The sequence below is a fragment of the Theropithecus gelada genome, chromosome 14 (assembly GCF_003255815.1).
Source record: "Theropithecus gelada isolate Dixy chromosome 14, Tgel_1.0, whole genome shotgun sequence".
Classification (NCBI taxonomy): Eukaryota; Metazoa; Chordata; class Mammalia; order Primates; family Cercopithecidae; genus Theropithecus; species Theropithecus gelada.
Genome location: NC_037682.1, coordinates 88,583,084 through 88,727,262, shown reverse-complemented (window position 1 = coordinate 88,727,262; position 144,179 = coordinate 88,583,084). Strand labels below are relative to the sequence as shown.

The window sequence follows — 144,179 nt, the reverse complement described above, 5'->3', positions numbered from 1 at the left end:
ATTATTATATAGGCATATTTTAACAGAATTTCTGCCTTTTTTAGGGAACAATGTTATTTTCTTTCCTGTGAAATAAAAATTCAAGTGTCCTTCAAGCCTCAAACATGGTGTAATGATTTGGGTCCCACTGTCATTCTCACTTGTCTATACCAGGAGGCAAAGTTGTTTTCATTCAAAACAACAGGAGTACAAATATACCAATCCCTGATATCTGGTGCTGTCATTTTACATTGCTGCAGTCTGAATGCACTGTCATTGAATAGCACCAACTAAATTGATCTCTATTTTTTTATAATTCAAAAAAATTATATTAACAGGGTTTGGATCCATGAAGAATTATAGACTGTAATGACCAATTTTAACATGCTTTACAATCCATCAAAATGGGAATAATACCTTAGGGTACAATTTATTTTTCCTTATCATAAAATTCTGCCATAGTTAGAATGGTCATATACATTAAAAAAATGAGTCCCTTGCAGAGGTAATGAAAGGAAACCCACTCGATCTTCGTTCTGATGTTTTATTCTGGCTTGACAGCTGAAGTTACCAAAGTGCAATCAAATGCCTTTAGCACGGTAATGAAAAACATAAGCATTAAGCAAATTTGTCCACATGATATAATTGACAGTGGTACAAAGTGATTCAATTCAGTAGTTTATAAAATATAAGAATCTGATTTAAATTAATTTGGAAAGGCAAACATGAGAAGCATATGCCACATGGCAAATGAAGGAAATGGATTCATGTGCTTTGTCTATATTCATTCCCATTTAAAAGAAATAAAAGCACAAAGCATGTTATGATTTTTAAAGAATGTTCTTAGTTCTTCTTCTCTGGTATGCTATAGAAGTATATAAACGATCCTGTTCTCTGAGAACTAACAACCCCATACATAAGAAGCAGGAGGCCAAAAAGAAATAAAATACAAAGACATGGAATATTGAGTGACTGAACCACTAGATTTATATCAGCTTTTCCTGAACATTCTTTCATTATAATTCAACACAAATGCTTATTTGTACAAAAAGAAAAAGTTATTTTAATGCAGGTGTGTTTATTTTAAAAGTCTGATGTTTTTCTTTGAATAGCGATTTTTAATATACTGATATCATAACTCAGAATGAAAATTTAAAAAACAATTTTTAAATGATACACAGAATAACTACAGTATGCTAAGAAAATTAACTTTTTAAGCTTAGTACTTTCAATGGGATGAAAACAACATAAGTTTGTTTATACCATGGGATTTTAGGCACAATGAATATACATAGAATTTTATATATTTACAGGATTATGTGCTGTGGATCAAGATAACTAATTTCTCTGTCTGCCAAAAATTATACTCACTGTAAAAGCAGCAGAAATTCCTCAACCAAAATTGATAAAACACTATAAATGATTTCTGCTCATTTCAACAAGATAAAAGAAAAAGGCATAAATATTGAACATGATGCTTGAAAATATTTTAAAAGTCAAATTAATACTTTATTTGCAACATAAAATAAAACACCTGGTTATTTCACTGTTCACCATTGAGACAATAGCAAGTGGCGGATAAGGAAAATTTCAATGAATTCTTTTAGTAACCCATCTGTCTGAGTGTAGCTATTACACAGCTTTTCTTTATTGGCATTTTATGTCAATATCAAATATGTTCGAGGACTATTTAAGGTTTCATTATTACAAAGTTTCCCAATATTTCTTTGATTTAAAATCTTCTATCGTTTGCAAGATTCATTTATATGTCAGTAAGATCCTAATTATTTTCATTATTTGACCTAGGGGTATAACAGATGGTTTTTGTTGTTTGTATTTATTCACTTGCTTTCCTGATAGTTTCTTTTAGAAATTATTTAACAAAAAATAAATATTTTAAATACTTGCTTATTATTACACCCACCAGAATTTTTAACATAGCTTTTTACTTCAGCGGTTTATAAGTCATGAACAAAACACAAGGAAACATGAACTAATGTTTACTGAATAAAAATTTCTAAAAGCTAGAGATTTTCTATGCATGGTAATTCATCACTGTAATATAGGACAGTTTTTATTTTATTCCTGATTCATAGATGATGAAACTGAGTATCAGAGAGGGAAAGAAACTTGCTCAGGATTGCATACAAGAAAAGGTAGGAACGAGGGCAACAGCCCAGATCTATCTAGCTTTAAAGATTACATGCTTAATGTAGGCAATATCTTAGTTGATGAAAGAGGAAAAGTCGTATGATTTTTTATTTCAATAGGTACAAAAATATTTAATAAAAAATAATAGGTATTTTCAATTGTTTTAAGAAGAACTGTTAGGAAGACTAGAAATAGATTAAAATTTTCATAACCTGATAATGTAAATTCATCATAAGCCTACAACAAACATTATATCAAATGGTAATGAATTCTGTAAAATCAAGAACAAAATAAGGATCTCTATCAACATTTCTATTAAACTTTGTCCATAAAGTACCAGTCAGGGGATTAAGAAGATAAAAATACGTAATAGACCCAAAGATGGAAAAAGAATAAAAAGTTTCAAAGTAAAAAAAGAACCTATAGACAAACTAAGAATTAGTAAGGGAGTTCATTAAGTTTATTAGACATAAAATCAAGAATCAGATCATTGGTAGCTATTCACAATAACAAAGACACGGAATTAACCAAAATGCCTATCAATGATAGATTGGATAAAGAAAATGTGGTACATACACACCATGGAATTCTATGCAGCCATAACAAAGAATGAAATCATGTCCTTTTCAAGGACATGAATGGAGCTAGAGGCCATTGTCCTTAGCAAACTAACACAGAAACAGAAACCAAATACTCCAGGTTCTCACTTAGAAGTGGGAGCTAAATGATGAGAACGCACAGACACACAGAGGGGAACAACACAAGCGGGGTCTATCAGAGGGTGGAGGGTAGAGGGTAGAAAGATGGAGAGGATCAGGAAAAGTAACCAGTGGCTACTAGGCTTAATAGCTGGGTGATAACATAATCTGTATGACAAACTCCCATGACACAAGTTTACCTATGTAACAAACTTGCACACATACCCCTGAACTTAAAAGTTAAAACAAAAACAAAAAAAAATCAGTGGCATCTGTATATACTAAACACAAAATATAATGCTCAAATATATCATTTACTATGACAATATAAATATACACATAAATTACCTAGGGAAAAATTGACTAAAAACATTCAACACTTTACACAGAAAATTATGGCACTGTACTGAAATACATCAAAGAAAACTGGATGTACTCATAAATAAACGGAGAAATATATAAAAATCATAGATTTAAAAAGTTGATTTCATATACATGTCAATTCTCTCCAAATTAATCAGTATCATTCCAATAAAAATCTAATCAGATTTTTATAGAATTGTTAAGCTAATTTTAAAATCTATATGGAAATGCAATGACTCAAGAATAACAAGAGAATTTTTGGCCTAGGAAATGTCAAACATTATTAAAAATCTAAAATAATTTGAGCATCTTGGCACTGGTGTAAAGATAGATAAATTGAACAGAATAGACCACAGGTCTGCAAACTGTAGCCTGGGGGGCAAAACATGTTTTTGTAAATAAATATTTTTTGGAACATAGCCATACTCATTCATTTACATATTATCTATGGCTGCTTTCCCACTGCAAAGGCGGTGTTGAATAGTTACAAGAGAGACTGTAGAATCACAGAAATGTATAATAATTGATATATGGTGTTTTAACTTAAGCATTTTGCATACTCCTAGGTTAGAGAGCCCAGAAGCAGACCTATGTACTCATCAACATATGACAAGTGGGATAAATGTTATTGTCGGTAGGTGGGGGGAAACAGACTTTTCTCAGACCATTTTTAATAGAAAATATAAAAAATTTGTTGTCTATGGACACATGAAACACAATTTTAAATGGATTAAAGACCTGTAATTTTTAATAGAAGAGTATCTTCATGAAGCCGGAATAGAAAAGAATTCCAAAGAAGACTTCAAATCACAAACTATAAAGAGAAAAATTGTGTTAATTTTGACTATATTAAAACTAGCAATCAGAAAGACTACAATGTGCCTTTGTACATGCTGTATTTGCAATCTGAAATTGCCTTATCTCAGATATCTAAAGGTCTAAACTCCTTATATTAGGTTCTCTCTGAAGCAAACTCCAGAAGATAGAATTCAGAGCAAATAGTTTATTTGGGAAGTGATCCCAAGTAGCACAAGTAAATTAGTTCCTTGAATAGGAAAGTGAAGGAAATCAATAAAGTTGTGTAAATAAACAGGTTGCTGCTATTGAAAACTGGGGCTCAAGCCTCTTGGAGACCTCTGAGAAATGGTGTGGAACAAAGACACTGGGGGTATTATCCACTAATCTCAGCCGGCATTACTTGAAGGCTATTTCTGGGGATGTTACCACCACAACACTTCCGGTATAACCCATATATAGATCAAGCACACTCTTGTAACAAGATAATGCTCACACTCAGAGACTCCCAGTTGCAACAAGAAGATGCCAGATGTACATAAATGGTAGTTGCTGAGGGGACATTGATGAGGCATGCTCAGTTGAACCTCTGCACAAATATCAGCTCATCAGAGTGGATTTGCCTGACTATCCCATATAAAACAGCATCCCAGTTCTATAGGTACTATGCTCTTACTCTGCTTTGTATTTACACATCTCTTTGTTTATTTTTAGCCACTTCCACTAGAATACGAATTTCATGGAAACAGATGTTTTAGAAAGTGCTTTATTGGCTGGGTGCGGTGGCTCACGCCTGTAGTCCCAGCACTTTGGGAGGCCGAGGCAGGCGGATCACGAGGTCAGGAGATCCAGACCATCCTAGCTAAGATGGTGAAAGCTCGTCTCTACTAAAAATACAAAAAATTAGCCGCGCATGGTGGCGGGCGCCTGTAGTCCCAGCTACTAGGGAGGCTGAGGCAGGAGAAAGGTATGACCCTGGGAGGCGGAGCTTGCAGTGAGCCAAGATCACGCCACTGCACTCCAGCCTGGGGGACAGAGTGAGACTCCGTCTCAAAAAAAAAAAAAGGGAAGGGAAAGGGAGGAGGGGAGGGGAGGGAAGGGAAGGGAAGGGAAGGGAGAAAGAGAAAAGAAAAGAAAGAAAGAGAAGAAAGAGCTTTATCTCCCACATCTAGCATAATGTTTGAGACATAGTGGGTATTAAGTGCTGAATGTTTATGTCCTCCCAAAATTCATATGTTGAAGCCCTAATCCTTAACAGATGGTATTTGGGGATAGGGGCTTTTGGGAAGTGATTAGGTTTAGATGAGGTCATTAAAGTGAGACTTCCATATCGATCTCTCTCTTCCTCTCTCTCCATGCACCAAGGAAAGGCCTTGGGAGAACATCATGAGGAAAAGCTCTCTCATTAAGAACCCACCCAGTCGGTGGTAATTTGTTATAGCAGCTGGAACTGACTAATAAAATAGGTATTCAATTACTTTTTGTTAAGTGCATAAATAAGATGCCACTTCATACCCATAAGAAGAGCAAAATGTAAAATCTGAATATATTCGTTATTGTGAGGTTAGGTAAAGAAAATTATTATACATTGTGGTGGAAGTGTGAATTAACCCAAGAATTTTAAAGACCAATTTGGCAACATAAAGCATAATGAAAAGTACACTTACCCTAAGACCCAGTTACATTAATGAGGTAGCAAAACTCCCATTTCTGGCTTTAATTTGCAGCAATTTCTGCCTATGTGCAGAAGACATATAGAAGGATGTTAATCACAGAGAAATATTATAAGCCTTTATTTTAATCTTGAAAGTCCTTTTATAAATACCAAGCACTATATTTTTGGTTTCTTGAATTTACAAGTTCCTCTTTCTCCTCCAACTAATGGAAATACTCTTGGCTCTTGAACAACATGGTTGTGAACTGAACGGTCCAATTATAGGAGAATTTTTTTCAACCAAACATGCATCGAAAATACTGTATTTGTGGGATGAGAAACTTCCACATATGAAGGGCTAACTTTTCATATATGCAGGTTTCACAGGGCTGACTGAGGGACTTGAGTATAAGCAGATTTGGGTATACTTAGGGATCCTGGAACCAATCCCCCAAGTATCCTGAGGGGCTGATGTAGATATCATCACAAAAACAACAACTTAGATTTGTAAATTTTATTTCAGTTTGCAATGCACTATTCCACTGAATTCTTATAACAATTTAATGGCATTCTTGGTACGACGGACAGACTACTAGACACAACCCAGCCTATGTTATCAAGAAGCTTACTCTACAAGGGTTGAACAATCTAGAGAGGTACTAGGTACTAGTCTATTTTACAGGTAAATAAATGCAATCTCAGAAAGATGAATTTCACTGTCCGATGCTAGTGCCAGTAGATGGCATAGTCAGAATTTAAATATAATTTCTCCCACTCCAAATCCATGCTCTTCTCATTGTTGTAAATTAGCTATATTTTAGTAACAGTAAAATAAGTCCTCAAATAATTTTTTAAAAAATTAAAGTAATGACGGAACTATTTAAAACTTGCTGGTGATTTCTATATAATTATGGTCAAGTGAGAATCAGACATCTATCTTTATAAAATATCAAAAGGCTTGGACATTCATGTAAAATAAAGAGACAGAAGACCATTTTTTCCACCCATGAAATCGAAAATACATGTAAAAGTATTCTATACTCCAGAATGTGTGTGTGTGTTTATGCATAGTTTTTACTTGGTAATATTTATGCAGTATAACTTCCTTCTTTCCTTATGTGATTATATCTGAGCAAGTACCAAATTTTTAAAAGGTTAAATTTAAAAAGTAATTACACCATTAAAGAAAACAGGTGTAGTCATTGCTTTTTTTTGAATATCTATTTAATTTTAAATATGAGAGAAGGTGGTTTTGTTTTTCTGTAAAGGTCAGTCAAGGATTAGAGACTTGAATTGAAATTCAAAAATTTCTTCCAAGATTCAGTCTAAGATTTTTTCTTTCTGGAGGTACTGGATAAAAACTTTGTTACAATAATTAGTCCAAGGTATCACAGCTAGAAATACTGTCTTGCATTTAATGCTACATAATGTAGTTGCTTTATTAGTACTCTTCAAGAAGGATTACTTGCTATTTCTAGAAGGTTTTGAATCTTATGGTCCTCTAAATGTGAAATGCACTAAGTTGAACCTACATTGCAGTAAAGAAGCAAGGGTAAAGGAGAAGTAGAAAAAAATATAAAATATTTCTTTGGACATCAGAAAACTCCATATTTTGGTCCACATCTTTCTTCCACTAGTTTTGCGGCTTTGGATATATTTACTTAAATTTACTAAATTCTATTTTCTCATTTATAAAATTGAAATGACAATACATAGTTTTTCCATAAGCAAAGTTTGCTATTAGCATTGGATGAGCTACTATATGTGAATGCATTCTTAATTTATACAAATCTTTCAATATTCACTGAAAATGTTCTTATAATAATACAGAAAGCTTACCTCATAGAACTTCTTGTAAATTTTCAGTAAGTTAATGAGTATGAAATTCTATCATTCATTCATGGATGCATTCAATCAACCAATGTTATTGAGAACCTGAAGTATGTCGGCTCTTATGTTAGACACTGGAAGTTTGGAAATCAGGACAGCATGGCTTCTTGGACCCAAAGTCTAGCATGAGTAAAGCAAGCAGATAATAACAAAAAGCTTGCTAAATGGACTGCTTGCTCTAGAAGCACTTAATGCAACTGCAAGATTTCACATAAGAGGTAATGACTGAGCTGAATCTTAAGGAAGAGGTTTAGGCAGGCCAAGAAATAGGGAAAGGTCAGTTCACTTGCAGGAAACAATAAACGTAAGAAGACATGTGGCAAGAGACATTTGGTATCTTCTAACAAAACCACATAAAATTTAGTGGCACAAAAGGTATCTGTAGAGAAGGAAAAAGAAATAAGCAGGAACAAGCTTGTAAATCATCTTGCATGTTACAAAAATAATTTAAAGCTTTACCTTGAAATGATAAATTGTTACTGGATAATTCTAGAGAAAGAAATGATAATTTGATGCGTGATTCCAGTAATGCCACTCTGTGCAGTAGAAAGGATCAGCTGTGCAGGAAGAAACCTGGAGTTTTAAAACCAGTTTAAAGACAACTGTAATAAGGCAAAACATAAGGAACATCTAAACAAAAGTGTTGGCATTGAGAGTAAAGAAAAGAGATAAAATTATAGAAAAATAAGGAAGAAGAATCAGTAGGGACTAATTGGATTGAGGAAAGAAAGAATCAAGGGTGACATAAAACCAACCATAAAAAGATAAATGAGTGTGATTGAATCCATCTTGATAGAATGAACTATGGTTAATTCACTGATCACCTAAAACCTAAACTGAACTATACATACAATTATAATGACTGCATTTGGTTCCAGTGATAGCTACTACTTCCTTCTCACTGCAGGTTAGTTTACTCAGATTCAGGAAAATTTTCCTGCCCAGGACCTATGAGACTCACAGTAGTTGTTCCTTCCACTGACCTTTTCTACCTCATTTCCTGATTGTTGTATTCTGTTACTATGCAAGTCCCATGCTGGTTTACCTTAGAATGGTGACTTCCAAAGATTTACTTACTATTATTTTTACAATTTATATTACATATATCCAAATAAAGTTTAAAAATAAATATTTTCTTCTCTGCAAAAAAAAAAGTTCTGAGAAATATTAACTCTACCACTATTCCAGAAATGGCTCCTCTGCTACTCATGTAATCAGATTTGTTCTGTACTGCTGTGACATATAGTTCTTCCTTAAAAGAGATTTTATTTTGCACCTTGACTCTTTGCAGAAGAAGAATTTCCAGTTTAAATATGACCTTTAAAAATCTCTGCCACTACACAAACATCCTAGTCATCACAACTTAGCCAATGATGTGATTTTAAATGTTCTCCCCAGCTGCTGCCTCTTAGACTTTTAAAACTTAACACGTTAACACTATAAGCTGAGGTAGCAATATTAATGTTATTTTATTATAAGTAGTTTCTGACACAGAAGCACTTTACATAATCAACAGTACTAAATATATTTAAGGTAGTATTTTCGTTGCTATTTCAATCCAGTTTAATAATGTGGGTAAAATTACTAGCCCATAATTGCATGACAAGTATACATTGAATAAATTCATTATTGAGTAAATGCTAATGTCGTAAAACAATTGGTCATTTTTATTCAGACAATTTAATATATGTCCAGTTGGCACCATGTAGACATAATTTTAAAATCCTAATGGCATTTATCACAGTTCCTGCTGATGAGTAAAAGATACCAACTCTGATTGTCTTAAGCGGTATTCACAGAATCAAAGGCAGGCTTAGCAAAGGAGAGGGAACTAAGTCAGCTCCGGGGTGAGCCAGCAGGAGGAGTATTCCATCACTCTAGGTAACTCCTATACTGTGCGCCATTATCCTTGCTTAGCACAACCACTACCACTGGATACCACTGCTGTATCTCACACTGCCATTGCAGGCTATCCTAAGATTTTGTCTGTTCTATTCTCTTTGTATCCTTCACCCAAGGAGATGGGAGAGAGGGAAAGTTATCTGAGGAGAATGTGATTGGCTGATAAGTCACACACTCAAATCCTGACTGGCAGGATTTCTCCTCTCACGTTCTACGGTGGAAGGTGAGGCATTGCATCCCTTCAGAACTACATACAATAGAGAAGACTTTACAAATAGGGAAAATGTAGTATTGTAGGATGCAAGGAGGTAGTATATAAGGAGGTAGTAGTTATAGGGTACTGTGTATATATATGGGGCACAGGTGTGAGAGTTGGAAGACATTAACAGGACCATAAATCATCCCTGAAGCTTATCACTTTTATTATACCACTAGTCATAGTAGGGTATATTAAAGTGTGTATCTGTCTCCTCAAGTGAGTTTCTTCAAATCAGGGAAGATGCATGGATACTTTAAAAAGTTATATTAATTAATACTGATATTAATTATCAATAAAATAACCTGTTTTTCCTGTACTTGATGTACAATATGTGCCCCATTTTATATAAGAATTCACGGTTACTTCCAAGACAGCTGAATAGGAACAGCTCCGGTCTATAGCTCCCAGCGAGATCAATGCAAAAGACAGGTGATTTCTGCATTTCCAACTAAGTTACCTGGTTCATCTCACTGGGATTGGTTGGACAGTGAGTGCAGTCCACAGACGGCAAGCTGAAGCAGGGAGGGGTGACACCTTACCCAGGAAGCGCAAGGGGTTGGGGGATTTCCCTTTCCTGGTGAAGGGAAGCTGTGAGTGACTGTACCTGGAGGAGCGGTATGCTCCTGCCCAAATACTGGGCTTTTCTCACAGCCTTTGCAACCGGCAAACGAGGAGATTCCCTCCCATACTGGGCTCGGCAGGTCCCATGCCCACGGAGCATTGCTCACTGCTAGCTCAGCACTCTGAGATTGACCTGGGACTCTGGAGCTTGGCAGGTGGAGGGGCGTCTGCCATTGCTGAGGCTTGAGTAGGCGGTTCTATGCTCACAGTGTAAACAGAGTAATAGGGAAGCTCAAACTGGGTGGAGCCCACCACAGCTCAGCAAGGCATACTGCCTCTCTAGATTCCACCTCTTAGGGCAGGGCATATCTGAATAAAAGTCAGCAGACAGCTTCTACAGACTTAAACGTTCCTGCCTGACAGATCTGAAGAGAGCAGTGGTTCTCCCAGCATGGCATTTGAGCTCCGATAATGGACTGCCTCCTCCAGTGGGTCTCTGACCCCCATGTAGACTGACTGGGAGACACTTCCAAGTAGGGGCTGACAGACACTTCATACAGGTGGGTGCCTCTCTGGGACAAACCTTCCAGAGGAAGGATCAGGAAGCAATATTTGCTGTTCTGCAGCCTCCACTGGTGATACCCAGGCAAACAGGGTGTGGAGTGGACCTCAAGCAAACACCAACAGATCTGCAGCTGAGGGGCCTGTTAGAGGGAAAACTAACAAACAGAAAGGAATAGCATCAATTTCAACAGAAAGGACATCCACACCAAAACTCTGTCTGTAGGTCAACAACATCAAAGACCAAAGGTAGATAAAACAACAAAGATGGGGAGAAACCAGAGCAGAAAGACTGAAAATTCTAAAAACCAGAATGCCTCTTCTCCTCCAAAGGAACACAACTCCTCACCAGCAAGGGAAAAAAACTGGACGGCAAAAGAGTTTGATGAGCTGACAGAAGTAGGCTTCAGAAGGTCGGTAATAACAAATTTCTCCGAAGTTAAAGAGCATGTTCTAACCCATCACAAGGAAGCTAAAAACCTTGAAAAAAGGTTAAACAAATGGCTAACTAGAGTAATCAGTGTAGAGAAGAGCTTAAATGACCTGATGGAGCTGAAAGAAGCTTCAATAGCCAATTTGATCAAGAGAAAGAAAGGGCATCAGTGATTTAAGATCAAATTAATAAAATAAAGCTAGAAGACAAGATTAGAGAAAAAAGAGTGAAAAGAAACAAACAAAGCCTCCAAGAAATATGGGACTATGTGAAAAGACCAAATATACATTTGATTGGTGTACCTGAAAATGACAGGGGAGAATGGACCCAAGTTAGAAAACACTCTTCAGGATACTATCTAGGAGAATTTCCCAGCCTAGCAAGGCAGGCCAACATTCACATTCAGGAAATACAGAGAACACCACAAAGATACTTCTCAAGAAGAGCAACCCCAAGACACATAATCTTCAAACTCACCAGAGTTGCAATGAAGGAAAAAAAGTAAAAGGCAGCCAGAGAGAAAGGTCAGGTTACCCAAAAAGGGAAGCCCATCAGACTAACAGCAGATCTCTCAGCTGAAACCCTACAAGCCAGAAGAGAGTGGGGGCCGATATTCAACATTCCTAAAGAAAATAATTTTTAAACCAGAATTTCATATCCAGCCAAACTAAGCTTCATAAGTGAGGAGAAATAAAATCCTTTACAGACAAGCAAATGCTGAGAGACTTTATCACCACCAGGTGTGTCTTACAAGAGCTCCTGAAGAAAGCACTAAACATAGAAAGAAGCAACTGGTACCAGTCACTGCAAAAACATGCCAAATATTGTAAAGACCATTGACACTATGAAGAAACTGCATCAATTAATGGGCAAAATAACCAGCTAGCATCATAATGACAGGATCAAATTCACACATAACAATATTAACCTTAAATGTAAATGGGCTAAATGCCCCAATAAAAAGACACAGACTGCCAAATTGGATAAAGTGTTAAGACCCATCAGTGTGCTGTACTCTGGAGACCCATCTCACATACAGACACACACACAGGCTCAAAATAAAGGGATGGAGGAAGATCTGCCAAGCAAATGGAAAGCAAAAAAAAAAAAAAAAAAAAAAAAAAAAAAAAAAAAAAAAAAAAAAAAGCAGGGGTTGCAATCCTAGTCTCTGATAAAACAGAATTTAAACCAACAAAGATCAAAAAAGACAAAGAAGGCCATTACATAATGGTAAAAGGATCAATGCAACAAGAAGAGCTATCCTAAATATATATGTACCCAAAGCAGAAGGACCCAGATTCATAAAGCAAGTTCTTAGAGATCTACAAAGAAACTTAGACTCCCACACAATAATACTGGGAGACTTTAACACCCCACTGTCAATATTAGACAGATCAATGAGACAGAAAATTAACAAGGATATCCAGGACTTCAACTGAGCAACCAAGCAGACCTAATAGACATCTACAGAATTCTCCACCCCAAATCAACAGAATATACATTCTTCTCAGCACCACATTGCACTTATTCTAAAATTGATCACATAATTGGGAACTAAAACACTCCTCAGTCAATGTAAAGGAACAGAAATTATAACAAACTGTCTCTCAGACCACAGTGCAATCAAATTAGAACTCAGGATTAAGAATCTCACTCAAAATCGCACAACTACATGGAAACTGAACAACCTACTCCTGAATAATTACTGGGTAAATAATGAAATGAAAGCAGAAATACAGATGTTCTTTGAAACCAATGAGAACAAAGGCACAACATACCAGAATCTCTGGGACACATTTAAAGCAGTGTGTAGAGGGAAATTTATAGCACTAAATGCCCACAAGAGAAAGCAGAAGAGATCTAAAATTGACACCCTAACATCACAATAAAAATAACCAGAGAAGCAAGAGCAAACAAATTCAAAAGCTAGCAGAAGGCAAGAAATAACTAAGATCAGGCAGAACTGAAGGAGATAGGGACACAAAAAACCCTTCAAATAATCAATGAATCCAGGTGCTGGTTTTTTTTAAAAGATCAACAAAATAGACCACTATCAAGACTAATAAAGAAGAAAGGAGAGAAGAATCAAATAGATGCAGTAAAAAATGATACAAGGGATATCACCAATGATCCACAGAAATACAAACTACCATCAGAAAATACTATAAACACCTCTACGCAAATAAACTAGAAAATCTAGAAGAAATGGATAAATTCCTGGACACATACACACGCCCAAGACTAAACCTGGAAGAAGTTGAGTCTCTGAATAGACCAATAACAGGTTCTGAAAAGGAGACAATAATTAACAGCCTACCAACCAAAAAAAGTCCAGGACCAGATGGATTCATAGTCGAATACTACCAGAGGTACAAAGAGGAGCTGGTACTATTCCTTTTAAAACTATTCTGATAAATAGAAAAATAGGGAATCCTCTCTATCTCATTTTATGAGGCCAGCATCATCCTGATATCATAGCCTGGCGGAGACACAACAAAAAATGAGAATTTTAGGCCAATATCCCTGATGAACATCGATGCGAAAATTCTCAATAAAATACTGGCAAACTGAATCCAGCAGCACATCAAAAAGTTTATCCACCATGATCAAGTCAACTTCATCTCTGGGATGCAAGGCTGGTTCAACATATGCAAATCAATAAACATAATCTATCACATAAACAGAACCAATGACAAAAACAATATGATTACCTCAATAGACACAGAAAAGGCCTCCAACAAAATTCAACAGCCCTTCATGTGAAAAACTCTCAATGAACTAGGTATCGATGAAACATATTTCAAAATAGTAAGAGCTATTTATGACAAACCCACAGCCAATATCATACTGAATGGGCAAAAACTGGAAGCATTCCCTTTGAAAACCGGCACAAGACAAGGATGCCCTCTCTCACCACTCCTAACCAACATAGTATTGGAAGTTCTGGCCAGGGCAATCAGGCAAGAGAAAGCAGTGAAGGATATTCAAATAGGAAGAAAGGATTCAAGTTGTCTCTGTTGCAGATAACATGTTTGTATTTTTAGAAAACTCCATCATCTCAGTGCAAAATCTCCTTATGCTGATAAGCAACTTCAGCAAAGTCTCAGGATACAAAATCAACGTGCAAAAATCACAAGCATTCCTATACACCAATAACAGACAAACAGAGAGCCAAATCATGAGTGAACTGCCATTCACAATTGCTAGTAAGAGAACAAAATACCTAGGAATCCAACTTACAAGGGGTGTGAAGGATCTCTTCAAGGCGAACTACAAACCACTGCTCAATGAAATAAAAGAGGACACAAACAAATGGAAGAACATTCCATGCTCATGGTTAGGAAGAATCAATATCGTGAAAATGACCTTACTGCCCAAAGTAATTTATAGATTCAAGGCCATCCCCATCAAGCTACCACTGACTTTCTTCACAGAATTGGAAAAAAAATACTCTAAACTTCATATGGAAGCAAAAATGAGCCCACATAGTGAAGACAATGATGAGCAAGAAGAGCAAACCTGGAGGCATCACACTATTTGACTTCAAACTATACTACAAGGCTATAGTAACCAAAGCAGCATGGTATTGGTACCAAAACAGATATATAGACCAATGGAACAGAACAGAGGCCTCAGAAGTAACACCACACATCTACCACCATCTGATCTTTGACAAACCTGACACACACAAGCAATGGGGAAAAGATTCCCTATTTAATAAGTGATGTTGGGAAAAATGGCTAACCTTATACAGAAAACTGAAACTGGACCCTTTCCTTACACCTTATACAAAAATCTACTCAAGATGGATCAAAGACTTAAACATAAGACCTAGGACCATAAAAATCCTAGAGAAAACATGGGCAATACCATTCAGGACATAGGCATGGGAAAGACTTCATGTCTAAAACACCAAAAGCAACAGCAACAAAAGCCAAAATTGACAAATGGGATCTCAGTAAACTAAAGAACTTCTGCACAGCAAAATAAACTATCATCAGAGTGAACAGGCAACCTACAGAATGGGAGAAAATTTTTCTAATCAATCCATCTGCCAAAGGGCTAATATCCAGAATCTACAAATAACTTAAACAAATTTACAAGAATAAAGCAAACAACTCCATCAAAAAATGGGCAAAGGATATGAACAGACACTTCTCAAAAGAAGACATTTATGCAGCCAACAGATATATGAAAAAATGCTCCTCATCACTGGTCATTAGAGAAATGTAAATCAAAACCACAATGAGATACCATTTCATGCCTGTTAGAATGGCAATCATTAAAAAGTCAGGAAACAATAGATACTGGAGAGGTTGTGGAAAAACAGGAACACTTTTACACTGTTGGTGGGAGTGTAAATTAGTTCAACCATTGTGGAAGACATTGTGGCAGTTCCTCAAGGATCTAGAACTAGAAATACCATTTGACCCAGCAATCCCATTACTTGGCATATACCCAAAGGACTATAAATCATTCTATGATAAAGACACATGCACACATATGTTTATTGCGGCACTATTCACAATAACAAAGACTTGGAATGAATCCAAATGTCCATCAATGATAGACTGGATTAAGATAATAAGGCATGCATACACCATGGAATACTATGCAGCCATAAAAAAGGATGAGTTCGTGTCCTTTGCAGGGATATGGATGAAGCTGAAAACCATTGTTCTCAGCAAACTATGACAAGATCAGAAAACCAAACACTGCATGTTCTCACTCATAAATGGGAGATGAACAATGAGAACGCATGGACACAGGGAGGGGATCATCACACACTGGGGCCTGTGGGGGTGGGGGACTATGGGAGGGATAACATTAGGAGAAATACCTGATGTAAGTGACAGGTTGATGGGTGCAGCAAACCACCAAGGCACGTGTATGCCTATGTGACAAAACTGCACATTCTGCACATGTAACCCAGAACTTAAAGTATACTTTAAAAAAAAAAAAAATCAGATATATATGATTTTAAGATGTTTCGGCATTTTCTATCCAATTATTCTTTAAGATTCTACAATAACTCATCAAAAGAGGCTTAAGAAAATTGAATAATAATTTTATTTTATGAATTCCAAATAATATATATCCCAAAATGTCTTTGCATCACAAACTTCCAGAAATTTCAATATATGAACCCCACATTGAAATTTTACCTGACAATCATTTGAGTCTTAACATCAAAAGCTGATATTTTCGTCGTTTATCTCTAATGAGACTTCACTGGGCTCCTTTTAAAATTTTGTTTAATTATACTTCAAGTTCTAGGGTACCTTTTAGTTGTTGTTTTTAATTGAAATGCATCACCCTTACCTCTCAGTAACCCTCTTTATAAGTTGTCTGTTGTTTTAGATTTGTGGTCTGTTTAAAAGGAAACAGTTAGATTCAAATCATATTTGAGAGCTGAAAGTTCAGCCAAGAATTCAATTATGTAAATTAGAAAACAAATGCCAGTAAAAAGAAAACTAACCACTCCAGTGTTCCTTAACTCAGGTGGGGGCTGGGAGGAAGATGCAAATAAGGAGAGGAAAAGAGCTTTGCTCTGGCACTGAGAGGAAGATAAATATTTTTTCCATTCAGTTTTATAGCAAGTAAGGACCATCATCTACAGTATCTTCCACCCTAAACATATCTGCAGCCAATCATTTGAACCACTGAACTGCAAGTGTGCTTTATACTCTCAGGTGGTTGTGCTTCACAAAGGGCGCTGTCCTCTCAATTGTGTGGGTATAGATCTGTACTACTGAACAAACAAAACAAGGCAGTAAGCAATCAATGTACCTTGGGGAGCGGGGAGGGTTTGAAACATGGACAACTGGATGCTTTGGCTTTGGTACACAGCCTGGAGGGTTTATTTCAATGAATGCGCACCTTCAGGTTGTAAAAGATCCTTGGAAAATTAGTTCTGGAAGGAATCTTAGAGATACCTATTTTTTCTTTTGTTTTAGTATTGGCTTCTGTGGATTCTATGAGAGTGTATAAATGTGTCTCGAGGCTGCTTCAGGCAATGGAAACAAAGTCAGCTGGACTCAGGGGCCCTCCTCACCTTACCTTAGCCAATACAGCATTTCTTTTATCTGTTGATCACTTTTCCCACTTAATTTAAGAATTCATTTCTCTGCTAAGAAATTGCTTTTAAAATCGCCAGTCTAGTTCAAGTGAATATGTCATTTTACACTTAAAGGAAGAAGCCAGAAAGATTAAGTTAGTAGTCCAAGGTCACATAGCAGGTATTAATAGAGTTGAGACTAAAATCCTACGCCCCTTTCCTAACCTTTGTGTTTACCACCAGGTCACATTATTGATCTTTTATTCAATTCACTAAATTCTAGACTTTCCATCCTTGATAGCCAGTCAAAGCACCCCTGGCAGACAAAATTTCAAAAAGAGATTTTGAACTCATTGACTTTAATCCAAAGAAAATAACAGAATAATTTATACATGTATAATTATTAGTAATTTTCAAAGGATGTATCGATATGTATGAAACTCTTTGGTTAAAATAAACTCCCAATGGCTCTCAAGTTTGCCTCAGTGATACTCTAGGGAGAGCCCTATAAAGAATGGGATATTTCTAAGTATAAAGAAAGGGTAATTAAAAGAAAGGCAGTTGCCGACAGAGGAAAGAGCATACAAAGATAGGTAAGCTTATTAAGTATATTGATGTATTTATAAATGAGAAAATAAATTACATTCAGTAACTCAACAAGATAAATATCTGTTCAGAGGACATGTACAGATGCTATGAAATACAGGACGTGATTCATATAAGATAAGAGACTATCTTACTGAACTAACGCTGACATATAAGGAAATGCTTTTTTTTTTTTTTTTTTTTTTTTTTTTTTCATTCAGATTAACAGCTGTGGTCTTGCTGTATAGGAAAATGTTTAAGTGAGCTTTTGGAGACTATGTTATTTCCTTAGTGTAACCATAAGGACTATAAGCCATTTGCCACCCTAGAGGACAGTTTATGCCTCTGTCCTCCCTAAATAGCATGCATATTTTACTACTAGCTCCTGCCAGTCTGGTTCATCTCAATAAGTGATGAACCCAAGTAACCATGCCACTCGGTTTTAGTCAATCAGGCTCTATTTTCATCCTTTCAGGTCACATTTGCTTTATTTAATGCAGCTGTGTTGAATCAGCTGAAATGCAAAACATTCAATGGAAGCCTTAAGCATGTGACTAGAGCTTCACATAAATATCTCTAACTTGAAGCTTTAATATAAAGCATTGCACATATACACACATTCAGTCAGTAAACAGGTTAGAAACACTGCTCAAGTAGGTAACAGTTGTCTGTGTGGTGAATTAACACTGCTCTTTATTCTGATTAAGGGCAATCCTAGAGAAATCATAGCATTTTATCACAGATTCTCCTTTTTTTTAGGTAAATGATTACAAGCAAAAAAACAGTTCTGACAAATAAAAATAAAAAACATAACTTTAGGGTCCTTCCTTTTTTCCTCACTAGAACTATGCCAAATCCAGTAACTAATCATCTAAAATAATTGAGGAAATAAGCAGAAAAAAATCTAATGGCCTATAAGAACATTCCAGTAGTTTAATATATTGCAATTGCTTAAATTATTAATACTTGTGTGTCCTGAGCCCATATACTGAAATTAAAAAGCACTGTCATGACATGGAGGGTTAAAAACAAAACCTAACATAGAAGATCCACATGAGACTTTTTTTGATCAAGCAGTTAGGATTATCAGCCCTCTGATATCAAACTGGGGCATGATGGTAGCACAGCCAAAATGCCAACTCTAACAGAGTGGAAGGTGGGTCCAGAGTACAGGACTAAGGGGAAACTAATTTAGTAGAAGCCAAGAACAGCATCCAGAGATGGTGATAAAGTTGATATATGTCTAAAAGACAGAGATAAGAGAGGACTTTGTGGTCTTTGCACTTTGTTATTGATCTGCTAGCTGGGCTATTTAACGTGTCTGGTAATAATACATTATTTCTCCAGCTTCAGACTTAAAATGTGATAGTAAAAATTAATAGAGTAAAGACTATTTTTCTCCTTTCTTGTGCATTTTTACTATACTACATTTGTCATGAGAATAGAAAGAAGTTACACACATTAAATAGCTCTCTTATGAGCTATGATGATTAGTAGTTTGAGCATCAGCAAAAGGGTGTGGATAATCCTAACAATTCAGTAGGGAGCCTTAGACTACTCTCTTGAATTCTAAGCACTCTTAACTCCATGAATTTGTGATGTGAACATAGGCTTTGGAGTCAGACAGAGAATAGTTAGGCAAGTTATTTAACCCCACTGAGCTCCTCATAAAATGGAAATAATGAGATAGAACTCATAGGGTCATTGGGTGGATTATAATAATGGAACGTTGCAGAGAAAGTCCTTAACAAGTACCTGACACAAAATAGTATTCCTCAATATTCCTTAAAGGAGCAGATAATAATGAATAAGTTTATGTAAATCAGTGTTCTAAATCCTGGCTTGCATCAGAATCAACTATGGAACAATTTTACAAAAGAGATGCCAAACCCTATCTTAAGAGATATTTATTCAGTATGCACAGTACAGTCTTTTCTATTTAAGAACTCCATGGGTGACCCCTATGTCCAGCCAGCACTGATAGTCACTCTTATAAAAGTATTTTTCATAGTCAAAGAACTTGAAAAGTTGAAAATGAAAAGGACTTTAATAAAGAGTCAGCAACTCTTCCACCTTTTTGCTTATTGCCATCCACCATAGTTTACACCATATAGAAAAGGGTATGTATATACAGATAGATGCTGACTATGATTCTATAATGTATAAATAATTGCATGACACAAAGGGATATTTCTAAGAATAAGATAAATTATTTGAAAAATCTTCCAGGGAACTAAGCACATTCACCTCTACATGACTCTGAGCATTGTTAGCTCTGGTTGGAATGCCATCCAGGATGAAAAAAAACAGGAGCCTGAACTCAGACCATCTGGCCTGTGCTTCTGCCTTGGATTCAAGATTTGTAAAATATGATAGGTGCAAATTATTCATGCATACCCAACACACGCTGCCTCTCTCCTCCTGCATGACCCTCCCATTCTGTTTCAGAATAGCATTTGGAGCCTGACCAAGTTCATAACCATGATCCAGGTAAAGAGGAGCCAAAATTGAAAGGAATCCAACTGTGATTCAGTATTAAGCAATATGCTGCCAAGTCTCTTAGACTACAACAATAGAACCCATAAGAGCTTAGTTCGGGATAGTGGATCTTGGAGCAGCTGAGATCAAACCTATGATTTAAACCTGAATCAAGAGATATTCAAACAGATTAGGGTAACACTTATATTTTTCTTCTGTGTATTATTTTACCAATGAAATGAAGGAAACATTTCCATTTGTTAAATATTACTCTTTTTGGATGCTATTAGGAAAAACATTAGATGAAACCACTAACATAAACATGTCAAAACCAACCTGTCAGTGCCTTACTAATGTTCTGTATTCTATTATTAATAAGAAAAATAGCAGCAATAATTATACAATGTTTACTATGTGTCAGATGCTGTTTCAAATGTTATTTACAGATTGACTCAATCTTACTGACCACCATATGGAGTAGGCAATTTTTTACACCCCTAGGTGGTATGTCACCTAGATTCTCCTTAAGGAAGGAGGACATTCCCCTGGCTCCTGGGAGTGCTGCTGGAAGTTGGCCTACAGCTTTCAGATGGATGGATCAGGCAGCCCTCATCAAATGATTAGTCATCATGTGAGTGTCAAGTCTGACCCTCTTGCCCCAAGTTAGGAAAACTGCAAGGCTGTCCCAGTTTTAGATCTCTTCATGGGGTTATCTAAAGACTTCCTCAGAATTCCATCATAGCTCAACTTGTCCTTCTGCCCTATCCTGCTCCCCACCCTTTCTACCCACATTCTGAAGAGGACTCCATAATAAATGTCCTGCACCCTAATCTCTGTTTCAGAGTCTGCTTCCAATGGAATGCAATCTACAACAAGCCACTTAGGCAATTTGATCATCTCGAAAATCTCTCAGAAACAAGTGTCATACTCTAATATGTCAGTAACACATTCTAACTCAGCATTTCTCATCTCTCTACTTCTCACTCCATTTTAAGCATATCACTTCATCTTCTACTACCTCTGTGTTTATTGGTCTCACATTCAGAACTCTTAATATCTGACTGATTACTTAGTTATCATCCAACAAGGTTTTTCTCTATAAGTAGACTACTTCTTAGAGAGTCTGGATTCCCTATTTCTAGCCTGTAAGTAATTGTTGATGCTTAGAATTCATATTTCTCTGTCAGTATATCCTGGCCAGGTTAACAGGAACACAAACAAGACAACTGAGAGTTTATGCCTAAGTAACTATCCCTAGCTATTTAGTGCAAAGAAAAGACTTTAGATGTAACAGGCATTGAGATTTTCGTGAGTTCCCTATTTTTTTAAAAAAAATTTTGACATTGTAATGTGATTTCTGTTGTTTTCCACCCATCTTCCAAATTCCAAATAATTATAAAGTCTAAAATTCTGCATAATCTCTTCCATTGACTCTTGTTTTTCTACCCAGTTCCCTGGAATCTTCTTTGGGTGAAACTACTTCTCACTCATTTGTCAGTCATATGGTAGCGGTTGGGCCACCATGTTATTATATTATCCCATCTCCCTGGCTACAGTGATGACAAAGGGGTGATTTCTGGGAAGCCAATAAGATTCCTCTTCAGCATTCTCCTAGCTGGAACTGAGAAAGAACACTGTTGCAGCTCTAACATCGAGCCATCAGCCAACAAATTCCTTAATTTGTGGAGCTTACTGGTTTGTTATGTGAGAGACTAGAACCCAAGAAAACAAGAGAAAGTTTCAAAGATGATGACTACCCTAATTCCAATTGTTTTTATGGTCCAACTCTGGCTCTCTTTTTCAAAGTTTATTTATTCAACTTTGCTTTCATTAACACCCCCATTACCTGTAGGATTAATTCCAAGCTCCTTACTATGATATATACAAAGTCTTTCACAACATTAATCTCACCTACAATCTAACTTCATCTTTACAAACTACATGTGCTCTATCCTTCCCTCCACCATACTCAGTGTTATAGTGATATTATAAAGTGCCTGAATGGTGACTCAGGACATAGCACACACTGTGCCTTTTTGGAAAAACACTCCCCAATTCCTCCTGTCAGGGTTAGTCATTAATTCTTCATGTCCTAATGACCCTATCTTCATTCATTTGGAGGTCTGTGTCCACTACTGTTTGATGAGTCATAGAAAGTGTGAAGATAATGTTAAATCTGAATGGAAGAAAAATCACAAGGAAAAGATGTCTTGTGTATATTATCTCACAAGCTCTAAGGATGAGCAAAAGATACATAGAGTTTTTTCAATTTGTGCAAAGGCACCAATAATAGAAAAATGCTTAAACTAACACTAAAAATAACACCTACAATAGTTCCAATGTTTTGTCATGCCAAAGAGCTGCTTCATATCTACTGTGACAACAAGTTTTTATCAAGCCAGTCACCTGGGACAACTGCTTAGTGATATCATGCTTTCTCCCAAATGTTTATTTTGTTTTGTTTTCTTATGTTTACTTTACACTTAATTTGTATTACTTGATTTGGTGTCCGAAGGTGAAAGCTTAGGTTAGTGAGTTTAGATTTCTTTTTCTAACATGCATTTAAAGCTATAACTTTTTCTGTAAGAACTTGATCTCTCAACATTCTACAAAATTTAAGTTGTATTTTCTTTTACATTTATTTTTAAATTTCATTTGAGACACCTTATTTGACTCAGGTGTTTAGAAGTGTTCTGTTTAACCTCCAAGGATTTGTGAATTCTTCAAGTATCTTCTGTTTTGGTTTCTAGTGTAACTTTAATGTGGACTGAGATTATTTCCATTTTTAAAAATTTACTAAGGTGTATTTATAGCCCAGAATGTGCTCTATCTTTGTGAATGTCCTACACAAGCTTCAGAACTATGTGTATTCTACTGTTGTTGAGTGGAGTATTTTACAGATGCCAATTGAAGCAAGTTGACTGGTAATAATAATGCTGTAGGTGTCTACATGCTTCCTGACTTTCTGCCTGCCTGATTTATCAGTCATTGACAATGGGGCATTGAAATCTCCAACTATACTAGTGGATTTGTCTATTCCTTCTTTTAGTCTACAGTTTTTGCTCCCACGTATTTTGATGATGCATTGTTAGGTGCAAACGGCTAGGATTATTATGTCTTCTTGTAAAATTGACCCCTTATTATTATAATGCCTCTCACTTTCCCTGATAATCTTTCTTTTTCTGAAATAGGCTTTGTCTGAAATTTATATAGCTACTCCAACTTTCTTTTGATTAGTATTAGCACGATATAGCTTTCTCCATCTCTTCTCTTTTAACCATCTGAATTATTATATCTTAAGTAGGTTTCCTTTAAATAATGTGTATTTGGTCTTTTCTTATATCAATGTTTAAAATCTGCCTTTAGACCATCCATACTGAAAGCAATTGTTGATATATTTGAATTAATATTTGTCATGTTTGTAACTATTTTCTAGTGGTTACATTTGTTCTTTTTTTTCCTCTCTTATCCAATTTAGTTTGGTTCAATTGAACATTTAGTTGAACGTTCAATTAGTATGTGTGTATGAATTATAATTCTTTTTGAACATTTCTGAATAATTTCCATACAGTTTACAATATGAATTTTTAATTCATCAAATTCACCTTCAACTAACATTATACCACTTCACTTGTAGCCTAGATCCTCTCTCCCATCCCTTGTGACATTGCTGCCATTCATTTCACTTACTTACCTGTTTATCGCACAGTACAACATTACTATGATTACTTTCAACAGTTTTCTTTAGAGCAGTTAAGAATAAGTGAACTATTTTGTTTTGCCATTATTTATTCTTTCTCTGTCATGCTTCCTTCTTCTAGATCCATATTCTTCTTCTTCTCCATGAATAACTTGTTTTAACCTATCTTTCAGGGTATGTCTGCTAGGGATGAATTCCTTCAGATTTTGTTTCTCAAGGAAAATCTTTATTTCACTTCCATTTTGGAGGATAATTTCAGGAGATACAGAATTTGAGGTTGGTGGACTTTTTCTTTCAACACTTTAAATATTGCACTCTACTCTTTTCTTCTTCATGATTTCTCCCTTTTGTATTTCATAGATAAGGTTCACCACCAACATTATGACATCATCAAGATTTTCTCCTTTTAACTTGGTTTTCTGTAGTTTGAATATATGTCCAGGTATGACTCTGTTGGGTATTTATCCTGTTTTGTACTCTCTGAACTTCTAGAATCTTTAGTTTGGTATCTATTAGTCATTTTGGAAAGTTCTCAGGCATTATAACTCCAAATATTTTTTGTACTTCATCTTCTCTTTTTCCTCCTTCTGATATTTCAATTATGATCATGCTATATCTTTTGATATTGCCCCCATTGTTCTTGATATTCCGTTCTGTTTTATTCATTCTATCTCTCTTGGCTTCACAGTTAGGGGTATTTCTATTTGCCCTGTCTTCAAGTTACTGATTCTTTCCTTAACCATTTTCCAGACTATTGATCAACCAACCAAAGGCATTCTTCATTTTGTTTATACTATTTTTTGTTTGAAGCACTTCCTTTTGATTCTTTCTAGAGTTTCCCTCACTCTGTTTTCACTACCAATCTCTTCCTGCATGCTGTCTGCTTTTTCTATTAGAACCCTTAACATATTAAATACATCATTATTTTAAATTGCCTGTCTCCCAACATCTGTGTCATATCTATATCTGGTTCTGATGATGGCTTTTTCTCTTAAGGCTGTGTTTTAAATTGTCTTTTGGAGTGCATTAAATTTTTTTGTCATTGTTGAAAACCATACATGTTGGAATGAGTAATAGGAGCTGAAGTAAAGTGATCTTTCACATGAGGGATTATTTTACCCTGGGTAGAAGTTGGGCTGTGTTTAATGTTTGCTATAGCTGTAAGTGCCAGAGGCTTCAAATTCCCCTAGTGCCTTTATTTTGTCTCTTCGCTTGACTTCAGGCTTCCTTAAGTCATTCTCTTGTGGGAAAGCCTGTATTTCTCAACTTTTTCAGATGTTATCCACTGTTGTAGTATACTGTTGTAGGTATGTAGTAGCAATCTTACACCCTTATATCAGTATTTTTGTGAATCTGTGCCTTGGAACTTTGACCTTAACAATGTTTCTCCAGTAGAATAGATTTTCCCCTTGCCTCCTACTTCTATCTCTGACTACAATGTTTCTAGATTTTTTTTTTTTAATTTCTAACTCCTGTTGACTACATTTCTTTCTTCCTGCCTCAGGTGAAAAAGGAAAACTGGAAGTTCCTGGAATGGGAGGAAATCCCTCCCTAAACTGGGATAAATCTCTAGCAAAATCATTTTCCCTAGAGAGTGGGCATTTTTCATGGAGAAGTCTTTATACATATTTTATAAAGATAACAGTTGTCCCTCAGTATCCATGAGTTCTGCATTCATGGATTCAACCAATCATGGATAGAATAGATTTGGGGAAAAAGTAAAGATAATTATCTGTTGTAAACATATACAGACTTTTTCCTTGTCATTATTCCATAAATGATACAGTATAACAACTGTTTACATAGCATTTACATTGTGTTAGGTATTATATATAATCCAGAAGTTAAAGCATATGGGAAGATGTGCATAGGTAATACACAAATACAACATTTTATATAAGGAACTTGAGCATCTGTAGATTTTTATACCCACAGGGGTTTCTGGAACCAATGCCCCGTGGATACAGATGGACAACTATACTATCCCTTTCCCTTCCCAGATTCATAGCGGATTGTTCTTCATCTTTAACCATCAACCTGGTATGGTTCTGGTGTTAAAGCCCATGAGAGTGTAATAACTATTTTTAATAAACGAGAAAAGTTAATCAAAGTCAGCTTTTAAAAAACCCACAAAAGTTGATACCAGTGATAATACTTATTTTGTCTAAAAAGATTCCTGATTCCAAAAGAAGTATCAGAGAGGGTTTTGAAATCAATTGGCCATTAAAAGTTTCTGTGATACCACAGATAATAGTAAATTAGATGTGGTAATGTACCTCAGGGGTGATAATTTCACATCCTTTAAATATCAAATTGCATCCTAAATTATACAACTTAATACAACATTGATCTGCTATCAAAGTTTGCACTTGTTATTTAATATAAAAATAAATTTCATTTTATATATTTTTGTGTACATGAATTTTGTTTTTCAAGTTTTTAGAAACCTTTGACAGTGTATCTTATTTATTTATAATAAAATATCACCATCTGATTATATAAATTTCAAAATGCAGGTAAAAATCCTATAGGGTCTTGCATTTAACAATTATTTCCTGAATGCCTTCTGCATTCTTTCCTAGAGACCCTGTGCTAAGAACTATTGCTATAAAAATAAATAAAGGTCTCTCATGCAGAATAATTTACACTGTAAACATGAGATATGTAAAAATATTACACTACTATAAGTGCTATAATAAGAGCTTGTAATATAAACTGTTCATTAACTGGTTCAACTGATATCTTTTTTGCACCTACTATTTATCACACATTTTTCTAGACACTGGGAATTCCTTATTGAATAAGTAGTAATTATATATATAGGAAAACATATAGGAAAATGACACAGGAAATGGGGATAGAGAGTGCTAAAGATAAGAGTGAAAAATTAAATAGAGTGATAGTGGAAGGCTATGTTGATAACTTTTGTAACATCTGAGCAAAGATCCAAAAGACATAAGAAAGTGGTACTTACAGCTATCTTGGAGAACATATGACAGGAAGAGGAAACAGTAGATGCAAAAGCCCAAGAGAGGAAGCTTCCCTGTCATGTTTCAGGAAAACATAGACCCATTCAGCTAGAATGCAGTGAGCAAGAGGGAGAGAAAAAGAATGAATTTCAGAGAGGAAATAGGAAAGATGGAATATATAAATCATGAAGGTCATTTAAGGAATGGATTGTACTTTAAGTGAGATTTAAAGCCATTGGCATATTTCGATGTGATCTACTTCATGTTTTTAAAATCGCTGCTTAGACTGATATGATAAGAACGAAATACCCAAGAGAATACATATTCTTCCCAAGTGCACATGGAACATTCTCCAGGGTAGACAATATATTAGGCCACAAAACAAGTCTTAAAACATTTCAGAAGATTGAAATCTATTGAGTACCTTTTCTGACCACAATGGAATGAAACAGACATTAACAATAGGAAAAATGTTGAAAAACTCACAAACATGTGGAAACTAAATAATGCTCCTGAACAACCACGGGCTCAAAGGAGAAATTACAAGAGAACTTTAAGAATATCTTGATACAAACAAAAATGGAAACAAAACATACCAAAGCTTATGGGATGCAGCAAAAGAAATCCAAAAAGGGATATTTGTAGCAATACACTCACCTACATTAAAATTAAAAAAAAAAAACTTGAAAAATAACTTTATATTACACCTCAAGGAACAAAGTAAGCCCAAACTTAGCAGAAGAAATGCAATAACAAAGAGCAGAAATAAACAAAACAGAACTAGGAAACATAGAAATATAGACAATACCAACAAAAACTGGTTTTTTGAAAAGACAAAACCAACAAATCTTTAGCTACACTAACAAAAAGAGAGAGGACACAAATAAGCAAAATTTGAAATAAAAGAGAAAACATTACAACTGATATCACAGAAAAGCAAGGTATAATAAGAAACCATTATGAACAACTATGCATCACCAAATTGGATAACCTAAAATAAATTGATGAATTGCTAGAAAATGCAACCTACCACTGAATCAGGAAGAAATAGAAAATCTGAACAGACAAATAATAAGTAAGGAGATTACATCAGTAATCAAAGTCTCCCTTCAAAGAAAAGCTCAGGACTGGATGACTTTACTGCTGAAATCTACCAAACGTTTAATCCAAACTAATACCAATCCTTCTCAAACTCTTCCAAATATTGAAGAGAAGGGAATACTTCCAAACTCATTTTACAAAGCCAACATTACTTGAATACAAAAGCCAGACAAAGACACTAGAAGAAAAGAATACTGAAAGCCAATATATCTAACGAACACAGATGTAAAAGTCCTCAACAAAATCCTAGCAGACCAAATTCAACAGCACATTAAAATGATCACTCACTGGGCCAGGTGCAGAGGCTCAGGACTGTAAAAAATTAGCTGGGTATGGTGGCACGCACCTGTAGTTCCTGGTACACGGGAGGCTGAGGCAGGAGAACTGCCTGAACCAGGAGGCAGAGGTTGCAGTGAGCCGATATCACACCACAGCACTCCTGGGCGACAGAGCAGAACTCCATCTCAAAAAAAAAAAAAAAAAAAAAAAAAGATCATTTACTATAATCAAGTGGGATTTACTCCAGGGATGCACAGATGGTTCAACATATGCAAATCAATAAATGTGATACACTGTAGTAACAAAATGAATGACTAAAACTACATGATCATCTCAATAGATGCAAAAGAAGTATTTGACAAAATTCAAAATGCATTCATGATCAAAACTCTTTAAAAAAAGGTAGAGAAGGAATTTACTTTAACGTAATGAAGACTCTATAAGACAAGTCCACAACTAATATTCTCAATGTTGAAAAGTTGAAAACTTTGTCTCTAATATCACAAGTAAGAGAAAGATTCCCACTCACCACTTCCACTCAATATAGTACCGGAGGTCCTAGAGAAAACAAATAGGAGAAAAAAAGAAAAGAAAAACAAGAAATGAAAAACATCCAAATTGGAAAAAAAGAAGTGAAACTGTCTGTTGGTAATGACCTGATCTTATATATAGAAGACCCTAAGGACTCCACCAAAAGCCTGTTAAAACAGAAAACCAAATTCAGTAAATTTGCAGGTTATAAAATAAACATACAAAAATCAGTAGCACTTTTTATACACTAACTGGCAAATTATCTGAAAAAGAAATTTAAAAACAATTTAATTTACAATAGCATCAAAAATGAAACATTTAGGACCAAATTTAATGAAGTGAAAGATATATACACTGAAAACTATAAAATATTGATAAAAGAAATTGAAGAAGACATAAATAAATAGAAAGCTATTTCATGTTCACAGATTGAAAGAATTGAAGTTGGTTAAGTGTTCATACTATCCCAAAGGATCCACAAATATGATTCAATTTCTATCAAAACTTGAATGTGAATTTTTATAGAAATTTTAGAAAATCCTAAATTTGTAGTGAACCAGAAGATACCCCAAATAACCCAAGCAATTTTGAGCAAAAAGGACAAAGCTGCAGGCATCCCACTCCCTGATTTCAAAATATATTATAAAGCTATTTTAAGCAAAATGGTATGGTATTAGTGGATTAGTCTGTTTTCATACTGCTATAAGTATCTGAGACTGGGTAATTTATAAAGAAAAGAGGTTTAATTGGCTCACGGTTCTGCAGGCTGTATAGGAAGCGTGGCAGTTTCTGCTTCTGGGGAGCCCTCAGGAAATCTACAATCATAGCCTAAGGCAAAGGGAAGCAGGCACGTCTTACATGGTCAGAGCAGGAGCAAGAGAGACAGAAGGTAGGTGCTACACACTTTTAAACAACCGAATCTCATGAGAACTCACTATCATGAGAACAACAGCTAGAAGGATGACGCTAAACCACTCATGAGAAACCACCCCCCAAAATCCAACCGCCCACCAGGCCCACTTCTGACATAAGGGACTACAATTTGACATGAGATTTTGGCAGGGACGTAGATCCAAATAATATCAATTACCATGAAAACAGACACATCAATCAATAGTTTACCAAAGTCTCTTTAATAAATGATATTGGGAAAGCTGGACATCCACATGCAAATAAAATACAATTAGACACATATCACATTATATACAAAAATTAACTAAAAATTTGACAAAAGACTAATATGTATAAACTAAATCTATAAAGCTACTAGAAGAAAATATAGGGAAAAATCTCCATGACATTGATCTGGGCAATGTTTTTTGGATTTGACCCCAAAAGCACAGGCAACATAAGCAAATATAGACAAATGGGATTGCATCACACCAAAAAGCCTCTGCACAGCAAAAGAAACAACAGAGTGAAGAGACAGCCCATGTATTGAGAGAACATATTTGTAAACCATACATCTAATAGGGGGATAACTTCCAAAATATGTAAGAAATGCAAACAACCCAAATTAAACCTACAATGAAATATCACCTCATTCCACTTAGAATGGTTACTATCAAAAATATGAATGATAACAAGTATTGGCAGAGATGTGGAGAAAGGGGAATCCTTTTACTCTGCTGGTGGGAATGTAAATTGCTACAGCCATTTTGGAACATAATATGGAGCTTCTTCAAAAAACAAAAGTAGAATTACCATATGATTCTGTAATCCCACCTCTGGGTATATATTCAAATAAACTGAAGTTAGTATGTTCATATCTTCACTCCCATGTTTATTTCAGCATTTTATTCACAATATCAAAGATATGGAAACAATGTGAGTATTTACCAATGAAAAAAACAGATAAAGAGAATGTGGTATATAAACAGAGTGGAATATTATACTGCCCTAAAAAGAAGGAAATCCTGTTATTTGTGACAACACGGATGGAACTGAAGGAGATTTTGCTATGCAAAATAAACCAGACAAAGAAAGACAAATAAATACTGTGTGATCTCACATGTAGAATCTAAAAAGTCAATCTCATAAAAGCAGAGAGTAGAAAGGTGGGTTGAGGAGGAGTTGGGAAAAGGGAAGGTGTTGATCAAAGTGTACAAAATCTCAGACTGAAGGAATAAATTTTAGTGATCTATTGCACTATTGCACTGCATGGTGACCAGAGTTGATAATCAGGTATTGTATATTTCAAAATTACTAAAAGAATAGATTGTTAAATATTCTCACAGCAAAAAAAAATGATAAGTTGGTGAGGTGATAGATATATTAGCTTGATTGAGTCTTTCTACTATATTCACAGAACAAAGCATCACATTGTACTCCATAAATATATGCAATTATTTGTCAATTTAAAAGTTTTAAAACAAAAATAAATAAAATAAAATATGAAACTGTAAAAAATAAAATAAAATATGGGAAAGGCTATAAGTAGAAAAGATCTTTAGGACAGGGATACTCAAAATACTCGTTCACAAGTAAGATATTTGTGTCAAAATGTAAACCAAAGCACCGCTTCCTGTGCCAAGAAAGTCTTACAACAACAACAACAACAACAACAAACTCAACTGTATGTGTAGTAATAGAGTTCATTTACATTATGGTATAAGCTATTTCTCTCCTTGTGGACCATGAGGCCTTTGATGGGCCATAATTTGTGAAGCACTGCTTTACAATATGACTGTAATGAGCCAAGTAAAAGAAGATGGCATCTTAAATCCTGGTTGTGGTGTGGGTCAAGGAAAATGACTCATTTCTATATAGATAGATACAGGTATATACATGCCCACATCCTCACAGGATTTGATGATGGATTAAATGTGAGATATAAGATAGCAATAACTACAACAAAATCAACAGCAACACCAGTTTCTGAGCCTGAGATACTGGAGTTGCATTTACTGAAATGAGGAATATTGGAGATGAGACAGATTTGGGGAAAAGATTGGAATTTTACTTTTAAGCATATTAACCGTGAATATCCAGAGATATCAAGTAGGTAGTTAGATCCTGGAGTTCAGCAGGGCCTGAACTAAGTATATACTACTTAGGTATATACCATCATTAAATATAGGAAATTTAAAGCCTTAGAATTGGATGATATCACCAAGTGAATGAATGATCTTTATACATACCAGAGAAGTGATCCAAGGACTAATATCTGGGACCACTTGATAATTTAGTAGTCTAGAACAGGAGTTGGCAAACTATGGCTAGTGGGCCCAATCTCGTCTGCTGTCTGTTTTTGTGTAGCCCACAAGCTAAGAATGTTGTTTTTACATATATCAAGTGTTGCGAAGAGAAAGAAAACAAAAGAATATGCAACAGCAACCACAGGTAGTCCAAAAAACCTAAACTATTTTACTATGTAACCATCTACAGAAATAGTATACTGACTACTGGTCTAGAAAATATGATAGGTGTGATCAATAAAATAAAAACCAGGGGAGTGTGGCATCCTGGAATTCAAGTGAAGCCAGCATTTCATACAGAAGGGAATAATATTTTTGCCAAATTGGGATGATAGATCAAGAACGATGAAAACATGGAACTGACTACTAGATTTAGCAATATGGAGGATACTGATGGCCTTCACAAAAGATTAGTGTTCAACAAGTTATGTGAATCAAGGCGTGACTGGGAAAAGAGAGATTGAAAACAGAAATAGAGACTACCCTTCCAAAGAGATTTTCTGTAAAGAGGATCTGAGAAAAGAGGTAGTGCATGGCAAGGTGAATGGGTTAAAAGGGGTTAAATGGTTAAAGTAGGAATAATGACAATTTGTTTTTATGCCTATAAGAAAGACACAAAATGAATGGAACTTTTCATGATGCGATGTTGGCAGGGAACTGTTACTGCAGAGATTCTCTTAAGTAGGTGAGAGCCAATAGGATCTAGTGACAAGTACACACTTAGACTGGGGCATGGGGGCAGTCCCTCTACAGTAACATGAAGAAAGGGGGAGAAAAATTCGGAGGCAAAGATACTGCCAGGCAGGAAAATGCTGTGACAGGAGCTTGTGAAAATATATTCCGATAACTTCTGTTTTTAGCAAGTGGAAGAAGGATCATTAACTGAGAATGAGGATGAAAGAAGATATGTTGGAATTTTTAATAAAGAACTGAGAAAAATACTTGTTTCCAAGAGTAGGAAAGAGAATTTGGTATTTTTGCCACCCAGCACTAAATGTCAATTTAAAGCAACTGGTCATGAATTGAAAGTAATAGAGTCATAAGGTTTACTATGCAGGAAGAGAAACTGGGTAGGCATGGAGCTTGATTTAATCAGAATTGGGGTTTTGCCAAGTGCACACAATAAATCTAGAGGGAGCAAATTAGTTGAATGTGATGAAAAAGAGTGATTATAATGATGTACCATGGACTCTAAGCCTAGTAAAGAAAAAGCAAGGACATGGTGGAGTCTATAAAAATCCATTGAGTTATAAATACATGCTATATACATTTTTTCTACATGTTATACCTCAGTACATGTTTACCTAAGTCTTAAAAAAAGAAGACGTCAGCAGGATAAAATATAAGTACAAAAGAGAAAACACTGATTGGAAGCATACTAGCTGAGTTATTAGAAACAGACCAAGTGACGGATATAAGCACAATGGGGAAATAAGTTCTAAGGGAGAATGTTAAAGCATAAGACTAGAAGATTGACTGCAGAAAGTAACTTAATAAAAAAGTCTCCATCCATTCTATAAATTGTATATATAATATAGTCCACAAAAGTGTTTATATTATAACTCACACAATGACTTTAAACTAGTAGAATGGAAACTGATCATATTTCTTATATTTGCAGAATTCAGAATAATCATTGGAAGATACTTAAGAATTAGAATTCAAAATAATCATAACAAGATGCAGAGAAGTCATAAAACAGAAAAATTTGTATTATGCTAAGTATCCTTGGGAAGTAAAACCAAGTGCACAAATTAATAGAAAGGAAAAGGTAGTTTTGGTATCATATGGTGAAATGGTCTAAAGGCCCAAAGTAGATGAAAGTTGAGTCTTGTCTCACACATAAGGTGCCCTTGTACAAGGTAAGGTATAAATCTAGAAACACTTACATTGAGTTCAAAGTAGATTTGCGACACCTTATTCAGTGCTATCTGGATATCAATATGTGGTCATAAAACAGGAAGGAATGATACTATCCTTATCATGGATTTGTTTTTGGTACCACACAGTATGGAGGGAACACCGATGCGTTCACATTTGGCTACATAACAATAAGAGAGGGGTCATGAGCAAAAAGCTAAAGCAGCTGATCTATTCTTCTAGGGAACTTTTAAAAAGTATTACTGAATATCGATTAACACGGAACAGGCAGGCTCTTCTGAGCCTTTGTTTATTGATTGAGTGCCCTTTATAAAGACAAGAAAATAAGTGAATTTGAGCTTCAGTTTGCAGAATTAAGTACAGATATCAGAATAAGTCGAGAAGATAGAGAATGGCCACATCCTGATAGAAGAAGAGCTGCCTCCCTTTGTGTCTTTCTACTTCAGCTTATAATACAGTTACCTATGACTAGAAATAAAAATGAGAAAACTATTTTGTCATCAACAAGCCAGAAATCAGTTCCTCCTGTCCTAGCCAAGTTCGCAGGCTGTTCCAGAAACAATGGCTGCAGTGCTACCCATCAGGAGTTTTATTATGTAGGGCCTCATTTTCTTTCCTGCCAGGCAATGCTGAGCTTCTCCTGCCAGCATAGACTTCTCCCTGCTGCTGTTTCTCAGCTTTGGGCACCATTACATTGCTTTACTCTCCGCTTCCACATGAATTTGGAGCTTTTCTTCTTCCTGTTTCCTATGGCTTGCTGGGTCCTCACACATATCCTTGTATATTTAGGACATAAACACCACCATAGAGGAGAATGATGAAGCCACCTAGAGAAGATCTACAGTCCAGCAGTTGCTGTGAGTAAAACTTCATTCAGCCTAGAGCTATGGAGAATATCACAAGTTTGTAAATCTTTCCTAGGATTAATCAAATACAATTTGAAAAAGACATAATAACTCATTTTGAAAACCAGTGAAACCACAATCCAAGTTTTATAAAGTCAAAGATGTTTCCTAGATCCTTGCCAAGCTGAAGCTGGTAATCAAACTAAAGAGGCAGTTGTCTCACTTCCACTTGCTTTCTATCTCCTCTAATTAGAGTCATTCTGCACAATAAGTTCATTAAATTGTTCACTTCAAATCCACTTCCCTTCTTATCTAAGAATCTACAGGTGACAAAGGTGAATTCATAACCATGATAATTTTTGTATTTCCTGACATTATTCCCAAAGGTTGGTGATGTTCCCTTGCAATAATCACCTGATTAAGCCCTGACCTATAGCACATCTAACTCCCAAATAGTTCTAGGAGGGAATTTCCATTCTAACTCCCAAATAGTTTTCTAATTTTTTATCTTCCAATCCCTGCAATCATCCCCCTAAATCATTCCCCTAGGCTTTCTATGTTAAATAGGCTCAGATTTCTAAAAAATATTTGTTGAATGCTTATTGTTTGCCAGATTTCATTCTATCACTTCCCCACACATTATTTGATTTCATCTTTAAAACAACCTCTGAAAAACAGCACATACCATTATAATCATGCCCTTTCAGATGAGAAAAACTGAGCCCTTCATAATGGTTAAGTGATTTTTATCAAGGACTCACAAGTGCCAGAACCTGGGTATTCCCAAAAAGGCACTCCTCTCTCCTATAAATTTATTTAAATTCTTTATAAATATATTTAAATTTTATGCATGTAACATCTCTTGAGAGAGTAGGTTCTTAGTGTGTTTTTTTTTTCTTTTTATAAAAAAAATTCTTTCATGCATTTATAGCTTGCCACCTTTAAGGTTCTATTGTTTTTCTGAAATTTTTTCAAACATATGTTCATTCTTTATGGTATTCTCAAAGTCACAAGTGTCAGTATTACAGGTCTTCAATTGCTAAGAAATGTGAACCTCTTTGCTTCTTATAGTCAGGTCTTCATGAGTGAGAATCTGCAAAGAATAATAATTCTCTTCTGGAATACAAGAAATATATCTGAGCACAATATTCAGTAAGAGGAAGATCATTTTACTAATGACATTAAAAAACAGAAGCTAGTCAATCCAGGGAGGATTGTACAGTTTTACACTGAGGTTTAAGCATTTTATATTATGTCTTACATCACTTCTAAATTTTATAAGGGATTTAGGATCAAACAGTTTAATAGTACTATTTATTAACCCATTATGTACGTAAGAAAACTAACCAGAACGAGATTAAAGATATCAAAGTAATAAACAAAATAATACATTTTTTAAAAGAATGTTATTTATTTAACTGCTACTATGAGTAAGACATGAATACACCATTCTTTAGTAATATCCAGCAGGTTGCAGTTACTATGAAAACATTTTTCCTTTTGTTTTCCAAAATATTCTAAATGTAGTCATGTTAATGTATCTTAGTCCATTTTGGTTGCTATAACTAAATACCAAAGATTGGGTAATTTATAACAAACAGACGATTATTGGCTCATGGTTCTGGAAGCTGGGAAGTCCAACATCAAGAGGCCAAGATCTAGTAAGGCTTTTCTTACTGTCTCATCCCAAGGCAGAAGAGCAAAGGCGGGGGAAATAACCTGTGATAATGTCATTAATTTATTCCTAAGGGCTCCACACTCATGAACTAAACACTTCTTTAAGATGCCACCTTTTAATACTATTAGAATGGCAACTAAAATTCAGTATGCATTTTGGAGGGGATAAACATTCAAAGCATAACAAAGTAGAATATTCAGTCTAAACTAGAATGATGTCTAGCAAATGAAAGATACTCTCTGAATCTAATATACTTATTATAGCTTAATAATATGACTTTCTAGTAGAAAACTGTTATTAACTACAACTTTTTTAGTAAAATGTGTTTCCACAGCCATCTAGACAAACAAATCAAACCCAAAGTCATAGAATTAGGTACAATTTTAGTGATTTAGATTAATCCCCTTTTTCATAAGTGAGGAAAAATGAAGGTCTGACTCATTCAAGTCTTTAGTTCAAGATCAGTGTTGGTTGGTAGTTAAGTACAGATTAGAACAAGTTATCTAATGTTACGTCTAAGGGTAACTCAGTTAAAGGCTATTCTTTACTCATTCATTTATGGATTCATTCAACAAATAATACATCAAACAACCAATATATACCAAATTCTGGCCTAGGACTTGGTATCATAACAAATAAATAGACACAACCCTGCTGTAAATAAATAGACACAACCCTGCCTTCAAGTAATTTTTAATTTGGTAGGAATATAGACATTAAATAACTAATAATGTACATTTAAATAATAATTGTGAAAATTTATCCAAAGGAAATATGCAACGTTCAATGAGAGCAAATACTGCAAAAATCTTAGAAGGCCGTCTCTAAGAAGTGGCATGAGAAGAATGATTAGTAATGTCTAGAAAGAAAGCGGGGTAGGGGTGGAAGACAGAAGTCAGAAAGTGAGAAATCCAAGACTCATGGAAATAAGAAAACAATAGTTTTTCTGAGGAGTCAGAGCTAGGAAGGAGCTTAGTAAGTAAGAAAAATGAAAGAGCGTAACGTGACTAGAAACCCATGGGCAGGGGGACATGTAGCATGAGACAAGGCTAAAGAGGTGAACAGTGATCCTTGTGACTGTGACCCCAGTTAAGGCCTTGGGGCATTATTCAAAGTGCTCTGGGGAATCCATTGAATAGTTATCAGCAGGGTAATTATAAGATTATATACACACACACACACACACACACACATATATATATGTTTATATGTATAAATTTATATATATAAATTTTTGTATATATAAATTTATTTATGTATATATAAATTTATATATATATATTATTTTAAGAAAAATTTCCCTATTTTCTTTTACAGACAAGAGGCTATGGAGATGCCAAAATTTATGATGCAAAGTCAGTTACCAGAAACCAAAATTCGAGGAAGAATGCAAGAGTCCAAGGACAAAGTGATAGTGGCTTTGAGTAGCAGAATGTTTGTAGGAATGAAGAGAGGTAAAAATCCAGGGAATTATTTGGAATTTACAATATTCCCTTCTGAAATTATTTGAAAGTTAGAATAAATATTGTTTGATTTTTAATTAGGGTCTAAGAAATATTAATGTGCCAATTCTGGCTTTCATGCCCGGAAGCACAATGGTACCAATTATTAGAGGTACAGAAAAATTGTTAAGTGTCTTGTAGTTTGTTATATTTTTTGGGAGATGTCAAATTTGAGCTAACTCTCTGAGACATGTGCAAGGAAATATCAGTTGAATATATGGCTATGAAATTTAAAACAGGTCTGAACTGTAAATTTGGCATAGAGGCCTCATTTCAAACATCGAAGTAGAAGAGATTTCCCCAGAAAGTAAATGTAGTTAGCAAAGATTGAGCCTTGAGAAAGTCCAAAATTTAACATTCAGTTAGAGGAAGTTGAGTTGAAAATGAGTCTAGAATGATCAGTTAAAGAGGAGGGAAACTAGAAGAGTGTAGTGTCATGAAAGTCAGTGGAAAAGAGTGTTTAAAGTGTTTCAGCAGGGAAACCATGAGCAAATATATCTAACAATGTTAAGCTATGCAAGTGAAATGAGCTCTCTACGGTTCTTACCACAAGACAGTTCAGTGGCATGATGAGAGCAGTCAAACTGCAATGGATTGAAAAGTAAACAGGATAAAGTTACAATAACTCTAGAGAAATTGGTTGTGGCAGGAGGAAAGAAATAGGACAGTAACTACAGGAGGCTATGGAGGCCATAAAAGGCTGTTTTAGATAAGCCCTAGAACATCTTAAATATAAGGGTTCTTCAAATAGATCACAGAAAATGCATATTATCACAAAATTATGGGTGGATTTCAAGAACTTTTAGTACCAAAACAAACTTGTATTAACATGTTACAGTATGTCTGAACAGGATCTAGTTTGAGGCATTAAGAAGGATAAGACATCAGTTTGAAAAGAACCTCTATCAGAGCAACATAAATTTTATTAAAATTGAAGCAAGAACAAACATCAAATTTATGGTGAAGCTTGGGTAAAAGAACGATAAAATCATTGATGCTTTATATAAACTTTATAGGGACAGTGTCCCAAAGAAATCAGCCATTTACAAATGGATAACTCATTTTAAAAAGGGATGAGATGATGTTGATGTTGAAGCCCATGGTGTCAAGCCATCCACATCAATTTGTGAGGAAAAAAAGAATTAATCTTGTTCATGCCTTCATTGAAGAAGACCTACAATTAACAGTAGAAACAATAGCCCACAATATAGAATATCTCTACTGTTCCAGCTTACAGAATTCTGACTGAAAATGTTGAGCAACCCTTCCACTTGATGGGTGCAGAAACTGTTGTGCCCAGATCAACTGCAGACAAGAGCAGAGCTTTCAGTGGAAATTTTAAACAAGTGGAATCAAGATCCTGAAGCATTTCCTCAAAGAATTGTTATGAGAGATGAAACTTGACTTTACCAGTACGGTCCTGAAGACAAAGCACAATTAAAGCAGTGGCTAGCGAGAGGTGGAAGTGTTCCAGTCAAAGCAAAGTGGTCCTGTCAAGAGCAAAGGTCATGGCAACAGTTTTTTGGGGAACTCTTAAGACATTTTTCTACTTGACTTTCTGGAGGTCCAAAGAACAATAGTATCTGCTTAGTATGAGAGTGTTTCGAGAAAGCTAGCCAAAGATTGAGCAGAAAAAATTCCTAGGAAATTTCACCAGAAGAGTCTTTCTCCACCATGACAATGCTCCCGCTCATTCCTCTCTTCAAACAAGGGTGGTTTTGTGACACTTTCGTTGAGAAATCATTAGGCATGTATCTTAGTGTCCTAATTTGGCTTCTCCTGACTCCTTTTTCTTTCCTAATCTTAATCTGTAAAGTGTACTTATTTTTCTTCTGCTAATAATATAATAATTTTTAAAAGATTGCATTGAGGGTCCCAGAACCCTCAGTTCTTTAGAAATGAACTTAATGGCTGGTATCATTGCTTCCAAAAGTATCTTGACCCAGACGGAGACTATGTTGAGAAATAAAGGGGTTTTTTCTTATTTTTATTTTTTAATTTCGTTTTTCTATGAACTTTTTGAAGTCCCTCATATTGTTTCCCATTTTCTCAGATTATTCAAACTCAAATCAACATCATTTTTAGTTCTGATTTCTGGTTTCTCAGTTCTAATCTCTAGGCTCCTCCTTGTTCCTGTGATGAAAAATCACAACTTATTCCCCAGCTCTAAAAATTGGATATCATTTTGTTTCCAGGTATTATGACAGTATCTTATTTTATTATGTACTACTTTTAATAACAGAATCTCCATCCACTTCACATGAAGACCAATCTGTTAAAAAAAAAAAAAGTTTCAAAAAGATAATATAGGAGTTTATGATTATGTTATCACTACATTCTGAAACCTCTTTCTTCCTCATTTGTCATCTCCATTCAAATTCCGTTAGCCTAACTGGGCCCAAGAAATTTCTTCATTGAACCTCTAGGATTCTACAAACACTTTTAAATAACTACTGCCTGACTCCATTAACTTGAGCCTTTTATTCAAATGTTCTGCAAGGAACTATATCTACAAAGTGGGGAAACATGAGGTGATCCGTTGGATTTAGGAATGAAATTATTAAACCTTTTATTTACTTGTTTCATTTATCATATATTTTCAACAAAAATAAAAGTGATAACTTGGGAAAGGAAGGACATTTTTAATTCCAAAGTGTTAACAATGGCATTTCCAGAAGTGTTCACTTTTAGCTTATGTAAGAAGTATTATTATTATTATTATTTTGTTTTTTAAATTTCAGAGACATAGAAGGGACAAAAGAGAAACAGATTGGTACTGTTTTCTCTGATTTCAAAATCACTTCTTCAATATACTTATTTTTAAAGTTTTAAAAATGTAGAAATGTACACAAATTATAAGAATACAGCTCTTAAAATTTTTACAGAATTTTTACAATGGAAACCCAAATCAAAAAATAAAACATTAACAGCTAGAGAGAAAAGCCCCCACTTGGCCTCTCCCAATCTCTATCTATACTTCCCAACAGGGAAAATCTAAACCGACTTATTATAAGTTAGTTTGCTGGTTTTTGGATTTTTTTAATTAATAAAATGAAATATATGTACTTTTTAAATACTTGACTTTCTTTGTTAACATTTATGCTTGTGAGCTTCATCCACATTTTGACTAGCACACATTATAGTTTATTGCTTGGTAATGTTAAATTATATTAATTGGCACTATAAATTTATTCATTCTACTGTTGATAGAAATTGGATTTCTTCCAGTTTTGATTATTATAAATAATGCTTCTATGATTATTCTTATGTCTTTTGATGCATATATGCCTGGATTTCTATTGAGTATAAAGATGGGAGTTGGAATACCGGATTACTGATTATGTATATGTTCAGTAGAAGTTGCAAAATATTTCCCAATAATTACAATTCATTCACCATCAACAGTGAGACTTTTGGCACCTTGCCAACAATTGGCATTAGCAGAACATTGTATTTTAGCAATATTGGAAGGTGTATAGAGGTATCTCACTGAGTTCTTAATTTTTATTTCCCAAATGACTAATAAGATTAAACAATATTTTTATATTTATGGAATTTGCTTTTTCACTGAGGGAGCCAAGATGGCCGAATAGAAGCAGTTGCAGTGAGTGGCACTCACCAAGAGAAACGGAAGAGGTTAATGAATACAGCACCTTCAACTGAAATATCCAGGTACTCGCATTGGGACTGATGGGGAAACAACTCAATCCAGGGAAAACGAAAAAAAGCGGGAGCAGCGGGGAGCAACAGCCCACATGAGACACAGAGCCAAGGGAACCCCCACTCCACCGCCAAAGGAAGCAGTGAGTGAACGTGCAACACCAGTAAAAACCACGCTTTTCCTAAAAATCCTTGCAACCCTCGGATCAGAAGAACCCCTCTTTGAGCCTACACCACCAGGGCCTTGGGGCCAACACAGAGCTGTGTGGAGTCCCAGCAGAGTAGCTGCTCAGGCATGCACAGAGACGCGGGAGCTTTACATACTCCAGCCCTAGAATCCTGACAAAGTCACTGAAACTCAGGCAAGGTGGGAGGGTTCCTACACACCCCTTGGAAGGGGTCTAAAATCGGTGGGCTGAGAAGCATCTGTCTGTAGGCCCCACTTCCATGGCAACTCACGAGACCCACTGACTTTGAATTCTAGCCAGCCACTTCAAAAAGGGTGGACCCTGCCTAAGAAAGGACAGAGCCCCCGAGGGGAGGGGCAGGCCACCATCTTTACTGTCTGGAAGACTCCACTGATCCAGCCTGCGGACTTCGGAGATTCCAAGTTGACCAGGGCAGAGGTGATTCCCCAGCACAGCACGGCTGTTTTCCCGAGGTGTGACCAGAATGCCTCTTTAAACAGGACCCTGATCCACTCCTTCTCACAGGGAGGGACCTCCCAGCTGGGGTCTCCCGCCACCCCCACGAGCGTTCTACACAGTTCTGATTTCTCCATGGGACGGAGTGCCTGAGGGGCAGGGCGAGCCGCCACCTTTGTTGTTTGGGTGTCTCACCCAGTCCAGCCTGAGGGGGCCTTGGAGTGCCCAAAAGGATGGGGGCTGAAGGGATCCCCAGTACACCACAGCTGCTCTACCAAAATGCAGCCAGACTGCTTATATAAGGTACTCCTGATCCCATTCCTCCTGACTGGGTAAAAGCTCCCACTGGGGTCTCCAGCCATTTCCTACAGGTGCATTCAGACTGGCAACAGGTCAGTACCCCACTGGGAGCTCCCAGAGGAAAGGGCAGGCTGCCCTCTGATGTTTCACAACCCTCACTGGTGATACCTCCAGTTACTGGAAAAACTGAGGTGACTAAGGTCTGGAGAGGACCCCCAGCAAACCACAGCAGCCCTATGAAAGAGGTGAGACTGTAAAACAAACAAACAAACAAACAAAAAATAACAAGAAAAAAACCACAGAAATCCCATCCAAAGGTCAGTAATCCCAAAGATTGAATATAGATAAGCCCACAAAGATGAGAAAGAATCAGTGCAAAAACACTGAAAACTCAAAAAAACAGTGTGCCCCTTTCCTCCAAATGACCACTACACCTCTCCAGCAAGGATTCAGAACTAGGCTGAAGCTGAAATGGCTGAAATGACAGAAGTAGTCTTCAGAATGTGGATTAAAGTGAATTTGCTAAGCTAAAGGAGCACATTGTAACCCAACACAAAGAAGCTAAGAATCATGATTAAACAATGCAGGAGTTGACAGCAAAAATAGCCAGTACAGAGAGGAACATAACTGACCTGATAGAACTGAAAAACACACTACAAGAACTTTACAATGCAATCACAAGGATTAATAGCAGAGTAGACCAAGTGGAGAAAAGAATCTCAGAGCTTGAAGACTGTCTTTCTGAAATGAGACAGGCAGACAAAAATAGGAAAAAAAAGAATAAAAAGGAATGAACAGAACCTCGAAGAAATATGGGATTATGTAGAGACCAAATCTACCACTAACTGTGGTACCAGAAAGAGATGGAGAGAATGAAACCAATTTGAAAACATATTTCAGGATATCATCTAGGAGAACTTCCCCAACCTAGTTAGACAGGCCAACATGCAAATTCAGGAAATGCAGAGAACCCCAGTAAAATACTCCATGAGAAGATCATCCCCAAGAAACAGAATCATCAGATTCTCCAAAGTCAAAATGAAAGAATAAATGTTAGTGGCATCTAGATAGAAAGGCCAGGTCACCTACAAAGGGAAGCCTGTCAGACTAACAGCAGACCTCTCAGCAGAAACCCTGCAAGCTAGAAAGGGATTGGGTGCCAATATTCAACATTCTTAAAGAAAACAAATTCCAACTCAGAATTTCATATCCAGCCAAACTAAACTTCATAAGCAAAGGAGAAATAAGTTCCTTCAAGCAAATGCTCAGGGAATTTGTTACCACCAAACCTGCCTTACAAGAGCTCCTGAAGGAAGTACTAAATATGGCAATGAAGAACATTACCAGTCACCACATAAACACACTTAAGTACACAGACCAGTGACACTTTAAAACAACCTCATAAACAACTCTGCCAAATAACTAGCTAACATGATGACAGGATTAAATTCACACATAACAATATTAACCTTAAATATAAATGGAAAACTGTAGGCAGGCCAGGATGGCTGGATAGAAACAGCTGCAGTCTGTGGCTGTCACAGAAAAGAATGAAAATGGTGAGTGGATTTTGCACCTTCACCTGAGGTATCCAGATTCTCTCATTGGGACTGATTAGGTGAACAGCTTGACCCATGGACAGTGAGGAAAATCAGGGTGGGGTGGTATGGAACCAGGGGAACCCCCACCCCCAGCCAAGTGAGGCTGTGAGTTGACTGTGCCACCCCACCCAGGAAAACACACTTTTACCAGGTTTTTGCAACCCACAGATCAGGAGATCCCTTCGTGAGTCCACGCCACGAGGACCTTGGATCTGAAGCACAGAACTGTACAGACTCTTGGTGGGGTGCAAGGCAACCAGTCAGGCATGCAGGGAGACCCAGGAATGGTTTTGCCTATTCCTGCCCCTGGAATTCTGGCCAGGTGGGAGATCCATCCATTTATTCCTGTAGAAAGGGGGCAGAATCCAGGGAGCCAAGTGGCATCATTCTGTGGGCCCCGCTCCTACACACCTCACAAGTTAAGACCCAACAGTTAGGAATTCCAGCCAGCCAGCAGTAGCAGGATGGAGACTGCTTGTGATGGACTGAGTTCCCAGGAAGAGGGGCAGCCTCCATCTCTGCTGTTCTAGTCGGCTGTTCTAGTCTGCCTGCTCTGGGGAGTCATGGCAATCCAGACCGGGAGGAGTTTTCCATAACGCAGCAGATCATGGCCAGATTGCTTTTTTAAGTGGGACCCCAATCCATCCCTCCTCACTGGGCAGGTCCTCCTTGTGGGAATTTCACCTTCAACAGCCAGCATTATATGAACAAATCTCTGACCTCTCCCTGGGATGGAGCCCCCATGGAGAGGGACAGCCACCATCTCTGCAGTTCAGTCAACAGCCTTTCCAGCCTGCTGGCTCTGGAGAGTCCATGTGATCTGGATGAGGGGTGTTCCCCCAAGTGCAGTGCACCACTCTACCAAAAGCAACCAGACTGCTTCTTTAAGTGGCTCCCTGATCCCATTCCTTCTGAGTGGGTAAAGCCTCCCAACAGGGGTCTCCAGACACCTTCTATAGGAGTGTTAAGACTGGTATCAGGTCGGAGCACCCTTGGGATGGAGTTCTCAGAGGAAGAAACATCTATGCTATTTCACAGCCTTCACTGGTGATACCTCCAGGTGCAGGAGGGACCAAGGTGAATAAGGTCTGGAGTGAACCCCCAGCAAACTGCAGCAGCCCTGCAGAAGATTAACCTGACTGTTAAAAGAAAAACAAGCAAACAGCAACAACAACATCAACCAAAAAAGACCCCACAAAAACCCCATTCAAATGTCAGCAACCTCAAAGATCCTCAAATAATATTACCACTGACCTCATACAACCAACCATCAGAACATACTATAAATACCTCTATACACATAAACTAAAAAATCTAGAAATGGAAACACTCCTGGACACATATACCCTCCCAAGATGGAACCAGGAAGAAATTGAATCCCTGAATAGACCAGTAATGAGTTCTGAAATTGAGGCATTAATAAATAGTCTACCAGCCAAAGAAAAGCCGCAGACCAGATTCACAGCTGAATTCTACCAGAAGTAACAATAATTGCTGGTATGACTCCTATTAAAACTATTTTTAAAAACTGAAAAGGAGGGACTCCTCTCTAATTCATTCTATGAGGCCAGCATCATCCTGATGCCAAAATGTGGCAGAAATACAACAACAAAAAAAAGAAGACTTCAGGCCAATATAATTGATGAACACCCATGCAAAAATCCTCAACAAAATACTGTCAAACCTAATCCAGCAGCACATCAAAAATCCACCATGATCAAGCAGGCATCATCACTGGGATGTAAGGTTGATTCAACATATACAAATCAATAAATACAATGCATCACATAAACAGAACTAAAGCCAAAACCACATAATTATCTCAATAGATGCAGAAAAGGCCTCCAATAAAATTCAACATCGCTTCATGTTAAAGTTTCTTAATAAACTAGGCATTGAAGAAACATACCTCAAAATAATAAGAGCCATCTATGACAAACTGACAGCAAATATAATACTGAGTAGGCAAAAGCTGGAAGCATTCCCCTTGACGACTGGCACAAGACAAGGATGTCATTTCTCAACGCTCCTATTAAACATAGTATTAGAATTTCTAGCCAGGGCAATCAGGTAAAAGAAGGAAATAAAATGTCTGGGCACAGTGGCTCACGTCTGTAGTCCCAGTACTTTGGGAGGCCGAGGCGGGCAGATCACGAGGTCAGGAGATCAAGACCATCCTGGCTAACACAGTGAAACCCTGTCTCTACTAAAAATGCAAAAAATTAGCTGGGCATGGTGGCACGCACCTGTAGTCCCAGCTACTCAGGAGGCTGAGGCAGGAGAATGGCATGAACCTGGGAGGCAGAGCTTGCAGTGAGCCGAGATCGTGCCACTGCACTCCAGGCTGGGCAACAGAGTGAGACTCCATCTCCAAAAAATAAAAAATAAAAAGAAGGAAATAAAGTGTATTCAAATAGGAAGAAAGGAAGACAAACTAAGTTTGCTTGCAGATGACATAATCCTATATCTACAAAACCCCACCATCTCAGCTCAAAAGCTTTTTACCCTGATAAGCAACTTCAGCAAAATCTCAGGATACAAAGTCGATATGTAAAAATCACTAGCAATCTTATACACCAAAAAGAGATAAGCAGAGAACCAAATCATGAATGAACTCCCATTCACAAATTGCCAGGAAAGGAATAAAATACCTAGAAATGCAGCTAACAAGGGAAGCGAAGGACCTCTTCAAGGAGATCTAAAACCACTACTTAAAATAAAAAATCAGAAAGGACACAAACAAATGGAAAAATATTACATGCTCATGGACAAGAAGAATCAAATTTATGAAAATGGCCATACTGCCCAAAGCAATTTATAGATTCAATGCTATTTCCATTAAACTAACAATGACATTCTTCACAGTATTAGAAAAAACAATTTTAAATTCAAATGGAGCCAAAATAAAAAGATCCCAAATAGCCAAGACAATCCTAAGCAAAAAGAACAAAGCTGGAGGCATCACTCTACCTGACTTCAAACTATACTACTAGGCTACAATAACCAAAATAGCATGGTACTGGCGAGAGAGCAGACACACAGACCAATGGAACAGAGTAGACAACTCAAAAATAAGACTGCAAACCTACAACCATCTTATCTTCAACAAACATGACAGAAACAGGCAATGAGGAAAGGATTCCCTATTTAATAAGTGGTGCTAGGAGAACTAGCTAGCTATATGCAGAAAATTGAAACTGGATCCCTTCATTACACCATATACAAAAATCAACTGAAGATGGATTAAAGCCTTAAATATAAAACTGAAAATTATACCATCGAAGAAAAACTAGGCAAACCCATTTAGGTCATAGGCACGGGCAAAGATTTCACGACAAAGACACCAAAATCAATTGAACAGAAGCAAAAGTTGACAACAGCAAAAGAAACTATCAACAGAGTGAACAGACAATCTATAGCATGGGAGAAAATTTTTGCAAACTGTACATCTGATGAAGGTCTAATATCCAGCATCTATCTACAGGGAACTTAAACAAATTTACAAGAAAAAAACAAACAACCCCATTGAAAAGAAGGCAAAGGATATGAATAGACACTTCTCAAAAGAAAATATACATGCAGCCAACAAACATATAAAAAAAAAAAAAGCTCAACATCACTGATCATTAGAGAAATGCAAATCAAAGCCACAATGGCATACTATTTCACACCAGCCAGAATGGCTGTATATTAAAAAGTCAAAAAATAATAGTTTCTGGAGAGGTTGTGGAGAAAAAGGAATACTTTTACACTGTGGGTGGGAGTGTAAATTAGTTCAACCATTGTGGAAGGCAGTGTGGTGATTCCTCAAAGCCCTAGAAGCAGAAATACCACTCAACCCAGCAATCCCATTACTAGGTATATGCCCAAATGAATATAAATCATTCTTTTATGAAGACAGCTGCATTTGTATGTTCATTACAGCACTATTCACAATAGCAAAGACATGGAATCAACCTAAATCCCCACCAATGATTGACTGGATAAAGGAAATGTGGTACATACACACCATGGATTACTATGCAGCTATACAAAGAAACAAGATGATATCCTTTGCGGGACATGGATGGACCTGGAAGCCATTATCCTCAGCAAACTAATGAAGGAACGAAAAACCAAATACCACATGTTCTCACTTATAATTGTGAACTAAATGATAAGAATACATGAACACATGGTGGGGGAAACAATGCACACTGGGGCCTGTTAGAGGGCAGGAGGTGGGAGGAGGGAGAGGGTCAGGAAGAATAGCTAGTGGACGCTGGGCTTAAAGCCTAAGTGACGGGATGATGTGTGCAGCAAACCACCACAGCATACGTTTGCCTTATGTAATAAACCTGCACACCCTGCACAGGTACCCCTGAACTTAAAATAAAAGTTGAATATTTTAAAAATGAAGTTTGCATCTGAACAGTTAAATGAACTTATAGATTACATTGTTTGGTTCAAAGTAACCGTTACAAAAAGGAATTTAAATGCAAATGAACCAAGAATTGAAAGTAATATTCATAAAGCATCAGAAAAAACTAAGAAAATGGCAAAGACACATACAAGCTCTTCCTAAGCTACATATCAAAGATGAAATAATGATTTCATCATATCTAACAAAAAATTTGCAAAAACAAATCATCAAGACTACCTAAACTGTGGATTGACTGTTGCTATTTTTAATGACGAACTCCTACTTTAGTATAAATTGTGCCATTGGATATTAACTAATTCCTATCTCATATATATATATAAAACATATACAAATATATACACATTGAATGTGAATGCTTGTTTTTGTTTTATTCTTAGTGGTATACATTCAAAAAATGTTTAAACATCTCTAAACTATGGTGGTGTTGCACACCATAGGACATAGATTGGGCTATCTCTGCTATCAAAGCTCTTTGATGTTGATCACTAAGCTGTCTGAGTCCACCTTTGGGAATTTCTTGCTTTTAGGCTCCTCAGTGTGATGCTCATCCCTCAGTGCCTTTCCGTTTTATTAACCTGTTCTCTGTCAAGGCTACCAAGCAGCCCCTAGCAGGTTTCTCTTCAGATGCCACGCTCCACTGGCATGACTGCACTTTGTCCCCAAACCTGCCAACAAGTTTACCTCAACATCTACATTTCTTAAACGGACATGTCACATTTTTAGGTTAGTGTTCTCCTAATAGAGCCTATATAACTCAGTTCCTCAATTGCCTGTTCCAAAACCCTGTAACTTAGATGACATTTACAAAATACAGTGAAAATAACTTACTGACTTCATATGATAGCAAAAGTATATCCATTATAGATATTTAACACCATAAAAGGAAGTGCTAAAATGAGGGACTACATTAGCCTTTTATCGTTTCTTCTTTTCAGTTGAGGTTATTTCTCACATCATCAAATGATGCAACTCAAAACATTAACTTGTAAATGGATCACACCAAAACATGTATTTTAGAAATCAAAACTTACTTGTCAAATTCCTATGTGCTTGCTAAATATTCTACTTTTTTGTTGGCTATTGTTCAATTTTAAATATTCTATGTGCAAAGTACTGTGCTAGGTACTTCATGTGGAGCAGTAGATGAACAGATAGGATCTCTTCTTAGTAGTGTTTACAATGTAGTATTGAAACGGGAAAAGTTCCCCTGTCCCCATCGCAGGGCATGTTATGGGGGTGTGGCTCGCTTCTTCAGTGCCCCACTGTTCAAACTTCTAGGGAGCATGCAGACAGGCAGGCTGTGGGGCTCCAACCCCATGGCAGCATCTAGGGGTGAATGTTTACAGCTGAAGCCCCAGTGGGCATGTGCTATAATATGTTCTTTCAGTGTAGCCATCTGTAGACAGCTTGTGTTAGTCAGCTCAATTAGGCCCCCTGCCTTATCACTAGGAGAGAGGGCTTTCTGTATCCAGGGGTTTCTTGCCTTGGTGTACTGGAAGAATCAGATCACACGTGGGCTTGGAGAATGAATGCAAGCTGTTATTGAGTGGAAGTGGCTCTCAGCAGATGGGGGAGCCAGAAGGGAGATAGGGTGAGAAGGTGGTTTTCTCCTGGAGTTGGGTTGCTCAGTGGCCCAGGCTCTTCTCCAACTGCCCCCACTAAACTCTGCCTCATTCTGCTGGTTGATGGCCTGCCAGCATCTATCAGTGTGCTCTTATACTGGTGTGCTCCTCTCGAAGTCCAGCCGCTTGTGTGCGTGCCGACTAGGGTCTCGGGGGTTTTTATGGGCACAGGATGGGGGCGTGGTAGGCCAGGGTGGTCTTGGGAAATGCAACATTGGACAGGAAAACGGAAATGCCTATCCTCACTAAGGTCCATGGGCACAGGCCTGGGGGTGGAACCGTAGACAGGGACCATGCCTTCTCTAGCCAGCACTTCCCTGACCCCTCCCATATCCGTATGTTCACCTATCGCAGATCAAACCCACTCTCAAGAGTCTTTCCAGACTCAGCTAGTCACTGGGCACTGCCTGTTATTTCTTTTGACTACTCGTTTTCATCTTCATCACCTTAACCATTATTTAAATATTTGTAGATATGCCAACACCCGATAGTTAATAATTATTTAAGTCCTCCAGAGGCTTGGAATTCAAGATATGGTACTCAACATACTTGAGATAGATGAGTATGCTCTGCTTAATGTATTTATTAGAAATAGAAAAACATTGTAAGTTTCATACTGTTAATCTGTTAAATTTTCAAAACATGTAAACAATAGTGCTTTATTGATAAAAGGTTAGTTTAAATGGACAAAATTGCTGTGTAAAATAAGCATTTTCAAAATACATTTCTATAGATAGAGATTATCTCTTAGTAAAAGAGCAATGATCTATTATCAAAAGTATATATTTTGATTTGAGTAGCAAAACAAAAGAGGATTATAATTATAACAGTGGAGGGCCTCCTACCCTGCATAACCATTATTGGGTGACAGCTTGCCCTACGTAGTACTTTTACTCAAACACATAAGTCTTACATTAACCATTTGCACATGCTTTTTTTCTTCTTTACAGATTTTTCTAGCAAGGTTAATTTTTATTGATTTGTTTCTCAACAGCACCTTTTACAGAGGTTACATGACCTGAAATATTTTTGTTTAAAGTATATGTAATTCTTAAGCTTTCACAGTATCAAAAAGGTAAGGACTTTGCAAAACATGCAGTTTTCTTGCAGGGAGCTTTGTTTTCCTACCCAAATTGCTAGGAATGTATTTTAAGGTTTCTGAATGAAACTATACTATAGAAATTTTCTTTTTTCCTTTCTGAAAACTCACTTATGTATCCAAACTAATTGAAGACAACTGTCCACTGACATTCTGACCAATGTCTTCTCTGTTTTTAGATTGGACCTAAAAATAACTAAAGAAAGTAATTTTTGCATGCCTGTAGGCAAAAGATCATCCTGTTCAGGAGAAAAGACCACTGGATAAATGCCTTTATCTTTTAATTGATTAAATTCCCAACTGTTTAGATGTGGTATACCCTTTTTAAAGGTTAGAACTTCCATCTGTCTATCCTTTTACATGAGACTCTGGGAAGTCTCAGCTGCAGATGTGGCAGTCCCAGGGCAAAATGAGGGCAAGCTATAAGCTGTGATCTTCCCAGTCAAAAGGAAGACAGCATTTTCTGTCCCTTTTTTTTTTTTTTTCTAGACTTTTTATTTTTTTTTCCAGCCAGTCTTTCACAAGCAGCTCACTGGTTCCATAAATAAAGAGCAGCATCCTCTGTAGTCTGGGCTTTCCTGTAGGTGACCTTGTAAGAATGTCTCAAAACAGCCCATTCTCTGATTTGTGCATTTCTTGAGACCAATCAAGATCTTTTTTCCCCTTCCATATGGGAAAGTAATGCTTAAATGACATCCAGATCATATTGCTGAAATAGTTTTTTACTCCCCCATTCTCAAATGTTAGAAACTGATTCATTTGATGTCCAACTATGCAATTGCAGAAAGTATGACTTCTAAACTCCAATAGGAGAGAGAAACTCCTTGGTTTAGAATTTTGAAATGACTAAGCCAGATCACATGGACTACAGATCTGGCTTAGACTTCCTCTTTGCTGAAGAGGAGAAAGAGGAGATGGGGTTGATATTGAATCGAATGAATCATGATTCAAATACAGGAAGAAAACATATGAATGATTTACACTGAAATATTATTGGAATGGCATTTATCAGTTGTAAGGACCTTGAAATTAGAGATTGTGTGGATTTATATTCTTTGTGGCTAGCACAACAGTAGGGATTACAGCAGTAGTGGCTTAATGTTAGTGAAAGAGCAAAAGGGACAGATTATAAGACCAAAAGGGACAGAGCAAAATGGAGGGGATTATCAATGCCCTAACTGTCTAGTGAAAACAAACAAAAAAAAAAGCACCAGATAAAGAACACAGACACTTTGCAATTATGGCTATAAAGAGAGGCTGTCCTTACTAAGACTGAAGATCACAGAAAGCTAGTATTAGAAAAATATGGATACATAAAGTATTCCTGTTGTAGCGAGTGTCCCTTCTGTAAAAAATAATAAATGCATGGCTATTTTAAATAGTAGTTGCAATTGTTATCTTTGCTTTCAGAAATGTCTAATAGGAAAAATAACCCCACAGAGTTTGGAAAGATGGAAACAATATCTTGGCAACGAAGTAGAAGTTAGAATAAGAGAGATGATGTGTTTTGTAAAAAGAATCACAAAGAGACATGGTATCCTCATCCAGCAGTCTTAATACTTACTAAAAGGATGTTGGTGATTTGAGAAAAACTGAAAATTTGGAAAAATTATATTCAGATTCAACATATTTGGAATCAATTAAAGTGAATAAATATTTCTGGGCACCAATGAAGAATCAGACAAAGTTAAATAGCATAAATATGTGCATATTCATTAAGAAAAATAAAAATTTTCCAAAGATATATAGACTAAGAAATTTTGACTAAAAGAAAGATAACAGCAGAAGTTGAAGAATTTCTAGGCACAGAAAGCTAAGAGTACAGGAGATTCAATGGTGCTTGTTAGCAAGCACATTACGAAAATGGCTTACAAAGTGGAGAGAGACTGTTGAGTCCAGAAGGAGTAATAAATTAAAACAATAGCCAAAAAGTGCTGTGAGTGCAGAACATCGCTATTCATTTGCAGTGAGTAAGTGGTAGAAGTAAGAGGCACAGAAGTGGTCATAAAAAGAATGATAATAGAGCTTAAAGGTTGAGTGATTCTAAGGACTGAAGAAGTTATGTACACACATTCTTAGTGACAATATTTGCTAAGGATTTATACAGCATGCCAAGCTTTTGGCAATACTCTTACCAGATAATTTTTCACTTAGTTCTAATAACTATATTATGAAGATACTCTAAGTAACTCCTACATATGTATAAACTAAGGTTTATAGAGGGCAACTTTCCCAAGGCCATATATGTAGTAAGCAACATTTTCTAATTTAGATCTATTAATTTCAGGGTCAATATTCTTTATCACTAAGCTTTGTTCCACACTCTATGGCTATAATTGTGAATGTCTAAGTGTAAAGTGGTAGAAAATATTATTGAGTATGAGAATTTTGAATACTTGCCCTGGCATAGATACACAAATTATAAGGCTAGAGGGGTCAAAGGGTCATCAACACACAAATGTTAAAGGCTAAGAGCAGAGAGAGGAAAAGCAAGAAATTGTAAAGGGAAAGAGGGAAAAGGCAAGATATGACAAAAATTTAAAAATAAAAATAGATGCCATAGGCAGAGGAATAAAATTTGAAAGACAATAATTAAGTCATATGGCAGAACAATGATCCAAAAGTAAACATAAAAAATAACAATTATCGTGGGTTCCAGAAGGCATGAGGCAAGTGATCTTTATTGGAGAAAGAAACAAGATAAAAAGGAAATGGAGAACCTAAGAATATCTTTTTTTTCTTTTTTTTTTAAGATGGAGTCTCACTCTGTTGCCCAGGATGGAGTGCAGTGGCATGATCTCAGCTCACTGCAACCTCCACCTCCCAGATTCAAGCAATTCTCTTGCCTTAGCCTCCTGAGTAGCTAGGATTACAGGCACCCACCACCATGCCTGCCTAGTTTTTTTGGATTTTTAGTAGAGACGCGAATTTGCCATGTTGGCCAGGCTGGTCTTGAACTCCTGACCTCAAGGGATCCTCCCACCTCGGCCTCCCAAAGTGCTGCAATTAAAGACACGAGGCACTGTGCCCAGCTGAACCTAGGGATTTCAAAGAGGTCACACACCATAAAAGAAGGGATCTCAGGTACGAATAAGAAGCAATGAGTGGGTGCGTGTGTGCTGAAGAGGGGAGTGAGGCTGAGTGGGAGGATGGTGAAAGTGTGAGCTCAAGATTCTGATCTGTGAAGTCCTCTACACTACTTACAAGTCCTGTGGCCTTGTGACCTTGTGCCAGTTATTAACCCTCTCCTTTCTCCTGTTTCCTCATAGGTAAGGTGACAATAAATAATGATAGTACAATCCCACAGAGTTTTGTTTAATCTCTGACTCTGATCTCACAGCTATTAATCTATAACCACCATATTCTAGAAAGATGGAACATATAATATCAGAACCTGTATCTTTGATCTTTTGATTGTCTCAATGTCCCACCATTCAAATTGTAGTACTCTAGCATCCAGTTTCAGGAAGATGGTGGCCCATAAATTTTATTATGCTATGGTCTCTACTTTAGTATATGTATGAAATTTTTCAGAATGTTGAAAAGTTCTGAAAAAAATTTAAAATAACTAATTTTCTGAAATTCTATAAATAGCAATATCTTCTGGAAGAAGCTGCCTAGCTCAGATTTCTCCCCTACAAGAGAAAGAAAGCCTAATTTTTTATTTTACAGTTTTCCAGAAAGGGTAGTTTTACAAATGTCCTTCCTAATGTATCTGCTCTCAGTGGATTCTATTCTATGAATCATAATGAAAGAAAAATGCTGGGGGTGCCAAAAACCTGAAACCAACTGTCCACTGCTAAGATGCTAAGTAGGCAGGATTGCGAATTCATTCTGCTGCCTTTGTCTTTATAGAGGTCACCATTCAGGACAATCCAGAAAGAGGTGATACCTACTAGTGAGTAGTGATTATTCAGCGTCATAGTCAGCGCGAAAGAACACGTACACCATGTGAACATGAGCCAAAAGTTGCTGATTAGAGGATAGTATAAAAATAAAATGGGTCACAGCCAAAAATATCTCAGCAACCTAAAGAACAAGACAGCGCCTCACTTTGGTGGCACGGTCCCTTAGTTCTTTCAAAAGGAAAATGTTCTTTTATTCATTCATTCCACCAGTCAGTCCGATAATCACTGATGAAATGCCTTGACACTATTCTAAGTGCTATACTGAATTACACTGACATGATGCCTGATATCAAAGAAAAGAAATTATCTTTTAGACAAAAAGACAGACATTAAACAATATGTTGCTGTGATTTGAGGAAGCCCAATTACTAAAATGCTTTCCCAGTGCTAGTTATGAAATGGTAGAGAAGTAGTTACGGAGTGAGGCTGGTGGAGGGGGAAATGCCAGCTCTCTACCTGCTATTCCTTGTACATGGGAACAGATGATTTTTTAACACTACATCCAAGAACCAGGAATGAACTTATCCTGGCATAGGTAAAGCAGACAACAATCACGGACTTTCCTAGATGTCTTCCCTACAAGGTCTGCCCCTGAAAAATTTGTGGCAAGGAGTAAATGAACCATACTCCTAGAGCTTACTAGATAATGCAATAATTAATTGCAAAAATTATTACATAAATTACATGAATGCCAGCAGGATAGGAGAACTCCCACTGCAGTTTATCCTCCCAAACACTGGATATGACACACTGATTACAAAAATTGCGTCACTCAGCATCCTTTGCTGCATCCATGTTCTTTGTCATATGACTTTGCAGCTCCACCTATCAAAGTCTATTTCTCTCTTCCTTCCATAAAGGCTGGATTTTTTTGTTTGTTTGGTTGGTTGGTTTGGGGGGTTTTTTTGTTTTGTTTTGTTTTGAGACAGTGTCTTTCTCTGCTGCCAGGCTGGAGTGCAGTGGCACAATCTCAGCTCACCGCAGCCTCTGCCTCCCAGGTTCAAGCGATTCTCCTGCCTCAGCCTCCCAAGTAGCTGGGATTACAGGCATGCGCCACCACACCCAGCTAATTTTTCTATTTTTAGTAGAGACAGGTTTTTACCATGTTGGCCAGATAGTTTCGATCTCTTGACCTCATGATCTGCCCCCCTCAGCCTACCAGAGTGGTGGGAGTACAGGTGTGAGTCACCATGCCCAGCCAATGCTGGATTTTAGATTTACTTTGACCGAAAGAATTTGGCAGAAGTGATTGTGTGCCTTTTTCAAGTCTAGACTTCAGAGGCCTTGTATGTTTCTGCCTTTTTTTTTTTTTTTTTTTTTTGAGGGGGGCGGAAACCCTGATACTTCATGAGAACAAGTCTAAGCTAACCTGCTAGATGATGAAAGATGGTTCAAAGCAGACATGAATGTGTCCTGATGAGGGCATCCTGATGCAGCCAGTCCCATCCAATTCATGAACTGTTAGCTGACATATGATGAACTCAGGAGAGATCAGCTCAACTTGGGCAGATTGGCACAAGAGCTAAGCCAACCTCACAAGACTAGAGTTCAGCCGCTAACATTTTCAGGTGTTTTGTTATATAGAAATATCAAATATCTTGATACCATGGTATTGTTAGACTTACTTTCCTTGATTAATTAAAATCTGGTAGCTCTGAAATGGAACTGCTGTACATGTGCACCAGAAAACATAAATAAAAACATTCATGCCATAATTGTTTCATAAAAGCAAAAAACAATTTTTTAAGTGAAAACCAAGTATTAAAAACAAAGGACAAAAAAAATTGTAGTATATTGCTACAATTGGATCATTGTTCATCATTAGAAATGGGTAACTACAGATGCAGGTATCATCATGGATAATTTTCAAGTAAACACTATGGAGTGAAGGGAGAAAAGTAACCAAAAATTAACAAAGTAGGACTCCTTTTATATAAAAATAATAAAAATTTTAAAATACTGTTAAGAGTATTTAAACTTTAAAAATACATGTTACCTACATGTGTTGTAAAGTATTTTGAAGAGTCAAAGAGATAATTAAGACAAAATTCAGGATAGTAGTTAACTTCTAGAGGGGTTGGGAAGCAGAGACAAGATGACCAACTAGACGTAACCAGGAAGCACTTCTCCCACCAAGAGAGACCAAAATATCCAGTAAACTAACATACTTTGAAAAACCTTGTGAGAGAAAACACTGAGAGCTGATAGGTGATGCAGACCAGGAGGCTGAAGAGGGAGAAAGCTGCCAACCCCACATGGACTTGCTAAATGCCAGGACTAGTTCCTAACCCTGAACAGCTCCTAAGTATGGGGTGAGTGAAGTGACAACAGAACAGGCAAGCCACTCTCACTGCAGAGCTCTGGGATCTTAGCTGCAAGAGATCCCACCACTCCCCTGTGGCCTGACAGTACTTCTGTTTCCCCAGCACAGCCAGTGCCCAACCCCAGGGGGCTAGAGGACAAAGCAGCAGACCCAGTCCCAGCACATAAAGGGTTAGGGTATGCAGCTCTGGGGTGTGAAGCTGAGATCTGTGGCTGGAACTCAGCATGGGAAGAGCCCTCACTCTCAGACTACTGAGAAGATTGTGAGGTGCAGGTTCCTGGGCTGATATGCCTTCCTGGAGCTGGGCATGCCTCCCTTTACAGGACTGGTGCAGGAAAGGTATGGCCTGTCCACCAGCTGAAGCCTCTACCTGAGGCAGCCCCACAGTGCCTGGAATGTCTAACAGGCCAACGATTTGTGTGGAGAAGGCTTGGGACAAAACTCGCTGGGCAGGCCACATATTGGAGCAGCCACCAGAATGAGACTCAGTTGAGGGAGAGCAAGTTGGATGGTGCACACAGCTGTCTGCTGGGCAAAAAGAATACAAAATAAAAACAAAACATACAGCCCTAGCCCCGGGTTGTGGGCACCTCATTGGCTGCACACCCACAGCAACACCGCCCTACCAGGTGATACCCCACCTTTGACCTAACGCATCAACCCACCACCAGCAGACATACCCCACAACCTGCTCTGACTCTGCCAAGCACAGAAGACCAGTGGGCCTCTGGAGTGCTGAGGGTCTCCTGGTAACCTATCCTTCAGCTTGGGTAGCCCCTAAGGGAGAGGGGAGCACAGCCCACCAGGGCCCCCTTGGGGCTAAGGAAGTGTGGACTTGGCACCAGTGATTGGAGGGGGCTTCCCTGAGGCCCAAGAGTGGACCTGGCAAGGGGATCATCTTTTTGCCCATTGCCCTCCTTCCCCATCTTACCCATCAGAAAGTACTGCTATAAACACACTGAATTACAAAGAGCCATGTGGCAGAAATCCTATCTTCTAGCTGTTACTCATAAAAGTAACCTATCAGATCACACCCTGAACACCACCACCAAAAAAAAATTCTAGCATGTATCGCCTATGAAATCCAGTGCAAGAAACTATCTATAAATGAAGATCCTATAAAGAGCTTTGGCCTTCTGAAAGCACCCAGAAATGAACCATCAACTATACTCACTTTACACCACAGTCAAAGCCTCAAAGGAAATAAAGAATATAAAAACAGAAAGTCCCATCCAAACAACAGCAAATTCAAAAAGATAAAGGAACACCAGCCCTCTCAGATGAGAAAGAATCAGTGCAAGTACACGGGCAATTCAAACAGTCAGAGTGTCTTCTTACCTCCAAATGATCCGACTAGCTTCCCAGCAATAGTTCTTAACTGAATTGAAATGGCTGAAATGACAGACATAGAATTCAGAATTTGAATGTCAAGGAAACATATTCAAGATTCAGGATAAAGTTGAAACCCAATCCAAGAAATCCAGTAAAATTACCCAAGAGTTGAAAGACAACACAGCCGTTTTAAGAAGGAGGCACACTGAACTTCTGGAATTGAACAATTCGCTACAAGAAGTTTATACTACAATCTGAAGTCATTAACAGAATAGAGCAAGCTGAAGAAAGAACCACAGGGCTTGAAGACTGATCCTTTGAATCAATTCAGTCAGATTAAAAAAAAAAAAAGGAACAAAATAATGTAGAAATGTGGGATGACATAAAGAAATCAAACCTATGACCCAATGGCATTCCTGAAAGACAAGGAGAGAGAGTAAGCAACTTGGAAAACATAGTTGAGAATATAGTGCATGAAAATTTCCCAGTCTTGCTAAAGAGGACAACATGCAAATTCAAGAAATTCAGAGAACACCTGTGAGATATTATGCAAGATTTCCATCCTCAACATACATAGTCATCAGATTCATCAAGGTCAAGCAAAAGAAAAAAATCCCAAGGCAGATAGAGAGAAGCGTCATCACTTAAAAAGGGAACCTCATCAGGCTAGCAGTGGATTCTCAGCAGAAAACATATACGCCAGAAGATATTGGGGCCTATTTTTACCACCCTTAAGAAAAAAAATTCCAACCAATAATTTCATATCCTGCCAAACTAAGCTTCATAAGCAAAGGAGCTTTCATATAAGTAATGGCTAGGGGAATTTGTAACCACTAGACCAGGCTTACGAGAAATCCTTAAGGGAGTGCTAAACATGGAAATGAAAGAACAATTACCAGCTACCACAAAAATACACTTAAGTACATAGTCACAGACACTATAAAGCAATTACACAATCAAGCCTGTATCAAAATGATGACAAGAGCAAAATCTCACATATCAATATTAACTTTGAATGTAAATCATCTAAACACCCCTCCTAAAAGTTACAGATTGGCAAGCTGCACTAAAAAAAAAAAAAAAAAAAAAGACCCAACCATCTTTTGTTACAGGCTCAAAGTAAAGGGATAGAGAATCTTGTACCATGCAAAGGAAAACAAAAAAGAGCACAGGTCACTATTTTTCTATTAGATGAAACAGACTTAAAGCAGTAACAGTAAAAAAGGACAAAGAAGAGCATTACATAATGATAAAAGGTTCAATTCAATAAGAACACTTAAATATCCTAAATACATATGCACACAACATCCAAGCACTCAGATTTATAAAACTAGTTATTCTAGACCTACAGAAAGACTTAGACAGCCACGCAATAATTGTCAGAGAGCTCAACACCCAGCGGACAGCATTTGATAGATTATGAGGCTCAAAATTAACAAAGAAATTCTGGAATTAAACTGGAAACTTAACCAATTGGATCAAATAGATATCTACAGAATACTATCCCACAAGCCACAAAATATACATTTTCTCACCCACACACAAAACATACCCTAAGATAAACCACATGCTCAGCCAGAAAGCAAGTCTCAAAAAATTTTTTTAAATTGAAATCATACCAGGCACACTCTCAAACCACAGGGCAATAAAAACAGAAATCAATATCAAGATGATCTCTCAAAACTGCACATTACATAAAAATTAGACAACTTGATCTTGAGTGTTTCTTGGGCAAACAACAACAGTAAGGCAGAAATCAAAAATTTATTCGACATTAATGAAAACAAAGACACAACATACAAAAGTCTTTGGGATACAGCTAAAGCAGTGTTAAGAGGAGATTTTACAATGTTGAACGCCAACACAAAGAAATTAGTAACATCTCAAATTCATAATCTAACATTCCACCTAGAGGAACAAGAAAAGCAAGAACAATACAACCCCAAAGCTAGCAGAAGAAAAGAAATAACTAAAATCAATGAAGAACTGAATGAAACAGATGCAAAAGTCCATATAAAACATCAATGAAACACAAAGCTGGTTCTATGAAAAAATAAACATGATTAATAGATGGCTAGCTAGATTAACAAAAGTGATAGAGAAGATACAAATAAGCAGAATCAGAAATGAAAAAGATGACACTACAACCAATCTCACAGAAAGACAAATGATCTTCAGAGACTACTATAAGCACATCTACAAACGCAAATTAGAAAATCTAAAAGAAATGAATAAATTTCTGGAAACACATAACTTCCCAAGATAGAACCAGGAAGAAATTGAAAACCTGAACAAATCAGTAATAAAAAAATCCACCACCAACCACAACAAAAAAGAGCCCTGGACTAGACAGATTCACAGCCAAATTCTACAAGACATACAAAGAACTGGTACAAATCCCACTGAAACTATTCTTCAAAAAATCAAGGAAGAGGAACTCATCCCTAACTCACTCGATGAAACCAGTATTGTCCTGATACCAAAATCTGGCAAAGGCACAATGAAAATTAAAAACTTCAGGCCAATATTCCTGATGAACATAGATGCAAAAATCCTCAACAAAACACTAGTAAATCAAATCAATTAGCATATCAAAAAGTTAATTCACCATGATCAAGTAGACTTTATTCCTGTGAGGCAAGATTGTTTCAACATATGCAAATCAGTAAATGTGATTTGCCAAATAAACAGAATTAAAAACAAAAACCTTTGGTCATCTCAATGGTCGCAGAAAATGCTTTCAATAAAATCCAACATCTCTTTGATTAAAAAAAAAAAAAAAAACCTGAACAAACTAGGCATCAAAGGAACATACCTCAAAATAATAAGAGCCATTTATGACAAACCCACAGTCAACATCATACTAAATGGGCAAAAGCTGGAACCATTTTCTCTGAAAGCTAGAACACAAGGATACTTACTCACCATTCCTATTCAACACAATACTGAAAAGTCCTAGCCAGAGCAATCAGGTAAGAGAAAGACCTAAAAGGCATCCAGATAGGAGAAGAAGTCAAACTACCTCTTTTCACTGACAATATGATTCTCTACCTAGAAACACCTAGAGACTCTGCCAAATGACTCCTGGAACTGATAAATGACTTCAGTAAAGTTTCAGGATCCAAAATCAATGGACAAAAATCAGTTGCATTTCTAAATGCCAATAATCCTCAAGCTAAAAGTCAAATCAAGAATGTAGTAGCATTTACAATAGCCACAGAAAGAATTAAACACCTAGGAATACAACTAACCAAAGAAGTAAAAGATCTCTGCAAGGGGAACTACAAAACACTTCTGAAAGAAATCAGAAATGACACAAATAAAGAGAAAAACACTCCATGCTCATAATTTGGAAGAATCAACATAGTTAAAATAGCCATATTGCCCAAAGCAATTTACAGATGCAGTGCTATTCCTTTCAAACTACTAACATTATTTTTTATCAAATTAGAAAAAAACACTATTCTAAAATTCATGTGGATCAAAAATAAAGAAATGGCCTATACAGCCAAAGCAATCCTAAGCAAAAGAAACAAATCCAAAAGCATCACATTACTTGACTTCAAACTGTACTGTAAGGCTACAGTAACCAAAACAGCATGATATTGGTACAAAACAGACACTTAGACCAATGGGACAGAATAGAGAACCCAGACATAAAGCTGCACAGCTACAGCTATCTGATCTTTGACAAGGTCATCAAAAATAAGCAATGAGAAACAAAACTCCAAGTTCAATAAATGGTGTTGGAATAACTGACTGTCTCTTTGCAGAATAATGAATTAACTCAAAACAGATTAAAGACTTAAATGTAAAACCTCAAACTATAAAAATTCTAGAAGAGAGCTTAGGAAATATCCTTCTTGATAAAGGCCTTTGCAAAGAATTTGTGGTCAAGTCCTCAAAAACAATTCCAACAAAACACAAACTTACAAATGGTATCTAATTAAACTATAGAGTGTCTGCACAGAAAGGGAAACCATCAAATTAGTAAATAGGCACCCTACACAATCGGAGAAAACATTAAAAAACTATGCATCCAACAAAGGGTTGGATATCCAGAATCTATAAGGAACTTAATTTAATAATCAAAAAACAACCCCATTAAAAACAAGGCAAAGGACATGAACAGACATTTCTCAGACTGAGACATATGGCCGGGCTTGGTGGCTCATGTCTGTAATCCCAGTACTTTGGAAGGCCACAGTAGGCAGATCTCTTAAGTTCAGGAGTTCAAGACCAGCCTGGCGAACATGGCAAAACCCTGTCTCTACTAAAAATACAAAAACTTGCCAGGCACTGTGGTCCATGCCTAACCCAGCTACTTGGGAGGCTGAGGAATGAGAATCGCTTGAACCCAGGAGGCTGAGGTTGCAGTGAGCCAAGATCACATCACTGCACTCGAGGCTGGGTGACAGAGTGAGACTATCACAATGAGATACCATCTCACACCAGTTAGAATGGCAATCATTAAAACATCAGGAAACAACAGGTGCTGGAGAGGATGTGGAGAAATAGAAACACTTTTACACTGTTGGTGGGACTGTAAAGTAGTTCAACCATCGTGGAAAACAGTGTGGTGATTCCTCAAGGATCTAGAACTAGAAATACCATTCGACCCAGCCATCCCATTACTGGGTATAAACCCAAAGGATTATAAGTCATGCTGCTATAAAGACACATGCACACATATGTTTATTGCGGCAATATTCACAATAGCAAAGACTTGGAATCAACCCAAATGTCTATCAGTGACAGATTGGATTAAGAAAATGTGGCACATATACACCACGGAATACTATGCAGCCATAAAAAAGGATGAGTTCCTGTCCTTTGTAGGAACATGGATGCAGCTGGAAACCATCATTCTCAGCAAACTATTGGAAGAACTGAAAACCAAATACTGCATGTTCTCACTCATAGGTGGGAATTGAACAATGAGATCACTTGGACACAGGAAGGGGAACATCACACACTGGGTCCTATTGTGGAGAGGGGGAGCAGGGAGGGATAACATTAGGAGATATACCTAATGTAAATGATGAGTTAATGGATGCAGCACACCAACATGGCTCACGTATACATATGTAACAAACCTGCACGTTGTGCAGCACATGTACCCTAGAACTTAAAGTATAATAAAAGAAAGAAATAAAAAATAAAAATAAAAAATAAAAAAAACAAGGCATACAAATACAAGTGGCCAAACATGTGAAAAAATGCTTGTCATCACTAATCATCAGAGAAAACCAAATTAAAACCACAATGACATACTATCTCACACCAGTCAGAATGGATTTTCTTAAAAAGCCAAAAAAATGATAGATGTTAGTGACACTAAATGTCCATCAGTGACAGACTGGATTAAGAAAATGTGGCACCTATATACCATGGAATACTATGCAGCCATAAAAAAGGATGAGTTTGTGTCCTTTGTAGGGACATGGATGCAGCTGGAAACCATCATTCTTAGCAAACTATCACAAGAACAGAAAACCAAACACCGCATGTTCTCACTCATAGGTGGGAACTGAACAATGAGGTCACTTGGACTCGGGAAGGGGAACATCACACACCGGGGCCTATCATGGGGAGGGGGGAGGGGGGAGGGATTGCATTGGGAGTTATACCTGATGTAAATGACGAGTTGATGGGTGCTGACGAGTTGATGGGTGCAGCACAGCAACATGGCACAAGTATACATATATAACAAACCCGCATGCTATGCACATGTACCCTAGAACTTAAAGTATAATAATAATAAAAAATAAAAAAAATTTAAAAAAAAGAAAAAAAGGGAATGCTTATACACTGTTGGTGGAAATGTAAATTAGTTCAGACACTACAGAGAGCTGTTTAGAGATTTCTCAGAGAACTTAGAACTACCATTCAACCCAGCAAACCCATTACTGTGTATACCCAAAGGAAAATAAATAGTTCTTCCAAAAAAGAAACATGTATGTGTATGTTCATTGCAGCACTATTCATAGTCACAAAGACATGGAATCAACCCAGGTACCTAGCAGTGGTGAACTGAATTTTCTAAATATGGTACATATACACATGGAAACTTTGCAGCTATAAAAAGGAATGAAATCATGCCCTTTGCAGCAACATGGATGCAGCTGGAGGCCATTATTCTATGCAAACTCATCCAGAAACAGAAAATCAAATACTGTATATTATCACTTTTAAGTGGGAGCTAAACATCGTGTACACTCAGACATAAACATGGGAACAACAGACAATGGGGACTACTAGAGGGGGATAGAAGGACAGGGTCAAGGGATGATAAACTACCTATTGGTTACTATGCTCATCACCTCGGTGACAGGCTCAATTGTACTCCAAATCTCAGCATCATGCAATATACCTTTGTAACAAACCTGCACATGTACCCGCTGATTCTAAAATAAAAGATGAAACAAAGAGAGGTGGGAGGGAGAAGAGATTGGGATGGAGCACACTAAGGCCTTCAAAGGTACTAAAAATGTTCTATGATGCAACGTACATATCCTATATACATATGGAAGTAGTATTTTGGCATAGTTCTGGAACGATAAATAAGGAGCTGAATACAGTAAGTACCTCCTGGGCAGGGAACAGTGTGACTGAAAGAAAAAGAAAGGGGACATTTTGCTATATGCCATTTCAAATAATGAAAGAGAATGGATGCTCTATCATGAACCTATATTAACTACTTTAAGATAAAAAATTTACATTAAAAGTTACAAAAACAAAATATTGGCGTGTGATTATGTATCGGTTGGCATTTTTCATCTTCTGTATAATGAACACGAACAGCCTAGCTTACTGTGTTTTAATATGGGACTGGATCCACAATGCCTGCCTCACCTCTTAATTAGAAGAAATTGTGTAATTTCTCTAAGTCTCAATTAGATCCCTTTGTAATATGCTCCAATAGAGTAGTTTCATTACCTTTACCACACCCGTAGATAATCTTCTCTGAATTGTCTACCAGACTATAAAAGCTTTAAGAAGGCAAGAATAGTGTCTGGCTTATTCATTGCTTGATCCCTAATGCCTAATAGTGTTTGCCCACTGCAATCATTATTGGTAATTATTACATATTTACTGTATATAATATTTACTATATGTAATATATAGTAAATATGTAATATAATACATATATTAAATATTACATATAGTAAATTATATCATAATTAAATTAAATTATTAAATATAACATACTGTATTACTGTATGTCATATAGTAAATATCGTAAATATTAAATAAATTACTATATTACATATAGTAAATATTATATTTACGATATTTACTATATTACATATTTAATATCTACTATATTACATACAGTAAATATGTATAAATATAGTAAATATGTATATAGTAAATATATAGTACATTTAATTTTTTTACTATATTTGTAATACTAATAGTAGTATTTACTAATATTTGTAATACTAATAGTAATATTTACTAATATTTGCAATACTAATAGTAATAGTAATATTACTATAGGTAATATAATAAATATATAGTTAATATTTACTATATGTAATGTAGTCAATGTGTAATAACTACCAACAATTATTTATATGTATATATTATTACATATAACTGGACAAAAACATGGCAGGCAATTGAAAAATATTTATACTTATTACATCTTTTAAAATAATTCATATCTGATACAAACATGTTAAAACACAAATTGAAAGTATTAGAAAGCTTTTCACAATTTTATAGGATACTCACAGGGTAAACTTAAATTTGGGGTTTTTGTATAAAGGCTTCACGGAGGTTGCAACTCTTTCAAGGATAGAGTAGACTAGATAGGTAATGATTTTAGGGATTTATTAGTTTGTAAAATTATATCACAATTCTTTATTTTTAAAAAGTTAAGCAAATAAATTGAAATACATACTTCACGCTGGGAAAACTATTCCTATGCATGCTTTTGGTTTATTGAGTGACATAATAAATTGGTTGGTAATAATTTATACTTGAATCATTGAACTTTGAACATCACAAAATCAGTTTACCATAAAATTATATAATTGGTTACAAAGAGGCTTACACCAAAAATAGACATCAGTCAAAACTACAGATAATTGGAGCATTTACTTCTTTCCCATGAAATAGGGTATTTTCCCCATGGCTCTGTCATCTGAATTATTTAATAATTTTAAATCTAGGAGTAGATACAGCATCAAACTTAAAATTAGGTATCCATGTTGCTTGTCTCTCAGTTTGACTTATCCCAGATAAGGAGTTTGGGACTAAAGCAATCCCCTGTATCCTGTGATGACTACAGAGATTTCCTTCACCAAAAATCAGATTGAAGCCTTTTTTTCTTGAGAGCTGTGAGTACATTACGGCACTTAGAAGCATATTCTGTACTATTTTCTTCCCCTCTTCCAAATGTTATCCAGTTATTTGGCTGGGGCTTCTGTCTTGCTTTCCAGTCATTACTTTTCATCCATCACATTTCCCATTATCCCAGTTTCTAACTGACTAGTTCTATACTCTAGGCCCCTGTTGGAGGCCCTGGCCCCTGCCTAATTTTTATGTATACTTCTCTCTAAAGTTGAGTATCTACTTGCACCTCTTGGACACTACACTGGACTCGAATGCGTGTGAACAGATGTCTCCTCTTCCTCCTACAACAGCATTATCAAATGTTTATTTGATTGTATTTTGAACCCTTCCAGAAACAGAAAGCTCAAAAGCAAGTCATTCCATTGTGAACTATCTCTAGCTCTTTGTTTGAAAGCGCTGCAAATGGACCCAATATTCTGACTTGCAATTCTACTCTTTAGGATTAAAAACTGAATGTGGAGACATTTAGAATAAGTAAGTTCAATTTTCGACTGATGTGATCTGTGGAGACACTGGTCAATGTTATTTGTCCATGCCCCAGGTTCTCAATATTTTTAAAATGTGGTGCATGGGGAATATTCAAAAGTGGAATTGTTGATTCAAAAGGAAGATGCAATTTTTATTTTTTCAAATAGTTAAATTGTTCTCAATATTCTTGCACCAGTTAATACTCCCATCAGCAATGCATAAGATTTCCTAGTCTCCATAGCCTTAAAAACCTGGTGTATACTCAGAATTTATACTGTTGGCCATAAAAAATAAATAAATAAATGTTACCTTGTTTTTCTAATATTATGTGTTAAGTTGAACATTTTTTATTTGTCTAAAATGGAATTTATTTACATTGACTGATGAATCTTATGCCCACTTAAATATTGAGCTGAAGTTGTCATTCCTACTCATTACAGTGAGCTTGAATTTAATCAGATAAAGTAGATGTTTGTCTATGATATTAAGTAAAAATGTGTTTTCTCAGACTTGTTTTTCTTTGGTAATGGGATTTCATATAATGAAGTATTCTTTTTGAAATTTTTAAAGATTCATTTTTATCAATCTTTTTTGGCCTGTAACTTTTATCTTTTACTTAAATAAACCTGTCAGTTACAGAATATTAAAAACCTATTCTTTTTCTAATACTTTGGTGATTTTTTTAATATTTAAGTTTTTGAACCATCTGACCATTTATGTGAAAAGTGAGAAGTAGAAATCTAACTAGTTTGTTAAAGAGGACAATTATTAAACCATATTTCTTTTTCTTTTTTATTATATTGTATGTTCTGGGGTACACGTGCACAATGTGCAGGATTGTTACATACATGTGCCATGTTGGTTTGCTGAACCTATCAACTTATCATTTCCATTAGCTACTTCTCCTAATGCTATCCCTCCCCCAGCCCCTCACCCCACAACAGGCCCCAGTGTGTGATGTTCCCCTCCCTATGTCCACGTGTTCTCACTGTTCAGCTCCCACTTATGAGTGAGAACATGTGGTGTTTGGTTTTCTGTCCTTGTGATACTTTGCTGAGAATGATGGTTTCCAGCTTTATCCATGTCCCTGCAGAGGACATGAACTCATCCTTATTTATGGCCGCATAGTATTCCATGGTGTATATGTGCCACATTTTCTTTATCCAGTCTATTATTGATGGACATTTGGGTTTGTTCCAAGTATTTGCTACTGTGAATAGTGCCACAATAAATATACTTGTGTGTGTGTCTCTATAGTAGCATGATTTATAATCCTTTGGGAATATACCCAGTAATGGGATTGCTAGGTCAAATGATATTTCTAGTTCTAGATCCTTGAGGAATCGCCACAGTGTCTTCCACAATGGTTGAACTAATTTACACTCCCACCAACATTGTAAAAGCATTCCTATTTCTCCACATCCTCTCCAGCATCTGTTGTTTCCTGACTTTTTAATGATTGTCATTCTAACTGGCATGAGATGGTATCTCATTGTGGTTTTGGTTTGCATGTCTCTAATGACCAGTGATGATGAGCATTTATTCATGTCTGTTGGCTGCATAAATGTCTTCTTTTGAGAAGAGTCTGTTCATATCCTTTGCCCACTTTTTGATTGGGTTGTTTGTTTTTTACTTGCAAATTTGTTTAAGTTTTTTGTAGATTCTCTATATTAGCCCATTGTCAGATGGATACATTGCAAAAATTTTCTCCCATTCTGTAGATTGCCTGTTCACTCTGCTGATAGTTTCTTTTGCTGTGCAGAAGCTCTTTAGTTTAATTAGATCCCATATGTCTATTTTTGGCTTTTGTTGCCGTTGCTTTTGGTATTTTAGTCATAAAGTCTTTGCCCATGCCTATGTCCTGAATGGTATTGCCTAGGTTTTCTTCTAGGGTTTTTATGGTTTTAGGTCTTACACCCACGGAGCCCAGCAAGCTAAGATCCTTTGGCTTGAAATTCTAGCACAGCAGTCTGAGATCAACCTGGGATGCTGGAGCTTGGCAGGGGGAGGGGCATCTGCCATTGCTGAGGCTTGAGTAGGTGGTTTTGTGCTCACAGTGTAAACAAGCTGCCGGGAAGCTTGAACTGGATGAACCCCACTGCAGCCCAGCAAGACTGACTGCCTCTCTAGATTCCACCTCTGTGGGCAGGGCATATCTGAAAAAAAGGCATCAGCCCCAGTCAGGGACTTATACATAAAACCCTCATCCCCCAGGGACAGAACACCTGCGGGAAGGGGCAGCTGTGGGCACAGCTTTTCCAGACTTAAACATCCCTGCCTGACAGCACTGAAGAGAAAAGTGGTTCTCCCAGCACAGTGTTTGAGTTCTGATAATGGACAGACTGCCTCCTCAAGTGGGCCCCTGACTCCTGTGTAGCCTGACTGGGAGATACCTCCCAGGTGTGACTGACAGAACCTCATACAGGAGAGCTCTGGCTGGCATCTGGTGGGTGCCCCTCTGGAAAGAAGCTTCCAGAGGAAGGATCAGGAAGCAATATTTGCTGTTCTGCAGCCTCCACTGGTGATACCCAGGCAAACAGAGTCCAGAGTGGATCTCCAGCAAACACAAATAGACCTGCAGCTGAGGGACCTGACTGTTAGAGGGAAAACTAACAAACAGAAAGGAATAGCATCAACATCAATAAAAAGGACATCCACACCAAAACCCCATCTGTAGGTCTCCAACATCAAAGACCAAAGGTAGATACAACCAGAAGGATGGGGAGAAACCAGAGCAGAAAGGCTGAAAATTCCAAAAACCAGAATGCCTCTTCTCCTCCAAAGGATCACAACTCCTCATCAGCAAGGGAACAAAACTGGATGGAGAAAGAGTTTTAAGAGTTGACAGAAGTAGGCTTCAGAAGGTCAGTAATAAAAAACTTCTCCAAGCTAAAGGAGCATGTTCTAACCCATTGCAAGGAAGCTAAAAACCTTGAAAAAAAGGTTAGAGGAATGGCTAACTAGAATAACCAGTGTAGAGAAGAACATAAATGATGTGATGGAGCTGAAACACACAGCATGAGGACTTCACGAAGCATACACAAGCTTCCATAGCCAATTTGATCAAGTAGAAGAAAGGATATCAGGGATTGAAGATCAAATTAATGGAAGAAAGTGAGAAGACAAGATTAGAGAAAAAAAAGAGTGAAAAGAAATGAACAAAGCCTCAAAGGAATATGGGACTATGTGAAAAGACCAAATATATGTTTGATTTGTGTACCCAAAAGTGACAGGGGAGAAAGGAACCAAGTTAGAAAACACTCTTTAGGATATTATCCAGAACTTCCCCAACCTAGCAAGGCAGGCCAACATCCAAATTAAGGAAATACACAGAACACCACGAAGATACTTCTCAAGAAGAGCAACCCCAAGACACATAATCATTGGATCCACCAAAGTTGAAATGAAGGAAAAAATGTTAAGGGCAGCCACAGAGAAAGGTCGGGTTACCCACAAAACCAAATCCATCAGACTAACAGCTGATCTCTTGGCAGAAACCCTACAAGCCAGAAGACAGTGGGGGCCAATATTCAACATTCTTAAAGAAACTAATTTTCAACCCAGAATTTAATATCCAGACAAATTAAGCTTCATATGTGAAGCAGAAACAAAATCGTTTACAGACAAGCAAATGCTGAGGATTTTGCCACCACCAGGCCTGCCTGACAAGAGCTCCTGAAGAAAGCACTAAACATGGAAAGGAACAACCAGTACCAGCCACTGCAAAACAAGGCCAGATTCTAAAGAAACTGCATCAACTAATGAGCAAAATAACCAGCTAGTCTCATAATGACAGGATCACATTCACACATAACAATATTAAGCTTAAATGTAAATGGGCTAAATGCCCCAATTAAGAGACACAGACTGCCAAATTGGATAAAGAGTCAAGATCCATCAGTATGCTGTATTCAGGAGACCCATCTCACGTTCAAAGATACACATAGGCTCAAAATAAATGGATGGAGGAAGATCTACCAAGCAAATGGAAAGCAAAAAATAGCAGGGGTTGCAATCCTAATCTCTGATAAAACAGACTTTAACCCAACAAAGATCAAGAAAGACAAAGAAGGCCATTACATAAAGGTAAAGGGATCAATGCAACAAGAAGAGCTAAGTATCCTAAAAATATATATATATACACACACCCAATACAGGAGCACCCAGATTCATAAGGCAAGTCCTTAGAGACCTACAAAGAGACTTAGATTCCCACACAATAATAATGGGAGACTTTAACATGCCACTATCAATATTAGACAGATCAACAAGACAGAAAATTAACAAGGATATACAGGACTTGAACTCAGCTCTGGACCAACCAGATCTAATAGAAATCTACAGAACTCTCCACCCCAAATCAACAGAATATACATTATTCTTGGCACCACATCACACTTATTCTAAAATTGACCACATAATTGGAAGTAAAACACTCCTTAGCAAATGTAAAAGAACAGAAATCACAACAAACTGTCTCTCACACCACAGTGCAGTCAAATTAGAACACAGGATTAAGAAACTCACTCAAAACCACACAAGTACATGGAAACTGAACAACCTGCTCCTGAATGACTACTGGGTACATAGCAAAATGACGGCAGAAATAAAGATGTTCTTTTAAACCAATAAGAACAAACATACAACATATCAGAATCTCTAGGACACATTTAAAGCAATATGTAGAGGGAAATTTATAGCACTAAATGCCCACAAGAGAAAGCAGGAAAGATCTAAAACCAACACTCTAACATCACAATTAAAAGAACTAGAGAAGCAAGAGCAAATACATTCAAAAGCTAGCAGAAGGCAAGAAACAACTAAGATCAGAGCAGAACTGAAGGAGATAGAGGCACAAAAAAAACCTTCAAAAATCAATGAATCCAGGAGCTGGTTTTTTGAAAAGATCAACAAAATTGATAGACCACTAGCAATACTAATAAATAAGAAAAGAGAGAAGAATCAAATAGAACCAATAACAAATGATAAATGGGATATCACCACCAATCCCACAGAAATACAAACTACCATCAGAGAATACTATAAACACCTCCACACAAAGAAACTAGAAAATCTAGAAGAAATGGATACATTCCTGGACACATACACCCTCTCAAGACTAAACCAGGAAGAAGTGGAATCTCTGAATAATAGACTAATAACAGTCTCTGAAATTGAGGCAATAATTAATAGCCTACCAAGCAAAAAAAGTCCAGGACCAGAAGGATTCACAGCCGAAATCTACCAGAGGTACAAAAAGGAGCTGGTAGCCTTCCTTCTGAAACTATTCCAAACAATAGAAGAAGAGGAAATCATCCCTAACTCATTCTATGTGGCCAGCACCATCCTGTAACCAAAGCCTGGCAGAGACACACAAAAAAGAGAATTTTAGACCAATACCCCTGATGAACATTGATGCAAAAATCCTCAATAAAATACTGGCAAACCGAATCCAGCAGCACATCAACGAGCTTATCCACCATGATCAAGTGGGCTTTATCCCTGGGATGCAACGCTGGTTCAACATATGCAAATCAATAAATGTAATCCATCACATAAACAGAACCAACGACAAGAACCACATGATTATCTCAATTGATGCAGAAAAGGCCTTTGACAAAATTCAACAGCCTTTCCTGCTAAAAACTCTCAATAAACCAGGTATTGATGGAACATATCTCAAAATAATAAGAGCTATTTATGATGAACCCACAGCCAATATCATACTGAATGGGCAAAAACTGGAAGCATTCCCTTTGAAAACCGGCACAAGACAAGGATGCCCTCTCTCACCACTTTTATTCAACATAGTATTGGAAGTTCTGGCCAGGGCAATCAGGCAAGAGAAAGAAATAAGGCTACCAAGAGAATAAAATACCTAGGAATCCAACTTACAAGGGATGTGAAGGACCTCTTCAAGGAGAACTACAAACACTGTTCAACGAAATAAAAGAGGACACAAACAAATGGAAGAACATTCTATGCTTATGGATAGAAAGAATCAATATTGTGAAAATGGCCATACTGCCCAAAGTAATTTATAGATTCAATTCTATCCCCATGAAGCTACCACTGACTTTCTTCACAGAATTGGAAAAAAACTACTTAAAATTTCTTATGGAACCGTAAAAGAGCCTGTACAGCCAAGACAATCCTGGGCAAGAAGAACAAACCTGGAGGCATCATTCTACCTGATTTCAAGCTATACTACAAGTCTATAGTAACAAAAACAGCATGGTACTGATACCAAAACAGACATACAGACCAATGGAACAGAACAGAGGCCTCAAAAATATCACCACACATCTATAACCATCTGATCTTTGACAAACCTGACACAAACAAGCAATGGGGAAGGGAGTCCCTATTTAATAAATGGTACTGGGAAAACTTGCTAGCCATATATAGAAAGCTGAAACTGGATCCCTTCCTTACACCTTATACAAAAATTAAATCACGATGCATTGAAGACTTAAATGTAAGACCTAAAATGTTATGTCTTACACTGTTGTAAAACATACTATACTAAATTTCCATACGTGTTTAGGTTTATTTATGAATTTTAAAATTTCATAAAATTGTTTAGTCTGTTTATTGTATGCTGGTACAAATCTTTAATATTATATCTTTATAATATGATTTAATATCTGAAATGCTAGTTTCCTCTAAGTATTCCTTCTCTTTCTAAGGTTTTTCTGTCTATTCTTCTATGTAAACCTTAGAATTGTCTTTAGTTCAAAAACAAAAGAAATCCTGTTAGTATTTATGTGTACTTATATTATTAATAAATGTATAGTAAGTCATAATGAAATTTTCATATGAATTTAAAATTCTAAAGTAAGGAGAATATATGTTTTTATAATATTGAGACTTTTTTATCATACAAAATCTCTCTCTCCACTAAATCATGTATGCTTTTACATCCTTCAATATCATTTTTACCTACATAGAGTTTCAAAGACATTTTTCAGGTATTTCATATGTTACTTACTAAAGTTGGCCTTTAAATAAAGCAGAGCCTGGGGGTAATGACTCCCACACAGTTGAAAATTTTTTTTATTTTTTTGAGATGGGGTCTCACTCTGTCTCCCAGGCTGGAAGTGCAGTAGCACAAACTTGGCTCACTGAAACCTCTGCCTCCCAGGTTCAAGGGGGTCCTCCCACCTCAGGCTCCTGAGTAGCTGGGATTCCAGAAACATGCCACCACATCTGGCTATTTTTTAAATATTTTTGGTAGATACGGAGTTTTTTCACGGTGCTCAGGCTGGTCTCGAACTCCTGAGCTCAGTAGATCCACCTGCCTCAGCCTCCCAAAGCACTGGGATTGCAGGTGTGAGCCACACCATGCTGACCACTATGTATAATTTTTGGCTCACCCAATAACTGCTAATAACCTACTGTTGACCAAAAGCTTTACTGACAACACAAAGCCAATTAACACATATTTTGGATTTCACATGTATTATATATTGCATTCTTATATTAAAATAGAGAAAAGAAATTGTTAATAAGAAAATCATAAGGAACAGAAAATACACTTTTTATCAAGTGGAAATGGATCATCAAAGATCTTCATTCTCCTCATTTTCACACTGAGTAGGCTAAGGAGGAACAAGACGAGGGGTTGGTCTTGCTGTCTTGGGGTGGCAGAGGCAGATGAGGTAGAGAAAGTGGGAGGGGAGGCAAGAGAGGCAGGTATACTCAGTGTAACTTTATGGAAATACATCATAATTTCTAACTTTTTTTTCCTTTATCTAAAAATGTTTCTATACTTTATACATTTTTCTTTCACCATAAGAAAAACTGATTTAGTTTTTTCAGTGCCCATATCATGGAAGGGTCCATGTTGTAAAAGAAGTCAAAAGCAGTCTTGAATAATCAGAACCATTCTGCTAGATTGTCTAATGTCAATTTGTTTTCTGGAACTGCTTCTTCATCTTTTCATTGCCTGGCTATAGTTCAGAAGCTCTCATCTCCATCAAGTCATCATCTGTTAATTTCCCTGGTGTGGTGTCTATTAGATCTTAAACTTCTCCAAGATCCATATCATGAAATCCTTCACCTCCACTCCCCAACTTTTTTTCTGCAGTATCTACAATCTCTTTCATGATATCCTTGACTGACTCCGTTGTAAATCCTGTGAAGTCATGCACAACATCTGAATGCAATTTTCTCCAGCAGGAATGTATTGTTTCAAGCTTAATGGCTTTCACAGCTTTTTCTATAATAATGACATCTTCAGTGGTGTAATCCTTCCAGCCTTTCATAATGTTCTCTATATTCTCTGTACCAGGGTTTCTTTTTTTCACAGCATTGACAATCCTCTCTATAGAGTACCATGGGTAATGAGCCTTAAGGTCTTATGATTCGCTGATCTAGAAGTTAAATTAGAGATGATGTGTCTGCAGGCAATTAGATCACTTCAGCACTATTGGTGTTGAACTCATGGGGTTCTGAATGGCCAAGGGCATTGTTCAATATCAAAGGAACTTTAAAAGGCAATCCCTTACTGGTGAGGGACTTCTTACTTCAGGGACAAAGCATCAATCCTAAGGACTCAGAAAAAGGATTCTCATTGTCCAGGACTTCCTGTGGTACAACCAAAAGACGGGCAGTTGGTGTTTATCATTCCCCTTCAAGGTTCAAGACTTAGCAGCTTTACAGATAAAGGCAGTCCTAATCACAAACCTAACTGTGTTAGCACAAAACAGTAGAGTTGGCCTGCCTAAATCTTGGTGCTCACTTCTTTTCCTTACACTAATAAATGTCCTATGTGGCTTTTATTTTATTTTTTTCCAGAATAGGGTACTTTTTTTCTTCATTAAAAACCTGTTCAGGTAGGTATCCCTTCTCCTTGATGATTTTTTTAATAGTATCTGGGAACTCATCTGCTGCCTCTTCTTGGTCAGCAGAAGCTGCATCTCTTGTTATCTTTACATTTTTTAAGCCAAACTTCTTTCTAAAATTATCAAACTACAATTTTCTGGCATTAAATTATCCAGCTGTAGATCCTTCCCCTTCCTTTTGCTTTCAGTTGTCATGCACTGAATTTGCTTTTTCGGCAATCATATTAGAGTCTATATGTATGCCTTTCTGATAGCAATTCTGAACCAAAATAAGGCTGCATTTTCAATATGAAATAAAAACATATATCAAAAAAAGCACAAGGTTTTTGCACCTGCTACTATAGCTGCAGCAATGGCTTTGTCAATGTCTTTTTTTTTTTTTTTTCTGTACAATGGTCCTTACATTAGATTCATCTATCTTTAAGTGGTGGGAAACCGTAGCTGCAGACCTCAATCTATAGTAGATATCAAGCAATTCCACTTTTTCTTATAATGTCATGACTTTACTGTGCTTCTTGGGAAAATTTCCAGCATCACTAGTGGCATTTTGTATGGATCCCATAGTGTTATTTAAGGTTTACTATATTGCACAACATACAATGAAAAACTATATGAGAGCTGTGATACATCACTTTTAACAGATATAAAATTTATTGCAGAGACAAATTACGTGAAGATGATTAGCCTCACAATATGTTTTAAAGGGATACTGGCAACACTTGAGCTCACTGCCATAGCAACAGGAGGTGACAATGAAATAATTAAAGTAATACTTTATGTACTATAGTTAATTTTATGCAGTTATGATTTAATAGCACATCTTTACATTTGTTACATTTCTCTCGACTATGAATGAGAGTGCAATGTACAGGTTTACAGGTGTTTGTGTGTGTGTGTGTTTTAATAAATTTTAACTTTTTATAATGGATTTTTATATATTTTATGGTAAATATAATATCTACATATATCTTATGCATTCATGACTTTTTTTGTTCTTTTTGATATTTCTAGATCATGTGGTTCTTCTGAGAGTTTTTCAAATTGTTGCAAATGTCCAAAAAATTTTACAATATATTTATTGAAAAACTTTTGCATATAAGTAGACCCATGCAGTTCAAACTTGCATTGCTCAAGAGTCAACTGTACTTACTAATGAGAATTTTTGTTCTAAAATAAATTTGTTCTAAAATAATTAATTTTTTATTTTGTTCTAAAATAATCATTTTCATGTTAATTAGCTTGACTGTGAAGATTTCATAATATTTACCAAATCATCAAGTGTGATGATGTTAAATCATTGAGGTTGTACACCTTAAATAGATATAATTTTTAATTGTTGACTAAGCCTCAATAAAATTAGGAAAATAAGCAAATAAAATAATTATGGCTAAACTGATTTTTACATAGTTGATATCTGACTTGCTTTTTTGATATTTGACTTAATTATTTGATATTGGATTTTCATTAGTTCTAATAGTTTTCAGTTACCTCTGTTTCCAAGAAAGCTTGGTAAATACTATAAATAAATATAGGTATTTACATAATTTTCTGTTCAGTGATTATAGTTTATCATTTCTGTTTCATGACCCAATGCATTGACCATAACTTTTAGAGTCATAGTAAAATCATAGTGATCACAGAGATATTCTTTTCCTTTTAAATTTCAAGAGAAATATCTCTGATTCAATATGAAGTATGGAATATGTAAATATGAACATTATTACATTGTAGAAATACTCTTATTACTAGAATGCTAACATTAATTTGGGAAAGAATGTTTAAGGGTTTTTTATCTTGTTTTCTTTTGCTTTCGGACAAAAACCTTCCTACTTCTAGTAGGAAGTTATGTTTTCTCTCTTACACATCAATGTTATAAAGGAAAAAAACTGAAAGTAAAAAGGGAATTATGAACATTTTATGTTAGTTTGGTTTGTCACAATTAATTGATCATTCCATCTACAAATATTGATTTCATGCATATCAAGTGTCTGCATTCATTAATTATCCAATAAGTTTCAATCAAGAAAAGAGTTAAATATTCTTTCACATAATTCCATTTCATCCCAATTTTTTCACCTACCTATTGCTCCTAAATTCCTACCTTAAAAGTATTAAGAAAGTATGATAGTTGGTATATGTGGTGACCTGGTGCATTTTTTAATAAATAAATTCTTATCGATTGAACCCTTCTGTGCATGAACGTATAGTAGAATGAATAAGCAGAAAAGCTCTGGAAAGAGAGTTCATGGGTTCTAAATCCTAGTTCTCCCACTTACTAGATGTTATTATATTTCATCAATATAAGCATTCACTTTTTTCATATTTTAACATCTCAAAGTGATTGGCTTCTTGACATACATGGCATAGTCATAATTTTACTCAGTGTTTTCTCTCATAGTCTTAAGATAAGATAGTTATGCATCTTGTAATGAATGAGATAAATAATAAATTAAAATGTTGACCTTGGATATGTTATGTAATTATATGTTACAATTTAATTAATACAATAATCACAGACTTACAGTAAAACATTAAATGTATTACATGTAAAGACATCTACAACTGTATCAGATATTTAGCAAGTGCTCAATACTATATATTTGTTATTGCTTGAAAATTAAAGATTAGTCACACCAAATGCCCACTACTGTACTGTACTCTAACAAGGGTCAAAAAAGAATGAGCTAGACACTTTTCTATATTTTCTCACATTTAGTCCACACAACAGCCTAATACTTATAATATTATCCCCATATAATAGATAGGAAAAAATATAGCAAATTATTTCCTCAAAATGAAATAATGAAAGTAGCAAAACCATGAGTCAGTTGCAGATTTTTTATTTTTGTTTTTTAATTTTCTTTTCTTTGGATACAGAGTGTCCCTGTATATGTGTGTGTGTGTATACACACACACACACATGGGGAATGAATACGTATATAAGCATGTGATGTATATGTGTATATATACACATACATATATACACCATAAGAGTATTTCAAAATATACATGTATATTACATTCTATTACGTGAATAAAAAATCTTAAAGCAACACTGAAATATAAAAGCTGTTAAGGGAAATTTCCTTTGATTTCATTGACATAATCAACTTGACAAATCACAAAACAGATCACAGAAAAATGTCAACTGATTGCCTTTAATATATGAATCTTGATAAAAATGGTATCCAATTTAATATGTCAAGTTTACCTAAAATGCTTTTGTCTGCTGACACATTGTGAAATAGATTGCTGGCATCAATAAGAAGAAGAACTGCTGAGAGGCTGAGTTCCTGAAACCTCTGAAATATTCATCATCAATTTTTTTATCAGTTATTTACTAATCAAGCTTTTACATCGTGATATCCAGACTGAATATGTAATTAATAGGAAAATGTAATGTCAAGGAAAAATGCAGCCAATTAGTTACTTAAATATACTGTTTCATTAAAAAGAGACTCTTTAACACTTGTTTATAAAATTCTAATAGCAGATGTCCTCATCTTCTGTCAACAACTTAATAACCTCGTATTTGTTTTCTAAAAATTTATCTTCTCCTAATAAATCACTCTTCAAGAGCCCTGGCATCTAATTACATATTTAAACTTATTTGTTATATCAACTTATAATGAAGACGAAGCCTATTAGAGCAGGCAGTTCATTTCAAGTTCAAGTGATGAGCAACCATAATTCAGGAATTCAGCAAGCAGAACCGATGCTCAAAAAGTGATGAAAAGCAATCCAAGTTCATGCCAGTACATGGCATCCTAAGAATATATTTGAATTTTCCCACTTAAGTACCAAATTCTGAGTCAAGGTTTTAGATCTTTTTAAATTTCTGCTTTTATACTTCTGCTAACAGGAATTAATTACCTACCCACTAAGTAAAAGCAATAATTGCACAAAATAAATAGGGAGATAATTAATTAGTATAATAAACAGTAAATGATTGCTTTAACACACTGAAATAACAAGGGAAGCCAGTCTGTCCCTTTGTTTCTTCCTAAAGGCAGGAGAGAAACATGCCTGCAGTGACATGAGTACAGATGGGCATAATTGTCTGATGAAACTGAACCTTACCACTACTAGAACTGACGATGCACACCACTGAGTTTTTCCTCACTGTGAAGAAACTCCCAGTGAATATATTTTGCTTCTGCTAGTACTCTTCATTCCTAAGTAACTTGATGAAAAGTCTCTACATCTGGGAGGAAAATTCCATTCATTGAAATGGAATTTGCAATAGTTGGATTTTTAAAATATAATCTCTGACACTTACCCTAACCACGTCCCTAATCCAATCTAGATTTTACTGACTTTGGTTTGGCACTGTGTCCCCACCCAAATCTCATCTTGTAGCTCCCATAACTCCCATGTGTTGTGGGAGGGACCCAGTGAGAGTTGACTGAATTATGGGTGCGGGTCTTTCCCGTGCTGTTCTCGTGATATTGAATAGGGCTCACGATATCTGATGGTTTTTAAAAACAGGAGTTGCCCTGCACAAGCTCTCTTTTTGCCTGCCACCATCTAAGTAAGACGTGACTTGCTCCTCCTTGTCTTCCATCATGATTGTGAGGCTTCCCCAGCCACATGGAAGTCCAATTAAACCCCCTTCTTTCGTAAATTGCCCAGTCTCTGGTATGTCTTTATCATACATACATACATACATACATGAGAATGGACTAATACACCAAGTGATTAGAAATGAGAATTGTCCAGCTTCTTTTAATAATTAAAAACAGGTCTACAATTCTAGTCTAACTTCTGAAGGAATACATGGTTAAAATAAAAAGACATTCAAGAGGGAGACAGCATCAGAGCGTAAACCTGGATAATAACTACTGACCACAACAAGGAGCTGGGGCTGAGTCCCAACCTGAGATTGTGACATTTTCAGAAGAGCTAAGGGATGAAAGAGATCTTAGAGAATTCAAGAACAAGCATCACCTTCAAAACCAGAAGATGCTGGGTCCATTTGGGAAAAGGAAAAGTCATTAACACTGGGCCATTGTTAATTTTATATTCTGAACAAACAGCAATGTAACTCATCCCTGTGTTATCAGAATCAGCCTCTAGCTCTTAGAAGTGGATTATCCATGTATTCCCCAATACTTTACTTAGATAACCCTGTAGAAGAAGAAGAAAATGTTTAATTCTGCTTTTCTTCCAAATACCATTAATGTTTATAGGGTCTTTATACCTACTCATACCTTTACAATCACATTGGCTCAGATACTTAATTTATTTTCCCACACAAGAGACTGAGGATAAGAAAAGAATTCTGCTGCAGTGAGTATTCAAAGTATAAAGGTCAGGTTTCCAGTTCAGGAGAGCTATTATATTCAAACAGTAATATGGAAAAATTCTTTAACTATTTATTTAACATGACAGGAAAACAATTCATGAAAAGAGTTCAATGAAACTGACAACTTCAGTAAACAACCTGGGAAATCTGTATGTTTGAGAAACTTCTTTTCTCTGTTTTGTTTTTTAAATTATATGCAGAATGCTTCAGAAATAACAGGAATAACTTCTCTTTCACCACTCTTTGAGACTTTCTGAAGTCTATAAAAACATTTGATAAAAGGTTATCTTGCATCTGTGGCAGTAATAGGACAAATACTGAACATCAAAAGTGAGAATGTGACAAATATTTTGACACAATCGTACAATCACAGTGACATATACAATAAAGTATTAGAAATAAAGAAAAATACTCTGACAGTATGCCAAGTGCAGACACTTTCATATCAAAAGAGACAACAAAATACAATTACAGTACAGGAAAAAATAAAAATAAAAAGGAGGGGAGAGAACAGATAAGTCTTGGAACCAAACGCTGAGATTTCAAACTGAATTTAACAGAAAACAGCACTGATGGGCCTTTGGCTGCCACGATGACAATGGCATAATTGACACACTCTCAGGAAAAGAAAATAATTGGTTTCATCAAGCGGAGGAGAAAAAGTGTCATCTAGCAAGCAGTGACAGAAGTCATGGCAGATGTCCAGCCATCAAGGAAGAGCAAGGGCCTGCTCTAGCTCTGTGAGGGAGCAACCCAGAGAACACCATCACCTAACACATTGTGAATCCTTTTCAAATCAGAAACTGAATATATTACTTTATTTTGGTTGGATGCATTTTGCTGGGAATTAAATATCATAATATTCTTAATAGAAGTTTATTTCTAGAGAGCAAAAATAAGGTCTACATTTTGACTTGGCAGTTTTGTGGGAGCTAATTTATGGAGCAGTAACAAAATCATTTTTAGGAAAAAAAAAAAGGTAGTTTTTAGCAGTTGACATACTGGAGGCAATAATTATAGGCATTTGATTTATGAGTTTGAATGCATTTGATAATAGGAGACTACTTATACCTGAATCTGATGTAGTAAGTACAAATGTTACATTCTACTCCCTGCTATAAAAAATTGCCCATGTGCATGGTGGTGCACACCTGTAGTCCCTGCTACTTGGGAATTTAAAGCAGGAGAATCACTTGAACCTGGGAGGCGGAGGTTGCAGTGAACCGAGATTGTGCCACTGCACTCCAGCCTGGAGACAGAGAGAGACTCCACCTTAAAAAATAAAAAATTTAAAAAATGCCCATCTGTAATTTTTGTAGTCTATATAATCAAGAACGGTGGGAGCAAGAAGGTTAACATTAAGCAAGAAGGGATAGCATCAGATAAATTTAATATAATTGTTCTGATAATTGTATAATTATATCAATATTTTAAAAATTATTGGTTATTAGAAAATCATTGAGAATGTTTTTCGTGCTGAAAAATGTGTGCCTTACACTCAGTCGCCTTCTTTAGTAAAATACCAAGTCTAGGTCTCCACTCTATTAGGGCTAAACTAGTTTGAACTCTAAGATGGAGAAAATTACAAATACAGTGATCTAGCAAAGTGTTAATGGGATCTTAAAATAATGAAATTGAAAATATGTAAAGTCACTGGAAATCCATGAACAAAATACTTTCATTTACAAGATAATCATAATCACTATTAGAAAAGCAGCCAAAATCAATGAGTACTATTTCTCTTCACCTCTGTTTCATTTATATTCAAATCAATAAGTACACTGGCTCTCCCTCCTTCATAGTATGTGTATCTTGCCTTTCTGCCCATGAGTCATTGGAAAGCATCAATTCACCATCAGAAAGAATCCTACCTTCCTTGGAGCTAATCAGAGAAATTTGAAGTCGAGAAAAAGATAAAAACACTTCATTATTCTTCTCCTCATGTCGCCTTTCTTTTCTACCACTCCCTCCTGCAGGGTACCAGCTTCATCTCTCCATTGTCCCATATACTTCAACTGGCACACCCCATTCCAGCCTGGATATTCACGTTCCTTAAAGTGGATTACCTACATGACAAATAGCCTTTTCTCTTGCTATTATTAAGGAGCTTGCCTAAAATTCCTTCAATATCTCATTATGTCTTAAAGTACTTAGAGTAGGATTTGAAGAGACAGATGAGGGAAATAGGCAGACAACTTCATATTTATCTAACTCTCACTTGGCAAGATAGTGTCATGATTAAGACTATGAACTCCAAAAGCAGCCTTCCTGAGTTTTGATCAGTGTTCAGCTTTTCATTATTTGTGTGAATATTTGTATTAATCTATTTTCTCACTGATATAAAGATACTTCCTGAGACTGGGTAATTCATAAAGAGAAGAGGTTTAATTGACTCACAGTGTGGCATGGCTGGGGAGGCCTCAGGAAACTTACAATTGTGGCAGAAGACGAAAGGGGAAGCAAGGCACATCTTACATGGTGGCAAGAAAGAAAGAGAGTGCACAGGGGAAACTGCCACTTTTAAAACCATCAGATCTTGTAAGAACTCTCTCACTATCACAAGAACAGCAAGAGGGAAACTGTCCCCCAGGATCCAATCACCTCCCACCAGGTACCTCCCTCAACACATGAGGATAACCATTCAAGACGAGATTTGGGTGAGGACACAGAGCCAAACCAAATCAATGTTCTTTGTTTCTTTCTCATTATTTACCAGTTCTTGGCCTGAATTTCCTCATCTGTAAAATGGAGGTGATAATAGTGTCTACTTTAATTAGATTATTGACAAATGACATGCAAAATGCCCAATGCTAATCCTGACACTAAAGAATCTTTGATAAAAATTAGTTTAACTAGAGGTTACATATGACTTCTATTGTCTTGGAGTTTGAACTGAGTTTAAAAGGCTGAGAATATTATCATGGATGCTCAATATACCATACCCTAGAATATGGTACTAGACCTTCAGAGACTAAATAATGATGGAAGTGATTCTGACAGTACCTGGGATATATAAGGGAAAGTAAAGGACTTTTCAGGAAGTTAAAGTGAACTGTAGCAAAAATTTCTTTAGAGAGAATACACACAGGGCTGTGGCTGGGAGAGGGATGTTTGCCTACACTAAGACTTATGAGGGGACCTGCAGATAAACATTCAGAGAGTTTGACACATGTTCCTGGGGTTTGGAGACATCTGGTTGTATACAGGTTGTACCTGACTTATGACTGAAGGCACATAAAAGGTAAGAGTTTGGATGAAGTTGGCATAGAAGAGCAAAGTGTCCATTAATTGATGGCAGAGCTAAGGTGCCAAATGTGAACCCCAGAGTAGGGATGGCAGTGATCTATTCGATACATTGCACCTATCCAATACAGCTGCCTGCCTAGGGTGAAGTGAGCTCAGCAGAGGAGACAGGAGGTGAATCTGAAGAGCCAGAATCTAAGGCAGAAGCCATGACAGTCAGAAAGAGGCAGCACCGCCTGTGCCAGAAACATCAGGGAAAGATCCCTCGGGTTAGGACAGCTGCTCTAAAGGTGCTCCATGTAAGAAAAACCTAGCAAGTGTGCATCTACCATTCTAAAAGCTTTAGTGCCAAATTACAATTGTGCCTATTAATTATAAAGTACATTTTTACATTTTCAAATAAAAAAGATGGGCAGGTCGGTAAATATTTCCTAGAAAATATCATGGCTCAGCTGTAACTCAGCTTACAGAGTCAAAATACTATAAACACTGAATCGATGTGACAAAAATTACAACATAACTACACTGAGAGAATGGGAATGGAAAAATTCCTCGTATTGTAGCAGGAGCTGATGAATGAAGTGTGAAAAAGGAAAAAGACTGCATCACATTTTACAGTGGAAAATCAAAAATAATCTAATTGAAAAAATCAAGATGTCAATATAAGCATGTTATTTAGAGATTTAAAAATAAAAGCCAAAACATTAGCCAAATGAAGTGAGAGTTCTAACCTGGGTAGAGGAAGAGCCACAAGTTGTGGTGGCACAGGGTGATGGGGGGAGTTGATTGGTAGTCAGTGGTGAGAGCTAAGGGACTGAAGATTTTTATAATAAGCTTGAAAAATTGGTTGACACCTTATAGAGTATGTGTGTATAACTTTGGTAACAACAAAAACCATATAGGGGAAGAAGGAAGGGAGGAAGGAAGGAAAGAAAGGCGGAATGGAGAAAAAAGGCAGGAAATAAGGGAGGTAGGGAGGAAGGAAAGGAAGTTCAAGAATCTAGCTATGTGTGCTGCTTATTTGTAGCTCTTTAAAAAATGATCTAAATTTTTAAATGATAAAATATCCTGAGTTACCGTCAAAACCCAAAATCCACATGTTTAATTTTTTGTTTTCCTGATGCTATTAAGAATTACTTATCCCCAAAATAAAAGTATTTACTCAGCAAACACCATCCCTGAAAGTGAATGCTCATTGCTTGTTGCTTCTCTACCCATCTGGTGCATGTCAATTCAGGTTAATAGGACTTGTGCAACTAAAATCTCCATCAGAAATTCCACCAGCAGGTGTTACCTGTGAAGAGCATGATTTCACCTCTAACATCAATACCTTGTGGCAGAGATTCCTTCTCCCAAATGTTTCAATCTCAGAGGCCACTAAACTGAAGAACAAATGGGCATTAACTAAGGAAGACACAGCAACTCTATCCAAGCTGAAGACAAACACTAACAAAGGTGAAAAATAAAATTGTTTGTGGGCTGCAAAAATTGCAAATAGATATTTTAAAATCTGGTGAATGAATGACAAATAATCTACTCTGATTATATAGCTACACATTCCACAGAAGAGCTAAGACTATGAAATACAGCAATTTCAATGAATGCTCTTCTCAAACCAAGCAGTACATATACTCATTATCACTCCCAAAGTTTCTATTTTCTGTGACTTAACTTGTGAGCTGTACAGAAACAAGCCACAATCCTCAAGTTCACCTTTAGACTGGGGCTCAAATCCCATGTGTGCTGGTATAAAAATTAAGAGGGCAGCAGAGACAAAAGAGGAAACAGAGATAAATTTTTAAGAATTTTGCATTGTCTTGAGGATATTTAGATCAAGAAGGAGAAATCCACAGACTGTAACACCATTTGCTTGCAGCATAAATACCAACGTGGCTCAGTCACAGATACAGTATTCCATCTGCCAGCTGTGAGGAGGGAAAGGAAAGCAATTAGGCATATTATAAATCACAGCTTGAAGTGGCAGGTTCAAGCACCACATGATTCATGATATGTAAAGAAAAATTTAGATAATGTGTTTTTTCCTTAAAGTGAAAAATAAGTGAAAGAATTTAGGATTCTTTAAGTTTTCAATTGATTTATGGGATAGAATGGCTGGCCACTTGATTAAAGAATTATGTAACAAATTTATAGGACTGGAATTGCCTTTCCCATTAACACACATACACCATTAATAATTCTTTCACTGTCTCCTTTATATACCACCACCTGCATACTCCTCCTTGCCTGCCCTCCCATCACCCTCACAATGACAATGATGAGAAACTTTTAGATGAAACATCTAAAGGACAAGAATTTGAGAGAGAGAATGCTTTTTTCTTATGATTAAACACAATTGTTATTACTATGATCCACAAAGCCCTATATTTTCTAGTGTCTTCCTACCTCCCCAGTCTCATGTTCCTATTTATTCACAGTGATCCAACCATCTGGCTTTTTTTTTTTTTTTTTTTTTTTTTTTTTTTTTTTTTTTTTTTTTAGCTCCTCAAAGATTCTAATTCCCAATTATTTTAGGACTGGCCCATGTGCTGTTCTTTGATGTAAAATGCTACTCCAGGTACTCATCTCTTTGACCTAGCCAACTTCCATTAACCTCTAGCCTTACATGTTGCCTTCTCAATGAACAATTTTTTAATATCCCCAAACGAAGTCTCTTTATGATGTAATCCCATAATTCCCTGTGTGCCTCCTCAGACCATTTATAAAAACTGTAATTCAATTACAATTAAAATTGTGTATATTTCTATAGCAATTATAATAAAAGTTTGCCCTTTTTTGGGTATAATAATCATCCTCCAACAAGGTAGCTATTTCCATCAAATAAGGATTTTTTAAAAAGTTTAATCCCAGTGATTGGCTCAATGTTGCATATATGGTGTGTAGTCAGAGGATGAAACAACTTTAGACTTTTATAGAGGGCTGACTTCTTAACTTCCTGAAATTTGAAGGAAAACAACATTAAAAATTAAAGCTCTACTCTAAAAGTTGATCAGACAAAAAAAACTCTGCTGAAATATTAGCTAGTGGACTTGGCAGCAATGTGTTTTGAGATTCTACTCTGTGGACAGAATACTTCTAGATATGGAATTGATCTGTATAGTTTCTGACCTCTGGACTCTGCCAATCAATTATGGGAGGTAAATGAGCAAATATAACTAACACACAAAGCCTCCAACAGAGAAAATATACACATGAATGTAAGCTAATTTGACTATCATACAGTTTGGTGACAAAAAACACAAACTCTGGCTGGGCGTGGTGGCTCATGCCTGTAATCCCAGTACTTTGGGAGGCTGAGGCAGGAGAATGGCGTGAACCTGGGAGGCGGAGCTTGCAGTGAGCCGAGATTGTGCCACTGCACTCCAGCCTGGGTAACAGAGGGAGACTCCATCTCAAACACATAAATAAATAAATAAATAAATAAATAAAACAATAAAAAATAAAGCACAAACTCTAAAGCCAGAGGTCCTCCTTCAGAATCTACCTTCAAAACTTTCTAGCCAATTACTTTGAGCCTGTTAACTCTGTCTCATTTTTACTATCAGTAAAATAACTTAAGGAAAGCATATCATATATAGAGTTGTATTAGTTTTTTTTAGCACACATCCAAAGTGCTTGAAGAGAGCCTAGAATGAAGTAAGCTAAGAACTGTGTGTGGGGGGGGGGTGTTGGGGGGGGGGTCAACCTTGTAGAACTCTGTATTTAAAAATAAATAAGAAAATGTACAGTTACGGAATTAACCACAATTTAGGAGAGTTCATCAGAGAATATAATAAGACAGGGAATTTCGAGGAAAAAATCTGAAGGTGGATAGACACTGTAGGGTAAAAGCACCTGACAGCAATAACTTAAGCATACCCTTAGAACAACCCTCTATGTCAAATACATGTGAATGTGTTTATGGAGCTAGGGAATCCAGGTGCAGCCAAGCTGGAGAGTCGTTCTTTGTCTATGAGGAACATCTGAGTCACTGGCCCATCCCATGGAACATGGGCCATGCAAGGGATTGAAGCCCTGAGTTTCAGGTTAAATGAAGGTTGCCAAGGGGAGGCTGTTAGGGGAAGGGTGTTCAGTGAAAATGTTGTATAAACTGCATGATATTTGCAGGTGGTTGCAGTTTTCCTGCCCAGCCCACCACTCCTGGGCCATGTGGTTATGCTGGCCACTCCTGGACAATTTCTATATATAAGGTAATTCTCCTGTTCAGCTTGCTGCCATTGGCCTCTCTCTCCTGTATGTAAACACCTAATACAACCCCATGTCTTGTGTACTGGCTCTGGGTCTCTTCTGCCTCTTGAATCTGGTTCTTTCCTTATTGAGGTTAACAGGGGTTCAGCACGACAGGGATACAACTTCGTATAATGGAAAAAGAGTACATATTTTAAAGGAGAAAAGAGAAGCCTTAAACCTCAGAAGTGAGCTAAGTGTGTTTGAAGGAAAAGAAGGTTTATTCTATCTGAATGTGTATCATGGAATAAAACCAGCATAAATGAGCAACAGGAGTTGAAGGCCTTGGGGGCAGGTGCTGAAGAGTTTGATTCAAGAGCTAATTAAGAGCTACAGTGGTTTCCTGTGTAGGGAGCAATCTGATTAAAATAATTTAGGGAAACAATAATTGTTGCTTTAATTAGAATGGATTAGAAAGGAAGAGAAACTGTCCACTATGATTTGATCAGCAGCAGGGCACAACAAGAAGACTATGGAAACTGAGAAAGTATATACCTAGGACGAGATGGGGTTGTAGGGGAATTAACAGAATTGTATTACAGATTCTAAATGCATACAACAGGAAGAATATAACCCAACAAAAAGGATGAGTGTATTGTTATGCTTGTTTGTAATGTAAATACATATATTATTAATATTTAATACATTTTATAAATAATGTTCTGATATTTTTAAGAGAAGAAAAATCTCATCAGATGAGCGTTAGTTGATAACAGGAATGCCTCTCCCTAACTGTCCACCCCCAATTCTTTTCTTACCCAAATTGCTAGACTAGCCCACAATAACTGATAACAAATCAGACCTATCAGATATATCCGCTACTTTGAAGACATTATCAATAGGATTTCAGCTGACTCACCAAATTCATTTTACATAGCTTATCAAACAGCTGGCAGGCTTCAACTGATTTTGTGTCACTCAAAAACAAGAACTTAGAAGTTAAAAGAACTATATCACAAGGTTGACACCTTAATCTTACTCACCTCTGGTTTTGTGACTGACATTATTAAGAGATTAATGAGTACTTGTTCAATGATATATTTATGCCTTATGAACACGGTGTTCTCTATCAATTCTAGTTTATCATCTATACATTTGATCATTTTCAATCAGCAAGTGACCTATGTTCATAAAAATAATCTATGCTTTGAATATCTTATCTATAGGATGGATAAGAATCTGATCTTCTGGTGACAAGTTATATCTAGATACCTCTCAGGAGAAAGAGAGGAAAAGTAACTTGTATTAAGTACAATATATTGAGTGCCAAGATCTGCACAAGATGTTTCACATTTTATCTCATTTAATCCTTTATTGAATTCTAGAACATAAAAATAACTATTCTTTTTCTCACGTAAGGAAACAGAGGCTCAGGAAGTCTGGAGAATGTAAATGTCAGAGTTAAAACATGATATCTGCTTTGTAAGCCTTGGGTGCCTTCATATCACTGTCTTTCTTGGTCTTTTCACACGGTCCAACATTCCTAATCTTCAGATCATGATTATATAGTCATATAACACCATGTCCTCTACCCAAGTACAACCAGCAGAGACAACCAGCCAAATAGTCAACTACGAAAACTTGATAAAAAGGGGCAGCAAAAGGCCAGTGAAGCAGAGACAGCCGGCCCTCTTCTGCTAAAGAAAAATAGAACTTGCTCTTTTCACAGATTGCATGGCATTGTTACTATTTGCTAAGCGCCATCCCAATGCTTAGGTGATGCACACAGCAAGATGACATAGTCCATGATCCTAGAGACTTACAATTTAATAGCTAAGAGAAATTGTTTACACAGTGAACCCAGGCAAGAATGACTAAGGCAATTACTGTTTTGGAGAGTAGAAATGTTTTTGTAAGAGATGCCTTGATGGAAAAGTAAGATTTTATTCAAATAGCAATAGAGGTAAGGCCTTTCTTAATAGGTGAAGTAAACACTAGAAACAACTACCACAGAAGTACAAAAAGATGTGACATATTTGGGAATGATGAGAAATCCAACCTAGATTTCTATAGACTCTACCTATAAAATGTGTTTGTGTGTGTGTGTGTGTGTGTGACGTAATCTGAAAATGACTAATTTCATGACCTGAATCCATACTATTTGAGCTTTAACCTTCTTTCATGAGTGCAGTCACTGAAAAGTTTTATACAGGAGAGAGATACAATAAGTACTATATCATTATTATCATTACTAGTATTGTTATTACCTATAGCAATAATATTAATAGATAATAACATATGTTAAATGCTTATGAAACTCTAGGTACTTTCCCAGGCACTTAATATTCATTTTTCATTGATTTCTTAGTCTGGTCTTAAAAACTAGAAATGATTTTATTCCCATTTGATAACAGTAGAAATCAAGCCTCAGTGAAATTATCATTTTCTCAAGTTTCTACTGATAGCGATGGGCTGCTCCTGGTATCAAACCTACACCTGGCTCTCCCTAGAAATATTTTCTTAACTACTACACTCTACTGTCTCTGCATTTCATATGAAAAATGAGGTGTATAAAGTGGGCAAGCTGGATCTTAGTGAGACTTGTCAGGGAGTCCAGTTATTCACCAATTGGTAACACGCATTTTCATTTCCTTCCTTTCTTCACAAAAATTATTGCAAAAGCAATTTAAGCCTTTGCCTCTCCTTTCTATAGCTTGATATTCATTTCCTTGGTTTTCTATATATTGCCACAATGAGAGATATACATTCCTGAGAGAAGGGAGGTAAAAAAATTGAGATTTCTGATATTTTGCTTTCCACCAGCATCTAAGGATCTCAAAGCAATTTACCAACAGTGCCTCCTTTATTCTTACTTTTGTTAGTGACAGACAAGGAGCAATGTTGCTGATTAAAGAACAGTGTTCATAGTAAAGGAGGTTTTTAAGCAAATTAAAATATAACTACTATATAACCCAACAATCCCTTTTCTGGGTATATACTCCCCCAAAAAAGGAAATCACTACCTCATAAGGATATCTGTATTCCCATGTGTATTGTAGCATCATTCATGACAACCAACCTTCGCAAACAAATTAAATGCCCGTCGACAGATGAAGAAAATGTGATACACACACACACACACACACACACACACACACACACACACACGAATATTATTCAGCCTTAAAAAAGAAGATCCTGTCATTTGCTACATGGATGGAGCTAGAGGATATTATACTATGTGAAATAAGGGAGACTCCCCTCCCCCCAAAATATTGCATATTCTCACTTGTGTGTGTACTTTAAACCACTGAAATATACAGAAATAGAGAAAAACAGTGATTATCATAGGTAGGGTAGAGGAGAGAAAATAGGAAGCTCAAAGAAAACAAATATATAGGATGCACACGTCTAGAGGTCTAATGTACAACATTGGGACTAAAGTTAATAAAACTATATTGTATCGAGGATTTTAAAATCTGTATTTTTAAAATTAGTAATTTTAACTACTCTTATCATACAAACATTAACTATGTGATAGATATGTTAATCTGCTTCACTATAGTAACCATTGTACTATGTGTTTATATGTATCTCTGTGTATGTACTTAATGACATCATGTTGTAAATCTCAAATACACACAATATAATTTTTTTTTAAAAAAAGAACAATTTTCTTATTAACCACATTATTTTGGTGGCTGAAAGAAGACATAGACCAAGAGATGCTTTAAGGTATGGTTAAAATCAGATATATTATTGAGTTTAAGCCCCAGGGATAGCATATTGCTAGCCAGAGCTTTGACTTATTTGATAACACATAGGAAAAAAATCACTGGGTTGAAAAAGAAGAACAGTGAAGTAATGTTCTGCTCAATTCCTAAAAGACATAATTTTATTTTTTCATAAGATTTCTCTTTTGTCCACATTTTCTTTTGAAACTAGATACTTAAGAGAGTATCAGGATGGGAATGAAGACTAGTATTCTTAAGAGTACAAGGAAGAAAAGCTTCAGTTTTAACCACAGATCTGCCACTTACTGACTGTGTGATCTTGAGAAAGTCACCTACCCTTTCTCATCTTAGGACAGCACTGGTCTGAGGACACAAACATTAAACGGAGGCCAATCATTTCAAATTATTTTTTAGTTCCAAGATTCATTTTATCAATTATACTATAAATTGCCTTTCTGGAAAAATGACTAACAATCTCCTTTTTTCCATTAATTAAAATTTAAGAAATATGCAGCCCAAATGTCAGTATTCTAAAATGTGCAGGGCAAAGCAGGTAACATAAATGAATGTTTCAAGATGGATAAAATATAATAGGGAATTCATGGTCTCAGCCTTCAGACACTTTTTCAAAAGAACATAATGTGATCCAAACAAAAGACACCTGCAGGCTAAAACATGTTCATGTTTTCCTATGAAAAAATAATCTATTTCATTTGACCATTCAGCTGCCACTTGCACCATGCCCCCAGATTGCTGCATCCTGTCTATTGTTTTCAGCTAAACTTCTTGAAATTATCATATATCTCTCTAAATAAAATTTAGATTCATCTTATTCCAGATTTCTTTTAATCAGGAGTATTGCCTTTATTCATGTCTTTTCTTACTATTTCCTTCTGCTAAATTTGACCCTGATGATCACTCTCACTTCTTTGCACCTCTCCTCTTTGAGCTTCCATGAAACCTATCACCCCTACCTGTCCTACTGTCACTTCTTCTAGCCCTCCTCTTGAGGCTTCACATTCTTTCTGACCAACCCTTAAGGAATGGCCCTTCTTTTGGCTCTTGTTTTAGCCCAGCAGCCTCTCCTCTGTATGCTCCCCTTGGAGATCTCAAACACTCTTATGTGGATAACAACACCACCTACACTAAAAGCCCTGAGATTTTTCAAAACACCATATCTAAAGGTTTGCTAATTATCTATGTTGATGTCTTACAGGCACCTCAATCCCAATGTCCAAAACTATACTGGTTATCTTACCAATGTATCTCAGCTCCAAATCTACTCTTCTTTTCCTTGCTTTGTGATACTGGAGTGTGTCCAATAAATATTTTTCCTTTGCCAGACAGTTTGCTGTTAGGCTTTGACAACAGAGGGTAATGGAAGGACATTATTAAGCCATTATAGAAAAAGCTTCTTTTCCAGACCCCAGAGGGCTGTTTTGTTTCCCGCAGATTATACGTGAGTGGCTCAGTAGTATTGTCCTTAATGACCCTCACAGAACTATGGCCTCTACTCTCCAGCAAGCCTCTCCAACCACTCATCTGGCTGATTCTGTATACCAGCTCCAGCCAGCAATCTCTGGAAACTGTTTCCAGCCACATGGAGAACCACACTTATGAACTAACTCTGGCCTGTAGTCTATGGCAAATTTCTTTGGCAACATCAGGCTATGTTTTCCTGTTTCAGCCATCCTCTCCAAAAAGGTTTGAATCACATTCTTGGGGTAAGAGAGATTTGCTAAGTTCTTAGTCTCTTTACTCACCATCCTACAATCCTAGAGGAAGCAGCTGCTTTCTGAACTTGCTACTTCTATAGCACTTAACGTACTCCATTACACTTTTAACTAATTTTGCCAATTAATTTTTCTTATACTGAATTTTCTGTCTCCAAATTATTGGTGTGATTTTCTATGACTGGACCCTGAAAGATACAAAATTCGTAGCAAAGGTAGTCCCAAGAGGCAGACACTCAAAGGTGGGATTGGGGGATAGGATTGGTCCTTCCCTTGAAATTCAATACAGTCCTGAGTTACTACTTGCCAATGCAAAAGGGTATGCTGATAATTCATGCCAAGCAGTGGCATCACAATTAGTCATGTTATTACATACTTAACTGTGATGATGTTCCGAGTGAAATAAGTGCCTTGGATGTCCACGTGACTGCTGCAGTTATCTGCAGTGAAAATGACTACAAGGACCATGTTTTGGAACAGAATATCCTGAATATATTTGAGTGCTTATAGGAAAACCAAAAACCCTCAAATAAATAAAACAAAAATAAGAGATATCTTATTGATTTTATTGCTACAAAATCAAATACGAAATTTAGTTATGCAGGTTACAAAATCAAATATCAGTTAAATTTACATCTTCCTCAAGTTTCACATGTGAGCATTAGGACATTGATTTAAAAACAACATGCCACTACAATTCTGAATGAGGACATCTTGTTGAACTCAAATGAAACAGAGCATCTCAAATCCCTGAGGCACGTTGAACCTCCCTGACCAACGGAAGTAGCTTTCACTCCTGTGTCTGAAAAGGCCACTCTTCCTTTGCTTGAAAACTCTGTGATAACCTCACCTGGGGCCGATTCCTTGTAAGGATATTCTCCACGTGTCAGTTACACAGCTTGGCCCAAGAGGAAAGAGATTATACTCCAAAGAATTGCAACGTTGTGTTGTATCTGTCAGCAAAATCCTGGGATAAGTGTTTTGTAGCTAATTCTATAGCTATTAAACCAAGGAAGGTGGAATATAACACCAGATAAAGCAAAATGCATTTATATGAGTGCAGTTACTCAGTAATCTGAATTTAATGAATTGGCTTATGCACCTGGAAGTGGTTCTGATGTCCTACTTGGTTGGTGGACTGAAATTAGGACTTGATGGTGAGATATGTTTAATAAGGAGGAGTGTTAGTGCTTCCCTGCAATGATGAGCAGGAATGAATTCAAAGTTTATGAAGATGGGAATGTTGGTGTGGATTAACCTATGATATACCTAGCCATCCACCAAGAAGACCCAGGAGATAATTTCTCCACTATTCATTGCCAAATACATTTCTAAGGGCAGCACTTTCATCCTTGAAAATCTCCATGGTTCTGCATCTTAGTCAGCCACATATAACAATGGGAAATATAGTAATTGAGATAGGCTCCTGATTTCAAAGAGAATAATGGGATTCCTAGAGAAGCAGAGACCAAGTGACATCACTTAATTGTCAAAGACAAAATAAACACATTTGTCACACAGGGCAGCAGAGTTCTGACCTTCAGGGATCTCTGAGAGTGACTAATTGATTACAATGTCCCTAAGAATGAAACAGATGGGAAAACTGCAAGGACATTATTTAAATGTACCAGAAAAGAAAAATAGAAGTCTGATGACCAAATCCTGACTTGAGTCACCATAATACTTGGTCATGACTTCTAACTCACTTTCCATATCTAAGGCAGTTTAAGATACAGAATCTCTTAAAGAGCAGTCTGGGTCTCCTTGTGGAAGAGCCCTGCGGCAATGCCACTAGTATATCTAACAATTATTTCTCCAACCTTTTTCCAAAAAGTACTGCAGCCAGTTACTAGAATAAGAGTATACAAGGGAAAAGTAAATACTTTCTGGGCATTACTAGATATTGACAAAGTATCAGTAATTCTTAAGGTCCCAAAATGTCACTGTGACTTACCAGTTAAAATAGGGGTTTATGGTAGTCAGGTGACCGGTGGAGTCTGCCCAAATGTGAATGACAGTGGATCCAGTAAGTACATAGATCCACCCCGTATGTGTTTCTCAACAGGGCCTGATGGCATAGTTAAAAAAGGTATATTTGGAAACTGGTAGAATATATAAATTGGTTTTTTGACACAAAGGGTAATGTCCATAGTAGCAAGAACCAAATGGAGGATCCTGCATAACAACTGAAATAATACATCAAAAGCAGTATTACATTTTGGGGGGAATTTCAGAGATTTCTGCCAACTTCATATATTTGAAAAATGCAAGGGTGTTGATACCTATCATAATCTCACTTAATCACATGATTGGCCTGTGAAAAAGTTAGATGGATATGGGAAGTGACTGGATTATCACAAACTTAATTAGATAGCAAATCTAATTGCAGCTCTTGTTCTAGATGTAACATCTTTACTTGAGCAAATCAACATGGCCCCTGGCACTTGGTATGCAGCTGTTGACCTAGCTAATGCTTTTTGTCCCTATCAATGTGGAAGAACCACCAAAGACAGTGCTATTTTACCTGGAAGGGCCAGTAATATACCTTCATAGTCTTATCTCACAACTAGGACAATTCTCACCTTCCGCCATAATACAGTTCATAGAGATGCTGACCATCTCAACATTCTGAAAAATGTCACAGTGGTCCACTATATTGATGATTGAATCTGATAAACAGAAAATAGCAAGTACTTCAGATGCCTTAGTAAAATATGCAAGCCAGAGAATGAGGAGTTCCCCAGACAGAAAATATAGGAAGATATCTGAGTGGGTGGATGCAGCAATAGAGATCCACTCAAACATGACTGTGAATGACAGCAGTAAAGTATTCCATATGGGCCTAAGTTCAAATGGTATATTTGGTTGTCTACATTTCCTGGACTGAGAGAAGGCTGGATCATGGACAATTACTGATGGTTTTGCTGGAGGGTCACAGACAGAATGAATATGGTTGGGACATTAGTAACATGAGTGTCGGGGACAGACACATGGATGGGCCTCTCACAATGGGCACATAGCTATGAAGGTATCTCTGTTCCATGTGAATGTTCACCAAAGCGAACATTTTACTATGTTCACTTCAATACATTGTATGTTCACCAAAGTGAACATTTCAGCATGTTCAAATCAATACGTTGTCAATATTCCAGTGGACAAAATTACACATATGCCAGTTACTTCTTTTCCCCAACCAATTCATTACAAGATCAATGGACCCATGTAAAAGGGTCCCTGGTGGCAGGGACAAAGACTGGCCCATGGTTCAAATCTTGGACTTTCTCTTATCAAGTCTGACCTAGTTACTGCTATTGCTGAGTGTCTAATATGCCAACAGAAGAGACCAATCCTGAACCCCTGCTAGAATACCACTTCCCAGGCTAGTGTAGAATCAGCCAGTCAATTGGTAGTAGATTGCTTATGTTGGACCTTTTCCATTGTGAGGGGTCAGACATTCATCTTCCCTAAAATATACACATATATTCTGAATATGCATCAATCTTTCCTCACACAATGCTGTTGCCTGCATCACCATTCACAACCCTGTAGACTGTGCTATTTTGCAGAAAGTCAATCACAATTATACACTGTGACAGTATTCCAAACAGCATTTCTTTTGATCAAGTAATCTTTTCAAAACAAAAGTACATAAATGGGTTTATGCCCATGGAATTTCTAGTATTTTCTCTTTACTTGTTTTGTATATGTATACACACACACACACACACACACACGTTCATATGTTGGCTATTTTCTTCTTGTCTCTCCCTCTTTCCCTTGTTATTTCATACACAGTTGTTGGAAGTCAGCTGTTTAGTTTTATTTTTCATTTATTTATTTAGACACAGGTTCTTGCCTGGGCTCAAGAAATCCTCCCTCCTCAGCCTCCTGAGTAACTGGGACTACATCTGCATGCCACCATGCCTACCTATTATTTATTTATTTATTTGTAGAAACAGGGTCTTGCTATGTTGCTCAGGCTGGTCTCAAACTCCTAGATTCAAGTGAGCCTCTCATCTCTTCTTCCCAAAGTGCTGGGATTATAGGTGTGAGCCACCACGCTCATCCTTCAGGTCAGTTTTAAAATTTAATCTTTAACACTGACTAACATGTCCTTGATATTCCCGTTCCCTGGACTGAATTTTTTTGTTTTCTTGTTTGTTTGTTTGTTTGTTTTGGTGAGACAGAGTCTTGCTCTTTTGCCCAGGTTGGAGTGCAGTGGCACTTGCTCACTGCAAGCTCCGCCTCCCGGATTCAAGCCATTCTCCTGCTCAGCCTCCCAGGTAGCTGGGACTACAAGTGCACACCCGGCTAATTTTTGTATTTTTAGTAGAGACGGGGTTTCACCGTGTTAGCCAGGATGGTCTAGATCTCCTGACCTCATGATCGGCCTGCCTTGGCCTCCCAAAGTGCTGGGATTACAGGCGTGAGCCACCACACCTGGCCCCCTTGACTGAATTTTATTTTATTTTATTTTTATTTTTTTATTTATTTATTATTATTATACTTTAAGTTGTAGGGTACATGTGCATAACGTGCAGGTTTGTTACATATGTATACTTGTGCCATGTTGGTCTACTGCACCCATCAACTCGTCATTTATATCAGGTATAACTCCCAATGCAATCCCTCCCCCCTCCCCCCTCCCCATGATAGGCCCCGGTGTGTGATGTTCCCCTTCCTGAGTCCAAGTGATCTCATTGTTCAGTTCCCACCTATGAGTGAGAACATGCGGTGTTTGGTTTTCTGTTCTTGTGATAGTTTGCTAAGAATGATGGTTTCCAGCTGCATCCATGTCCCTACAAAGGACTCAAACTCATCCTTTTTTATGGCTGCATAGTATTCCATGGTGTATATGTGCCACATTTTCTTAATCCAGTCTGTCACTGATGGACATTTGGGTTGATTCCAAGTCTTTGCTATTGTGAATAGTGCTGCAATAAACATACGTGTGCATGTGTCTTTATAGCAGCATAATTTATAATCCTTTGGGTATATCCACAGTAATGGGATGGCTGGGTCATATGGTACATCTAGTTCTAGATCCTTGAGGAATCGCCATACTGTTTTCCATAATGGTTGAACTAGTTTACAATCCCACCAACAGTGTAAAAGTGTTCCTATTTCTCCACATCCTCTCCAGCACCTGTTGTTTCCTGACTTTTTAATGATCGCCATTCTAACTGGTGTGAGATGGTATCTCATTGTGGTTTTGATTTGCATTTCTCTGATGGCCAGTGATGATGAGCATTTTTTCATGTGTTTGTTGGCTGTATGAATGTCTTCTTTTGAGAAATGTCTATTCATATCCTTTGCCCACTTTTTGATGGGGTTGTTTGTTTTTTTCTTGTAAATTTGTTTGAGTTCTTTGTAGGTTCTGGATATTAGCCCTTTGTCAGATGAGTAGATTGCAAAAATTTTCTCCCATTCTGTAGGTTGCCTGTTCACTCTGATGGTAGTTTCTTTTGCTGTGCAGAAGCTCTTTAGTTTAATGAGATCCCATTTGTCAATTTTGGCTTTTGCTGCCGTTGCTTTTGGTGTTTTAGACATGAAGTCTTTGCCCATGCCTATGTCCTGAATGGTACTACCTAGGTTTTCCTCTAGGATTTTTATGGTATTAGGTCTAACATTTAAGTCTCTAATCCATCTTGAATTAATTTTCGTATAAGGAGTAAGGAAAAGATCCAGTTTCAGCTTTCTACTTATGGCTAGCCAATTTTCCCAGCACCATTTATTAAATAGGGAATCCTTTCCCCATTTCTTGTTTTACTCAGGTTTGTCAAAGATCAGATGGCTGTAGATGTGTGGTATTATTTCTGAGGACTCTGTTCTGTTCCATTGGTCTATATCTCTGTTTTGGTACCAGTACCATGCTGTTTTGGTTACTGTAGCCTTGTAGTATAGTTTGAAGTCAGGTAGCGTGATGCCTCCAGCTTTGTTCTTTTGACTTAGGATTGTCTTGGAGATGCGGGCTCTTTTTTGGTTCCATATGAACTTTAAAGCAGTTTTTTCCAATTCTGTGAAGAAACTCATTGGTAGCTTGATGGGGATGGCATTGAATCTATAAATTACCTTGGGCAGTATGGCCATTTTCACGATATTGATTCTTCCTATCCATGAGCATGGTATGTTCTTCCATTTGTTTGTGTCCTCTTTTATTTCACTGAGCAGTGGTTTGTAGTTCTCCTTGAAGAGGTCCTTTACATCCCTTGTAAGTTGGATTCCTAGGTATTTTATTCTCTTTGAAGCAATTGTGAATGGAAGTTCATTCATGATTTGGCTCTCTGTTTGTCTGTTATTGGTGTCTAAGAATGCTTGTGATTTTTGCACATTAATTTTGTACCCTGAGACTTTGCTGAAGTTGCTTATCAGCTTAAGGAGATTTTGGGCTGAGACAATGGGGTTTTCTAAATATACAATCATGTCATCTGCAAACAGGGACAATTTGACTTCTTCTTTTCCTAACTGAATACCCCTGATTTCTTTCTCTTGCCTAATTGCCCTAGCCAGAACTTCCAACACTATGTTGAATAGGAGTGGTGAGAGAGGGCATCCCTGTCTTGTGCCAGTTTTCAAAGGGAATTTTTCCAGTTTTTGCCCATTCAGTATGATATTGGCTGTGGGTTTGTCATAAATAGCTCGTATTATTTTGAGGTACGTTCCATCAATACCAAATTTATTGAGAGTTTTTAGCATGAAGGGCTGTTGAATTTTGTCAAAAGCCTTTTCTGCATCTATTGAGATAATCATGTGGTTCTTGTCTTTGGTTCTGTTTATATGCTGGATTATGTTTATTGATTTGCGAATGTTGAACCAGCCTTGCATCCCAGGGATGAAGCCCACTTGATCATGGTGGATAAGCTTTTTGATGTGTTGTTGAATCCGGTTTGCCAGTATTTTATTGAGGATTTTTTCATCGATGTTCATCAGGGATATTGGTCTAAAATTCTCTTTTTTTGTTGTGTCTCTGCCAGGCTTTGGTATCAGGATGATGTTGGCCTCATAAAATGAGTTAGGGAGGATTCCCTCTTTTTCTATTGATTGGAATAGTTTCAGAAGGAATGGTACCAACTCCTCCTTATACCTCTGGTAGAATTCAGCTGTGAATCCATCTGGTCCTGGACTTTTTTTGGTTGGTAGGCTATTAATTATTGCCTCAATTTCAGAGCCTACTATTGGTCTATTCAGGGATTCAACTTCTTCCTGGTTTAGTCTTGGAAGAGTGTAAGTGTCCAGGAAATTATCCATTTCTTCTAGGTTTTCCAGTTTATTTGCGTAGAGGTGTTTATAGTATTCTCTGATGGTAGTTTGTATTTCTGTGGGGTCGGTGGTGATATCCCCTTTATCACTTTTAATTGCGTCGATTTGATTCTTCTCTCTTTTCTTCTTTATTAGTCTTGCTAGTGGTCTGTCAATTTTGTTGATCTTTTCAAAAAACCAACTCCTGGATTCATTGATTTTTTGGAGGGTTTTTTGTGTCTCTATCTCCTTCAGTTCTGCTCTGATCTTAGTTATTTCTAGCCTTCTGCTAGCTTTCGAATGTGTTTGCTCTTGCTTCTCTAGTTCTTTTAATTGCGATGTTAGAGTGTCAATTTTAGATCTTTCCTGCTTTCTCTTGTGGGCATTTAGTGCTATAAATTTCCCTCTACACACTGCTTTAAATGTGTCCCAGAGATTCTGGTATGTTGTATCTTTGTTCTCATTGGTTTCAAAGAACATCTTTATTTCTGCCTTCATTTCGTTATGTACCCAGTAGTCATTCAGGAGCAGATTGTTCAGTTTCCATGTAGTTGAGCAGTTTTGATTGAGTTTCTTAGTCCTGAGTTCTAGTTTGATTGCACTGTGGTCTGAGAGACAGTTTGTTATAATTTCTGTTCTTGTACATTTGCTGAGGAGTGCTTTACTTCCAATTATATGGTCAATTTTGGAGTAAGTACGATGTGGTGCTGAGAAGAATGTATATTCTGTTGATTTGGGGTGGAGAGTTCTATAGATGTCTATTAGGTCTGCTTGCTGCAGAGATGAGTTCAATTCCTGGATATCCTTGTTAACTTTCTGTCTTGTTGATCTGTCTAATGTTGACAGTGGAGTGTTGAAGTCTCCCATTATTATTGTATGGGAGTCTAAGTCTCTTTGTAAGTCTCTAAGGACTTGCTTTATGAATCTGGGTGCTCCTGTATTGGGTGCATATATATTTAGGATAGTTAGCTCTTCCTGTTGAATTGATCCCTTTACCATTATGTAATGGCCTTCTTTGTCTCTTTTGATCTTTGATGGTTTAAAGTCTGTTTTATCAGAGACTAGGATTGCAACCCCCGCTTTTTTTTGTTCTCCATTTGCTTGGTAAATCTTCCTCCATCCCTTTACTTTGAGCCTATGTATGTCTCTGCGTGTGAGATGGGTCTCCTGAATACAGCAGACTGATGGGTCTTGACTCTTTATCCAGTTTGCCAGTCTGTGTCTTTTCATTGGAGCATTTAGTCCATTTACATTTAAGGTTAAGATTGTTATGTGTGAACTTGATCCTGCCATTATGATATTAACTGGTTATTTTGCTCGTTAGTTGATGCAGTTTCTTCCTAGCCTCGATGGTCTTTACATTTTGGCATGTTTTTGCAATGGCTGGTACCGGTTGTTCCTTTCCATGTTGAGTGCTTCCTTCAGGGTCTCTTGTAAGGCAGGCCTAGTGGTGACAAAATCTCTAAGCATTTGCTTATCTGTAAAGGATTTTATTTCTCCTTCACTTATGAAACTTAGTTTGGCTGGATATGAAATTCTGGGTTTAAAATTCTTTTCTTTAAGAATGTTGAATATTGGCCCCCACTCTCTTCTGGCTTGTAGAGTTTCTGCCGAGAGATCTGCTGTGAGTCTGATGGGCTTCCCTTTGTGGGTAACCCGACCTTTCTCTCTGGCTGCCCTTAAGATTTTTTCCTTCATTTCAACTTTGGTGAATCTGGCAATTATGTGTCTTGGAGTTGCTCTTCTCGAGGAGTATCTTTGTGGCGTTCTCTGTATTTCCTGGATTTGAATGTTGGCCTGCCCTACTAGGTTGGGGAAGTTCTCCTGGATGATATCCTGAAGAGTGTTTTCCAACTTGGTTCCATTTTCCCCCTCACTTTCAGGCACCCCAATCAGACGTAGATTTGGTCTTTTTACATAATCCCATACTTCTTGCAGGCTTTGTTCATTTCTTTTTCTTCTTTTTTCTTTTGGTTTCTCTTCTCGCTTCATTTCATTCATTTGATCCTCAATTGCTGATACTCTTTCTTCCAGTTGATCGAGTCGGTTACTGAAGCTTGTGCATTTGTCACGTATTTCTCGTGTCATGGTTTTCATCTCTTTCATTTCGTTTATGACCTTCTCTGCATTAATTAGTCTAGCCGTCAATTCTTCCACTTTTTTTTCAAGATTTTTAGTTTCTTTGCGCTGGGTACGTAATTCCTCCTTTAGCTCTGAGAAATTTGATGGACTGAAGCCTTCTTCTCTCATCTCGTCAAAGTCATTCTCCGTCCAGCTTTGATCCGTTGCTGGCGATGAGCTGCGCTCCTTTGCCGGGGGAGATGCGCTCTTGTTTTTTGAATTTCCAGCTTTTCTGCCCTGCTTTTTCCCCATCTTTGTGGTTTTATCTGCCTCTGGTCTTTGATGATGGTGATGTACTGATGGGGTTTTGGTGTAGGTGTCCTTCCTGTTTGATAGTTTTCCTTCTAACAGTCAGGACCCTCAGCTGTAGGTCTGTTGGAGATTGCTTGAGGTCCACTCCAGACCCTGTTTGCCTGGGTATCAGCAGCAGAGGCTGCAGAAGATAGAATATTTCTGAACAGCGAGTGTACCTGTCTGATTCTTGCTTTGGAAGCTTCCTCTCAGGGGTGTACTCCACCCTGTGAGGTGGGGGGTGTCAGACTGCCCCTAGTGGGGGATGTCTCCCAGTTAGGCTACTCAGGGGTCAGGGACCCAGTTGAGCAGGCAGTCTGTCCCTTCTCAGATCTCAACCTCCGTGTTGGGAGATCCACTGCTCTCTTCAAAGCTGTCAGACAGAGTCGTTTGCGTCTGCAGAGCTTTCTGCTGCTTTTTTGTTGTTGTTGTTGTTGTTGTGTAGCTGTGCCCTGTCCCCAGAGGTGGAGTCTACAGAGACAGGCAGGTTTCCTTGAGCTGCTGTGAGCTGCACCCAGTTCGAGCTTCCCAGCGGCTTTGTTTACCTACTTAAGCCTCAGCAATGGCGGGCGCCCCTCCCCCAGCCTGGTTGCTGCCTTGCCGGTAAATCACAGACTGCTGTGCTAGCAATGAGGGAGGCTCCGTGGGCGTGGGACCCTCCCGGCCAGGTGTGGGATATGATCTCCTGGTGTGCCTGTTTGCTTAAAGCACAATATTGGGGTGGGAGTTACCCGATTTTCCAGGTGTTGTGTGTCTCAGTTCCCCTGGCTAGGAAAAGGGATTCCCTTCCCCCTTGCGCTTCCCAGGTGAGGCGATGCCTCGCCCTGCTTCAGCTCTCGCTGGTCGGGCTGCAGCAGCTGACCAGCACCGATCGTCCGGCACTCCCCAGTGAGATGAACCCAGTACCTCAGTTGAAAATGCAGAAATCACCAGTCTTCTGTGTCGCTCGCGCTGGGAGTTAGAGACTGGAGCTGTTCCTATTCGGCCATCTTGCTCGCAACCTCCTGACTGAATTTTAAACAGACTTGTTCCCATCTCTAAGCACCCACCTCCTTTTTCTTAGAACATTGACTTTAGAAAACTTGGAATTGTAAGTCCTTTCTTTTCTCCTTTAACACGTAAATCTTTTTAAATGCTTCTTGCCAGTTTTACAACCCAGGAATGTATTTCTCAAGGACCTGGGTGCTGTTCCTTTGAAATGTAGTAAAATTAAAGTCTCTAACTCCCAGTGTCCATGGGAGGATGTAAACCTAAGTTCCTTCTTACTCAAACTACTGCCGTAGCTTCTTGATTATTTCCACTCTTAAATCCTTCAAATTCATCCTCTTCCTTGCCACCTGAATATTGTATTTAAAGGAGAAATACATGCTATTACTTTTCTACTATTTTTAAATTTCCTTCATAACCTAAGGCCACACTTAATTCTCAAACCCAGACATACCTATTACCACAGATATGAAGATGTACCATAGGATGCTCAAAGCATAAACATGGCACATCTTTTAAGACTATCGGCATTACTCAAATGTTTTTTGGAGCAATTGAATTAACAAGTAATTTAAAATTATTAGTAAGCAGATATAAAATAGAGTAGAATCCAAAATTCACATGAAATTTTAAGTTTGAAATAGCAGCTTTTAAGCTTTAAAATAACAATGCAGTATTAACAACCATCTCTGTTGCTAGGGGTACACTGGTGAAAAAGATTAAGAAGCACTGTAATCCCACTGCTTTGGGTGACCCAGACAGGAGGTTACGTGAGGCCAGGAGTTCAAGACCAGCCTGAGCCAAAAAGTAATACCTTGTCTCTACAAAAGATTTTTTTTTTTAAGTCAGCCAGGTGTTGTGGTGCATACCCATAGCCCTGGCTACTTGGGAGGTTGAAGTAATGGTCAGGGGATGGATCGTTTGAGACCAGGAGTTCAAAGTTACAGTGAACCATGAAGCATGATCATGCCATTGCAAGCCAGCCTGGGCAACAGAGTGAGACTGACTCAAAAAAATTTTTTTAAGTTGATTTTGCTTGTGCAAAGAGTACATTAGTCATATAGTTTCATGTTTCCATTCCAAATGCTGTTTTTCTCAACTAGATTGTTCTCCTTCTGCCCTCATATATCATGAGTCTTCTTCCAGACTCATAGCCCATTCATTCTTCATAATAAATTTGCTGTCATTCCATATTTCCTTAACCTATGGGAAAAGTAAGCTAGGATCCTTCTTTGCTCACTACCATAACTATACTTGCCGTTTGTATTAAAATTATCTGTCTATATGTTTGCCTACCTGTTTATACTGCAAGTTTTTTTAGTGTAAAAGCCAAATCTTGATATGCTATTCAATTATATATCACTAGCACCTACCATCACATGTGATATATGGCTGATAGTCAAAAATACTGCTTGAACTAATAATAAACTACACAACCACACATTATATTGGGATACATTTAAATGTAAGTTTGATTATATAATTCCTATTTTTCTAATTGAGAATTCAAGACTCTCAACATCAATGAATCTACCATAAACCATGCATTTCAATGGGAATGATATCGCCTCCAGGGGATGAAAATTTATTCTTAGAAAAAGGAAAATATCTTAGAGATTCTAATGATTTCCTTATCTGACAAAATCTTAATCTGTCATTGATTGCCTTAGGTATTACATGAGCACCAATAGCATTGAATTCATGAAACATACACAAAATATATATAAAATCAGTGCTATAAAACTACAGTGAGTAGATGGCTATGGTTAGAAGATTTTCTCTACTTTGAGCTTCCACAATGTCAAAGTCATATCATGGGGTCTCTGTATGTCTACTGGATGCTATTGGCTGCCTTGTGGAAATTAGTTGATCTTCAGTACTTTAGTATGTTAATTGAAATTCAAAAAAATTAATAACAGCATATATTACTAAATTTTATAAAAGTTATTCAATCCAACATTATTCTATGTAGTCCTGAAAATAAAAATGTTGACAATATATGAAAGAATATATAGAAAGTAGTTAAAAGTTATTTTCTCATATCAAGCAAAATTAAAAGTTATGTTCACCAAAAATAATTCTGGAAAATTATTTTTTGATTGTTTCACTTTTGCCAGAAAAGCAACAGTTTTAAATGATTTTAAAAGTTGTTTCCTCTACAGCCATACCACCCTGAATGTGCCTGATCTTATGTAAAATTTGTTTTCACTGCTACTCTTATTATGTATTCATATAAATTGCTAATTTATATATGTAGTGTGATAATTTATAATTTATATAAATAAATTAAAGTCTAAAATATACTAAAAGTGACTCAAAAAAATACAGTTATAAAGTTAACTTATATGTTAATAGGATTTTAACTTTTAACCTGAAGTGTTAGTCACTCTTAACCCTGTATTGAATAAAGAACCAGGAAGTGGAGAACTCAAAACTCAATCCTGTCTTGTGGTTGCAAATTTAATTTTTAAAAAAACATTCATCCCAGCTGGCTCCTGGCAATCAGAAATCTGATGGAAAAAAGTCATTCTATCACAAGCGTATGTTGATTGTTCAACCTCTGCCTGGGGCCTTAGGTGCCCTCTTAATGGCCTGTGATTCGCTGCTCAGCAGAAAAGCATTTTCTCCCCAGACATCCTGGAAAATACTCTTCTCAAAACCAGATACTCTGCAAATCAAAACAGACCTAGAGCTTGACTTAAAATTCTGTAATGTGTTCTCCTGTCATCTGTGCTAAACAGAGCTGATTAAAAGACAGTTTAAAACAAAGTGAATCCATACTAAAGGAGGGGATTACCTACAGGTGGGCCAATGCACTCTTCTAATTCATATCTAGGGTCTGGCAGAATGCTCACTGGACAGGCACAAGTAAACATTCACCAACCATGCAAGTGAATATGGTGGAATCCCCCATTAAAAAAAAAAAAAAAAAAAAAATTTGTCTCTTAGATAGAGGGCCAGAAAGACCCTCCTACTGTCCTATTAATCTTCTCTACTTTAAAAAATCTTTGTCGTTTAGAGATGCCCTAATATATTTTCAAAGAGAAACCCACAAGTCTTAGGCCCCATTTAGTAATTCTATCACATGTTACACAAAATCATAGGAATACAACAGGGAATAATATCCTCTCTTGTAAATTTAAGGTAAAATTACTGAACAATGAGACATCATCTAATTAACACAATAAAAAAGACTCTTATATACGAATTGCAATCTGTTGGTATTCCAGAAAGCTGAAAACAACCAAAAATGAAAAAACGGTGACTTCAGGCCAAAGGTTGGCATAGAGTATTTGACCAGTCTGATCAAACAATATAAAGTTGCCATGATGACATCATGATCTATTTGCAATTCCCATGGCATGTAGAGATTTGTAATGAGACCTCTGAAACAGATCCACCCCCTAGGAAACTAGACGGTGAAGACACATTGTTTTAATTTAAGCATGGCTGTATTTCCTGAAAGAAGTAAGGAAATTGATTTTGAACAAGATAATTGAGTATATGCAGCCTCTGCTGTAATAGGATTAATTAGAAAAACAATGCACCAGATGATTTCCACTCGATGATCTCCTTCACAAGAATACAGCAATGGTTAAAAATGTGTGTTTCAAGAGCATTCAGAGCATCTCTCATTATTGGTTTTATTATTTATTCAGATTCAATAGAAACTTCAGTTTCAGACACTATTCTAGCTACAGGGGCTATTGCATAGAAGAATAAAATCTAGTTCCTGTATTGATGAAACTCACAATCAAATGGGATACAGAGCCATATAAATCTACAATTGCCATAAAACTGAAGTCCTATTAAAAAAAAAAGTCATGTGCAGTTTTTTTGGAGCAAAGAGCAGTAAAGGAGTCAGTATTTGGAAAAGTTGCAGAAAGTTTCACAGATGAGATCACATTTAAAATTCATCTGGAAAAGTGAATGAGTAAAATTTTTCTACATGAGGAAGGCAAGGAAGAATATTTCTGCTAGAGGTTTGTCAATATAAAAAAGCAATGAATGTGTGTGGAACAGAGGATAATTTAGCCTGTTCAGAACAATGCATGTGACAACCTATAATCCCAGTTTAATTATACAAACACAAGACAAATCTCATTTGGGGGGTGTTTTATAAAATATCTGACCAAGGTGCCTCAAAACTGTCAAGGTCATAAAAAAGCACATCTAAGAAATCATCATAACCAAGAGAAGACTAATGAGTTATGACAACATATATGGAAAAGAAAAAGTACATTGAATACAAACTGAGAAAAACTAAAGTGTGGACTTTAGTAATAATGTATCAATGTTTGTTGATTAATTGTAATGAATGTATCATACTAATGTAAGACATTAACAGTAGGAGAAACTGGGGGGGGGGCGGATTATGGTAACTCTCTGTACAATCTTTTTAATACTTTTGAGCCTAAAACTATTCTTTAAAATACTGTAGACGGTCAGTCCAACATATCTGCAGTTTCAACCAACTGCTCATCAGAAATACCGTATTTGTGTGATGCAGCACCCGTGGATACTGAAGTTCAACGTTTTGCATCTGCAGGTTCCTCATGGCAGACTACGGGACTTGAGTATCCATGAATTTTAGTATCTGTTGGAATCCTGAAACCAATTTTCCATGAAGAACAAGGGATAACTGCATTTTTAAAATGTGAATTGAAATAGTTTCTCACCTATTATAAGCAGATCAGGAAAAAAGTGTCTATTCAGTCAAAATAGTTAACCTAATAATTTATAGAGAACTAGCCTCAAATTAAGCAAATGTAAGACTCCCACGGTTTTTACAATTACAGTTCTCTCATGCACTTTAAAAAGTACAAATCCAGCCTCTGAAGGCCATGTAAAATCTCTGTTAATTATCTATAGCTTTAGTCATTTCTCATACCTTCTCTCAATTAGTGTAATTTCTAAGAGGAGGTAGATTAAAACAGAAAACCAGCAAATGGCATTCTAGGATCACATAGTTAAAATCTGAAAATGTTAAAACCAAAAGTTTGATGTCTGATACCGGGCGAAGGCATTTTCAAAATTTTGGCCATTTCTACAAGTGATATAGATTGTCACACACATCATCAGTAAGTGAAGAGTCTCAGTCATAGAAGGACTGCAGACTCATTTGTTAATTATCTGTGGATAACGAACATATTTTCTGTTTGGGGGATAATTTCAAAATCAAATATTTTCTTCTGTTGTCGCCATAAATCAGTAAGATATTCTAAAATTTTAATATTTCAGCATCTAATCAATATCTTTCAGTTTTACATCTTCACCTGGCAGAAGCATAAAATTATTTGGTAGACGGTATCTCTAATTTAGAAGATGAAAAGAAAGAAAAGAGTCACTATACTAAAACTGTACCTCAGGAACTTAATTAACTTTTGGCATATTTTCCTGTAAGAAGCAAAATATTTTATGGTTAAATAGCACACATATAGAAAATACAAATGTTCACATTAACAAATTATGTTTATTACCAATATTAAACCACCACTCAAGTGAAAAAAAGTTTAAAACATCAGCAACATTGCAGACAGCCTCAGCATGCATCTTCCCACTCACAAGTCTTCTTTTCCTCAAAAAAAAATTGCTATCTTGAATTTTATGTTGATCAACTCTTTTTGTTAATAGTTACATCAGCTATTTGTATGTCACTAAGCTTAAGGATTAGTATTTTTGAAATACGTATTTTAGCTGTTTTTTTTCATTACAATTCTTCAGAAAACATTGTCTTTTGAATTCATCTATATTGTTGTGTGCATCTGAAGTTTATTACTTTCTTTGCTGTATAGAATTTTATTGTATGAGAATACCACTATTTAATAATTCTACTATACAAGGACATACAGTTTGCTTACAGTTTGGGTGTTATGAATAAATTATCTGTTTTGTCCATGTTTTAGTGTCTATAAATAGAAGAATAGCCGAGTTACTGAGATGCATACATTCAATAGTAATAAAAAACAACAAAGTGTTTTCCAAAATGATTATACTTATTTACAATAACATCAGCATTGTTCATGAGAATTCCCACTGATGTGCAGCTTTGCCAAAATTTATCAACAGTCTTTTTCATTTTTAGCCACTCTCATATGTGTATACTGGTATCATAAATGATTATTTTCATTTCTCTAATTACTACTGAGGTCGAACAAATTTCCATTTGGCTATTTGGATACCCTCTTTGTAAATTGGCTTTACATTCTTTTACCCATTTTTCTACTCTGTCTTCTCATTCATTTGCAGAAATTCTGGATAAGGGTCTTGTGACAATTATATATTTTGCAAGTACTTTATCTCACTACATTGTCTGTTGTTTCACTCAACAACGACATTTGATAAACAGAAGGTCTCAATTTTATTACAGATTTACCAATCTTCTAATTTATTAATCTTCTTTATTCTTAGCATTTTATGTATTTTGTTTAAGAAAATTTTTCCAGCTGCAAGGTCATGGAGATAGTCTTCATTCATCTTCTGAAAACTGTGTTGTTTTGCCTTTAACAATTGGAATTGATTTTTGTATATAGTGGGAGATAGGAATCGAGTTTCATTTTTTTTCAGGTGGATATCCAATTATTCTAGCATTTTTATTGAAAAGACAGTCCCTTCCAAACTGCTATGCATTTTAACTTTTGTCATAAATCAAATGTCCATATAGGCATTAGTCTGACTGTAGGGTGGTCTCTCTTCCATTCTATTATTCATTTGTTCTCTCATTGTGAGCATATCATGCTGCCTTAAGTTTTATAGCTTTTTATTGAGTCGTGGTATCTACTAGAATAGCAATCTTGTGCATTGTTTCTTCTTTACTTTGGCTATATACATGTATGTATACGTGTGTGTGTGCGTGTGTGTGTTTCAATAATCTTGTCATGTTTCACTAAAAATTTCTAGTAGGAATTTGGCTAGGGTGACCATTCTAGAGAAAACTGATACCATTTAATGTCTTCCAATCCATGAAAAGGATATATTTCTCTTTTACCTAGGTTTTATTTGACTTTTCTCAATAACGTTTTATATTACAAAGATAGTAAAGAAAAAATCCTATAATCATTCAACTAGTGAAATTTTAGCTATAAAAAGACTTTGCAGTTCTCTTGAAAATTCAACATATCCAAAGAAAAAGGAGCACTATAATTTTTAAGAAAAACATATTGTGACACAAAGGTTTTTACCTATAAAGTTGTTATTCTTGTGGGAAAATAAAAGTCATGAATATTTAATGCCTGAAATGATTACCCTTATATTTTATTTAGAACATTTCTTATAGATTTTCTAGCTGATCGAAATAGAAAATAAGATCAAGAACTCAGGGGGAAATAAAATCAAAATGAAAATGAACTAATATTAAGCTCTGAAGTCAATTAAACATGTGAACATAGGTCCACACAGAAATACCAATTTAAAAAATAGAAGAAGAGATCTTGAATATAATTCTTGAAATGTAAAATGTTTTTGGTAAACAATATTTATTTTAATAATAAATCACATCTAATAATAACACCTCTTCTAGGTATGTAGGTAAAGGGGAAAGACGTGGTAAGTAAAGGCAAGACAAATTTCTCTACCTGCGTATGGGTAAACCAACAACTTTTAATATAAAATGAATTCTTCTGCTTTCAATCTTAAAGCACAATGCTGATGCTTAATTTGAAATATAAATATCAGATTTTGAAACACTACAAAATTGTGTATCTTCTAAGAATAGATGTCTTCTTGGTAACTGCAAACTGCAGTACATTAAAAAAAATAAAAACCAATGTGAAGTTTGTTTTAGCCACGGCAAATGTTTTCTTTTATTGAGATATTAAATTTTACTGCATAATTTTTTGAAATGCTTTTTCAAACTGTCGATTATTTGATATAGTCATTGCATTTATAGATATTCTAATACTGAACCATCCCACCATAGTTAAAACAAACTTCATATTGGTTGTGTTGTTTTTTGAGTGACCTGCAAATTTCAATTACTAACATTTTGAGATTTTTGCCTAAATATTTATGCATGTGGTTTATCAAATTATCATATATTTGTGTTGTATTTGTTAGGGATTTTAAATAACAGTAGATAGATTGCAAGAGAATAATTTTCTTCATCATAAAATAAGTATTCAGCACAGAAAATGCTTTTGCTTGCCACTTTTATGGAGAATGAAGTCTCTTTTAGATAATTTTCTCACTTTCCTATTTATCTAATTTTTCTCCATGTATAAGTTTAGTAATTTATAATTTCCTAGAAATAATGTATACAGTGTGAAAGATTGAGTTGACCATGGTTAACAACCAAATATGTAAGAGATGAGCAGAAGCAAGCAGGAGATGAGAAGGGAAGGATGTGAAGTTAGAAAAAATAAGTAATCTAAGGATATAGATGTTTTATCCCTATGAAACAAAAAAATCACAATAATATCAATACTTCCAGACACACTTGGAACTACTTTTTTTTTTTTTTTTTTTTTTTTTTTTGAGATGGAGTCTTTCTGTGTCCCAGGCCGGAGTGCAGTGGCGTGATCTCGGCTCACTTCAAGCTCTGCCTCCCAGGTTCATGCCATTCCCTGCCCTCCTGCCTCAGCCTCCCGAGTAGCTGAGACTGCAAGTGCCCACCACCACGCCCAGCTAATTTTTTGTATTTTAGGTAGACACAGGTTTTCACTTTGTTAGCCAGGATGTACTCAATCTCCTGACCTCGTGATCTGCCTGCCTCGGCCTCCCAAAGTGCTAGGATTACAGACGTGAGCCAACGCGCCCGGCCATCTGGAGCTACTTTTATGTGCCAGTGACTAAGTAAGGTAGCCATTAATTACTGTTCAGGCAGTATACTGCACAATTGCAGGGTACCATTTACATTGCATTCTATATCAAAGATGCTTCTTGAATTGTATAATGCAAAGCCTGAGTGTCAAAAACAGTGGCCCTCCCTTAAGCACTTCGTATATTAACACACATAACCCTCAGAACAGCCCTAAGAAGTAAGCATTATTACTATTCCACTTTACAAATAAGGAAACAGGGGTAGATAGTAAGTACTTTGCCAAGATTCCCACAGGGAGATGCAGTAGAGCCAGACTTTGGTCCAGCTCCAGACCACTATGCTACTACATGTAAAATAAAGTTTTGTTGAACAAATCTGCACAGAATTAAAAGTAAATTTTTCTATGGGGTAAGAGAAAAGGAATAAATGAGTTCGGGATAGGATGATGGGAAAGATTCAGTGAAAGAAGTAATAGAAAACTTCATCTTGAAGGAATTAGTGGAATTATAACAGGCAGGAAAGGACTCCTCAGATGGTTGGAACAATGGGCATGAAGAATGTCTAAAGCATCACCTTTACCTATGAGAGCCTGTGACCTAAAAGATACATGGAAAGCAAAATGGGGTAATTATTGTCACATACGTGAGCAAACCTGGAAGTAGTGGCTACATGAAAATAATGTGTAAAATGGGTTTCAGAAATCTCAAAACAGAAACATAGTATAGATAGCAGTGTGTCTGGAATTGGTGGGTTCTTGGTCTCCCTGACTTCAAGAATGAAGCCTCAGACCCTCACAGTGTTACAGTTCTTAAAGATAGTGTGTCTAGAGTTCATTCCTTCTGATGTTCTGACCTGTTCAGTTTCTTCCTTTTGGTGGGTTCATGATCTCACTGGCTTCAGGAGAGAAGGTGCAAACCTTTGCGGTGAGTGTTACAACTCATAAAGGTGGCACACACCCAAAAGGTGAGCAGCAATAAGATCTATTGTGACGACCCAAAGAACCAAGCTTCCACACTGTGGAAGGAGACCAGAGTGGGTTGTCACTGCTGACTCTGTAAGCCTGTTTTTATTCCCTTATCTGACCCCACCCACATCCTGCTGATTGGTCCATTTTACAGAGAGCTGATTGGTCTGTTTTGACAGGGTGCTGATTGGTGTGTTTACAAACCTTGAGCTAGACACAGAGCACTGATTGGTGCATTTACAATCCTTTAACTAGACATAAAAGTTCTCCAAGTCCCCCCCCAGATTAACTAGACACAGAACACTGATTGGTGCATTTACCAACCTCAAGCTAGACACAGAGGGCTGATTGGTGTGTTTACAAACCTTGAGCTAGACACAGAACACTGATTGGTGCATTTACCAACCTCGAGCTAGACACAGAGGGCTGATTGGTGTGTTTACAAACCTTGAGCTAGACACAGAACACTGATTGGTGCATTTACAATCCTTTAGCTAGACATAAAAGTTCTCCAAGTCCCCACCAGATTAGCTAGATACAGAGTGTTGATTGGTGCAGCCACAAACCTCGAGTTAGATACAGAGTGCTGATTGGTGCATATACAATCTTCCAGCTAGACATAAAAGTCCCCCAAGTTCCCACCCAGCTGGCTTCACCTAGTGGATCCTGTGCGGGGGCACGGGTGGAGATGCCCACCAGTCCTGCACCAGGCCCCACACTTCTCAGTCCTTGGGCGGTTGATGAGACTCCGCACTGGGGAGCAGGGAACGGTGCCCATCAGGAGGCTCCGGTAGCACGGGAGCCCAGGGGGAGCAGGGTGGGAGACTGGGGGGCAGGGGCTCAGGCATGGCTGGCTGCAGGTACCGAGCCCTGCCCCTTGGTAGGCGGCTGAGGCTCCGCGAGAATTCGAGCGTGGTGAGGGCCAGCCAGCAATGCTGGGGGACCTGGCGCACCCTCCACAGCTGCTGGAGTGGGTGCTAAGCCCCTCAGTGCCCGGGCCAATGGTGCTGGAGGGCGGCAAGTTCTGGTGGAGCCTGCGCCCACCCGGAACTGGCGCTGGCCTGTGAACACCCTGCACAGCCCCCGGTTTCCAACCGTGCCTATCCCTCCACACCTCCCCACAAGCAGAGGGAGCTGGCTCCGGAGAGAGGCTCCCACAGTGCAGTGGCAGGCTGAAGGGCTTCTCAAGTGCCGCCAAAGTGGACGTCCAGGCCAAGGAGGCACCGAGAGAAGGGCTGCTAGCACGTTGTCACCTCTCAGTAGTAACATTAAATTGCCTTAAAGAATTTTGCTGTGGTGTGCACTGTTGACTAGGAGGATTGGAAAAAGAGTTCCATCTATTCTCACTGTGGCCCATCAGTTCCAACAGGAAAAGGGGGGCTCTAATGGAAATTACAAATATGATGTGACAAACTGACAATGCTTTTATTTATTTTTTTGAGATGGAGTCTTGCTCTGTCACCAGGCTGGAGTGCAGTGGTGCAATCTCAGTTCACTGCAACCTCCGCCTCCCAGGTTCAAGTGATTCCCCTGCCTCAGCCTCCCAAGTAGCTGGGATTACAAGCATGAGCCACCATGCCCGGCTAAATTTTTATATTTTAGTAGAGACTGGGTTTCACCATGTTGACCAAGATGGTCCCAATCTCCTGACCTCGTGATCTGCCCACCTCAGCCTCCCAAAGTGCTGGGATTACAGGCATAAGCCACCGCACCTGGCCAATTCTATCACTTTTTAAAGTAAATTGTCTCCTAGAAGAAACGTAAACTAGGTGCAACCATTTTCAATATTGTCAGCTGAACCTCATAGAGCATGGTGCCCACATTCTTCGTGATAAAAGTTTACAAAAGGAAACCTTGTTCTCCAAAATAGGCATTTATAAACACTGGCACTGCATTGTTATGAATAAACAACAGTCAATGCACAAGAAGTGACAGTGTCACTCTCCACCATCAGGGCCCTAAGATCCTCACTCCATCTGTATCTCATTTCTTGATCCAGAGCTGCAATGCCCTAGAGCACCTGTTTCAGGCACACTCCTAAAGCCAGGTGAAATGGGAGAAGAAGATTGAAAGCTTGTATAATATTCATTTATTTTCATAATTAATAGATGGGATAAAAGGATAAACTGGAAACCGCTGTGACCTGGACAAACTACTAGAAACTTCATAATTGGCATATACAAAGCTCTCCGGGATTTTAATGAATTATGGACTGTAACATGCATAAGGAAATGAAATGAGATTTTCACTCAGCTCTGTGGGAGATTTATGTTCCCTCCTAAGCTGTATTCTACAAGTCTTTACATTCCATGTCACACATAAGTGAGCAAATTTATCCTGTCTTTTGAAATATATGCATGTATTTCAGCCCACATACGGTGAGAATCTGGATTTTTAAGATTGCAAATATCCAACTCACCTCTGGTTCCAAATCTCCATTTCCACTGACGTCTCAATGTCCAATGTCATTCCATATCCTTATATTCTTTTCTATCCTTCTAAATTATTATTATTATTATTATTATTATTATTATTATTATTATTATTTATTTTGAGATGGAGTCTCGCTCTGCCGCCCAGGCTGGAGTGCAATGGTGTGATCTCGGCTCACTGCAACCTCCACCTCCCAGGTTCAAGCAATTCTCCTGCCTCAGCCTCCTGAGTAGCTGGGATTATAGGTACGGACCACCATGCCAGGCTAATTTTTGTATTTTTAGTAGAGACGGGGTTTCACCATGTTGATCAGGCTGGCCTCTAACTCCTGACCTCTTGATCTGCCTGCCTCGGCCTCCTGAAGTGTTGGGATTACAGGCGTGAGCCGCCGCACCCAGCCTATCCTTCTAAATTCTTATTTTCCATGCTACTTTGCCTCATACACTGGTTCCTTTAATCTCCAAAGTATTACAGTCTGAACACTGCGTAGATAATAAGAGTTGACTGAGAGCTTGAGCACAGGAGGCATGCACATCACAGCACGTGAGGCACAAAACTCTTCGGGCGCTTCTCACACATCCATGATGCTAGACAGGTTCCCACCATGGGATAAATTGCAAAAGTCTTCTCTTCACTATCACTACAGGCTTCGACGTCCTGCCATTTGAGATCTCCTTCCCTCATGATCTTCTACTTTATTCCTCCGCTTGTTTACTCCCGTCCCTGTGTGATTACAGTAGGCTCACCTGGATAATCCAAGCTACCCTTCCTGTTTAAGGTTTTAAGGTGTGTGGTTTTTGTTGTTGTTTTTTCAATTAGCAGAATCCATTTGCAACCTTAATTGTCCTTTACCAGGTAGCCTAAAATATTTGAAGGTTCCAGGGATTCAAATGTAGACATCTTTAGCGAGCTGCTAGTATCCTATCACAGTGGATATCCTTTTGGTATGCTGCTGGACTCAGTTTGCTAGTATTTTGTTGAGGATTTGTGAATCTATATTCATAACTGTCATTGGTCGGTAGTTTTCTTATAATGTCTTTTTTTTTTTTTCTAAATCTCAAGGTGGAAGTTTACACAATTGCTTCGAGAATTTTCTTCTGTCTAAATATATGTGTTTAATGGTATTTGTTCATGTTATTGTTGCTGCTGCTGTTACTGCTGTTTGTTTAGTGACTTTCCTGAACTATGTTTATTAAGTCTATGTTCTTTGTAGCATGGGGCTATGGAAGTCTCTGCTCAGCATACTGGTCAAATACTGACTGAACGTAAACTTCCTTAAATGCTTGTAACCAGTAAGTTCCCAGCTTTTACCAAAGGGCTCTCTGTGTATCTGGTGGGGCATGGCTTCAACACCCAAGTCAATCAGTTTAACACTCTGCCTTAGCTTTTTTATCTCGCTCTGTCGCCCAGGCTGGAGTGCAGTGGCATGATCTCAGCTCACTGCAACCTCTGCCTCCCAGGTTCAAATGATTCTCCTGCCTTAGCCTCCCAAGTAGCTGGGATTACAGGTGCATGCCACCACGCCCGGCTCATTTGTTTGTATTTTTAGTAGAGACATGGTTTCAACCCCTTGGCCAGGCTGGTCTCAAACTCCTGACCTCAGGTGATCTGCCAGCCTCAACCTCCCAAAGTGCTGGGATTACAGGCATGAGCCACCATGCCCAGCCAACTTTTACCTTTTTTTTTTTTTTTTTTTTTTTGGCCTTTGGAATCTTTACTCTGGTTTGGCCACAAATTAATAACTTGGCCAACAGTTAATTGTAAACTGCGGGGCTACACTGTCTTTTTTTTTCTTTTCTTTTTTTTAATTATACTTAAGTTCTGGGATACATGTGCAGAACATGCAGGTTTGTTACATACATATACACGTGTCATAGTGGTTTGCTGCACCCATCAACCCGTCATCTACATTAGGTATTTCTTGTAATGCTATCGCTCCTCTTGATCCCTGACAGGCCCCAGTGTGTAATGTTCCCCTCCGTGTGCCCATATGTTCTCATTGTTCAACTCCCACTTATGAGTGAGAACATGCAGTGTTTGGTTTTCTGTTCCTGTGTTAGTTTGCTGAGAACGATGGTTTCCAGCTTCATCCGTGTCCCTGCAAAGGACATGAACTCATTCTTTTTTATGGCTGCATAGTATAAGGAAAATGTGGCACATGTGTAGCTTTTACTTCTTACTTGTGGAGAGTGTAGGGCCTTCTTGGGTCATTAATGAGTATGTACTATGCAAGAACATGTCTCTGCAAGTGAGGGCCCTTCTATATTCCCAGGAAAAATGTCAGATCTTTCCAAAGCTTTAATAGATGGGTCCAACAAAGTTTTTTAAAAGTGTTTTGGTCAACACATCTTTTCACTACCTGGAGCAATTGCCTCAAATTATTTCAACAAATATCCCTGGGCAAAAGTGTGTTTATACTGAAAGAGCTCTAATATGGGTCAAATACAGACAAGCATTGGGAGTAGGATTTTCCAAGGAACTGTCAGACATGTTAAATAATAACAGTTAAAAATGGGGCTTCGTAGGAATTCCAACCCCAAATCCATTCTCCAGTGGCTGCTAGACTGCTGGTTTTCAAGATAATTACAAGGCTGTTGTTTTTCAAGGCTACCACTGATGGGAAGACGAAGATGGGGATAGGGTAAGTTGAAACATCACAAAACTTAATGTTTTTACTGAGAATACGTCTTTTTTTTTTTTTTTTTTTTTTTTTTTTTTTTTTGAGATGGAACCTAGCTTTGTCACCCAGGCTGGAGTACAGTGACACCATCTTGGCTCACCGAAACCTCCACCTTCCAGGTTCAAGCAATTCTTCTGATTCTCCTGCATCAGCCTTCTGAGTAGCTGGGATTACAGGCACCCACCACCATGCCTGGCTAATTTTTCTATTTTTAGTAGAGAGAGGGCTTCACCATGTTGGTCAGGCTAGTCTCAAACTCCTAACCTCAAGTGATCCACCTGCCTCAGCCTCCCAAAGTGCTGGGATTACAGGGATAAGCCACTCCACCCAACCCATTTTTCTTGAATAAATGTTCACAAATTATTATAAGCCTTGGTTTCTTAAAGCATTGATTATTATTAATTTCTTCTAGAGTTCTCATTGCTTTTTATAAGATAATTTTTTGAAAGTTCTTATGCCACTATTTCCATTGATGTCACTTAATGTTTCCTATTGAGATACTAGACACTGGCACTCTGTAATATAAAATTTAATTTTAAGAAGGTTGTAGTTTTTTTATGAAATCCTTGTGGGGAGCATATAGAAACTGAGCTGGATAATAGTACAATTAAGCTTATTCACAGTTTGATAACTTAATATAATCAATAAGTTGATTAATAAATTGGTTTAGAACTAAAGAGAAGTCTCCAGTGGCTTGGTTTTTGCTCTCATAATTGAGCAGCTTCTGAACAATTTGGGTAAATACATACAATATCTTTTAAATCAAACATTCAAAAGTAATTTTGATGGATTTTATTTTTTAATATTTTGATAGGCTGAAACATTGAGCAAAATAAATGTATAATATCAAGACCCAATATAAAGGCCTGCATTTGTATTTTTTAAATTAATTATATCCTGTGTTTTAGTGGAAGCAAATTTAATAGCAATTTGTAATGGAGAAAGAAGAGAGAAAAAAAAAAAGGAAGAAAAGAAAAATAGTTTTAGTTGACCACCAAAATGCTATGTCCTAATAATACAGCAAGTTATGGCTCATGCACATACATACACATCAACTGCTCTCAGAAACACTGATTAGTAATTAATTCAAAAGATGTTTGTTGAGCACATGAAATATGCAATCTACTCTGTTAGATACTATTGACATGAGGATTTATGAGAAAAGTCTTGGCTTTGTCCTCAATGAGATCACCATTTAAAGAGATAAATGAAAACAAATCATAAAAAATGCAATAAGTATTATATCACAGATCATCACAAAATGGTAAGGGAACACTCAAATAGCAAGATTAATTCTGTTTGAAAGGAATAGTTTGGGTAAGTACGCTTTAACTGGCACGCAAGGGCTTGAAGATCATTCCAGTGACTGAAAATAAATTGCATGTACCGAGCATTTACATGGGTTTGGTCCTGTGGTAAACAATAAAAATAGAGCAGTCATGTCTTCTCCTTGAATATTACAATCTAGTGAGACACCTCCACCCCATCAGAAAGAGCATTCTAATCCCCTTCAAGTAAAAATTAACCAAAGGGTCTTATTTATTAAATCGGCAAATCACTTCTGCTGACGGCTTTTCCTAGTTTCACACTGGTAACAGGTAAAACTTCAATTCACACTGTGACAAGTTCTATGGAAATATAGTTGGATATTATTCAGTGAATTAGAGACAAGCAAAAAGGATTACAGTCATACGCAACTACTCATAAAACCCTAATATGAAGCTAGTATAGTCATCAGACTTTTAATTAAACCTTTGAAAGTAGTTCTACCTAGATAATGTGTTAGATTCCTCTGAACTTATTACACAAGCATTTTGCCAGTGAATCGCTACAGCAACTCTGAGCACTGAACATGATTTATAATATCACAGATTGGATGACAGATAATGGTGGAAGCTAAAGATAATAAATAATTATTGGTACCATCTGGACTCATTGAAAAACATCCTTTTAAAAAGTGCATTTCAGAGTCCTACAAAAATAGAATTTGTGCAAAGAAAACAAAAATGTTAAATTTAAATTAGATGGGAGCAATGATACTAATTAAGAATTCACGGGGGAACATAGACCTAATTTAGAAGTAATTGACACAAAATTATTCATAAAACAGGATGGTTTTTCAGATTATCATCTACATTGATAAAGTAGAATAAGCTCTCTATTAATCTCTTCATGTCAAAGACAGCAAATGCCACATAATCTAAGCTCTGGGGTCACTTTGATAGTTTTCCCAGTTTTCAACTGAAAAATCTGGTTATTATTGACATTGAGGCATATTAAATTCACTGTGAAAAATACAACAATTATATATGCATTCAGGCTATTTATTCTATTCAGGTCTTTCTGCATCAATGGGGAATGAGTTAATCATACAAAAATGTTACTGGATGGCTTTGTAAAGATATTAGATTTGGTGATCCTTCTAAACCTGTAACAGCATTTTTTTTTTCTTGGTGCCTAGCTCCTTCCTGAGGAGGGAGAGAGAACAGGCTAGAATACCTATACATATTTCTATTTGTGTTTCTCATAGAAGCAGCTCACAGAACAGAATTCCAAGAAAACAGTTTTAAGGGCGGTAGTCACCACAAATGCACGTAAATATTTGCCAAGTGCCTATAAAATACAACACACACATTTTACACATAGCACTTTACATTCACCCTATTTTATTGAACTCACAACACATGCTCAAAGAGAATACTATCTCCATCTTCCAGATAAGGAAGCTGACTTGCCCAAACTCAGATCTGTTTATACTATTTCTACAATATCATGCAATAAATGAAAAGCTACAGGAGCAGTTAAATGGAGTCACTTGAAAATACAGGAGCTAGACCAGATTGGAAGCTGGAGAGATGCAAATCGCGTGGAACAATCAGGACACACTGTGTGTGTAAGGATAGGATTCAGGAGCACTGTTTCTTTCCTTTTAGAGATGCTTGGCAGTCTCCCAATAATATGACCTTAAAGTAGGAGGTCTATACTGAACAGCTGCCATGATCATATGTGGACAAATTTGTTACCTAATAAATCTTTATCTTACTTCTCTGAGAAGCTGATGCAATTCGGTAAATATCTTCATTGCAGTAGCTTGATTAGAAGACATCAACACCTGAAGAAGCAGAGATACTTTTTATTATGATAAAATGACTTTGCTACTTTGCTAACCATTGATCAGATTATTGTTACTGTGTGTTTAATACCCACAACTTGTTTGTCCCTGCTAACATGCCAAAACATTTTTATTCACAGTTTACTTCAGATCACTGAGCATAAACAGATTATGTTTGTCATCAGTGAGAAAGTAGAGATAAGGAAATTAGCAGACCTGCCAGTCAGCATGAAAGCTAAGGTAGGTTTGTTTCACCTAGAATGTGGATAAACTCAAAATATGCCTTGCTCTGAATGTCCATAATTTATTTACATGCAAACAAATCTCAAGTGTGTGGAGAGGGGTTGGGGGAGGGTAAATGTATCCAGCCCAAATTCTCCCCAGAAATTTAGACAAATGCTTACTGAAAATTCTCTTTAATATCCTATGTGAATCACAATCTTGATGCACTAAAAGCTGAATTTATTTTCTTCCCTTTCTTCCTATCCAATCCCATTGCAAACACCCTTGCCTCTTAGTAACTAACACTAGTAATTTCAGGCATAGCTCTGAAATTTATCCTTTACTATACTTCTCCCTTCCCTGAACCCTGTACCCCCAAAATCCTGTTCAGTTTATGCCAATCCCTTATTCCAACATGAAATATTTCTTCAGTCTGTCTACTTCTCTCCATCTCCATCACAGCCCTAGCTTGGCCATCTTCATCTCTTGGTGGACTTTTGAACAATCTCCTGGCAGTTCCTCCCACCTAAAATGATCCTTTGAAATGTTAACACAATTAAATTGTTCTCAAGCTTAACACCCTTCTATAGCTTTCTGATACTGTTATCATGAAGAAAATAATCTTCCTAACATTGTACCTCATATGTCATAAATCACTCAGAGATACTCCAGTCATTCAGATCACCTTTCACTTCCTTGCTCCAAGTTCTTTCTGGCACCAAGGCTGTCATCCATCTGTCCATTCTAGTTAACAGCTTCATCCCACTGTTTCAACCTAGACATGACTTTCCCCAAAAGATTTTCCCTAACCTGCATCCTCCCCTCCTTGCCATCATCAGATTTTCTTAGCTTTTGCTAAAAATGCACCTAGCCCTCCCTGTATCTTAGCCGTTATCACATTATATTGTAATTCTTCAATTGTCTCTTCTACTAGATAATAAGTTCTAGAAGGAGAAGGACAATGACTGGATTAATCACTGTTCTATCCCCCGTTTCTAATGTAATGCCTAATACTCAGTTAATGTTTAATTAATATTTGCTGAATAATTCAATGAATAGGTATTACTTGGCAGGCAAGGTATAAAGGAATCTAATCACATCAGACACTTTCAATATTTGGCTCTCCCTGCCTACAGAATTAAGTTAAACTCCTTAGCATGATCTGCAAGACCCTTTCAATTTGATTCCAACATTTTGGTATCATCTCCTATGATGTGCTCCAGCTATGATCCTCATTGGTCTGTTAAGAGTTCCCCAAATAAGAATTCCTTTTGGTTTCACACTTTTGTTCCTTTCATCCCTAGTATTGAAATATCTTTTCTTAGTGATATAGGACTTAAAGAGAAATTATTTAGGCAGATAGTGAGGGTATGGGAGTCCTTGGTACAGTTTTCCTTTTAATGAAAAGCAGCCCTCAAATCATTTTCTTTTATAACAAAGAGCAGCCTGTAAAATTGAGCTGCAGACATACACAAGCAAGCTAGAAGCTTGCATGGGTGAATGCCAGCAGTTGCCCCAACAGGAAAAGGCTACCTGGGACTAGGCATGTTCAAAATGGTGACTCCATCTTCCCTTTTCCTTTCCAACCGTGGTGTGGTAAGGAGCAGACAACAGGGCACCTGTCAAGTGGAAAGCCCCTTTGCATAATGAAAAGATTAGGGCGGGTGGCCAGCTTCCCCAAGGGCTAACTAAACATCACATCTGGTCCAACCAATCTGTGGGCCCTATGTAAATCAGACACCACCTTTCAAGCCTGTCTACAAAATCCAGTGACTCCACTGCAGGCCAGAATTCCATTCAGGTGTGCCTCTCTCTCACAAGAGAGAGCTGTTTTCCTTTCTCTTTCTTTTGCTTATTAAACTTCCTCTCTTAAACTCACTCCTTGTGTGTGCCCATGTCCTTAATTTTCTTGGCATGAAGCAAAAAACCTCAGCTATTACCCCAGACAATATCACCGCTTCATTACCTTTTAACCTTCTAAATCTACTTAGTTTTCGATGTTCAATTCAATTGCCATTGCATCTCTGGAGCTGTTTGTAAACCGCTCAGAAAGACATAATCTTGTCTTACTCTCAATATGCCTAATACAAACCTCTGAAAAAACATTTCTCATTCTCTTGTAATCTATTTGCTTATGCATCTTATTTACCAGACTCCTGGAAAAGGAATGATATTCTCTCTGAAATACCCTTGCCTCCATAGCCCCCAGAACATGGTGGATACTTTGTTAATTTATGCTAAGGAATAAACTTCCCACCTATGATCAGTCACTGTTGTTTTTTAACTTGCACTTGAACTTTCAGTTTCAAAAGACAATAATCTTACTATATTTGTTCTTCAAATTTAAGGTAATCTAACAGGTATCTTAGGTTATTGTGCACAGCATGTTAAGTAATTAATCAACTCAACACTTGAAGCCTGAAAGGACAACCATACTCTAAACACCATTAAAATGTTTCTTACTCATCTCCTGTATACATACTATGTTAAGCTTAGTCCTAGAATTTGTATTACCACTCTAGTACCTAATATCAGATTTAGTAATAGAATCTACTGTCAACTTCCTAGCTTTACTACTGCACGAAAATTTAAGACTTGTCATTAGCATTGTTCTTTTGTAGATTAGTAAGATGGATCATTTTTCTGCTGGCTTAATTTACCAAGATTCAAAGAAAATTGCTCTTTCTTCACTGTTCTTGTGTTAGTATGAAATATATTGCCAGAAAGTAGTAATGAGGTAGAAAACACACCTTTGAAATGTTTCAGTCAAGTAAGCAAACGTGTCTGTCAAGTAAAAGTTGTGTGAAATTTCTTTCACACAACTTGTTTTGCAACTTTTCCTGTGTGTGTGTGTATATATTAGTAAATATGTCACATGACTTTTTAAATACACCCCCCACCCCAAATATATTCTGATCTTCCCATTCTGGTCACATCGTGGCAATACCAGTTACTGCACTTACCTCATGCTACAAGCAACTAACTGTGAAACAGGACAAAAAATATAAAGCAACTGTTTTCAGACACTGGATAGCAGGCAACTTCTGACTCTAATACTTGAGAGAAAGAAAATACGTGTCAGTCCCACTACCATCCCCATATTCTTTTTGCTTTCTGCCACTTATAGGACTTCTATGCTAGGAACTGCAGTCTCACTGAGCTGAAGAGGCAAAGATAAGAGTCTAGATCTAATGAAATTGCTGGAATTTGGGGCTGTAAAGTGGAAAAAGTTTGGATAGGTGGCAGAATTTTATGTGTAGCTTCACCACACATCAAGATCAAGAATTGAATTTAGCGAGACTCTGTGGTGACAAGAATGACTGCTGCAAAGGTGGGAGCTGAACAGAAATTTTACAATCCCAACAGCACTGGGGAGTGTTAGAATTCCAGCCACAGTGAAAAGAGCTTTCTGAGCACGCCAGGCATTCAGCCGATGGCAAAAAGGCCACATTTTAGGATTAAGGATCATTTTCGAGAACTGTTGTTCTCAAAGTGAGTTCCCCAGCTTCTAATGGGTCACTAGAAGCTTGGGGGATACACAAAGTCATTATAATATTTTCATTATATTACTAACACATTATTCCCTTTTCTCCCATGTTAACATTTACACTAATGAAGGAGAATAACAGGTGAGTAGAACTTCCCACAATTTAAAAATCAACTTCAGCACCAAAATCTGCTAATAGCATTATATTCCTTAATGCAATGAAGTAACAGTACAAAATTATTATTATCACTATATACATTTTTTCAGTTCAACATAAGAATATTCTTGATGAAGCAGTATAATTTCTTAATTGTATTAAATTTTGGTGTTAAGTATATGTATTTTATTAATAGTCTTTGTACATGCACATAGCACTTCTGCTACATGCCAAAATACAGTAGCTATCTGAGGAAAAAGCATTCAGACAATAATCTGAGTTGCAAGTTCACCTAAATGTTGTTTTTGAAGAACACCATTTTTACTTGCAAGAATTAACCAAATAGTTGATTATTCAGATTTAGATATTTTGTAGATGTTTTCTCAGAACTTTATAAAGTAAGCCTGTATCTTCAGGAAAACAACTGATAGTATTTGTAGTCAATGAGAAATATTCAGCTTTCAAGTAAAAATTATAATTTAGGAAAACTTGTATCTGCTTCCATAAGCATGACAATTTCCCATACTTAATGATTTTTCTAATGACAGTGGTGAATATAAATTTCTGATATTATATAATAAAATGTGTCAACATTTGAAAGATCTTTATAACTGATGAACCAATGTTTACCAAATTATCAATACACAGTGTTACAAAATCCTGTATGGGGAAAAAGTTATTAAAACTACAAGACAGTCCAGTGGATTTTAATATGTCAGAAAACCAAAAGGTGTTGATATGGTTTCATATTCCATTTTATAACCAACTTCTAAGAAATTACTACTTGTGATGTTTTGGTTGATATTAAAGGGAAATATCTTCCTTTATATGAAAAAGCTATTAAAATTCTCATCACTTTTCAAACTACATATCTGTATGAGTCTGGATTTTTTTTCACATATGATAACCAAGGCAACAAATCGATTGCAAAACTAGATAGACCACTGTTTTCCATACAGTCAGATATTAAATTAGTTTTCAAAAAAAAAAAAAAAAAAAACTAATGCTACTTTCCCCACTAAATTCTTGCTTTGGAAAATATAGTTACTTTTCATTAAAATATTTGTTAACATTTAATGCATTTATTGCTGTTATGTTTAATATGTTTGTAATGAAGTATTTCCAAATTTCTCAGTTTTAATTTCTAATATAGTACATATTGGTAGAGATAACTTGCATAAAAAAGCTCTGTCAAGTGCTCAGTAAATTTTAAGAGGGTAAAGGGATCCTAACATTAAGATGTTTGAGAACTGCTGCCCTCAAGTAAGATCCATGTCCTAGAATTAATGATAAAATTGAAACATATATTGTCTAATGAGGAATAAAACAAAGCTTTTGGGATCAAGATAATCTACCAATAATTTTAACAGCCTTTCACAGCAAAACCCAATAACTTTTAAAGGAAGAGAACATAAAGTAGACACACATATTTTAGTCTACAGTGTCCAGCATACAATAAAAATTACACAATCTAAGAAGCAGGAGAAGTGGCAAATTACTAAGAATAGCAGCAACAGAAACAGACTAAGAAGACTAAGATGTTGGAATTAGAAGTTAAGCACTTTAAAAGATGTATGTAAACATAGCCAATAACTGAGACAAAAGAGGCCCAATTAGTGAGTAAGAGGGAAATATCAGCAGAGTCATAGAAACTATAAAAAGAAACAAATGAAACTATTGTGGAAAAGTACAATATCTAAATCTTTAAAATAGATGGATTTAATAATAGATTAACGATGGCAGAAGAGAAGGTCTACAAATATGAAGGCAGATTAGTAGAAATCATCCTACCAGAAGAAGAGAGGGGAAAAGATAGAAACATGAAAGGAACAAAGTGTCACTGTAGACAATAAAGGTGGTTTAATTACCCACAACTGGAGTCTTGAAAGTAAAGAAAAGCTAGTATGGAGCAGGAAAAAAAAAAAAAAAAATCAAGGTTGTACTTGCTAAAATTTCCCAAATTTGATGAAAATACAATAATCTAGGAATCTTACAAGCAGAAAACCACACCTTATTCAGGTCATAAACAAACTGCTGAAAACCAAAGATAAAGAACAGAGTAAATTGTAAAAGCAGCTTAAGCAAGGGAACAAGTATATATTACAATTAGGAGAACAATGACAAGAATAACAAGTAATTCCTCATTAAGGAGGAAGAAAGGAAGCTAGAATAAAATTAATGGCATCTTTACAGCAACAAAGAAAATGAGAAAAAACACTGTGAAGCCTAAATTCCAATGAAAATATCCCTCAAAAAAAAAAAAAAGATGAAATAGCATATTTTAAGGAAAATAAATAAAAGCTAAGAACATTTTTCATCAGAAGATATTCTAAAGGAAGGTCTTCAGACTGAAAGAGAAAGACACAGGATGGAAATTCAGATCTGAAAGAAAGAAAACAGTGCCAATAATTATAGATGTGGGTAATTTCAAGACAATATTATTTTACTTAATTTTTTAAAAGAAAGTTGATTGTTTAGAGTAAAAATAACATTGTGCTATAGGGTTCATGTGTATGTAAAAATAAAGTATATTACAAAAATATTATTAGTTGGGGTAGATATATTTATGCTACTCAATGTTCTCATATTTTCAGTGGTGAGGTAAAATAGTAACTCTAAATAGATTATGATTTTTAAAAGAGTGCATGTTATAATATTTAGAGTAATTACTAAAAAGGTAAGAGGAAAAGAGTATAAGTTAAAATGTAATAAACATATTGAGGTAGAATATTTAAAAGTATTCAGTTAAAACAAAGAAGGCAAAAAAGGCGGAAGAAAAATTGACACAAATAGAATGATGACAAATAAAACTATCAATAATTAAATAAACACAAAAGGCAGAAATATACTGAATACAATAAGCAAGACCTAACTATATGCTGTCCAAAAAAACCTGCACTTTAAATATAAGGACACAAAAGATAAAACGATGGAAAAACATCTATTATTAGATCTTTAGAAAGCTTGTAAGCATATATTAACATCAAAAAAATAAACTTAAGCAAGGTGTACTTGCAGGGATTTTTTTTAAAAGAGATGTCATAATGATAAAAGAGTTAATTGATCAGCAAAACATAACAATCCTGCATATGTATACATCAGAGCTTCAAAATATATAAAGCAAATGTGATTTAAATAAAAAAAGAGATTGCCAAATTTGTAAGTTCATGATTATAACACTCCCGATCAGCAGTTGATAGAGGCAGAAAAAAGGATCAAAAGGATGTCAAAGATTCATATATTACTAACCAAATTAATCGAATTGACATATATAGAACAGTAAAACAACTTTTACTTTTCAAGTTAACATGGCATATTCACAAAGAAAGACTGTATTCTGACCCATAACACATGTATCAATACATTTTGAAGTATTAAAAATTTATGGAAAAAATTCTGACACTACAGAATTAAATTAGATGGGTGCTGATGAGTTGATGGGTGCAGCACAGCAACATGGCACAAGTATAGATATGTAACAAACCTGCACGTTATGCACATGTACCCTAGAACTTAAAGTATAATAATAATAAAAAATAAATAAATAAATAAATAAAATAAAAAATTTAAAAAATTTTTAAAAAAAGAAATAAATAATAACATACCTAGAAAGCTTCAAATATTAGAACATTAAACAACATAATATTAAGTAGATACTTAGAGAGGAAATTAAAAATTAGGAAAATATTTGGGTTTATTTCAGGAGTTCTCTATCTGTTCCATTGGTCTATGTGCCTATTTTTATATCAGTACCACACTGTTTGGTGACTATAGCCTTACAGTATAGTTTGAAATCAGGTAGTGTTATGCTTCCAGATTTGTTCTTTTTGCTTAGTCTTGCTTTGGCTATGCAGGCTCTTTTTTGGTTCCATATGAATTTTAGAGTTGTTTTTCTAACTCTGTGAAGAATGATGGTGGTATTTTGATGGGGATTGCATTGAATTTGTAGATTGCTTTTGGCAGTATGGTCATTTTCACAATATTGATTCCACCCATCCATGAGCATGGGATGTGTTTCCATTTGTTTGTGTTTTCTACGATTTATTTCAACAGTTTTCTGTAGTTTTCCTTATAGAGGTCTTTCACTTCCTTGGTTAGGTATATTTCTAAGTATTTTTTATTTTTTTGGCGGCTTTTGTAAAAGGGATTGAGCTCTTGATTTGATTGTCTGCTTGTTCACTGTTGGTGTATAGAAGAGCTACTGTTTTGTGGATATTAATCTTGTATCCAGAAACTTTGCAAATTCTTGTATCAGTTCTAGGAGCTTTCTGGAGTAGTCCTTAGGGTTTTCAAGGTAAACAAGCATATAGTCAGCAAACAAGAACAGTTATGACTTCCTCTTTACCAATTTGGATGCCCTTTATTTCTTCCTCTTGTCCAATTGCTCTGGCTGGGAGTTCCAATACTATGTTGAAGAAGAGTGGTGAGAGTGGGCATCCTTGTCTTGTTCCCCTTCTCAGAGGGAATGCTTTCAACTTTTCCCCATTCAGTATTATGTTGGCTGTAGGTTTGTCATAGATAGCTTTTATTATATTAAGGTATGTCCCTTGTATGCCGACTTTGTTGAGCGTTTTAATCATAAAGGATGCTGGATTTTGTCAAATGCTTTTTCTGCATCTATTGAAGCTCAACATGGATTAAGGACTTAAACCTAAGACCTGAAACTGTAAAAATTCTAGAAGATAACATTGGAAAAACCCTTCTAGACTTTGGCTTAGGTAAGGATTTCGTGACCCAAAACCCCAAGGCAAATGCAAGAAAATATGCTGCACTATATACTGTTCGGGTGATGGGTGCACCAAAATCTCAGAAATCACCACTAAAGAACTTACATGTAACCAAATACCACTTTCACTCTAATAACTTATGGAAAAATAAAATAAAATAAGAAAAATTTAAAAAAGGAAACATTAGGAAAATATTTGTTGACATACTGAACATGCACCATATCAAATTTATGAAACACACCTAAGGAAGTACTTACATAAATTTAGTTTCAATGCTTTTTTATTCAACATAAAGGTCTAAAAATGTGTTTCCACATTAATAAGTGAGAAAAAAACAAATTAAACATAAAGGGGGTAAAAAAAAGAAAATAACAGCAGAGATCAATAAAATAGAAAATTCATAACAAAGAAAAAAACAAAAATCATTCTTTTAGAAAAATTGGTGCAATCAATATACCCCTAAAAGACTAACTAGAAAAAAAGAGAAAATGCAAAATAAGAATTTAGAGAAGAACATCATTACAGATACAAAGGATATTGAAGAAGTATTATGAACCATATTCTGCCAAAATATAGAAGAAATAAACAAATTCATGGAAACATTAAACTATCAAAATTAACACAAGAATAAATAAAATCTGATTAACCATACATATTCTAAGGAAATTGCATTTATTAAGATACAAACTAAAAAAAAACACACACACCAAGTCCAGGAAATTGATATTTTGCTGTTTAATTCTATCAGTTATTCAGGGAAAAAGTGATAATATTTACCTTACAGAAGTCCTTTCAAAATAAAGTATGATAGATGTGTTTTGTGCAGTATTATCCAATAAATATACCTAAATATAAAAGTTTAATTTTGGAGTCTTTTCTAAGATCCCAAACGGTAATATATCAATGGCATTTGGTGAACAGGGATTTCTGAGAGATGATCCAAAAGCTTGAATCAGTTATTAATTTGAGTTTATTGCAATTAAAACTTCTGCTCACCAAAATACACCATTAGAAAAGTCAAAATGTAAGCCTTACACTTGGAGAAAACATTAAGATACATGTATCTGACAGAATATGGAAAAAAAACCTATAAATCAATAATAAAAATACAGGCCAACGTTTTAAATGGGTAAAAAATTTGAACAGATACCTGACAAAGGAAAATATCCAAATTATTAATAAGAACATTAAAAGGTTCTTGAACTTCATTGACAGGAAAATTCAAACTATAATATGATACTATTTCACACTCACTATTATAGCTAAAATCAAAAAGGCCCACAACACCAAGTATTGGTAAGAACAGGGAGTAAGTGGAGACTGATTAGTTGCAAATAAGAAATTAAAATGGCAAAGGCACTTTGAAAAACTGTTTGGCACTTTCTTATATTGTTGAATATGCATCAACTCTATAGGCAAGGCATTTATCTTATGTTGCCAAAAATTAAAAACCCGAAAATGTTTATCAATAGGAATATGAATAAACAAATGAAATACTAAGAACATAAATGAATTTCAAACCCAATATATTGATCAAAAAATCCAGACACAAAGGAGTAGATACTATATAATTTCATTTATGCAGTACAAGAGCAGGTAAAACTTAAGTATACTAAGACAAGGCAGAATAGTGATTTTCTATGGCACACTAGAAAATTTTCAGGATGGAAATGCTCTACCTAGACTGAAATGCTTGTTACATAAGCATATACATTTGTCAAACTCTACATATTGTACATTTATCATTGTCTTGTACAGAGATTTCACTTCAATAAGAAGAAAATTATCTTCCTGCAAGGAGCGTCCTTTAGTTGATTCTACCCAACTCTAAATGGACAACCTGAAATTATCAGTTACTAGTTCAATTTGCAGCTCTGCTAGAACTTAAAATTAAGTTTTTGTGTAGTTTATATATGTTTTCTCATGTATGAAATTACATAATTGGAGCACATGGCTTTATGGTATAACTTGGGCAGATGTAAAATTGTACATGTCTATACTTATTTTGATTCAAAAGTTGAAAAACCCAGGTCATTTTTTGATTGAAAAATTGAATTGAAAGTTCCTACAGTGTCAGGGTCTATCATATATACTTTTAAATATCCATAATACTTCTCCCAAATAAGGTTTTTCTAAGAAAATCAGTAATGAAATTGGATTACAGTAGATTTGGCATTTTCATCTGCCTTTTACAAAGCATCAAGATGGTGTCAACAAGAGAAATAACAAGGGTAAAAAGAAATATATCCATCAAGAATGACAAACCCAAATTGGTGTCTGTCACTAACAAATAAGGTCTGGGCTGGAGGAAACAAGCATGAGAACAAGTCAGGGATGGAAAACCAGATTTTAAATCGGATATAGTGTAACAACTACCACTTTAATGAAATATATTTTTCCAAGATGTTGTTGATTTCAGAGAAGATTTAGAAATATTCCAAAATTATCTTTTTATAACACTGGTATCAAGTCCTGAAAGTTTCTGAAGCATGCTTGATCAAAGTGTGTATCTCTGCAAATGTTTGCCTGCCCAAAAACAATTCAGCATAATGTTAATTCTATGAGATTCAGTGTGATCCTAAATTGTAATTTGGCATAAGTTTAATTTCAATTACTGTATTCAGGACAGCATAAATGATCCTATTTACACATTTAATTCAAGTGTACATAATACATGTAGAAAAAAATAAAATTTGATAGAGGAAATAAATTATCTTATGTTTAAACACAAAATTGAACAGGATCCTCATATTTTGAAAGCTGGGTGTTTTTTTGTTTTGTTTTGTTTTGTTTGTTTGTTTGTTTTGTTTGTTTGTTTGCTTCTAGGTATATCCTGGTTGCTTTTTAGTGAGAAAAGGCAATCTATCTGCACATCTCCTATATTTTTGTAGAGCTCCATTAACTGTATGCCTAGAATCATTTTGACACATTTTGATATAGAACACTTAAAGAAGGAAAAGGAGGATTTTTGCTTTATTTTAATTTGGAAACTATTCCTAAGATATTGGTATGACTTTTCTAAATAAGTTCTAATCAGAGTTCTTCCTTACCACTTTGGATGTTCTTGTAATTACTAGGGTCTGCCTTCAACCAACTAATGAAGAAAGTATGAAAGCTCTTTAATGTTCCCAGCCTCCCAAGCCTGCTATCTCCTTGTGATCCCTTTCCTTTTTCCAAATGAATCGCTTTCTCCTTTTCAGGAATTCAAAATTTTTCTACTACTTCCTGGTATTAAGATACAATAAAAAAAACTTCAGTAAAATACAAAGGAATAAAGCATACACCATCCAAGAAGATGTATCATACAATTCTCTATCTCATTACCCTGCCGTATCCTTCTCCCCAGCACATTTCTGTTTGTTTATTGCATGCTTCTCACATTGTTTTATCTTTCAACTGTTTGTGCTAGTATATACAATGGAAATTAACTTTTGGATATTAAATCTGTGCGCAGAAAATTTGCTATATTCATATATTAATTGTAATAGTTTATCTGTAGATTTTTAACTATGTATGCATTCATAGTGTCTGAATAATGAATTTTATTTCTTCCTTTTCAATCTTTGTAGCAACAGTTTTTCTTTGCCTTATTGTACCACCCTCAATCCTCTAGTAAAATGTTGAGTAGAAGTGCTGATTGACATGCTTGTTTCATTCCTGTTCTCATGAAAAATCTTCCCTTTACCTTTACATGTATAGCCTTTATCATATTAAGTATAGAGAAGTCTGTGATATCACAAGCTTAGCCAAGATAACTTTCAATAAGAGTAACTTTTAATAATAATCATACTGTCTCTAGCTTAGCAAAGAGGCTATCTGCCTAATTTTACAAACATTAGATAAAGTTCTGAAAACTGTAAATAATCTTTTAATATATCTTTTATTATAGTCCAATGTGTCTGAGACATCACTTTTATTTCTAAATCAATTCCATTCAAACTTCTTGGCTAAAAGTATTGGGAGAGACTTGCCTTGATTTGTCAGTCCATCATAGGATGGAAAATCACTTCTTTTTCTGTTAAAAAGGTAGCGAGCTCTTCTCCAGAGTTGTGTATCACTAAATAAGTCTAATGACACTTTGTAAATCAGCCAAATACTGTGAACTGACAATAAAATTATCTGAATATGAAATAGCCTATGCTTTACTAAGGAAATAAAATGACTAAGGAAATGGTATATAAGAAAATAATAATATGTAGCCATATTCTCTTGAAACAATGGTGTAATGATAGGATCATTTCTTTTTTGTCCTACCACAGGCAATGTCCTATCAGCTTTCATCTTTCTCATTACTGGATGTGAATGAAGGAACCGAGTGATCAATGTACTTTTGTTCACTTCGGTAACCAGAGTAATTCAGAGTGGCTCCAAAAGACAATCATAAAGACTTAATATATTCTTCCTTTACAATTTTTATTTAAAGCTATAGCATGGAAATTTGGCCTATAATAGTCATGAAAAAAATAATTACTCTCTCCAGGGCTCTATGTCAATTTTCCATCTAAATATGGATTTTTATTAATGTTCATTATAATTTCACATAAGCATGAAGAAACTAACATTTTATTGCAATTGTCAAGGGAGAGAAAGTGAAAGATCGTGTCTTATTCCAAATGACCTAATCGGTACTATGAGGAAAAAGCCATTTTCTAAAACTATGCACTTATTCTCCAGCTTCCAAATTCATGACCTGGAAGCACAGGTACTCAATAAAGGCTGAATTATAATGATGATGTTACATGTCAAAGAAAAGTTACTGAATTAAAGATATATACATAAAAATGTGGGTGTGTGTGTGTGTGGCTCATATAAGAATATTTTATTAGATGTAGGCTCTAAATAGTCAGATGAGATCTTGTCTAAGAGGAAAAGCTCATATTTTTACTTATTTTATGCGCAATACAGTTTCTTTGATAAAAATCTCTATCAAAATCATCTACCATGATGGAATACATTCATAGAGCAGACTTTCAGGCTAAAGAAAATGCAGTACTAACAAACATTTTCACTAATAGGTTGAATCTAAGGAATATATTTAGTTTCTGAATGAAAATGGCTTATTTAGCAAATGCTTGCCAGTAGGTGCCCAAGTCAACTCATAAATAATGGAGTTGAAAATAAAAACTAATTTTTTGAACCCAAGTTCAAATTAAATGCATTAAATTACTCAGTCTTTGCCAAAATCCTGACTTCTTGAAAACACAATGAAATCAATTTACTTAAAGAAAGAAAGAAAATAACATATTTATTTATAGTCACTGTTTTGAATCCACTCCTCCCAGGCCACTCCTAATTTTAGAGGGTAAAAGTCAATAGCAGTTTCAGGGACTTTTCTATTCACAGTGATAATAAAAGAATGGACCTGCGGCACAATGGCTATCTGTACTGCTGCTGTTACAGACAGTGCAGTCAAACTCTCTTAATTCTTACCCTACTGCTAAGAAGTCAAGTCCCAGTTTACTTAGAATTTGACAAGGCCACCATCACTCTACCTCCAACTTTCTTAATTATCTCTCACTCTTTTAACTATCACTTCTACCCCCAGCCCCACCACCCAACTTATGGTTTCTCACAGATTCACAGAAAGCAAAATTTGTGTTTTCAACTACCTGTGAGTCAACACCTAAATAGGAACTTTGTAATTTCACCAAAAGGATGCTTTCTATGATAACTTTATTTCTATCAGCTATTAAAAAAAAAAAAAAAAAAGAGTCCGGGATGAAAACAACAGAACAATAGACAACTTCATTTGTGGACACCAAAATGTGATTTTCATCCATTTCCATGTGTCTCAAGATTTAAAAAAAAAAAAAAAAAAAATTGCAACCATAGAAAGTACAAAAGCCAATCTTACTCTGAGGGCTTACGAAAACAGGCAGCAAGCCAAAGTTAGCTATCAGGCTTCAATTTGCCAAACCCTGCTCCAGAGAACAGACTGGAGATAAACAAGTGATGAATCAGATAATTCATCTAAAAGACTACCACAGAAATCCACATAACAGATAATGGTGGCTTGAACTCATGTTTTGCTGTAGGGATAGAGACAAGTAAATGAAATTTGGATATATTTCAGATAAAACCAATAAGACGTGGTAATGTATTAACTATCAGTACACCATATTCTGCACTCTTTCTGGTGAAGATTCATATTTGGAAATAAGACAAAATTTCTTAGAACACTAAAGAATTTTAAGTATTTTGTTTTATTTTGTTTGCAAATTACCCATGATACCTCTGGGCTTGAAACTAGGGCCATGTTTTTCTTTTTTTTTTTTTTTTTTTTTCTTTCTGTTTTAAAATTTATTAGAGCTAAATAAATATGTCAATTTTTAAACAATTGACATATTTATAAGACAAAACATACTAAATTTATAAACATGGTTTAAAATCTTTCCATGAGTTTCAAAAACTAAATTTGTAAATAGAATCAGACATTAATTAAAATCCCACTCCAAGGTCCCCTTTTGCACAGAAAATATTGTTCAGAGCTACTTTGATTTTTACAATTTAATCTTCAATCTGTTAAAAATTTTAAAATCTAGGTATCTTTTAGGTTCAATTTGCAGATATGATTAGTCTTTATAAATATAACACATGTTACAGCCATCTTTTCTGTTATAAACCATATAGAGTTGGGATTAGTATTAGAGAGAGTAGGCTGGGTTGGGGAAGGTCTCATAAGGAAGATGTCATTTGGGTCTGGAAGGCTCAGAGGTACTTGTCTGTCAGAGAAGGACAAGGGAAAGCCTTGGAGTTAGAGAAAATAGGCTAAGAAAATGTGTTGAATTATAAGAATATGCCACATTGGGGAATTTTCTAGTCCTGCAAAGGGAAGAACTATAAAAGAATGAGATATGAAAGAGAGTATTGAACTTGATTATAGAGTGCTTTCTTTAAAGCCATGCCAAAACATTTGTATAGTTCTCTTAGTTTAAGTCAAGTTTAAAGTGTGGAGATACACTAAATACAAATAAGGAAAGAAAAACTCTTCCTTCCCTAACTATCTACTCTGGTAACCTAAAAATTCATAAAGCTCATAGCCTGCCTGAAAGCAATAATAAAATAGACTAAAAAACACTGATAAGACCTTATTATAACCACTCTAGCAGTTAGGACCTTATTTCATGGCATGAAAATGCAGCATTACAGCTTTCCCAGAACAATTTATAATGCTGCTCTCTTTAATTCCATTTAATGCCTTTCTGGCTATTTCAAAAAATGAACTAGCTGATCGATTCATTATACCAGTTGTCATAATTTGTAATATCAACATATTGGTTCTGCATAAAACACCCCCCCCCAAACTGAGCAGAGGAATTCATACTGAGGAGTCATGGAAAATATGAGAGATGTGAACCAGTGCATTGCATTTAGCTGTGCACTTTTTCACAATGTCTTGATATTGACCAAGAAGATCTCACCTGGTAGTCCTCTCACCCTTACAGCAGTTTCTGTTCAGAGCGTTTGGATATATAGGAGCCTATGCTTATGCATTTGGCCCCAGAGATTCTGCTAAAAACTACACACTTCGTTGCTCAAAGAACAGTGACTAAACATCAAAGACAAAAAAATAACTTTGAACTTACAGATACCTGTGCTATGGATAAAGAATTCTGACCATGCCATAACTGCTCAAAGAGCATAGAAATTACTCTCAAAAAAATCAGAATTTAAGTATATAGATAACGACAATACTAACCGTAAAATTAAGTAATCCTAGCAATGAATAAGAACAGAATATAGCATATAGGATAGTATCATGTTTCCTAAACATAGAAATAAGTTCAGGGTAGCATATGTAATCTCAGCACTTGGAATAAATCTCTGGACGGGAAGTCTTAATACTGTTCCTTTTGAGCTTTCTATGTGTTGTCCCATTCAGGGTTAACACTCAAATTTTTAAAATCTAGAAACACACCTTTCTTCTCATATACACACACACAAATAAATCCCTTCAATATTTAGTTGTCCTTCATATAGACTATGAAATTTAAAACAGACATTTATCAGCAAGAAAGATGGAAAAACAGTGTGTGTTCAAGTCATGAACAAGCATTCTCAATTTTATTGTCCCTAAATGTCAAGCAGAGGGACTAATTGGAAAGGAATGACCAGTGATGATGCAAAGAAGCCAGGGTGATTTGTGGGGCGCAGAGAGATGAGCACAGCTCTGTCAAATAAATTATTTAGGGAGTGAAGTGTTAACAATTTCATGTTCAGAAAAGGAGTATTTTGACCATTGAGAGAAGGGAGAAAAATTTGAAATCTAGAAATAAAAATAAATTTCTAGGTTTCACCTTGGTCATATACACTCCAAATTCTAACTACAAAGGCCAATATATGCATTTTTATAATGTCCTGTATTTTCAAATATTGCTTTCTGTTATGCTCTTCTGATGCATATTTTTAAACATGGTTTAAAATCCATGGTAAACTTCTCCTCCTTTTTGTATGTTTTGTTTTTCAACACATTATAATGATTTGCAACAAAATAGAGGCTTGTTTTCCAGAGTATAAATTCAGTATCAAATAAGTATGTACCTATTCCAAAACTATGTTCCGTGAAGCTATAAATTGGATCTTAATATACTATATGGATTACATACAAGAGTTTCAAGGCATACTAGAGTAGCGATTCTCAGCTGATGGGACAGTTGGGGAAGAGCAATAATATTCTCTAGCAAAAGAGACTTTCCAAACATGTGAGTGTACACACACAAACACACATACATGAAATTAGGGAACATATCCTCACTGTCAGTCCTTTCGAGTCTACTGACTAAGCACCTCCAGGGCAAGGTAATTCCTCCTTTTTATGAACAGCTTTAGTAATTACTGAAAGAATTAAGTTATATACTCATATGCCCCCTTTTCAAGGATCACTATTGGCACTATTTCTATATTATGGGTCTACTTGGAATGCAATTATTCTTTCTTTCACATGACTGCACCAGAAATTTTACGAGAACAAAGTGCAACAACTGCCAATTCCATCCAGTTTATTCTTTAAATATGTTAAAGAATATCAATTATTTCTCAAAGAAGCATGGAAAATAACTTTTGAGCTCTGCGTCAGTCAGAGATCAGCCAAAGAAGCAGCAGATTGATTGATCTATCTACCTACCTATATACATATAGGTATATGTATATAGGTAGCTTTTATATATATATATGTCTGTATATATGTGTATGTATCTATAGATTTAAAGAGAGATTTGACCTTATGTAATTATGGAAGCTGGTAACACAGTGCCTGCGAGGCTCATACATCTATATTTGATGGAGGAGTCTGAAGTATACATATAAGGTAGTAAGAAAGCAAAGACAGACCTTAAGTAAGGGAATAAATAACTCACTCTGTGAGGATGTCTTGGAGTCCACAAAGATGTACTGGAATGTCTATTGGGGTCTTGCGATCTCAAAGTTTTCAACTTCGATGATGGGTTGATCTTCACGGGAAGTTGGCATCTTTCATCATGTTGCCAACCGTGGACCTGGCCTAGAAATCAGAGGAGCTGAAAGAGGAGATCCAGCAGGAGCTGAAGGAGCTTGGTCCAGCTGCTGCCCATGCCAACAAGGTAAGCCAGCAGATAAGTCTCAATGCAGCTTATGGCTGGTGCTTCACTTCCACCTGCCAAACCTCTCCCAAAATGTCTAGTGGCCCATACTGACCAGAAACGTTCTGGAAAGGGAGCTGTCGGAAAACAGTTCCAGCTGAGCAAGACTGAAACAATACAAACCTACCATATTGTTTAGCCATTTTTATCATTAAATAAAAGCATACATTCCTCACACTGAAATAATTATGCATCTATCTTCTTGCTGATTTTTACAAAAGGAATAAAAATTATTTCATGGATCTTGAAGGCTGCTTATTCCACAAATGGCCCCTGTGTACAGTATGAGTGTCCCCAAGTCACAGAGTAGCATAAGGGACAAGGAGACCTAGAGGAGACCATGAAGATCATATATTCATTTTACTATGTCTGTTTTATAGTTAAAGAAACAAACTCAGCAAGGTTAGTGGGTTGAATCAGATACACAGTCCTTCTCAGGCAAGAGAAATCTTCTCTTCTAGCTAGAGCTAGAAGCCATATCTCCTTTCCATCAGTCTGGTGTTTTTATATGTAATTCATATATTTGTGTAATTTATAAACAAGAAATGTAAAAATAATACTATTGATCAATATTGTTATTATTCACACTGCCATTTTTCTTTTCCTTTCACTTGGGAGAAAGCAGAGGTTGAATTTTAAGATTGTCTTTACAGTCTCCAAATCTACTATGATTCTCCTAACTTCCTCTGTAATAGCTTCTTCTTCAAGGCTTCACAAGTTTGTTTTCTGTGTATTTCATTTCTACAGTTATTTGAATTTATCAGCTAAATTGATGTATGCATTTCTGTTTTTAAATCCATACTAAGAACGAATCAGAGTCAACAAAAGCAGTATGCTTTATTGTTTATCTACAGAGTTTCTACTTTCTCAATCAGACAGAAGTTCAGCTTTTTATTGATTTAGGCATAAAATTAAATTGGAAAGCAATACACACCTTAATTAAGTGATCTATAGTCATTCTCTTGTACAAACTATTTCAGCACCAACAGTGTTTTCTGCTGTATAAGCTGCATCACCATCCTTATTCAATGTAGTCTTGACTGAAGAACTATCTAAACTTGATAATTAATGCGGAGAGACATAAATGTGTGAGTAAATAAGATAACATCTAGGAGAGAGGATAAATCCGATATGCAAAACAAATTATAACCAATATGCTTTTGTTATAATAACATAAGAAGATTCTTATCAGTGTTTGCGGTTTTGTTTCCAAATCCATTCTTGTCCCTGTCTACCAACATTTAAAAAATTAGTTGATATTGTGCTGCAATTGCAAAGGTGAAATGAATAGATTAGGAGTTGCACAGCTGTTTACAGTTTTGGTTTATAGCTCTGGGACATCCCATTCTGGAGACATTCCGTTCCAGTTCATTTTAACAGTAATTAGAAGTACCCCCATAATGAGGAGTTTGCTGTTGGAAACAACTTCATTAATTTGGGTGATTTTATTGGTTTCCTTTAGGGTGAGGAACTAGCACTGATAGTTGCAATTTAATAGGAAAATTACTGAAGCAAGAAAGATTCCACTGAATCTTAAATGAGGCATTAGACAGAAGTTTCCTTTCCAAATAATGAAATATAAGAGTACTGCCTTTACCTTTAAAATTCCTATGTAAATGCATATAAATTAGCATGAAAGGGCTATTTGAATTAAAAGCCTAAATATTGCTTAAATGAAACACTGAGTTCTCATACCAAAAAATACAGGTAAAATTGACATAAATTGAAAATGCATGTGTCCATGTAAGGCATTTTTCTTCACACTTTATTTAAAGTTAGGTAGAGTCAACACAGTTGGCCTTCATGGAAGGAATTTATTTTCCTTTGGATAAAGAGGTTAATTCACTTTTCTAATCTTGTTCTTTTATCTTGTTTCCATCCTATCCCCTCCTGTTTTCCCCCTCACATGTCATCCCCCTAAGTAGCAGCATTTTTTTTGTCACAAGAAGGATTAATGGGACAATATTATCACCTCTGGTACACACATGAATCTCTATCTACAGAACACTTTATAATCATTTAGGCATCCTTCCTCCCACTTCCAATGAAATATGACTCAGCATTACTTTCAGTATTTTAGAGATGACAAAATAGAAATTTATGCAAGATTTCAAAGCGGATTAGCAACAGATTAGTAATCTGAGATGTAAGTGTCTATCCTTCTTCTTGGAGACTGTATTTTGACACCTCCATCATTTGGAAGTAATGATCTTTTACCATAAAAAATGTGTTAATATTTCAAAATGTGTGGAATTTATAATGCCTGGGTGCTAAAACAAAGAAGCAAATATAAGATAAAATGTATATTTTGGCTTCAAGCTGATTGTTCAGATACAAAATGATAGTCTTCTCATGTCTGGGCATAGATATGCCTCAAAATCTATGAATTGTAAATCCACAGAGTAGCAACTATGTCTGTCATGATGACTTCTGCAGCCCAAATACAATGACTTTTATAGCTCGAATACATAACACAGTGCTTGACAATGGGGAATTTTCCATTAAAAACTGGTTGAATAAATGTCAGGCCAAAAAATAATAAAT

General features: G+C 36.4%; 1 long non-coding RNA gene across 1 annotated transcript; it reads right to left on the bottom strand.

The window, feature by feature from the left end:
- Positions 1 to 81,990: 81,990 nt before the first annotated feature.
- Positions 81,991 to 142,689, bottom strand: LOC112605630. The gene is made up of 3 exons (XR_003115537.1): positions 142,570 to 142,689; positions 141,375 to 141,533; positions 81,991 to 83,217 (listed from the first exon to the last, which is right to left on the bottom strand). It is a non-coding gene; the product is annotated as an uncharacterized LOC112605630 (long non-coding RNA).
- Positions 142,690 to 144,179: the final 1,490 nt, after the last annotated feature.